The sequence below is a fragment of the Passer domesticus genome, unplaced genomic scaffold, assembly GCF_036417665.1.
Source record: "Passer domesticus isolate bPasDom1 unplaced genomic scaffold, bPasDom1.hap1 HAP1_SCAFFOLD_138, whole genome shotgun sequence".
In the NCBI taxonomy this organism is placed as follows: Eukaryota; Metazoa; Chordata; class Aves; order Passeriformes; family Passeridae; genus Passer; species Passer domesticus.
Window position 1 is genome coordinate 1 of NW_026989929.1, and position 130,151 is coordinate 130,151.

General features: G+C 53.7%; 3 protein-coding genes and 5 pseudogenes across 3 annotated transcripts; 2 read left to right on the plus strand and 6 right to left on the minus strand.

The window, feature by feature from the left end:
- Nucleotides 1-160: 160 nt before the first annotated feature.
- LOC135291855 (adhesion G protein-coupled receptor L1-like) lies at nucleotides 161-28,321 on the plus strand (the record flags this gene model as incomplete). The annotated part of the gene is made up of 18 exons (XM_064406110.1): nucleotides 161-264; nucleotides 1,500-1,687; nucleotides 1,736-1,841; nucleotides 3,420-3,458; nucleotides 5,009-5,192; nucleotides 9,159-9,281; nucleotides 9,595-9,800; nucleotides 10,865-11,035; nucleotides 13,040-13,249; nucleotides 14,416-14,636; nucleotides 16,126-16,192; nucleotides 16,711-16,802; nucleotides 17,677-17,845; nucleotides 19,057-19,185; nucleotides 23,276-23,372; nucleotides 23,873-23,992; nucleotides 24,549-24,566; nucleotides 25,255-28,321. Coding segments are annotated over 18 exons (2,813 nt in total), but the record flags the coding sequence as incomplete, so codon positions are not given.
- Nucleotides 26,220-31,704, plus strand: LOC135291856 (uncharacterized). The gene is made up of 5 exons (XM_064406112.1): nucleotides 26,220-26,388; nucleotides 29,092-29,240; nucleotides 29,765-29,866; nucleotides 30,418-30,470; nucleotides 31,322-31,704. Exons 1-5 carry the CDS (start codon nucleotides 26,220-26,222, stop codon nucleotides 31,566-31,568), a joined length of 720 nt encoding a protein of 239 aa, XP_064262182.1. The 3' UTR covers nucleotides 31,569-31,704.
- Nucleotides 31,705-39,172: 7,468 nt separating this feature from the next.
- Nucleotides 39,173-54,752, minus strand: LOC135291857 (zinc finger protein 850-like; annotated as a pseudogene).
- A 5,132-nt stretch (nucleotides 54,753-59,884) lies between these two features.
- Nucleotides 59,885-67,173, minus strand: LOC135291858 (zinc finger protein OZF-like). Its single transcript, XM_064406113.1, has 3 exons — nucleotides 67,116-67,173; nucleotides 66,191-66,929; nucleotides 59,885-60,488 (listed from the first exon to the last, which is right to left on the minus strand). The coding sequence occupies exons 1-3, from the start codon at nucleotides 67,171-67,173 to the stop codon at nucleotides 59,885-59,887; spliced, it is 1,401 nt and encodes a 466-aa protein (XP_064262183.1).
- A 5,989-nt stretch (nucleotides 67,174-73,162) lies between these two features.
- On the minus strand, nucleotides 73,163-80,526 carry LOC135291859 (zinc finger protein 501-like; annotated as a pseudogene).
- A 5,057-nt stretch (nucleotides 80,527-85,583) lies between these two features.
- LOC135291860 (zinc finger protein 3 homolog) lies at nucleotides 85,584-92,979 on the minus strand (annotated as a pseudogene).
- Nucleotides 92,980-97,978: 4,999 nt separating this feature from the next.
- LOC135291861 (zinc finger protein 260-like) lies at nucleotides 97,979-105,461 on the minus strand (annotated as a pseudogene).
- Nucleotides 105,462-110,460: 4,999 nt separating this feature from the next.
- On the minus strand, nucleotides 110,461-130,101 carry LOC135291862 (zinc finger protein 271-like; annotated as a pseudogene).
- Between the last annotated feature and the right edge of the window lie 50 nt (nucleotides 130,102-130,151).

Consider the following 130,151-nt stretch of genomic DNA (forward strand, 5'->3'; position numbering starts at 1 on the left):
TAGGAGAACTGGGAGAACTGGGGGGACAGACATCACCTCCCCCAGACATCGCCTCCTCCCACGTGGGGCTGGGGATTCTGTGGGGTGGGGAGGGGGCAGTGGGGGATTCAGGGAAATGTGGGGTCCCCTGAGCCCCCCCTGAGCCCCCTGTGCCCCCCAGGCATCGCCTCCTTCCAGTGCCTGCTGGGGCTGGGGGTGTGGAACCCCCGCGGGCCCGACCTGAGCAACTGCACCAGCCCCTGGGTCAACCAGGTGGCCCAGAAGGTACCAGGGGACCCCAAAATGGGACCCTCCAAAGGGGACACCCCTAAACGGGAATCCCCCAAAATGGGACCCTCCAAAGGGGACACCCCTAAACGGGAATCCCCAAAAACCAGGACCCCCCCAGAAAGGGGGATACCCTCTGACCAGGACCCCCACAAGCAGGGACCCCCTAAAATGCAGGTACTCCCAAAACAGGACCCCCCCCCCATGAGGAAACCCCCCTAAGTGAGGATACCCCAAAAGAGGGACTGCCCCAAATGGGGACCCCCCCCAACAGGGACCTCCAGAAATGGGGACACCCTGAGAAGGGGGGCTCCCCAAATTGGGGACCCACCTTGGGACCCTCCTGTCCCAGTGACCCCCCCAGGTCCCCTGGGACCCCCAAACCCCTGCCTGGGGGGTCCTGGAGTGTACCTCTCTCTGCAGGAGCTGCTCCCCACTCAGGGGGTCCCCGACCCTCCCCAACCCCCTGGGGGATGTGGGGGTTCCCCCCCAGCCCCCTGCAGACCCCCCAGATCAGCTGCAGACCCCCAAATCCTCATGGCCATCCTGAGACCCCTCAGAGAATCCCCACCCCACGGAGGCGCCTGATCCCACTCAGGGGGTCCCCCAAAACCCCCTGTGGGATTTAGGGGAGTCCCCCCTCACTTGTGTGTGCCCCCCCAGATTCCCAGTAACTCCCCCAGATCCCCCAAAACCCCTCAACCTCCCCTTAGAGACCCCTCAGAGCATCCCCACCTCACAGAGGGGGCTGGTCCCCACTCAGGGGGTCCCCCAAACCCCCTGGGGGATATCGGGGAGCCCCCCCTGAGCCAGAAGCCCTGTAACCCCCTGGAGGATATTGGGGAGCCCCCCCACTTACCCATGGATGCACCCCCAAACCCCCTGGGGGATATCAGGGAGCCCCCCCCTGAGCCAGACCCCCTGTAACCCCCTGGAGGATATTGGGGAGCTCCCTGACCTGTGGTTGCCCCCCCAAAACCCCCCTGGGAGATATCGAAGACCCCCCCCACTTACCCATGGGTGCCTCCCCAGACCCCCTGGGGGACATTGGGGACCTCCCCTGACACTTGGGTGCACCCCCAGACCCATTGGGGGATATCAGGCACCCTCCCACTGACCCATGGGTGCCCCCACAAACCCCCTGGGGGACATCAGGGAGCCCCCCTGAGCCGCGGGCGCCCCCAAACGCCCCAGGGGATATCGGGGAGCCCCCTGACCCTGGGTGCCCCCAGATCAAGAGCGGGGAGAACGCGGCGTCCATCGCGGGGGAGCTGGCGCGGCACACGCGGGGCCCGGTGTTCGCGGGGGACGTCAGCTCGGCCGTGCGGCTGCTGGAGCAGCTCCTGGACATCCTGGACGCGCAGCTGCAGGCGCTGCGCTCCGCTCGAGAGGGAGTCCGCGGGGGAAAAACTACAACAAGGTGCGACCCCAAAACCCGGATTTAGGGTTCAGCCCACTGGGGGGACAGGGGACAGGAGGGGACAGTGGGGGCACGGCAGTGGCACATCCTGGACGCGCAGCTGCAGGCACTGCGCCCGCTCGAGAGGGAGTCCGCAGGGAAAAACTACAACAAGGTGCGACCCCAAAACCCCCATTTAGGGTTCAGACCACTACGGGGGCAGGAGGAACAGTTGGGACCCCAAAACCAAGATTTGGGGTTCAGCCCAAAGTGGGGGGTCAGGGAGCGATGGGGACACAGTGGTGGCACGTCCTGGATGTGCAGCTCCAGGCCCTGTGCCCACCCAAGGGGAAAAGTCTACAGCAAGGTGGGACCCCAAAACCCCGATTTGGGGTTCAGATTGCTGGGGGACTGAGAGGGAACAGGTGGGACCCCAAAACCTGGATTTGGGGTTCAGATTGCTGGGGGACTGAGGGGGAACAGGTGGGACCCCAAAACCCGGATTTGGGGTTCAGATTGCTGGGGGACTGAGGGGGAACAGGTGGGACCCCAAAACCCAGATTTGGGGTTCAGATTGCTGGGGGACTGAGGGGGAACAGGTGGGGACCCCAAAACCCGGATTTGGGGTTCAGATTGCTGGGGGACTGAGGGGGAACAGGTGGGACCCCAAAACCCAGATTTGGGGTTCAGCCCAAAGGGGGACCAGGGGGAGCAGGTGGGACCCAGAGGGGACTGAGGTTGAGGGGCTCTGAGCACCAAAAAACTACAGCAAGGTGGGAGCTCATCGTGGTTTTGGGGTGTTAATTTGAGATTTTGTTATTTTTTCGGGGTTTTTTGGGTAATGTGTTAATGAGTGTGGTGGGTTTAGTGTTGGTTAATTATTAGTGTTTATTAATTGTTTGTATTTAATTATTAGTAATAATTATTATCTAAACAATAATTGTTAATTAGCATTTATAATACTATAGAAAGGTAAAGGAGGTTTAAAACATAAAAGGGTATAAAGAAAAAATTATTAATAGTAATTAAAAGAAAGAGTAATAAGAAATAGAATAAAAATTTTCAATTTTTTTTAAAACTGATAATGTAAAGAAAGGAAAGCAAATTTAAAATTGTTGTTAGTTTATTATTTTTAAAAGAGTTTCTTTTTTTTAGTTTATTTAAGGGGAGAAGGAGCTTTTTTGTTAATGTTATGGAGATTTTTTTTTATTTAAAAAAAAAATTTGGGAGCTTTGAGCACCAGATTAGGAAGAGTTACAGCAAGAACTCAGACAAGGTGGGACCCCAAATCCCCCGATTTTGGGGTCACCCTATTGAGGGGTGGGGTGGCCAAGGGGGAACTTGTGCCTGTGCCCAGTTTTGGGTGCCCCTGCTCCAGAACCTGAACCATATTTTTGAGGGTTTTGGCTGATTTTGGGGTTCTGCTCTGAATTTTGGGGTTGTCCTGGCCCAAATGTTGAGGGGCTCCTTTTCTAGAGATCAAACATGCTCTGCCCCGAATTTTGGGGTGCTGCTGCCCAGATTTTTGGGGTCGCTGTGCTGGGCCCCTTCTCCCGTTCCGCATTTGGGAGTCCCTCCCCAAATGCTGGGGTTGTTCTGCCCCAAATGTTGGGGTTGTTCTGCCCTAGAGTTTGGGGTTATTTCCTGCATTTTGGGAGGATCCTGTTGTGGATTTTGGGGTGCCCCTGGTGCAGGTTTTGGGGTCCCACCCCCTCACCTGGGTGTCCCCTCCCCCATTTTATTGTCTCCCCAGATGCACAAGCGGGAGCGAACCTGCAAGGATTACATCAAGGTGAGGGGCGTGGCCTGAAGGGGCGTGGCCTTGAACAATGGGTGGGGCTTGTGTGGGTGTGGTGGGCAGGGCTTGTGGGTGGGGCTTGAGTGGGTGGGCATGTCAGGGGCAGGGCTATGAAATGGGTGGGACTTGTGCTGGTGGGTGGGGCTTATTCAGGGGGTGGAATCTGTATGGGCGTGGCTTAGGGGTGATAATAGGTGGGTGGGGCTTTGGGAGATGAGCATGGTCAGCATGGGCGGGGTCTGGGGGGTTTGGAAGGTTTTGTGCTGGGTGTGGCTTAGAGACGATAGGTGGAGCCTGGAAGGGCATGTCACGTGGGCGTGGGTGGGGTCTGGATGGGTGTGTCCCATGGGTGGGGTCTGCCTGGGTGGGTGTGTCCCGTGGGTGGGGTCTGTCTGGGTGGGTGTGTCCCATGGGTGGGGTCTGTCTGGGTGGGTGTGTCCTATGGGTGTGGTCTGCCTGGGTGGGTGTGTCCCATGGGTGGGGTCTGTCTGGGTGGGTGTGTCCTATGGGTGTGGTCTGCCTGGGTGGGTGTGTCCCCTGGGCAGGGTCAGTCTGGGTGGGTGTGTCCCATGGGTGGGGTCTGTCTGGGTGGGTGTGTCCCATGGGCAGGGTCAGTCTGGGTGGGTGTGTCCCGTGGGTGGGGTCTGCCTGGGTGGGTGTGTCCCATGGGTGCAGTCTGTCTGGGTGGGTGTTTCCAATGGGTGTGGTCTGTCTGGATGGGTGTGTCCCCTGGGCAGGGTCAGTCTGGGTGGGTGTGTCCCATGGGTGGGGTCTGTCTGGGTGGGTGTGTCCCATGGGTGTGGTCTGTCTGGGTGGGTGTGTCCCATGGGCAGGGTCTGTCTGGGTGGGTGTGTCTCATGGGCGGGTCTGTCTGGGTGGGTGTGTCCCATGGGCGGGGTCTCTCTGGATGGGCATGCCCCTGGAGTTGGACATGGCCACGCCCAGGGCAGTGCTGGAGACCTGTGGGATGGGTGTCAGTGGGCAGGGCCTGTCCTGGGTGGACGTGGCATTTGGGCACATCCCTTTCTGTGTGTCCCTTTGGGCATGTCATTTGGGTGTGCCCCCGGGCATATCCATTGGGCGTGTCCCCGTGTGTGTGTCCCAGCCCCACCCACCTCACAGACTTCGGTGGAAGCTGTGGGCATTGGGTGTGTCCCCAGGGCGTGTCCCTGTGTGTGTCCCTGGGGTGTGTCCCTGGGTGTGTCCCCTGGGTGTGTCCCTGCGCGTGTCCCAAGGCGTGTCCCAGCCCCGCCCACCCCTCCCGTCCCGCAGGCCGTGGAGGAAGCTATGGACATTGGGTGTGTCCCCGGGGTGTGTCCCAAGGCGTGTCCCTGGGTGTGTCCCCTGGGTGTGTCCCTGCGCGTGTCCCTGGGTGTGTCCCCTGGGTGTGTCCCTGGGTGTGTCCCCTGGGTGTGTCCCTGGGTGTGTCCCTGGGCGTGTCCCCAGCGTGTGTCCCTGGGTGTGTCCCTGGGCATGTCTCTGGGTGTGTCCCTGGGCGTGTCCCAAGGCGTGTCCCAGCCCCGCCCACCCCTCCCGTCCCGCAGGCCGTGGTGGAGGCCGTGGACAACCTGCTGCGTCCGGAGGCGCTGGAGTCGTGGCGGGACATGAACGGCTCGGAGCAGGCGCACACGGCCACCATGCTTCTGGACGTGCTCGAGGAGGGCGCCTTCCTGCTCGCCGACAACGTCAAGGAGCCCGCGCGCTTCCTGGCCGCCCGACAGAACCTGGGTCAGCCCCACGGGGACCCCGGGACCCCCACCCACCCCCTGCGGCTCCTCGGAACCCCGAACCCCTTCCTGGGGTCCCCACAGGCCCTTGCTGCCCGCCCTGTCCCTCCTTGCAGTCCCTGGGGTCCGTAACAGACCCTGGTGTCCCAATATCCCAATCTCAAATCCCCAGTCCCAACCCCAAATTTCCAAATCCCAAATTCCCAATCCCAAATCCCAAACCCTAAATTCCCACATCCCAAATTCCCAATCCCAAATCCCCAATCCCAATCCTGATCCCAATCCCAAATCCCCGATCCCAATCCCAAATCCCAAATCCTCAATCCCAAATTCCCAATCCCAATTCCCAATTCCAATCCCACATCCCCAGTCCCAATCCCAATTCCCAAATCCGAAATCCCAAACTCCGAATCCCAATCCCAATTCCCAAATCCGAAATCCCAAATTCCCAACCCCAAATTTCCAAATCCCCAATCCCAAACCCAATTACAAATTCCAAATTCCAATCCCAAATCCAAATTCCCACATCCCAAATTCCCAATCCCAAATCCCCAATCCCAATCCCAATCCCAAATCCCCAATCCTCAATCCCAAATTCCCAATCCCCAATCCCAATTCCCAATTCCCAATTCCAATCCCCAATCCCCAATCCCAATCCCAGTTCCCAAATCTGAAATCCCAAATTCCCAATCCCCACTCATCCCTGGGACAGTGACGCTCTCCTCCAACCCCTCCCCGGGGTCTCCAGGGGCCTCTCCCACCCCTGTTCACTCCCTGGATCATCTCCCACCCCCCAACCCCAGCTTGGGGACCCCCACCCCAATTCCCTGAGCATCGAGGGTCTCCTGTGGGTGGTACACACATGTTCCCGCGGGCTCTGTGTGACACACGGCTTTTCCTGTGTTATTCCTGTGTTTTTTCTGTGTTTTCCCATGTTTTTCTGTGTTTCCTGGCAGTTTTGGAGGTGTCAGTGCTGAACACCAAATTCCCAATCCCCAATCCCAATTCCCAATTCCCAATTCCAATCCCCAATCCCCAATCCCAATCCCAGTTCCCAAATCTGAAATCCCAAATTCCCAATCCCCACTCATCCCTGGGACAGTGACGCTCTCCTCCAACCCCTCCCCGGGGTCTCCAGGGGCCTCTCCCACCCCTGTTCACTCCCTGGATCATCTCCCACCCCCCAACCCCAGCTTGGGGACCCCCACCCCAATTCCCTGAGCATCGAGGGTCTCCTGTGGGTGGTACACACATGTTCCCGCGGGCTCTGTGTGACACACGGCTTTTCCTGTGTTATTCCTGTGTTTTTTCTGTGTTTTCCCATGTTTTTCTGTGTTTCCTGGCAGTTTTGGAGGTGTCAGTGCTGAACACCAAATTCCCAATCCCCAATCCCAATTCCCAATTCCCAATTCCAATCCCCAATCCCCAATCCCAATCCCAGTTCCCAAATCTGAAATCCCAAATTCCCAATCCCCACTCATCCCTGGGACAGTGACGCTCTCCTCCAACCCCTCCCCGGGGTCTCCAGGGGCCTCTCCCACCCCTGTTCACTCCCTGGATCATCTCCCACCACCCAACCCCAGCTTGGGGACCCCCACCCCAATTCCCTGAGCATCGAGGGTCTCCTGTGGGTGGTACACACATGTTCCCGCGGGCTCTGTGTGACACACGGCTTTTCCTGTGTTATTCCTGTGTTTTTTCTGTGTTTTCCCATGTTTTTCTGTGTTTCCTGGCAGTTTTGGAGGTGTCAGTGCTGAACACCGAGGGGCTGCTCCAAGAGCTCCTGTTTTCCATGTTTTTCCATGTTTTTTCCATATTTTTTTCCATGTTTTCCCCCTGTTCTTGAGGTGTCAGCGCTCAACACCATGGAGCCGCTCCAGGAGCTCATGTTTTCTGTGTTTTTCCATATTTTCCATGTTTTTTTTCCATATTTTACATGTGTTTTCCTGTTTTTTGATGTTGTTTTATTATGGCTTGGGGTTTTAGGGGTCTGTCCAACCCTGGCTGCCGGGGGTGTCTGGACAGTGAGGTCCAGCTAAGCACAACCTGTGCAGGTCCCTCAGGCAGGCTACCAGCTGCAGGCAATTTAGCAATTTCAGCTCTTTAGCGATTTCAGCTCTTTGGTGATTTCAGCTCTTTGGTGATTTCAGCTCTTTAGCGATTTCAGCTCTTTGGGGATTTCAGCTCTTTGGCGATTTCAGCTCTTTGGTGATTTCAGCTCTTTAGCAATTTCAGCTCTTTGGTGATTTCAGCTCTAGTGATTTTAGCTCTTTGGCAATTTCAGCTCTTTAGCGATTTCAGCTCTTTGGTGATTTCAGCTCTAGTGATTTTAGCTCTTTGGCGATTTCAGCTCTTTAGCGATTTCAGCTCTTTGGTGAATTCAGCTCTTTGGTGAATTCAGCTCTTTAGCGATTTCAGCTCTTTGGTGATTTCAGCTCTTTGGTGAATTCAGCTCTATTGATTTCAGCACTTTAATGATTTCAGCTCTTTGGTGATTTCAGCTCTTTAGTGATTTTAGCTCTTTGGCGATTTCAGCTCTTTGGTGATTTCAGCTCTTTGGTGATTTCAGCTCTTTGGTGAATTCTGCTCTTTGGTGAATTCAGCTCTATTGATTTCAGCTCTTTGGTGATTTCAGCTCTTTGGTGAATTCAGCTCTTTAGCGATTTCAGCTCTTTGGTGAATTCAGCTCTTTGGCGATTTCAGCTCTTTAAGTGATTTTAGCTCTTTGGCGATTTCAGCTCTTTAGCGATTTCAGCTGTTTGGTGAATTCTGCTCTTTGGAGAATTCAGCTCTATTGATTTCAGCTCTTTAATGATTTCAGCTCTTTGCTGAATTCAGCTCTTTGGTGAATTCAGCTCTTTAGCGATTTCAGCTCTTTGGTGAATTCAGCTCTTTGGTGAATTCAGCTCTATTGATTTCAACACTTTAATGATTTCAGCTCTTTGGTGAATTCTGCTCTTTGGTGAATTCAGCTCTATAGTGATTTCAGCTCTTTGCTTGCTAAGTGCCTCGGCAGACGCAGGGAGAGAAAGGAGCAGGCTGTGTGAGGTTCCACAGAGGTGTCTTTATTGGCAGCTTCTGTGAAGGGTGTCTCAGTGACAGCTCTTCTGCAGAACTGGGCAGAAATAGGGCTTTATACAGGAGATACGAGTTTTGGGAAACAGTCCAATAGTAAGGGTCAAGAGAAAATGACCTAGGGTCTTACAGCGAGGTAACGAGGGTCCGAAGGCGAAAGAGCGGCTTCTTAGGTCCAGTCATCATGACTTGGCATTTCTTATCTTGGGCTGGTGACCGCCAGGGAGGCCTTGCAGGCCCTGTGGCTGCTGCATTGTTTTCCCTGGTTTCCCCCAGTTCTGGAGGTGTCGGTGCTTAGTACTGAGGGGCCACTCCAGGAGCTCGTGTTTTCTCTGGTTTTCCATGTTTTCAACAGGGTTTTTTCCCATATTTTCCATGTTTTTCCCTGTTTCTGGCAGTTCTGGAGGTGTCGGTGCTGAACACCCAAGTAGCTATTCCAGGAGCTCCTGTTTTTGCATGGTTTTCCATATTTCCTATTTTTTTCCAGATGTTTCCATATTTTCAATGTTCTTTTCCATATTTTCCATGGTTTTTCCATATTTTCCATATTTTTCCATGTTTTCCATATTTTTCCCATGTTTTCACCCAGTTCTGGAGGTGTCAGTGGCCACTTCAGGACCTCCTGTTTTCCATGTTTTTCCATATTTTCCATGGGTTTTTTCCCATATTTTCCATGTTTTTGTCCATATTTTCCATCTCTTTTTTTCATTTTTTCCCTGTTTTTTCATAGTTTCCATGCTTTTTTCCCTGTTTTTGGCAGTTCTGGAGGTGTCGGTGCTGAACACTGACTGTCCCCTCCAGGAGCTCATGTTTTGCCTGTTTTTCTGTATTTTCCATGAGTTTTTCCCTGTTTTTCCATATTTTCCATGGTTTATTTCCCTGTTTTTGGCAGTGCTGGAGGTGTCGGTGCTGAACACCGAGGGGCCCCTCCAGGAGCTCGTGTTCCCGCAGGAGCTGGGGGGTGACGGCTCCATCCAGCTCTCGGCCAGCACCCTCAAACAGAACAGCAGGAACGGTGAGGGGGGCACGTCTGGGGGTCCGGGGGGGTCCTGGGAGCCTGGGGGCTTGGGGGGTTTGGGGCACCCAGAGCACCCCCAAACAGAGCAGCAGGAATGGAGGAGGGACACATTGGGGGCTGGGGTGGTTTGGGGGGTCCTGGGGGAATGGGGGGCACCCTCAGAGCAGCTGGAATGGTCAAGGGGTGTCTCTGACCTGCAGCTCCCCCAGGGGTGGTGAAGGGGGGTCTGGGTGGGTTTTTTGGTGGTTTTGGGGTGTTTTTGTGATGGTTTTGGGTGTTTTTTGGTGTCTCTGACCCGCCGTCTCCCCAGGGGTGGTGAAGGTTGTCTTCATCCTGTACAACAACCTGGGGCTGTTCCTGCCCACCGAGAACGCGACCGTGCGGCTCGGGGGGGACGGGGGGCCCCGCGCCCCCCAGCTCGTGGTCAACTCCCAGGTCATCGCCGCCTCCATCAACAAAGAGTCCAGCAGGGTCTTCCTGCGGGACCCCGTGGTCTTCACCCTGCCCCACCTGGAGGTGCGACCCCCAAAACCCACCCCGAACCCCAAAACTCCCTGGGACCCTCAAAACTGCACCCAGAGACCCCAAATCTGGATGTTTTGGGACATCCAAAACTTCACCTGGACCCACCTCGAGGTCTTCACCCTGCGCCACCTCGAGGTGGGACCCCCAAAAACCCACCCAGACCCCTCATGACACACCCAGGACCTGGGAACCCTCCCAGGACACCCCAAACCCCACCCAGCACCTCAGAACCACTCAGGACCCCAAAATCCCACCGAGACCTCCAAACCCACACCCAGAGGCCCCCAGACCTCCCAGGACCCCTCATTCCCCACCCAGACCCCCAGACCAGGAACCACTTTGAGGCCAACTTCTCCTGCAATTACTGGGATTGGGCCCCTCTCCCTCTTTTCGGGACCCCCATTTTCTCCTCATTTCCCCATTTTCCCCCATACCCCATTTTTCCCCATTTCCCTCTGTCCCATATCAAAAACCACTTTGGGCCAACTGCTCCTTCTGGAATTACTGGGCTTGGGGCCCACCTTCTCTTTGGGACCCCCATTTCCCCGGTTTTTCCCCATTTCCCAGACCAAGAACCACTTTGAGATGAACTTGTGGAATTACCAGGCTTGGGCCCTTCTCCCTGTTACTGGGACCCTCTGGAACCCCCATTTCCCTGATTTTCCCCAATTTTCCCCCATTTCACAGACCAAGAACCACTTTGGGACCAACTGCTCCTTCTGGAATTACCGAGATTGGGGCCCCCTCTCTTTGGGAACCCCATTTCCCTGATTTTCCCTGATTTTCCCTGATTTCCCCCAGTTTTCCCCCATTTCCCAGACCAAGAACCACTTTGAGATGAACTTGTGGAATTACCGGGATTGGGCCCTTCTCCCTGTCCTTGGGACCCTCTGCGACCCCCATTTTCCCCTGATTTTCCCCCAATTTCCCCCCATTTCACAGACCAAGAACCACTTTGGGACCAGCTCCTCCTTCTGGAATTACTGAGTTTGGGGCCCCCCTCTCTTTGGGACCCCTATTTCCCCGATTTTCCCCAATTTTCCCCCATTTCACAGACCAAGAACCACTTTGGGGCCAACTGCTCCTTCTGGAACTACTCGGAGCGCTCCATGGCCGGGCACTGGTCGAGCCAGGGCTGCCGCCTGCTGCGCTCCAACGGCACCCACAGCTCGTGCGCCTGCAGCCACCTGACCAACTTCGCCCTGCTGATGGCCCGGAGCCAGAGCGTGAGTGGCACACCTGGGCACACCTGGGTATGGCTGGGTACACCTGGGCACACCTGGGCACACACACACACCTGCAGCCACCTGACCAACTTCGCCCTGCTGATGGCCCGGAGCCAGAGCGTGAGTGGCACACCTGGGTACACCTGGGCACACCTGGGCACACCTGGGTACACCTGGAGTACACCTAGGCACGGCCGGGTACACACCTGGGCACAGCTGGGCATGACTGGGCACACCTGGGCACACCTGGGTATGGCTGGGCACACCTGGGTACACCTGGAGTACACCTAGGCATGGCCGGGTACACACCTGGGCACAGCTGGGCATGACTGGGCACAGCTGGGCACACCTGGGTATGGCTGGGCACACCTGGGTACACCTGGAGTACACCTAGGCATGGCCGGGTACACACCTGGGCACAGCTGGGCATGACTGGGCACAGCTGGGCACACCTGGGCACAGCTGGGCATGACTGGGCACACCTGGGCACACACACACACAGCTGCAGCCACCTGACCAACTTCGCCCTGCTGATGGCCCGGAGCCAGAGCGTGAGTGGCACACCTGGGCACACCTGGGCACACCTGGGTACACCTGGGCACACCTGGGTACACCTGGAGTACACCTAGGCACGGCTGGGTACACACCTGGGTACACCTGGGCACACCTGGGTACACCTGGGTACACCTGGAGTACACCTAGGCACGGCCAGGTACACACCTGGGCACAGCTGGGCATGACTGGGCACACCTGGGCACACCTGGGTATGGCTGGGCACACCTGGGCACACCTGGGCACACACACACACCTGCAGCCACCTAACCAACTTTGCCCTGCTGATGGCATGGAGCCAGAGTGTGAGTGGCACACCTGGGCACACCTGGGTTTGCCTGGGTATGCCTGGATACACCTGGAGCACACCTAGGCGTGGGCACACCTGGGCACACCTGGGCATGGCTGGGTACAGCTGGGCACACCTGGACACAGCTGGGTACACTTGGACATGGCTGGGCACACAGGGACACACCCCTGGCCACACACCCAGTGACACCTGACCAACTTTGCCCTCCTGATGGCATGGAGCTGGAGCGTGAGTGCACCTGGGCATGGCTGGGTACACCTGGGCATGGCTGGGACACACCCCCTTGCACACACCCAGTGACACCTGACCAACTTTGCCCTGCTGATGGCGCAGAGTCAGAGCATGAGTGACACACCTGGGCACACACCTGGGCACACCTGGGCACACACCCACACACCCACTGACACCTGACCAACTTTGCCCTCCTGATGGCATGGAGACACAGCATGAGTGCACCTGGGCATGGCTGGGTACACCTGGACACAAACCTGGGCACACCTGGGCATGGCCTGGCACACCTGGGAACACACCTGGGACACGTGGGGCACACACCCCATGACACCTGACCAACTTGCCCCTGCTGATGGCCCAGAGACAGAGCATGAGTGACACACTTGGGCACACACCTGGGCACACCTGAGAGAGCTGCGGCACACCTGGGATCACCTGCTTGAGGATCCTGCTGGCCCCTGCCCCCTCCTGGAGGCCCCTGTCCCTCCCCCTGACCTCGTCTCAGTCCCAACCCCCTCCAAATCTCTCACTCCTCCCCAAAAATTCCATTTTCACAGTTCCCAGAGCAGCTGAGCCTTCATTCAGGTGCTGCTGTTGGTGGTCACCTGGGCAGGGATCCTGTCCCATCCTGGTGGCCCATGTCCCTTCCTGGTGGCCCCTGTCCATGCCCATGGATCCAGACGACCCCAAACACTCCCTAAATGCCCAGAATTCCCATTTTCCCCTGTTCCCCAGAGTTCCCAGGGTGGCTGAAGGAGGTGCTGCTGTCGGTGATCACCTGGGCAGGGATCCTGTCCCATCCTGGTGGCCCATGTCCCTTCCTGGTGGTCACTGTCCCTGCCCATGACCACGACTGGATCCCATAACTCCAGATGCCCCCGGAATTCCCATTTTCCCCCCGTTTCCCGCAGTTCCCGGGGCGGCTGAACGAGGTGCTGCTGTCGGTGATCACCTGGGCGGGGATCCTGGTGGCCCTGCTGTGCCTGGGCCTGTCCATCTCGGCCTTCTGCTGCCTGCGGGGGCTGCCCTCGGAGCGCACCACCATCCACAAGAACCTCTGCATCAGCCTCTTCCTCGCCGAGCTGCTCTTCCTCGTGGGCATCGACAAGACGCAGTACCAGGTGGGGCTGGCACACCTGGGGCACCCCGGGGCACACCTGGGAGCCCTGAGGGACCACCCACGGCACACCTGGGACCCCTGAAGGACAGCCCATGGCACACTTGGGACCCCTGAGGGACACTCTATGGCACACCTGGGACATCCCACATCACACCTGGGACTGCCCATGGCACACCTGGGACATCCCAGAACAGCCCTGAGACGCCTGGAATGTCCCATTGCACCCCACAGCACCCCTGTGGGGCAGCCCATGGCACCCCTGTGACACCTGGGATCCCCAGGGGACCACCCATGACACAGCGGGGACATCCCAGGACACCCCGTGGTACATTTGGGACTCCCAAGGGACCACCCATAGCATCCTTCTGGCTGTCCCTGTCCCCATCCCCATCCCTGTCCCTGTCCCTCAACCACTGTCACTGCAGGTGATTTCTCCTATCTTTGGGTGGTCCCTGCTGTCCCTGTCCCCACATGTCCCCATGCCCACAGGTAGTCTGTCCCATCTTTGGGTGCTCCCTGTCCCATCTTTGGGCAGTCCCTGTCCCTGTCCCTGTCCCTGTCCCTGTCCCTGTCCCTGTCCCTGTCCTATCTTTGGGCAGTCCCTATCCCTGTCCGTGTCCCTGTCCCTGTCCCTCTCCCCGTCCCTGTTCCTGTCCCTATCCCCTGTCCCATCTTTGGGCAGTCCCTGTCCCCACATGTCCCCACACGTCCCCATCCCCGCAGGTGGCCTGTCCCATCTTTGGGCAGTCCCTGTCCCTGTCCCTATCCCATCTTCAGGCAGTCCCTGTCCCTGTCCCTGTCCCTGTCCCTGTCCCTGTCCCTGTCCCTGTCCCTGTCCCACCTTCGGGCAGTCCCTGTCCCTGTCCCTGTCCCTGTCCCTGTCCCGTCTTCGGGCAGTCCCTGTCCCTGTCCCTGTCCCTGTCCCGTCTTCTGGCAGTCCCTGTCCCTGTCCCTGTCCCATCTTTGGGCAGTCCCTGTCCCTGTCCCTGTCCCCTGTCCCTGTCCCTGTCCCTGTCCCATCTTTGGGCAGTCCCTGTCCCTGTCCCATCTTTGGGCAGTCCCTGTCCCTGTCCCTGTCCCATCTTCGGGCAGTCCCTGTCCCTGTCCCTGTCCCATCTTCGGGCAGTCCCTGTCCCCACACGTCCCCACACGTCCCCATCCCCGCAGGTGGCCTGTCCCATCTTCGCCGTGCTGCTGCACTATTTCTTCCTGGCGTCGTTCTCGTGGCTGTGCCTGGAGGGGGTTCACCTGTACCTGCTGCTGCTCGAGGTGTTCGACAGCGACCCCGCCCGCCGCAAGTACTACTACGCGGGGGGGTACTTCTTCCCCGCCGTCGTGGTGGCCGTGGCCGCCGCCGTGGACCACCGCAGCTACGGCACCGACCAGGCGTGAGCGCGGCGTGGGGCTGGGCGGGGCTGGGGTGGGGCTGGGGTGGGGCTGGGTGTGGCTGGGTGGGGCCAGCATGTGGCTGGGGTGGGGCTGGGTGGGGCCAGGACATGGCTGGGGTGTGGCTGGGTGGGGCCAGGGTGTGGCTGGGTGGGGCCAGGATGTGGATGGGGTGGGGCTGGGGTGTGGCCAGGGCAGGGCTGGGTGGAGCCAGGACGTGGCTGGGGTGTGGCCAGGGCGGAGTGGGGGTGGGACTGGGTGTGGCTGGGGTGGGGCTGGGTGGGTCCAAGACATGGCTGGGGTGTGGCCAGGGTGTGGTCAGGGGTGTGGTCAGGGGTGTGGACGGCATGGGGCTGGAGCTGAAGTGTGACCAAGGTGTGGCCAGGGTTTTGTCAGGGTGGACCTGGGGTGTGGCCAGGGTGTGGTTGGGGTGTGGCCAAGGTGTGACGAGTGTGTGGCTAGGGTGTGGTCAGGGTGTGGCCAGGGTGTGTCTGGGGTGTGGTCAGTGTGTGTCTGGGGGATGTAGTCAGGGTGTGGTTGAGGTGTGGTCAGGGTGTGTCTGGGGTGTGGTCAGTGTGTGTCTGGGGTGTGGTCAGTGTGTGTCTGGGGGATGTAGTCAGGGTGTGGTTGAGGTGTGGTCAGGGTGTGTCTGGGGTGTGGTCAGGGTGTGGTTGGGGTGTGGTCAGGATGTGGCTGGGGTGTGATCAGTGTGTGTCTGGGGTGTGATCAGTGTGTGTCTGGGGTGTGATCAGTGTGTGTCTGGGGTGTGGTCAGGGTGTGGCCAGGGTGTGATCATTGTGTGTCTGGGGTGTGGTCAGGGTGTGATCAGTGTGTGTTTGGGGTGTGGCTGGGGTGTGATCAGGGTGTCTGGGGGATGTAGTCAGGGTGTGGTTGAGGTGTGGTCAGGGTGTGGCTGGGGTGTGGTCAGGGTGTGGCTGGGGTGTGGTCAGGGTGTGGCTGGGGTGTGGTCAGGGTGTGATCAGTGTGTGTTTGGGGTGTGTCTGGGGTGTGGTCAGGGTGTGGCTGGGGTGTGGTCAGGGTGTGTCTGGGGTGTGGTCAGGGTGTGGCTGGGGTGTGGTCAGGGTGTGATCAGTGTGTGTCTGGGGGATGTAGTCAGGGTGTGGTTGAGGTGTGGTCAGGGTGTGGCTGGGGTGTGGTCAGGGTGTGGCTGGGGTGTGGCTTCCCCCATGGGGAGTGACCAGGTGTGAATGGAAGGCTGGGGGTGTGGCCTGATTTAGGGGGTGTGGCCCGGGCTGGGGGCGGGGCTTCCCCATTGGGAGTGACAGGTATGGATGGAGGGGCTGGGGGTGTGGCCTGAGTCAGGGGGCGTGGCTTGAAGCAGGGCGGGGCCACAGGTGCTGCTGTGGGACTCACCAGGTGTGGATGGGGGCTCTGGGGGAGGGGCTTTGTCAGTGGGGGTGGGGTCTGACCCATGGGGGCGTGGTCTCACCCGGGGGGGGGCATGTTCTGGTGACGCCCCGCCCCTGGCAGGTGCTGGCTGCGGGTGGACAATTATTTCATCTGGAGCTTCATCGGGCCTGTGGCCTTCGTCATCCTCGTAAGGGGGGGCTGGGGGGGTTTGGGGGACTGGGGGACCAGGGATGGACCTTTGTCATGCTCAGATGGGGGGATGGGGACCTCAGGGGGCTTGTGGGGAGTCTGGGGGGTCTGGGGATGGCCCTTCCTCATCCTCATATGGGAGCCTGAGAGGGCTTGGGGGGCCTCAGGGGGGTCTGGGGGGGGGCTGGGGCAACCCCAATGGGGATCACACCATAGGGCAGCTGTGGGGTCCCACAATGGGTCTGGGGTCCCCCCGTGTCTGTGGAGTCCCCCCGTGTCTCAGGGTGGTCCTACAGTGGCTCTGGGCAGGTCCCACAGTGGGTTTGGGGTCTCCCAGTGTCTGTGGGGTCACCCCATGTCTCATCTAGGGTCCCCTGTGGCTCTGGAGTCCCCTGGTGTCTCAGGGTGGGTCCCACAGTGGCTCTGGGGTTCCCCTATGGCTCTGGGGTCCCCTGTGGCTCTGGGTGGGTCCCCTGTGGCTCTGGGTCCCCCCGTGTCTCACCTGGGGTCCTGCAGGTGACGCTGGTGTTCCTGCTGGTGACCCTGCACAAGATGCTGCGCAGCTCGGCCGCCCTCAAACCCGACTCCAGCCGCCTGGACAGCATCAGGTGGGGGACCCCAAACGGGACCCCCAAGGGGGGGACCCCAAACAGGACCCCAAAGGGAAACCCCAAACAGGACCCCAAAGGGAAACCCCAAATGACCCCCAAACTGGGGGGGACTCCAAATGGGGAGGGATGGGCCCCAAACAGGATCCCACAGAGGGGAACCCAAAACGGGACCCCTGAACTGGGGGAGGCTCCAAACAGGGAGGGATGGACCCCAAACAGGACCCCTGAACTGGGGGACCTGAAGAGACAGGAGGGACCCCAGATGGGACCCCCAAAGGGCACCTACAAATGGGGGACCCCAAATGAGACCCCTGAGTTCAGGGGGCCCCAAATGAGATCCTGAACAGGGGGAACCCAAGCGGGACCCCTGAATGAGTGCATCCCAAACAGGACCCCAAACAGGGCAGGGAGGGACCCCAAAATGGGGTCCACTCCCCTAGAGCTCCCTGGCTGTGGGTGCTGGGCATCCCAGTACCCTCCCAGTCCTTCCCAGTGCCCTTCAGTGTCCTGCCACTGCGCTCCAGTCCCTTCCAGTACCCTCTCAATGCCCCCAGTGCCTCCCACTGCCCTCCAGTCCCTTCCAGTACCCTCCCAGTGTACCCCCAGTGTCTCCCAGTACCCTCCCAGTCCTTCCCAGTGCCCTTCAGTGCCCTGCCACTGCGCTCCAGTCCCTCCAGTATCCTCCCAGTGTCCCCCCAGTGTCTCCCAGCACCTTGCAGTCCTCTTCCAGTGCCTTCCAATGCCCTCCAGTGCCGTCCCAGTCCCCTCACTCAGGATCTCTGGGTGCCCCACCACTCCCCAGTCCCTCCCAGTGCTCCCCAGTCCCTCCCAGTCCATCCCAGTGCCCCCAGCTGACCGGGGTGCCCCGCAGGTCGTGGGCGCTGGGGGCCATCGCGCTGCTGCTGCTGCTGGGGCTCACCTGGGCCTTCGGGCTCCTCTTCGTCACCCGCGAGTCTGTGCTGACGGCGTCGCTGTTCACGGCCTGCAACGCCCTGCAGGGCACCTTCATCTTCCTCTTCCACTGCGCCCTCCAGAAGAAGGTGCGGGGGGCACTGGGAGGGACTGGGAGGTGCTGGGAGGGCACTGGGATGGGCTGGGATACACAGAGATCATGGGTGAGGGACAGGGGAAGGACACAGAGGGGACATCAGTTGAGTACCTTCATCTTCCTCTTCTACTGCGCCCTCCAGAAGAAGGTGCGGGGGGCACTGGGGGCACTGGGAGAAACTGGGAGGGACTGGGGCACCCTGAGATCATGGGTAAGGGACAGTGGGAGGGCACAGGGGGGACTTCGGTCAAGTACCTTCATCTTCCTCTTCCACTGAGCCCTCCAGAAGAAGGAGGAGGGAGAGTCTGGGGGAGACTGGGGGTCACAGGGAGGAACTGGGAGGGACTGAGGACGCACTGGGAGGCACTGGGAGATAGTGGGACACCCAGAGATTAGGAATGCAGGGACTGGGAGGACACCACATGGGCACCTTCATCTTCCTCTTCCACTGCGCCCTCCAGAAAAAGATTTGGGGGGGCACTGGGAGAGACTGGGATCCTCAGAGAGCATGAATGAAGGGCACTGGGATGGACTGGGGGGAACTGGGAGAGTGGGACCTCCAGAGATCATGAACAAGGGCACTGGGAGGCCACTGGGAGGGACTGGGGAGGCACTGGGACAGTAATGGGGGGGGTACTGGGTTGTTACTGGTGGGCACCCAGTTGCACCAGGAGCTCAGGAAGCATCTGGCACTGGGGGCACTGGGAGGTTACTGGGGGTTACTGGGGTGAGCTGGTGGGTATTAACCCCGCCTCCCTGGTCCCTCCCAGATGCATGGGAGGACTGGGTGTTACTGGGGGTCACTGGGCTGTTACTGGGGTGTTACTGGGCTGTTACTGGGTGTCACTGGTGTTACTGGTGTGTTACTGGTGTTACTGTGTGTTACTGTGTGTTACTGGGTGTTGCTGGGAGTTACTGGTGTGTTACTGGTGTTACTGGGATGTTACTGAGTGTTACTGGGTGTTATTAGGTGTTACTAGGTGTGGCTGGTGTGTTACTGGTGTTACTGGTGTTACTGGGGTGTTACTGGTGTTACTGGTGTGTTACTGGTGTTACTGGTGTGTTACTGGTGTGTTACTGGTATTACTGGATGTTACTGGCGCGTTACTGTGTGTTACTGGTGTGTTACCGGCATGTTACTTGTATTACTGGGTTTTACTGGTGTGTTACTGGTGTGTTACTGGTGTTTCTGGTGTGTCACAGGTGCACCGGGAGCTCAGCAAGTGCCTGCGGCACTCGGGGTGTTGCCTCAGGGGCCCCCCCGGCACCTCCCTGGGCGCCCTCAAACCCTCGGCCGCCCGCGCCCACCCCCGGTACTACAGCGGCACCCAGGTGGGGACCCAAAACCACCCCAAACCCACCCTAAACCACCCCAAAATCATCCCAAAAACCTCCCCCTAAACCCCACCCCCGGTACTACAATGGCACCCAGGTCAGAACGCCCAAAAACCCCAAAATCACCCCAAAAACTTCCCCCTAAACCCCACCCCCAGTACTACAATGGCACCCAGGTGGGAACCCCAAAAAAACCCCAAAATCATCCAAAAACCTCCCCCTAAATCCCACCCACCCCCAGTACTACAGTGGCACCCAGGTGGGGACCTCAAAACCACCCCAAAACCACCTCAGAACCACCCCAAAACTCTCCCCCTAAACCCCAGCCCTAGTATTACAGTGGTACCCAGGTGGGGACCCCCAAAAAACCCCCTTGACTCACACAAAAAAACCCTCGAACATCCCCCTGGTACTACAGCAGCATCCAGGTGGGGAGCCCCAAAAATCCCCCCCAGCAGGACGGTGGGTCTTTGAGGGATCTCTCACAGAGATAGGGGCCCATAGCTCTGAAAAACCCCAAATCCCACAGACAATCCCATAGACACTCTCCCAGAGGCCACCCCTAAATCTCACAGAACCCCCACCCCAAGACCCCCCCAGGAAGTCCCATCCCATTCCAGAGACCCCAACCCCATCTCAGACACCCGCCAGAGACACCCCAATCCCATTAACACCCACCCAGAGACCCCATATGGGACTGGGGAAGATCTCTGAGAGGGTTTATGGGATTTCCAACCCCTATTTCTTCTGTTTTTTTCTCCTTTTTTCTTACTCACATTTCCAACTCTCTATTTTTTTCTTTTCATGTGCTTTTTCTTCCCTTCTCCACCCCTTTTTCTCCTCACATTTTCTGCCCTTTTAAAATCTTTTCTCTTTCATTTCCCACTCTTCTCACCTTTCCCACCCTTCTCTATTTCATATTCCCCATGTCAATCCCAGCTCTTTTTTTCTTTTCTTTTTCCCACCCTTTCCTCTCATATTTCCCACTTTTTTTCCCCTCAGATTTCCCACCACTTTCCCCCTCATGTTTCCCTACCTTTTCCCCCTGACTTTTCCTGCCCTTTTCCCCTCACGTTCCCACATTTTTCCCCTCACATTTCCCAGTTTTACCCTCACGTTTCCCACTCTTTTCACCTCATGTTTCCTGCTTTTATTCCTTTAACATTTCCTGCCCTTTTCCCTTCACGTTTCCCACTACTTTTTCCTCTCACTTTCTCACCCTTTTCCCCTCACATTTCCCACCCTTTTTCCACTCACCTTTCCCACCTTTTTCTCCCCTCACATTTCCCACCATTTCTTCCCTTACCTTTCCCACCCTTTTTTTCCCCTAAGGTTTGCCACCCTTTTCCTTTTACGTTTTCCACCTCTTTCCCCCTCATGTTTCCCTCCCTTTCCCCCCTCACTTTTCCTGCCCTTTCCCCCCACCACATTTCCCACCTTTTTCCCCTCACATTTCCCACCATTTTCCCCTCACGTTTCCCACCCTTTCCCCCCCTCGCTTTCCTGCCCTTTCCCCCTCACATTTCCCACCTTTTCCCCTCACATCTTCAACCCTTTTCCCACTCACTTTTCCCATCCTTTTCTCCCCTCATGTTTTCCACCCTTTTTTCCCCCTCAGGTTTGCCACCCCTTTTCCCCTCTCATGTTTCCCGCCCTTTTCCCCTCACATTTCCCACTACTTTTTCCTCTCACTTTCCCACCCTTTCCCCCTCACATTTCCTGCCCTTTCCCCCCTCACATTTCCCACCCTTTCCCCCTCACATTTCCTGCCCTTTTCTCCCCTCACATTTCCCACCATTTCTTCCCTTACCTTTCCCACCCTTTTTTCCCCCTCAGGTTTGCCACCCTTTTCCTTTTACATTTTCCACCTCTTTCCCTCTTATGTTTCCCTCCTTTTTGTCCCTCACTTTTCCTGCCCTTTTCCCCTCACGTTTCCCACCTTTTTTCCCTCACATTTCCCATTGTTTCCCCCTCACATTTCCCACTCTTTTCCCACCTTTTTCTCCCCTCACATTTCCCACCATTTCTTCCCTTACCTTTCCCACCCTTTTTTCCCCTCAGGTTTGCCACCCTTTTCCTTTTATGTTTTCCACCTCTTTTCCCCCTTATGTTTCCTTCCCTTTTCTCCTCACATTTCCTGCTCTTATTCCCTTCACATTTCCTGCCCTTTTCCTCTCACATTTCCTGCCCTTTTCCCCCTCACATTTTCCACCCTTTTCCCACTCACTTTCCCCACCTTTTTCTCCCCTCATGTTTCCCACCATTTTTCTCTTACCTTTCCCACCCGTTTTCCCCCTCAGGTTTGCCACCTTTTTCTTTTACATTTTCCACCTCTTTCCCCCTTATGTTTCCCTCCCTTTTCTCCCTCACTTTTCCTGCCCTTTTCCCCTCACGTTTCCCACCTTTTTCCCCTCACGTTTCCCACTGTTTCCCCCTCACGTTTCCCACCCTTTACACCTCACGTTTCCTGCTCTTATTCCCCTCACATTTCCTGCCCTTTTCCCTTCACATTTCCTGCCCTTTCCCCCCTCACATTTTCCACCCTTTTCCCACTCACTTTCCCCACCTTTTACTCCCCTCACATTTCCTGCCATTTTTTCTCTTACCTTTCCCACCGTTTTTTCCCCTCAGGTTTGCCACCCCTTTTTCCCTCGTGTTTCCCACTGTTTTCTCCTCATGTTTCCCACCCTTTTCACGGCACATTTCCTACTCTTATTCCCTTTACATTTCCCACCCTTTCTCCCCTCATATTTCCCACCTTTTTGCCCTCATGATTCCACTCCTTTCTTCCTCCCTTTTTCCCTCACCGCTCAATGGGAGAAATCCTCTCGTTTCCCACCCTTTTGTCACCCTTTTCCTCTCACGCTTCCAGCCCTTTTTGCCTCATGTTTCAAGTCCTTTCCCTCCTCATATTTCCCACTGATTTCCCCTCACGTTTCCCACCCTTTTCACCTACGTTTCCTGCTCTTATTCCCTTCACATTTCCCACCACTTTTTCCTCTCACTTCTCCCACCTTTTTCCCCTCATGTTTTCCATCATTTTCCCCTTACCTTTCCTGCCTTTTCCCCATCACATTTCCTGCCCTTCCCCCTCACTTTTCCCACCCTTTTCCCCCTTCATATTTCTCACTGTTTTCCCCTCATATTTCTCACGCTTTTCACTGCACATTTCCTTCTGTTATTCTCATTTCCTGCCCTTTTCTCCCTCACATTTTCCACCCATTTTTCCTGCCCTTTTCTCCCCTCACATTTCCCACCCATTTCCCTTCACATTTCCTGCCTATTTCCCCCTCGTATTTCCTGCTCTTTCCCCCCTCATATTTCCCCTTTCCCCTCACATTTCCCTCTCTTTTCCGCTCACATTTCCCATCCCTTTCCCCTCCCTTTCTCTACCCTTTTCCCCTCAGGTTTTAAATACTTTTCCCACCACTTTTCCTTGCCCTTTTCCTCCTCTGCTTTAATCCTGGGGCTGCCACACTTCCCTCATCCCTCTTGGGGCCTGTCAATCACTCTGAGGGGCTGATCCTGCCTGTCAATCACTCTGAGGGGCTGATCTTGCCTGTCAATCACTTTTATTCCTGCCTGTCAATCACAGAGGCCACATGTCAATCACTCTAGTTCTGTCTGTCAGTCACACAGACCCCAGACACCTCAGAGCTCTCTGACCCCCCAAAGCCCCCCAGATAATCCCCCCATACTCATGCCCAGCAGTACAGCAGCACCCAGGTTGGGGCCCCCAACCCCCCCTCTAAATAACCCCTCACCCCAAAAGCCCAAAGCCCCCAAACCAATTCCACACCCAGGATCCTCCCCATGGCACCCTCAAATCCCTCCAGACCCTCAAATCCCCCGTGACAGACCCAGACCATCCCCCAGACGCACGTGGGCCCCCTCCAGACCCCCCAGATCTACCTGTGGCACCCTAAGATCCCCGTGTTACCCTCTGGACCCAAAACCTCCCTCAGACCCCGCCAGGCTGTGGGTGCTGGATGTGGGGACACCTCGGAGGTGTTCCGGGGTGTCTGGGGGGTTCTGGGGTGGTTTTTGGGGGGTTCTGGGGGTGCCAGCCCCACCGTTGTGCTCCCAGAGCCGGATCCGGAGGATGTGGAACGACACGGTCCGGAAACAGACGGAGTCCAGTTTTATGGGGGGGGACCTGAACAGCACCCCAACCTTGAACCGAGGTGAGACACCCCCAAAAAACACCTCTGAACCCCCCCCTACCCTGAATGGAGGTGAGCCCCTCCCAAGAGACCCCAGAAACCACCCTCCACCCTCAGCACAGGTAAGACCCCTCCCCAGAGACCCCAGAGATCACCCTCCACCCTGAATGGAGTGAGACCCCTCCCAAAAACCGCCATGGGACCCCAAAGATCCCTCTGGGCCCCCTCAGACCCCCAGGGACCACCCAGGACCCCTTTCCAGACCCCCTGAGATGCCTCGGATCCACCTCAGACCCCTGAGACTCCCCATCCCCTCCCCGGGACCCCCTGGGACCCCAAATCCCCTCTGGGATGCCTTTGGGTCCCCCCCAGATCCTCTGGGACCCCTCTGATCCCCCACAGGTCCTGGGGTCCCCAAAGACCCCTCTGATCCCCCAGACTCCACTCAGAGCCCTCCAGGACACTCTTGGGACCCCCAGAGCCCCCAGCCCCCCGTGTGTGACCCCTCTCCCTCTCCGCAGGGTCGCACCTCCTGCCCAACCCGGTGCTGCCGCCGCGGGGGGGGTCCAGCCCCTACAACACCCTCCTGGCCGAGGGGGGGGGCTTCACCCCCGCCTCCCCCCCTGCCTTCACTGCCCCAGGTGGGTATGGGGGGGCACGACCCCCCCAAACTGCCCCCGAACCCTCGGGACCCCCCAGGACCCTCCCCCAAATCCTTTCTTCCTCAGCACCCCCCGGGTGGGTTCAGGGGGGGCTTGGGGGGTCCTGGATGCTCCCACCCTGAGCACCCCAGTGTCACATGGGGGGGGGCAGTTGGTCCCACAAAATACCCCCACCCCACCCTGGATCCCCCCAAAATCCCCACAGCCCCTGCCCCAAGGGGGATGGGGGGTTTGGGGGCTCCTGGCTGCTGCATCCTCCACTGTTTCAGCCCCTGGGTGGGAGTGGGAGTGGGAGGTTTTTCCCACTCCCCCCAACTGCCCCCACCACCTGGGCCCCCCCAAACTCCCCCACAACCTCACAGAGGGGGACAGGTGAGTCCTGACCCCACACAGCCCCCCTGGGACCCCCAAATTCCCCCCAGTGTCCCCAGATGTCCCACATGTGGGGTGACAGAGGGTGCTGGGGCAGATTGGGGGGAAATTGGGGGGTCCGGGGAGGATGAGGACCCCCCCTAAGTGCTGTCTCTGTCCCCAGGGAGCTTCCGTGACACCAGTAAGTGCCGCCCCATGACCCCTCCGTGCCCCTCCTTGTGCTCCCAGCCCCCCATTTGCCCCCTACACCCCCCACCGAACCCCCCTCCCCCCCAGACCCCCCCAAACCCCTTATGGCCCTCCAGACTCTCTCAGTGACTCCCCCAACCCCCTTTAGCCCCCAGATCCCTTAACTGACCCCCCAAACCCTGCCCCAATCACCCAGACCCACCCACTGACCCCCCAAACCCTGCCCCAATTCCTCAGACCCCCCCACAGACTCCTCCAAACCTGCCCCAATCCCCCAGACGCCCCCAAACCTTCCATAGCAACCCCAACTCCCCCTGTGTCTCCCCAGCCCTACAGAATGATCCCCCCTGCACCCCCCCAACTGACCCTCCAAGACCACCAATGACCCCCCCAACACAACCAATAACCCCCCAGTGACCCCCCCAGTGACCACCTAGACCCCCCAACTGACCTACCAATGACCCCCCCAGACCCCCTATGACTCCCCAGACCCCCCCACTGATCCCCCAGACCCCCTATGACTCCCCAGACCCCCCCACTGATCTCCCAAGCCCCTCAATGATCCCCCAGACCCCCCCACTGATCCCCCAAGCCCCTCAATGACCCCCCAGACCCCCCCACTGACCCCCACCCCCCCACGGACACCCCCTCCCCAGGGCTGACGCCCCCTGTCCCCGCAGAGCCCCCCCGGGAGCCCCCGGAGCCGCTGCCCCTCAATGGCAACTTCAACAACAGCTACAGCCTGCGGGGGGGCCCCGAGGGGGGGCCCGGGGGGGTGGCCCCGGGCCGGGGGGGCTGCCCGGGGGCCCCCCCGGACGCAGCGGCGCTGGAGAAGATGATCATCTCAGAGCTGGTGCACAACAACCTGCGGGGAGGGGGCTCCGCGCACGGGGGGCCGCCCCCGCCGCCGCCGCCCCCCCCCGCCGCCCCCCCCCGCCCCCCGCCGAGCCCCCTCCCGGCGCCCCCGAGCTGGGGCTGCTCTACCAGGAGCTGGCGCGGGGGGGGCCGGGCGGGCTGGGGCCCCCCCCCGACCCCCCCCCGCGACCCCCGGCACCCCCCCCCCGCCGCGGGACTACCCCGACAGCAGCCCCGAGGGACCCCCCGCCCCCCGCGCCCCCCTACCTGGGGGGGCCCCCCCGCGCACCCCCCCCCCAACCGCCGGCACAGCCCCGAGACCTTCGGGGGGCCCGAGGGGGGCGCGGGGGGGGCCGAGCCCGACGGGCAGATGCAGCTGGTGACCAGCCTGTGAGACCCCCGGGAGGGGCGCCACGCGGGACCCCCCCCTCACGCCGGGGGTCGGGGGCGCGCGGGGGGCACGGGGTCACTGCGGGACACCCCCTTGCCAGGGGGTCCGGCCTTGAGCGGGGACGCAGCCTGGGGGGACATGCGGGACCGGGCTCGCACGGGGACCCTCCCCTGCTCGAGGCTCCGGGGGCACGCGGGGGGGTCTGGCCCCGAGCAAAGACCCCTCCTCACAGCAGGGTCCGGCCTCGCATGGGGGTCCGGTCCTGAGCTGCAGCCCCCTCGCACAAGGCCTCGTCCTCACGGGGAGGGGTGGCCTCGCACGAGGGTCCGGTGGCACTCAAGGACCCCCACCCTGCGTGAGGAGGCAGCACTGAGCAACGAGCAGGCCTGGCACGAGGACATGGCCGCCGCCAGAGGGGACAGCCCTTCCCAGGGCCCGGCCTTGCACGAGAAGCCGCGGTGGCACCAGGCCGCGGTGTCACACCAGGAGCCGCAGTGGCACCAGGCCGCGGTGTCACACGAAGACCTGGCTTTGCACAAGGGCCTTGCACAAGGATCTGGCGCCACACGTGGGGACCTCACGCAAGGATCCACCCAGTGTCACCCGAGGATCCATGTGGCGCCACACGTGGGGACCTCACGCAAGGATCCACCCAGTGTCACCCGAGGATCCATCTGGCGCCACACGTGGGGACCTCGCCCGGGGATCCACGTGGTGCCACACGTGCGGACCTTGCCTGGGGACCTCGCTCGGCTGTGTCCCCCCTCACACCAGGACCTCGCACCAGGACTTTGCACCCGGACCTTGCACGGGGCCCCCCCTCGTGCCCCCGCCCCGGCATGGGGGTGCTTTGGGAGGATCCCTCAGCCACATTCTGAGGGCCCCCCCAGAAGCCATCCCGGGGGGGCCCCTATGGCCTCGGCAGCACCGAGCCGGGGGGCGAGGCACTAACACCCCGCAAACTGAGGTGTCCCCCCCACAGCAGGGACCCCCCTCAAAATGGGGACCCCCCACAAAGAGACACATTTTCCTTGTAATATAGATGTAAATGGACCAGCCCTCCCCTCCCCCCCCCCAACCGGGAAACTGAGGCACGGGGGGCCCCCAAAACCACCCCCCCTCTCCGGGGGTCCCCCCAACCCCAGCGGGGCCCTCCCGGAAGCACAACCCCCCCCAGCCGGGGGAGGCCTCGCCACGCTGTACATAGGGATGGGGGGGCCCCCAAAGTCGGGGGGGGGGTGGGCAATGGGGACCCGTTAACAGTTCTGGGACCCCCCCAAGACTGATGGGACCCCACAATCTGGAGACACCACCCAGGGCTTCAGGATCCTTACTGGGGTGTTGAGACCCTGCCCACATTTTGGGGACCCCCCCGGGTAACGGGGACCCCCAAGTTCTGGGGATCCACAGGGAACTTGGGGACCCCCCCAGGACTGAGGTTCCCCCACACTTTGGAGACCCCCCCCTCCAGAGCTTGGGCACCCCCTCCTGGGGTCCAGGGACCCCTCCCAGGGTATTGGGGATGCCCCCAAATTTGGGGACCCCCCCCCAGTATTTGGAGTCCCCTATCTTTGGGGGCCCCCTGTGTTTTGCGAACCCCCAGTATCAGGGACCCCCCGGATTGTGGGAACCCCCCCAGACCCCCTCAAGGGTTTTGGGGACACACGGGGGGGTGTCCAGCCCCTCCCCAACTTTTGGGGTTCCCCTCCTTTAGCATAGGGGGACCCCAAAACTTCCTCGGGGACCCCAAATTGGGGGGTGCAGAGGGGAACACCCCCTTCCCCCCACCCCTGCATCTTGGGGTCCCCCCCGGGTTTGGGGGTCCCTCCCCTCCCCCCCCCTCCCCCCCCCCCAAATTCTGCCAAACCAACTTTGGGTCGAGTGCATCAAACCAACGAAACCGGAGCCGGAGGGGACGCGGGGCCACCAAGGGCCACCATGGGCTACTGGGGCCACTGTGGGTCACCCAGGGCCAGCGACGGGACCATCAGGGGCCACGCAGGGCCACCACAGGGTCACTGTGGCCACCAAGGAGACGGCCAGGGCCATCAAGGGTCACCCAGGGCCACCGGACGGTCACCACAGGGTCACCATGGGGATGGCCAGAGGGCCACCACGAGGCCACCACAGGGCCAGCACAGCAAGAGCCAGGAGGTGGCCGGGGCCACCACAGGGAGTCAGGGGATGGCCACCACCGCCGTGGGGGACAGCCAGGGCCACCAAGGGCTACCACCAGGATGGACAGGGCCACCACAGGAAGAGCCAGGGGACAGCCACAGCCACCATGGGGCCACCAGCACCATGGTGGCACTGCGGCCACCACAGAGGTGACCAGGGCCACCAAAGGGACCAGAGGAGAGCCAGGGCCATGGAGGGGGTGGCCGGGGTCGCCATGGGGACAGTCAGGGTCGCCATGGGGACAGTCAGGGCCACCACGGGGTCAGGGCCACCGTGGGGATGGTCACGGACAGGAACCAATAAAGGTGACACCAGTTCTTGGAGCCACCACCTGTGTCTGGGGGGGCATGGGGATACGGGGGGGGTGACGACACAGGGACACCGGGGGAGGGCACAGGGACACCGGGGAGGGGGAAAAGGACATCGGGGGAGCACAGGGACACGGGGGAGGGCACAGGGACACCGGGGGGGGGGGGGGGTGGAGTGGGAAAGGGACATCGGGGGGGGGACAGGGACACCGGGGGGGGTGGGAAAGGGACACCGGGGGGTCACAGGGACACCGGGGAGGGCACAGGGACACCGGGGGGGGTGGGAAAGGGACATCGGGGGGGGACAGGGACACCGGGGGTACAGGGACACCGGGGTGTCTGTGTCGCTCTGGAGGTGTCGCCCCCCGCCCCCCCCCCCCCCCGTTAACCCAGCCCCGTCCCCGGGCGCGCGCTGCGCACCGTGACCCGCCCGATCGTGGTGACACTGGGGACACCCGCCACCCCCCGCGCCCGGTACGGGACCCCCGGGCGGGGACACCCCCGGGACCCCCCCCTCGGGCCCCCCGGACCCCGAACTCCGCTCCAACCCCGGGACCCCCAACTGGGACCACCCCCACGAGACCCCCGGGCGGGGACCCACCCCCCAAACCCCCCGGGACCCCCAACCGAGACCCCCCTGGGGACCGCCCGTGATCCGGGACCCCCTGGCAGAGACCAAGGGACACCACCCGCACAACCGGGACCCCTTCCCAAGCCGGGACCCCTCCCCAAACCGGGACCACCCCCACAACCGGAACGCCCCAAATCCCCCCCCCCGCGGGCAGGAGGGACCCCCCGCTCCCGGTGCCCCCCAATAACCGCCCCTCACCCCCAGGTGCCCCCCCGGGGCTCCCCCCGCTGCCGCTCCCGCCGCCCCCGCCCCTCCTGCGCCCCCCGCCCCCACCCCCGGAGCGGCCCCGGGACCCCCCCGCGGGTGAGTGCCGGGAATGGGGGGGGGGCACCGGGACCCCCGGGACTGGGGAATTTTGGGGGTCCCGGAGCCCTGATTGTCCTTTTGGGGGGGTCCCGGAGCCCTCGGTTCTTCCCGGGGGGGATGGGGGATGGGGAGGAGACCCCCGGCTCTTTTTGGGGGAGGGGTCCCCAACTCCTGGGTCCCTTTTGGGGGAGGGGGGATTTTGGGGGTTCCCGGACCCCTTGGGGGGGCTTTGGGGGGCTGCGGGGGGGTCCCGAACTGCTCAGTCCCTTTGGGGGGTGGGACTTGGGGGCATCCCGGATCGTTGGGTCTTTCCTGGGGGATTTTGGGGGGCTGGGGGGGGGGGGGGTCTCGGGGCTCTGGTTTCCTTTTTGGGGGGTCCCGAACCCCGGAGTCCTTTGGGGGGCGTTAGGGGGGAATTCGGGGGTCTCTGGCCCCGGGGGGGGTTTAGGGGCGAGTTTGGGGGATCCCGGCTCCCCGATTTGGGGGGTCACGGCATTGGGGGGCTGACGCTGCCCCCCCAGCCCCCCCCGTGCCCCCCGGGGCCGTGGCCGCCGTTTCCTTCGGTGCCTTCGTGGTGGGGGCGGCGCTGGCGGGGGGGCTCTGGCTCGTGCACGGCCGGACAGGTGAGGGACCCCCCAAAGTCATCCCTGGCCCCCCAAAATAATGCCCTCAACATAATCCCCCTCCCCAAATAATCCCCAGTCCCCAAAGTAACTCCCAACCATCCCCCACCCCAAATAATCCCCACTCCCCCAAAATATCCCCCTCCCTAAAATAATCCATTCCCCCAAATATCCCCCCAAAATCCCCATCCCAAAAGAGCTCCCCGAAATAATCCCCACCCCCCAAAGAATCCCCCTCCCCAAAATAACCCCCCCAAAATTGCCCCCCTCCCCAGAACAATCCCCAGCTCCCCCAAACCCCATCCCTGGGCCCCGCCCCCCCCAGACCCCCCAGGGCCGGGACTCCCCCAAAACTCCCCCTTTGCCCTCCCCAACCGCCCCAGGACCCCCCAACCCCCCCAGACCCCCAAAATTCACCCCCCAATTCCCCTTTAACCGAGACCCCCCCAAAATCCTCCGAGTCCCTCCCCCACTCTCCCAGTTTGGGGTGGGACCTCCCCCTCCCCCTCCCCCTCCCCCTCCCCCTCTGATCTCTGCCCCTCCCCCCGCAGCCCCCCGGGCCCCCCCCGGCCCCAGCGCCGCCCCCCAGCCCGGGAGCAGCCAGGTACTGGGGGGACTGGGGGAACTGGGAAGGGTTACTGGGAGCACTGGGGGGACTGGGGGGACTGGGAAAGGGTTACTGGGAGTACTGGGGGGACTGGGGGGACTGGGAAAGGGTTACTGGGAGCACTGGGGGGACTGGGAGGGACACGGGGGATACTGGGAGCACTGGGGGGGCACTGGGAGCACTGGGGGGGGGCACTGGGGGAGATCTTGGGGGAACTGGGAGGGACGTGGGAGTACTGGGGGGGTCACTGGAAAGGGATACTGGGAGCACTGGGGGGAACTGGTCATACTGGGGACACTGGGCGTGGCACATGGGATACTGGGAGCACTGGGGGGGGGATACTGGGAGCACTGGGGGGATACTGGGGGCACTGGGGGGAAACTGGGGGCACTGGGGGGATACTGGCAGCACTGGGAGGGGATACTGGGAGCACTGGGGGGATACTGGGGGCACTGGGGGGATACTGGGGGCACTGGGCGGGCACTGGGAGCACTGGGGGGGATACTGGGAGCATTGGGGGGATACTGGGGGCACTGGGGGGATACTGGGGGCACTGGGGGGGATACTGGGAGCACTGGGAGGGGATTCTGGGAGCACTGGGAGGATACTGGGAGCACTGCGGGGGGGGGATACTGGGAGCACTGGGGGGACAGAGGCCCCCAGGAGTGACAGGGACCGGGGGGTTTTGGGGACCCCGCTGGGCCAGGCTGGGCTGTGCGGGGAGGGGTGTGGGTTGGGTCTGCGCTGTCACCGTCACCGTCACCGTCACCGTCACCGTCACCGTCACCGTCCCTGTCCCCGTCCCTGTCCCCGTCGCTGTCCCCGTCGCTGTCGGGCGATGTTGGCAGCTCCGAGCGCTCGGGCTGGGCCGCTCCTGAGGACGAGGAGGCGGCGGCAGCGGGAGATGGCAGCGCGGGCTCCGCCGGCCCCGAGCCAGCGCTCCCGGCCCGGCCCCGGCCCCGCAGCGCGGCCCGGGAGGGAAGAGCTGCCCCGGACGGTTCGCTGGGAGGGGAGGCAGCGGCGGGAGCCGCGGTGTTCATTAATCACAAGTTCTGCCGCCTGGAGCCAATGAGCGCCGGCGCCTTCGCTCCTTAAAATCTCCCGGTCGGGCAAAGCTCGGCTGCTGGGGGAGCGGGGAGCGGCCTCGGGGACCCCCGGCCTTGGGGACCCCCGGCCTCGGGGACCCCCGGCCTTGGGGACCCCCGGCCTTGGGGACCCCCGACCTCTGGGGACCCCCGGCCTCGGGGACCCCTCCGGTCTTTGGGGACCCCCCCCGACCTCTGGGGACCCCCGGCCTTCGGGACCCCCGCCCTTTGGGGACCCCCCCGGCCTTTTGGGACCCCCGCCCTTTGGGGACCCCCCCGGCCTTTTGGGACCCCCGGCTTCTGGGAACCCCGGCCTTTGGGGACCCCTCCGGTCTTTGGGGACCCCCCCGGCTTTTGGGGACCCCCGACCTCTGGGGACCCCCCCGGCCTTTTGGGAGCCTCGGCCTTCGGGACCCCCGCCCTTTGGGGACCCCCCCGGCCTTTTGGGACCCCCGGCTTCTGGGACCCCCGGCCTTTGGGGACCCCCAGCCTTTTGTGGAACCCCCCCAGCCTTGGGGACCCCCGGCCTTTGGGACCCCCGGCCTCTGGGACCCCCGGCCTTGGGGACCCCCCGGCTCCTGCTCTGTGCTAAGAATGCAATCTGCCAATCTCGAGGTGCGGCTTGGCTCCATCCCCCATCGCTGTGCTCCGCGGGGCTCAGGGTGCCCTCCAGGCTGGCAGCAGCCAGAGCAGCCCCCGGGTTTGGGGTTCGGCGAGCGGAGCGCACTGGGGGCTGCCGGGGGTCCCGTGGGGGGCGAGCGGGAGCTTCAAGGGGTCCATAATGGAAGGCTGGAGGAGGTTCCAGGGGTGCCCCGAGAGAAGAGAAGGGGGGTCCGGGCTGTGCAGGAGGCTCGCAGTGCCAGCAAACAGCGGCTGCCGAGGGCGCCCGTGCCCGGGAACGGGCGGGTCGGGGGTCCCGGTTCGGGGTAAGGGGGCACAGGGGGTCCCGGTGGCGGAGAAGGGAGAGCAGGGGGTCTCCGTGCCCAGGAGCAGAGGCTCGGGAGGGTCCCCGTGCCCGGGAGTTGGGGGGCTCCCGGTGCCGGGGTCCCTCTGTCCCCTCGCTGTCCCCGGAGCGCCCCCAGACCCAGCGCTGGAGCCACCGCGCGGCTCCGCCCCGGCCCCGCCCCTGCTCGCCATTGGCGCCGCCGCCGCGCGGCAGCCAATGGCAGCCGGCAGCGTCCGTGACGTCACCAGTCGCTGGGCAGATCCCAGAGGCGCCGTTTGGGAGGCGCGAAAGTGCCCGAGGGACGCGGCGGGGGCGGGGAATCCCTGGGAATTGCCCCGGGACCCCCGGGATCGGCCCTGGATCACCTGGGTCCCGTCCATCCCATTCCCGGGTGCCTCAATTCCCGGGTCCCTCATTCCCGGGGTCCCTCATTCCCGGGGTCCCTCAGTTCCCGGGTCCCTCATTCCCGGGGTCCCTCAATTCCCAGGTCCCTCAATTCCCGGGTCCCTCAATTCCCAGGGTCCCTTATTTCCCGGCTCCCTCATTTCGGGGTCCCTCAGTTCCAGGGTCCCTCATTCCCCGGGTCCCTCATTTCTGGGGTCCCTCAATTCCCGGGGTCCCTCAATTCCCAGGGTCCCTCATTTCCCGGGTCCCTCAATTATCGGGTCCCTCATTCCCGGGGTCCCTCATTCCCGGGGTCCCTCATTTCCAGGTTCCCTCAATTCCCGGGTCCCTCATTCCTGGGGTCCCTCAATTCCCGGGGTCCCTCAATTCCCGGGTCCCTCATTCCCGGGTCCCTCATTCCTGGCGTCTCTCATTCCCAGCATGATGCTGTTGAGTCAGGGACGAAAAGAATCACTCCAGTCTTCAGGTGGATCAGAAGGCAAAATAATAATTCCTTTATTAGTAAGAAGATGCGAGCTTTATAGTCTCAGTCACCAAGCTGGGACCTGATTGGTCTCAAAGTGAAAACATCTCCCATTACTGGTGACTATGAATAGCACACTCTAGAGAACTTTAACTATAAGCAGTGGCTACAGAAAAAGAGATAATAATTGTTTTAATTCTTTCCTCTAAGATTTCCAGGCTCAGCCTGGGAGAAATTATCTCTGTTCTTTCTTTGACTGAACTGAGAAAATCCACACCAGTGCAGCCTGAATCCCTCACCTGGACAGCCCCTGCATTGCCCCCTGCTACCCGTTCTCCCCCAGCTGTCAATCAGACCCTCCCTGCTGGGGGCACCCAAAAATTGCGGGGACCCCCCAACCCCTCCCCACTTGCCCAGCCAGGGGGGAGCTGGACTTGAGCAACAGGGACACGTGGTGGGGTGTCCAGTGCTCCCAGTGCCCCCTCCCAGTGCTCCCAGTGCCCCAACTCAGTGCTCCCAGTTCTCTTCAGAGCTCCCAGCAGGACTCTCTGGTTCCCCTCCCTGATCCCACTTCCAACCAGTGCACCCAGTAGGACTCCCTGGTTTCCCTGAGTGCTCCCAGTAAACTCTCTGGTTCCTCTCCCTGCTCCCAGTTCCAACCAGTGCTCCCAGTACAACTCTCTGGTTCTTCTCTCTGCTCCCGGTTCCAACCAGTGCCCCAGCTGACTCTCCATTCACTCCTGGTGGACTCAGTGTTGCACCCTGCAGCGCCATCCCAGTCTCACCCATTGTCTCCCCCAGTGCTCCCAGTCCCATCCCCGCATCACTCCCAGCCTGACCTCAGTGCTCCCAGGGTCACCCCCTCGTTCCCCCACCATCTTTTCAATCTCTCTTGGGCTCACCCCAAGCTGACTCCAGCTCTTGTGGATTCATCGAGGGCAAAGAAAAGGGGAATTTTTGGGGAAGCTACAGAACCCCTGTCAGCACCGGAACCCACAATGTTTCACCCACTGTTCCAAGGCAACACCTAAACCTGGCTCTTCCCACCTGAACCTGGCTTTTCCCACCTGAACCTGGCTTTTCCCACCTGAACCTGGCTCTTCCCACCTAAACCTGGGTTTTCCCACCTAAACCCGGTTTTTCTCACCTAAACCCAGCTTTTCCCATCACCATCTCTGGGAAATCGCACGTGCCAAGGATCCGAAATCCCAGACATAGCAGCAAAGCAGAGACACAAAACTTCCTGCAGAGCCCAAGCCCCAAATCCGGTGGCTGCTTTGGCCATTCCCAGCCTGGAGAACGCCCTGAGATCACCTGGAGCACAGAGGGAGGGGACAAGGACACCCTGAGCCCCACAGAGCCCCAGGGTGGAGGTGGGGGCTGAGGAGATGCTGCAGGGATGCCCCAACCCCACTGGGATTCCCCTGAATTCTAACCCCCACATGGCTCCCCCTGAATTTTCTTGACCAGTGGTTATTGATTGGGTTCCTCCTGGTTTTCCTTTTCCTTTGGGGGTTTCCAGGAAAGGTTTCTGTCCATTTTTGGGTGTAGCCCCTAGGGGGTTTTCATCTTCCCAAGATGTACCTAAAAGCACTTTGATAAATACAACCACTTTTTATTCCCTCAGTGTTGTCTGGCCTCTGTTTTTAGGTAGCCCCAGAAAAGGCATCATGGGCAAGGCTTATTTTAAAGAACCCATTGGCTGATGGAACCAAATGAGGCTTTTTCTGTAGGAAGAAGACCTGGAAAGCAACCAGCCCAGCTGTGCCAACTTTTACCAGTTCAGGTGTGACTTTGGGGTCGCCAGCTGGCAGGGACCACCAAAGAGACCCCCAGGACTGAAGAACGCATGCGGAAAGGGAAGAGAAAATACGTTAATTATCTTGGGGGAATGATTATCATATGCATGTTCATTCCAGGAAAATCAGTGAATATGTATATAAATAGAGTATAGAAACAGAAGCATTTCCTATAATCGGTGTGTGAGTTTGGTGGAGTTACACCCCACTCAACTCAAGAACACCCACTTTCTACAGGAAAACGCATGAGAGACTTCCTCTAGCAGAGAACTGAAATGCAAAAGAAAGAAAATACCCACAAAATGCCACCAAACCGTTTCCAAGCCACCAAAATCCATGAAATGTACTCAGAGAATTTAATTTAAACAGCAGAATGTGAAGGGCTCCTTATCTTTGCTTTGCAAAGAACAAAAAGTACAGCATGTCTGCGGTGGTGCAGCAGTAGCTGCCGAGGCCATCGCCTTCCCAGAAAGGGATGGACAGCTCAGGGCACACCAGACACTCGTGCTGCCCATGGTGATTGCAGGTCGATAGAAAAAAGCAGGTGGGAGGGCTCTTTGTTTGGAGTTGCAGTGGTAGTTTTTTAGCTAACGCGCTGAGGGAGTCCAGGCACAGAAGAACCAAGAACAAAGGAGGGCTCAGGGTTTTATATGGGACTAGAGGGGCTGGAGCATCGGGTCTGAGGGCTAGTGGGCAACGGGAGCAGGGGCGGTACAAAGGAGGGGTTACAAGGGGACAATGAACAGGGATTCAGGGGAGGAGCTGTAAGGAAGAGGGACCAATAGGGTAAGCAGGAGTGAGGAACATTCTGGAACTGGGGAAGAGAACACGGATGATGTAACGGGGATCACTGACATAATGGGGCAAGGAACTGTGGGAGAACACCTCTTTGGGTCGCCCTATCCTGGAGCTGTCTATCTTCCCAGAGCATCCAATCTCACCATCTCCTTTGTTACCCTGGGATGCAACATCTCCCCCTTTTTTTTGGTTAGTATTAAAAATGCTTCTCCCACAGTTCTCCTGATGAACTTAATAAAACATGAAAACATAAGTAATAATAATGACAGCTAAAACCCATAACAAACTTCTTCTTATGGATGATGCCCACCCCAGAATGTCGATATATCCAAACAGATTGTCCATCCAGTCTGCAGTCTTTTCCTCCATTTTGATCTCCTTCACTAATTCTTGAACCTTCCTGATGTTAGACTGGATGGACTGGCTGTGGGATGTTAAATTAAAACAACAAAGTTCCTCAAAGTCCTCGCATCCATGGCCATGGGCTAGCAGGAGGAAGTCAATGGCTGCTGATTTTGGAGGGTTGTGTGCCTGGTGATCTCTTTGTCTTTTAGCAGATTGCTCAAAGCAGTGGATGTTGTGTTGGCCTGCTTGCTAAGCCAGCACCCCAGGTGAAAAATCTCACAGAGGGCCTTAGCTGTGGCTAAGGTAATAATACTGAAGCCGCCACCCTCCTGGATTTGTCCCAGTCATAAATTTTCACAATTTCTATTGAATTCTGTATATTCTCTTTTGACGTGACAATTGGTTCTGTCTCCTCCAATCTCTACTTAGGGTGAAATCTGGGGTGAGGGAAGGAAATGGCCAAGGGAGCATGGCCCTCCTAGGAGGCAGGATGGAATGCCATGCCAGACTCGATCTCCACTGATAAAGAACTCTCCTTGGGGAAGCACCTTGGGTTGGAATGAGGACCAAGATGGTGTTTTGGTGGTGTAGCTGCACCAATTACTCTCATAAAATTTGCTGATAGGTGTCACTCTTTTTAGATAGCTGTAAGAACTTCCTGTCAGTCTTATATCAAAATGGACACATTGTGAAATTGGGAAGGACCCCAACAGGCCCAATTCTCGGGGTTCCTCTGGTGCACATGGTAGTGTCCTCATCCACCTGTCCCAGGTGTCCACCGAGTGGGGTTCCCTACCTGTGAGTGGGCCCTCATCTCCTTTGAGTGGTATTCCCAGGAGGCATGTGGACAGAGGATCCTCCACACTGCCCCTGGCCAGGCAAAAACTGTCTTGTTGAAGGGACTTTGCAAGAGTGACCCAAACGTTTTGTTTGGGTTGTTGGATGACCCACACAGTGGTGGTTGTGGCGAGGATCACCCAGGACAGCCAGACGTTGAGGTTGAGGGACATTCTGATGTCTCTTCAGAATGGTGGGGCTGTGACCTTGAAGGGATAATCAGTAAATTTGCAGATGACAGTAAACTGGGAGGAGCTGTCGACTGTCTGGAGGGCAGAGAGGCTCTACAGAGAGACCTTCAAAACAGAGATGAGCAATCACCAACAGCATGGAGTTTAACAAGGCAAGGGTCAGATTCTGCCCCAGGCATGGGCACCCCTGCCTCGGTGTATGGACTGGGGAAGGAGAGGCTGGAGAGCAGCTGCAGGGAGGGACCTGGGGGTCCTGGCCAAGGGCAAGTTAAACATGAATCAGCAGTTCCCTGGCAGTCTAAAGCGCCACCGTGTTCTGGGGGAAACAGGCCCAGCATCAGCAGCCGGGGGGAAAGGATCCAAAATGGGGAAAGGTCGCAAAGTGCGGGGAAAGGACCCGAAATCAGAGGACAAAGGCTGTTGCAGGATGTCATCTAGAGTCACAGGGTGTCACAGGGTGTTGTGGCATGTCCCTACCTGCGCTGGGGCAAGCACAGACAGTGCCAGGAGCAGCCACGGCAACATCCTGAGGGACATGGAGACACCTTGAGGGATGTGGGGACACCCTGTGGGACATGGGCCAGGACCTTGGGGACTTTGGCCCCCCTGAGGGTAGGGAACAGGGACAGGGACACACAGAAGGGTACAGCAACACACAGGGGAGATGGGGACAGCGAGTCACAGGGAGGACAGGGACACCCAGAGGGCTGACAGAGACACAAGGGGCAGGACAGGGACACAGAGGGCACAGGGAGCATGGTGGGGAATGGGGACAAAGAGAGCAGAGGGCATGTGATGCCACCAGGACACACATCAGGGGACAATGTTGCCACAACTGTGGGAGCACTGCCATTAGGACACTTCGGCTGACACCCAGCTTGGGGCCACGTGAGCCCCCGGGTGAAACTGAGCCTTGCCCTGTCCCCTGCGGAGGTTGGGGTCCCCTGAGTGCAGTGGCCCTGGGACACCCTGGTGCCTGTCAATCACTTCTGGGCTACTTGTCACCAGCTGAACAAGGTCCCCGTCCTGCCCTGATGGGTGGTGACATTCGGCTGGGACACTGCAGTGGTGACAGTGGGGACGTGGTGGCAGGAACTGCATCAGACAGTGCTTGGCCATGGCCAAGATGAAGGTGCTGGTGGCACTGTGGTGGCACAGGTGGTGGCACTGTTGCTGTCCTAGCTCATGTCCCCATCCATGTTTCCCATGTTCCCACCCATGTCCCATCTATGCCTTAGTTCAATGTCTTTACTTTTACCCCACTTTCAAGGCTTTCAAAGGGATGAACAGAAACATTTTTGTTTCAAGGCCAAAATAAAACAATTTATGTCTCCCTGCCAGCAAAGCAACCATGTCCCTCAGTGGGTGGGAAGAACCTTTTTTGGAGAGGTTTCTACCCCACCGTCTCTAAAATCAGTTGTTTTACCCTAGTCCCTCCCCATTTGGCTGCGGAAGATAACAGTGGGACAGAGAGAATTAAAATGATGGATTTCTGTTGGAGAAGACCTCCACGGCCGTCCAGCGTTCCTTGATGACATCAAAAGATGTAACAAGAGAGATTTTTCTGGAGTCAGAAGTTGACAAATCTGCTCTCCACAATGGATTTCAAATGTTGGTCTGTGGATGTGTGCAGGTGCCCACAGGGAGCCAGGAGGATGTGGAGCCCCCAGGCCGGTGTCTTCCCAACAGGGATCACCAGCACCATGGATCACCGGGGCTCTGCCCACTGTGGGTCACTGGGAATCATCCAGTGAGGATCCTCCCATGGGGGATGGAGCTGGAGCAGCGCACAAAGCTCTTCCTGTACTCGGGGCACTCACAGGGCTTCCCTTAGTGATGGCTCCGTTGGTGTTGGGTCAAGGTAGAGCTCTGTGAGAAGCTCTTCCCACACTTGGGACACTTGTAGGGCCTCTCCCCAGTGTGGATGCGCTGGTGGTTGATGAGGGTGGCGTTCTGCTTGAAGCCCTTGCCACAGTCAGGGCAGCGGAAGGGCCTCTCATCTGTGTGAATGCGCTGGTGTAGAAGGAGACTGGAGCTGGTCTGAAACCTCTTCTTGCACTGATCACACTTGTAGGGTCTCTCCCCAGTGTGGCTCCTCTAGTGGCGGGTCAGGAGGGACTTTGACATGAAGCTCTTCCCACACTCCCCACACTCAAAGGGCCGTTCCCCCGTGTGGATCCTCTGGTGGACAATCAGTTCAGACCTCGACCTCAAGCTCTTCCCACACTGTCCACACTTGTAGGGCCGTTCCAGTCCTGTGTGCATTTCCATGTGGTGGGTCAGGTGGCACTTTCTCTGGTAGCTGTTCCCACACTCCCCACACTCATAGGGCCGTTCCCCCGTGTGGGTTCTCTGGTGGATGGTCAGATCAGAGCTCGTCCTGAAGCCCTTCCCACACTCTGCACACTCGTAGGGCCGTTCCCCCGTGTGGGTTCTCACGTGGGCAGTCAGGGTGGATTGCTGGGTGAAACTCCTTCCACACTCAGGACACTCATAGGGCCTCTCCCCGCGGTGGATGCGCAGGTGGGTGATGAGGACAGACTTGAGCTTGAAGCCCTTTGCACAAATGGGGCAGCAGAAGGGCCTCTCCTCGATGTGACTCCGCTGATGCCTGAGGAGACTGGAGCTGGTCTGAAACCTCTTCCAGCATTTATCACACTCGTAGGGCCGTTCCCCAGTGTGGATTCTCATGTGGCGCATCACTTCGGAGCTCCATCTGAAGCTCTTCCCACATTCCGAGCACTTGTGGGGTTTCTCCCCATCCTGAAGCTGCTCATGGACCCCCAGCTCTGAGCTCCGGCCACCTCCCCGGACCAGGGTGGGTCTTTGCTCCTCGGATTCCCGTGATCTGCGTTTGCAGCCCCTCCTCATGCGGGATCTCCGGGGATTTTCCTCCCCACTGGATTCCTCGGATGTGGAGCCACTCAAAACAGCCTCTTCCACGACGTTCTGCTGTGGGGATTTGTCCTGCCTGGTCTCCATCCTCAGCTCCTTCCCTGGGGGAGGAAGGACAAGGAGAGGATGGGCTTTGCCTCCATGCCACAGGGAAGGGCAAGGAGATCCCCCCAGTGCATCCCTGGCAGGATGGCGTTGGCAGCGAGGTTGCCCTGCATCTGGGGGCCATGCTGGGCTGGGAGATGGAGCAGGAGAGAGGAGGAAAGGGGCAGGGACTTCCTCCTCACCTGCATTGGGCTCCCGGGCCATCTTCCTCTTCCTCGCCGCCTCCTCCTCCGCCTCCATTGGGCCAAGGTTTGGGAATGGGAAGTCCTGGTTTGGGGAAAAACAAGAGATGAGCATGTTGGCTTTCAGAGTCCCTCGGTCTGTCTTGATTTGAAAAGACAGGGGTCAGCTATCAAAGGTAGGAGCCTCCTTTGAAATGGGAAATGGAAACTCCCTCCAAAGTATGATAATTTTGAAACGAAGGGGCTCTCAGGCAAAGATAGGGCACTAGGATAACAGTCTTTCCTAGGAAAATGGAAATAAAAGGGCAGTACTACCAGAAATCACAGAGAGAGTCAGAATACAACCTGGCACCCTCTTGCTCAGGGTGTTGCTAGCAGTCCAATGAAATGGTGGCCGCAGTCCTCCTGGAGGGACCGATGTGGTTCTGTGAAGGCAGTGATGCTTTGGAAGGATGTAGTTTTCCTCTGAAGGTGCAGAAGTGGTGTAGATGGGCCTGGTCTTCCTCTGGGAATCCAGTGGGAGAAGGCTGCCGTGGTGGTTCAAATCTCAGCTTATAACCAGGTAGGAATGCTTGGCTCCTCCCTCTGGGTGGAGCATCTCACAATGGGATGATGTCATTTTCTCATTCATGCAGGAACACTCAATGGCCTGTTAACTGAAGGTGTCTCCCCAGAGGGAGGGTGGGTCATGGAAGAGATAAAGAACACTGCTGCACCAGGTTTCAACAGATGGTGATAGAATACATCTGCGTCCATCTTGCATTGCAACCTAAGACAAGGAGGGACACAGACCAGGGGATGACACCGAGTAAGGTGGACACCGGCACAGGGTTGATGGTGGGACGGGGGAGACACTGGGAAAGGGGTGACAGTGGGCTGAGGGACACACGGAGCAGGGGGCAATCCTGAGCACGGGGGCACACCGGATCAAAGTGACACCGCTGGGTGTCCCCAGAGACTGGGCGGCTGCTAAAGCGGGGCTTCCAGTATGGAATGGCTGAGGCAGCCCCGGGCTCAGCCCAATGCCAGTGCCAGTACCGGATAAGGAGAAGAGGGAAGAGGAGGAGGAACTGTGGTGCTGCCTCACGTATTTCTTCATGAGCCCCTGGGACAAGTACTGGGCCAATGGCAGGCAGCTTGTGAGCTTTGCGCAGCAGCTCGCCAAGACCGTCCTGGTCACCATGCAGATGACAGCACCAGGGACAGAGAGGATAGTGGGAAATTTGGAAGTCCTTTGCAGTTGGGATACGGGATACCCCAAAGCGAGAGCGGGCCAATCCTTCGTGATTTGCCAGATTGTCTACATCACCAATTCCCACCTGGCCAGCGCCAAGATTTGTTTCACCTATCACACAAACACTTCCAGCTATGAGTACATGGATATCCCCTTCCATAATCAGTATTCTCACATTTCCATGCTACAAGCCACGGGAGAGGGTGCCCTGTGCCTGGAATAATGGCCACCAGGTCATCTGCAATATCACACTCTTCCACATCATTGACATGGCCAGAGAGCTGGAACTGACATTCTCAAGGGGAGAGAGAATTCATGCTTTCTTTTCCCATCCTCAGAATTACCAGGGGAAGCGATGAGGCAGAAATTCCCAGTTCTCAGTGCGTCCCCAAATCAAATTCTACTTTATTCCAACTATTTCCAACCCGTGCTGCATTTTTTGCTCATTTTCTCTTTTCACACTTTTTCCCTATTTTCCTCTCTTTTTTTCCCTTTTCCCCATCTTTTTTTTCTTTTTCCTTTCCCACCTTTTCTCTTTTCTCTCACTCCTTTTCCCTTCTTTTTCCCATTGTTTGCTTTTTCTCTGTTTCCCTCACATTTTTCCCCCTGTTTTTTCTGCCTTTTCCCCTTTTATCCCTCTGTACTCCTAATTTTCCTTTTTGCCCCCATTTCTCCTCCTTTCCCCCACTTTTCTCCCTTTTCTCCCCCTCTTCCTCCTTTTCCCCCCAGCTCATTTGATTTCCTTTACCCCACATTTTTCTATCAGTTCCTCAAGTTTTTTCCCTTCTCTTCCTCTTCCTCCTTGGTTCTTTTGCATGGAGAAGAAACATCCATGGAGCTGAATTGCCTTGGGTTTTCCCTATTTTTGGGGGGAATTTTGGGGCCAAATTCCATCTTTATTTTGACAGCAGATTTAAAAAATCTCTCTGCCCATTGGTGGGATTTTATGACTTTTCTTCCCCGCAGTTTTTCTCCGTTTTTAATTAATTGTTTAAGTAACATTTTAATTTCTTGCTCCCAGGGCTGTTCTGCTATTTCCCTGCTTTTTCCACCTCTTTTTCCAAGAGGAAGAGACAGAAAAGGGGGGGGAAAGGATGGAAAAGGGGAGAAAAGGATGGAAAAGGGGATAAGAGGGTGGAAAAGGAGAAAGAGGAATGGGGTGGAGAAGCTGTGATGATCTAGAGGGGATGGAGAATTTGGGATAACCCTGAAGATTTGCGATAATCTCAGGAATGGGCAGGGATCCCACTGGAGAATGGGAATGGCCTGGATCACATTGGAGACTGGGAATGCTGACGAAACCTGTTGGAGATTGGGAATGGGCACAGATCCCATTGGAGGTCTGGAATGGGCATGGATCCTGGTCCTGGCAGTGGAGGAGGAATTTTGGGAAGTGAGGGCGAGCCCCCACTGGCTCTGAACAGCACCGGGAAAAGGCCCTGCAAGGGTTAATTATTAATTTAATTGGGTACTTAATTGGGAGTTGAAGTGGGAATTGAAGCCACAAGGAATAGGGGGGATCCAAGGGGTCGGAGTGATGGCAGCATCGTCCAGTGAGAGGGCACAGGGACTGGGAACAGGAATGTGGACAGGGATGGGAAACGGTACCAGGAATGGGGACAGGGACCAAGACCAGGAGCAGGAATGGGGACTGGGACTGAGAATACGGGACAGGAAGAGCAAACGGGACGGGGAATGGGGACAGAGACTGGGAATGGGACCAGGAATGTGGACAGGGACAGGGAGCAGGAATGGGACTGGAATGAAGGGGCTGGGACCACTAATGAGGACAGGGACGGGGAACGGGACCTGGGACTGGGAATACAGAACAAGAACGGGGTAGGAGACTGGGAATATGGGAGCTGGATTTGGAATGGGACTGGAAAAACAAGACAGGGACTGGGAATGAGATCAATAATGGGGACAGGCGCTGGGAGTGGGACAGGGAACACCGGACTGTGCTGGGCTGTAAGATGGGTGTATTCTATTTCCAATCTGATAGAGGTGGGGCAGTTATCTCCTGTTCATTGGGCAGTTTACTTTATCTCTTCCACAAGCCATCCTCCCTCCTGGGAGCTATCTTCTGTTAATGGGCTACTGAATCCCACTGCATGACTGATAAAATTGCATCATCCCATGGTGAAATGCTCCACTCAGGGAGAGGAGCCAAGCATTCCTGCCTGAATACAATCTGAGATTTGGAACACCTCAAGCAGCCTTTTCCCAGTGGATTCCCAGAGGAAGAGCAGGCCCATCTACACCACCACTGGTTCTGCAGAGGAAAACTCCAGCCTTCTTCAGGATCATTTGTTCAAAAGAAGCACATCTATGCCTGCAGGAGGACTGCAACCACCATTTCACTGGACTGCTACTAACTCTCTGGCCAAGAGGGTATGTGGTTGGACTCTGACTCCTTCTGTGATGTTTTTGTATGGTACTGGGACCAGGAATGGGGACCAGGAATGGGGACAGGGACTGCAAATGGAAGCGGAAATATGGGAGAGAGACTTGGAATGAGACTGGGGATGGGAATATGGGAAAGGGAGAGGGAATATAGAAATGGAAATATGGGAACGGGAGTGGGAGTCGGAATACAAGAACGGGAAGAGGACAGGGAATATGGGATAGCAAATATGGAAAGAGGAACCGGAGAGAGAATATCGGATGGGGATTTGGAAGATGGGACCAACACTGGAAAGAGCTACATAGGAAGGGGACTGGGAATGGGAATATGGGAAGGGAACGGGTGTTGAGCTGTGCGTGGGTCTTCAAAGAGACAAAAGCAGTTGTTGGTTGTTGTAAAGCTGTTTATTGCATGAATCCATCAGTCTTGAAGGCACAGAGTTCAGAGTATTAAAGTCCATGCTAAAAGCTTTCTAGCACTAAGTCCTGATGTTCTGAGCAAACAGAGCAGGAGCAACTCCCACTGCTTTCTTCTTCTTCTATTTCTTCTCTTTTTTTCCATCCCAGAGGAGGAAGATTTTCTTAATGAATCTTCCAATCAGCTAAAAAGACAATTCTAAAACTTTGTTCCTACACTAATCTGAGTTTGATACTAATTTGTGCAAAAGTAGTGTCAGTTAATAGCCAAAATCTATGTATACAGTTTATCTATTCAAGCAAATGGTTCTATCTGTTCTATCTAGAAATGCAAGCAATGTTCTGCTGTGTTTTTGTTATGTCAGGAACAAAGCTAATTTTGTGAAAGGTAAGACTATTGAACTTTAAAGTAGGACTTAGGGCCTTTTACTCGCTAACACAATGTCCTAAGGAGCTTACCATCTATTTCTACTTACTTAAAATTAAACCTTACACTTCTCCTTCATGTCTGTGTGGCTTAATATATTGTAGTTTCTCTAAAGGTTCTAATTCAATCCCTGCATTCCTTTCTCTCTCTGAGGAACTCAGAGAGGCTTCTATTTCATGCCTGCCAACAACAGGGAATAGCAAAATGGAAATGTGGGACTGGCAGGGGGACCGGAAATACGATAATGAAAACAGGACAGGGATTATGGGACAGAGAATATGGGAATGGCAATGGGACAGAGAATATGGAACAGGGACAGGGAATGACACTGGGAATGGGATCTGGATTGGGATGGGAGCAGGATAGGACTGGGAGTGGGGTGACATGGGAATGAATGGGGGAAGAGGGGGTGACAGTGGGAAGATGGGGATCCTAGAGAGGGGAGAGTAGGAAGAGGGAAAGGGGCCATGGGCACAGTTCCAGAGCAGGGCATCCATGATCAGCTGCTTCAGAACCTCCTGCAGGGACAGCGCAGTGGTGGCAGTGGGGATGTGGTGAGAGGAAGTGCATGAGGGACATGGCCAAGATGAAGGAGCTGGTGGCACTGGGGTGGCACTGGTGGTGGCACTGATGCTGTCCCATTTCATGTCCCCATTCATGTTTCCCACGTTCCCTCCCATGTCCATGACGCCTCATGTCCCCACCCAGGGCTGTGTGGCTGTGTGCCCATGTGTCCCTGCATATACTCATCCATTGTCTGTGTTCCCCATGTCCATGTCCCCATCCATGTTCCCCATGTCCCTTCATGTCCATGTCCCCCCATGACCCTACACATGTCACTGTCCCCGACATGCCTCCATCCATGCATTAGTTCAATGCCTTTATTTTAACCCCGGTTTCAGGGCTCTCAAAGGGATGAACGGAAAGCTTTCCGTTTCAAGGCCAAAACAAAATAATTGATGTGTCCCTGGCAGCAGAGTATTCATGTGCTTGGGTGGGTGGGAAGAACCGTTTTTGGAGGGATTTCCACCCCACTCTTTCCAAAATCGTGGGTTTTGCCCCAGTCCATCCCCATATGGCTGTGAAAGATGTCCATGGAGTAGAGGCAATTAAAACAATGCATTTATGTTGGAGAAGACCTCCACGGCTATCCAGTACGGCTTGATGACACCAGAAGATGCAAAAAGTTTATTTTTCTAGGGTGACAAGGCACCAAATCGGCTCTCCACAATGGATTTCAAATGTTGGTCTGTGGATGAGTTCAGGTGACCATGGGAAGCCAGGAGGATGTGGAGCCCCCAGGCCGGTGTCTTCCCAACATGGATCAATGGCACCACGGATCACTGGGACTCTGCCCGCTGTGGGTCAGTGAGGATCATCCAGAGCAGATCTTCCCATGGGGAATGAAGCTGGAGCAGCGCACAAAGCTCTTCCTGCACTTGGGGCACTCGCAGGGCTTCCCTTAGTGGTGGCTCCAATGGTGTGTGGTCAAGGCAGACCGCTGCAAGAAGCTCTTGCCATACTTGGGACACTCCTAGGGCCTCTCCCTGGTGTGGATGTGATGATGTCGGATGAGGTTGGACTTGTGCTTGAAGCCCTTGCCACAGTCAGGGCAGCAGAAGAGCCTGTCATCTGTGTGAATGCGCTGGTGGCGGAGGAGATAGGAATGGCTCAGAAACCTCTTCCTGCATTGCTCACACTCATAGGGCCTCTCCCCGCTGTGGCTTCTCAGGTGGACAACCAGGCTGGAGCTGTGGCTGAAGCTCTTCCCACACTCCCCGCACTCATAGGGCCTCTCCCCATTGTGGCTCCTCATGTGGACAACCAGGTGGGAGCTCTGGATGAAGCTCTTCCCACACTCCTCACACATGTAGGGCCGTTCCCCCGCGTGGCTCCTCAGGTGTTTGCTCAGGTCGGCACGGTCGCAGAAGCTCTTCCCATACATGGCACACTGGTAGGGCCGTTGCCCTGTGTGACTCCTACAGTGTCTGTTCACTTCAGAGCTTGTCCTGAAGCTCTTGCCACACTCCATGCACTTGTATGGCTGTTCCCCTGTGTGGATTCTCATGTGGCGCATCACTTCGGAGCTCCACCTGAAGCTCTTCCCACATTTTGAGCACCTGTGGGGCTTCTCCCCATCCTGGAGCTGCTCATGGAGCCCCAGCTCCGAGCTCCGGCCACCTCCATGGCCCATGGTGGGTCTTTCCTCCTCAGATCCCCGTGATCTGCGTTTGCAGCTCCCCCTCATGCGGGACTTCTGGAGCTTTTCCTCCTTGTTGCATTCCTGCAACATGCATCCGCTCAAAACAGCCTCGTCCACGAGCTTCTGCTGCAGGGATTTGTCCTGCCTGGTCTCCATCCTCAGCTCCTTCCCTGGGGGAGGAAGGACAAGGAGAGGATGGGATTTGCCTCCGTGCCACAGGGAAGGGCAAGGAGATCCCCCCAGTGCATCCCTGGCAGGATGGCGTTGGCAGCGAGGTTGCCCTGCATCTGGGGGCCATGCTGGGCTGGGAGATGGAGCAGGAGAGAGGGGGAAAGGGGCAGGGACTTCCTCCTCACCTGCATGGGGCTCCCGGGCCATCTTCCTCTTTCTCGCCGCCTCCTCCTCCTCCATTGGGCCAAGGTTTGGGAATGGGAAGTCCTGGTTTGGGGAAAAACAAGGGATGAGCATGTTGGCTTTCAGGGTCCCTCGGCCTGTCTTGATTTGAAAAGACAGGGGTCAGCTATCAAAGGTAGGAGCCTCCTTTGAAATGGGAAATGGAAACTCCCTCCAAAGTATGATAATTTTGAAATGAAGGGTCTCTCAGGCAAAGATAGGGCACTAGGAATAACAGTCTTTCCTAGGAAAATGGAAATAAAAGGGCAGTACTACAAGAAATCACAGAGAGAGTCAGAACACAACCTGGCACCCTCTTGCTCAGAGGTCCAATGAAATGGTGGCCGCAGTCCTCCTGGAGGGACCGATGTGGTTCTGTGAAGGCAGTGATGCTTTGGAAGGATGTAGTTTTCCTCTGAAGGTGCAGTAGTGGTGTAGATGGGCCTGGTCTTCCTCTGGGAATCCAGTGGGAGAAGGCTGCCATGGTGTGTTTCAAATCTCAGCTTATAACCAGGTAGGAATGCTTGGCTCCTCCCTCTGGGCGGAGCATCTCACAATGGGATGATGTCATTTTCTCATTCATGCAGGAACACTCAATGGCCTGTTAACTGAAGTTGTCTCCCCAGAGGGAGGGTGGGTCATGGAAGAGATAAAGAACACTGCTGCACCAGGTTTCAACAGATGGTGATAGAATACATCTGCTTCCATCTTGCATTGCAACCTAAGACAAGGAGGGACACAGACCAGGGGAGGACACCGAGTAAGGTGGACACTGGCACAGGGTTGATGGTGGGACGGGGGAGACACTGGGAAAGGGGTGACAGTGGGCTGAGGGACACACGGAGCGGGGGGCAATCCTGTGCAGGGGGGCCCACCGGATCAAAGTGACACCGCTGGGTGTCCCCAGAGACTGGGCGGCTGTTAAAGCGGGGCTTCCAGTATGGAATGGCTGAGGCAGCCCCGGGCTCTGCCCAGTGCTACTGCCAGTACCGGAGAAGGAGAAGCGGGAAGAGGAGGAGGAACTGTGGTGCTGCCTCATGTATTTCTTCATGAGCCCCTGGGACAAGTACTGGGCCAATGGCAGGCGGCTTGTGAGCTTTGCGCAGCAGCTCGCCAAGACCGTCCTTGTCACCATGCAGATGACAGCACCAGGGACAGAGTGGATAGTGGGAAATTTGGAAGTCCTTTGCAGTTGGGATACGGGATGCCCCTAACCAAGAGCGGACCAGTCCTTCATGATTTGCCAGATTGTCTACATCACCAATTCCCACCTGGCCAGCGCCAAGATTTGTTTCACCTATCACACAAACACTTCCAGCTATGAGTACATGGATATCCCCTTCCATAATCAGTATTCTCACATTTCCATGTTGGACGACAAGCCACGGGAGAGGGTGCCCTATAGCTGGAATAATGGCCACCAGGTCATCTGCAGTATCACACTCTTGCACATCATTGACATGGCCAGAGAGCTGGAACTGACATTCTCAAGGGGAGAGAGAATGCATGGCTTTTTTTTCTACACTTCCATGCTTTCCCTTTCCATCCTCAGAATTACCAGGGGAAGCCATGAGGCAGAAATTCCCAGTTCTCAGTGGGTCCCCAAATCAAATCCTACTTTATTCCAACTATTTCCAGCTTGTGTTGCATTTTTGCTCATTTTCTCTTTTCACTCTTTTCTCCTATTTTCCTCTCTTTTTCCCCCACTTTTATTTCCTTTCCCGCCTTTTCTGTTTTCTCTCACTCTTTTCCCCTTCTTTTTCCCGTTGTTTCCTTTGTCTCTGTTTCTCTCATATTATCCCCCACTTTTTTCTGCCTTTTCCCCTTTTATCCCTCTTTACCACTGTTTTTCAATTTTGCCCACATTTCTCCCTCTTTCCTCCACTTTACTCCCTTTCCTCTCCCTTTCTCCCCCAGCACATTCGATTTTCTTTTTCCCCACATTTTTCTATCAGTTCCTCTCTTTTGTTCCCACCTCTTCCTCCTCCTCCTTGGTTCTTCTGGATGGAGAAGAACCATCCATGGAGTATCTCTGCCTTGGGTTTTCCCTATTTTTGGGGGGGAATTTTGTGGCCAAATTCCATCTTTATTTTGACAGCAAATTTCAAAAATCTCTCTGCCCTTTGTTGGGATTTGATGACTTTTTCCCCTCCTTTTTTCTCTGTTTTGAAATTAATTGTTTGCGTAATATTTTAATTTCTTGCTCCCAGGGCTGTTCTGCTATTTTCCTGCTTTTTCCACCTCTTTTTCCAAGGGGAAGAGGTAGAAAAGGGGGAAAAAAGGATGAAGAAGGGGAGAAAATGACGGAAAAGGGGATAAGTGGGTGGAAAAATAAAAAGAGGGCGGGAGTGGAGAAGCTAGGTATGCCTACCTGTGATGATCTAGAGGGGATGGAGAATTTGGGATAACCCTGAAGATTTGCCATAATCTCAGGAATGGGCGGGGATCCCACTGAAGAATGGGAATGGCATGGATCACATTGGAGACTGGGAATGCTGACGGAACCTGTTGGAGATTGGGAATGGGCACAGATCCCATGGGAGATTCGGAATGGGCATGGATCCTGGTTGTGGCACCGGAGGAGGAATTTTGCGAAGTGAGGGCGAGCCCCCACTGGCTCTGAACAGCACCGGGAAAAGGCCCTGCAAGGGTTAATTATTAATTTAATTGGGTACTTAATTGGGAGTTGAAGTGGGAATTGAAGCCACAAGGAATAGGGGGGATCCAAGGGGTCGGAGTGATGGCAGCATCGTCCAGTGAGAGGGCACAGGGACTGGGAACAGGAATGTGGACAGGGATGGGAAACGGTACCAGGAGTGGGGACAGGGACCAAGACCAGGAGCAGGAATGGGGACTGGGACTGAGAATACGGGACAGGAAGAGCAAACGGGATGGGGAATGGGGACAGAGACTGGGAATGGGAGCAGGAATGTGGACAGGGACAGGGAGCAGGAATGGGACTGGAATGAAGGGGCTGGGACCACTAATGAGGAGAGGGACCGGGAACGGGACCTGGGACTGGGAATACAGAACAAGAACGGGGTAGGAGACTGGGAATATGGGAGCTGGATTTGGAATGGGACTGGAAAAACAAGACAGGGACTGGGAATGAGATCAATAACGGGGACAGGCACTGGGAATGGGACAGGGAAGACAGGACTGTCCTGGGCTGTAAGATGGGTATATTCTATTTCCAATCTGATAGAGGTGGGGGCAGTTATGTCCTGTTAATTGGCCAGTTTACTTTATCTCTTCCACAAGCCATCCTCCCTCCTGGGAGCTATCTTCTGTTAATGAGCCACTGAACCCCACTGCATGACTGATAAAATTGCATCATCCCATGGTGAAATGCTCCACTCAGGGAGAGGAGCCAAGCATTCCTGCCTGAATACAATCTGAGATTTGGAACACCTCAAGCAGCCTTTTCCCAGCGGATTCCCAGAGGAAGACCAGGCCCATCTACACCACCACTGGATCTGCAGAGGAAAACTCCACCCTTCTACAGGACCATTTGTTCAAAAGAAGCACATCTATGACTGCAGAAGGACTGCAACCACCATTTCACTGGACTGCTACTAACTCTCTGGCCAAGAGGGTATGTGGTTGGATTCTGACTCCTTCTGTGATGTTTTTGTATGTGCCTGGGACCAGGAATGGGGACCAGGAATGGGGACCAGGAATGGGGACAGGGACTGGAAGCGGGGACCAAGAATAAGGGACAGGAAGCAGGTATGGGACCAGGAATGGGGACTGGGAATGGGAAGAGGGACTGTAAATGGAAGCGGAAATATGGGAGAGAGACTTGGAATGAGATTGAGGATGGGAATATGGGAACGGGAGAGGGAATATAGAAATGGAAATACGGGAACGGGAGTGGGAGCCGGAATACAAGAACGGGAAGAGGAGTGGGAATATGGGATAGCAAATATGGAAACAGGAAGCGGAGAGAGAATATCGGATGGGGATTAGGAAGATGGCACCAACACTGGAAAGAGCTACATAGGAAGGGGACTGGGAATGGGAATATGGGAAGGGAAGAGGTGTTGAGCTGTGCGTGGGTTTTCAAAGAGACAAAAGCAGTTGTTGGTTGTTGTAAAGCTGTTTATTACATGAATCCATCAGTCTGGAAGGCAAAGAGTTCAGAGTATTAAAGTTCATGCTAAAAGCTTTCTAGCATTAAGACCCCATGTATTGAGCAGATGGAACAGGAGGTACTCCCACATCTTTTTTCTTCTTCTTTTGTTTCCTCATTTTTTTCCATCCCAGCAGAGGACGATTTTATTAATGAATCATCCAATCAGCTAAAAACACAATTCTCAAACTTTGTTCCTACACTAATCTGAGTTTGATTCTAATGTGCAAACGTAGTGTCCATTAGTAGCCAAAATCTATGTATACAGTTTATCTATTCAAGCAAATGGTTCTATCTGTTCTATCTAGAAATGCAAGCAATGTTCTGCTGTTTTTATTATGTCAGGAACAAAGCTAATTTTGTGAAAGGTAACACTCTTGAACTTTAAAGTAGGCCTTAGGGCCTTTTAGTCGCTAATACAATCTCATAAGGAGCTTACCATATATTTGTACTTAAAACGAAACCTTACACTTCTCCTTCATGTCTGTGTGGCTTAATATATTGTAGTTTCTCTAAAGGTTCTCATTCAATCCCTACATTACTTTTTCTCTCTGAGGAACTCAGAGAGGCTTCTATTTCATGCCTGCCAACAAGAGGGAATATCGAAATGGAAATGTGGGACTGGCAGGGGGACCGGAAGTGTGAGAACAGGAACAGGACAGGGATTATGGGACAGAGAATATGGGAATGGCAACGGGACAGAGAATATGGAACAGGGAGAGGGAACGACACTGGGAATTGGATCTGGATTGGGATGGGAGCAGGATAAGACTGGGAGTGGGGTGACATGGGAATGAATGGGGGAAGGGGGGTGAGAGTGGGAAGAGGGGGATCCTGGAGAGGGGAGAGTGGGAAGTGGGAAAGGGGGACATGGGCACAGTTCCAGAGCAGGGCATTCTTGTTCAGCTGCTCTGGAACCTCTGGCAGGGACAGCGCAGTGGTGGCAGTGGGGATGTGGTGAGAGGAAGTGCATGAGGGACATGGCCAAGATGAAGGAGCTGGTGGCACTGGGGTGGCACTGGTGGTGGCACTGATCCTGTCCCACCTCATGTCCACATTCATGTTTGCCATGTTCCCTCCCATGTCCATGATGCCTCATGTCCCCAGCCAGGGCTGTGTGGCTGTGTCCCCATGTGTCCCTACACATACCCATCGATGTCTGTGTTCCCCATGTCCATGTCCCCATCCATCTTCCCCATGTCCCTTCATGCCCATGTCCCCCCATGACCCCACATATGTCACTGTCCCCCACATGCCTCCATCCATGCATTAGTTCAATGCCTTTATTTTAACCCCAGTTTCAGGGTTCTCAAGGGGATGAACAGAAAGCTTTCCGTTTCAAGGCCAAAACAAAATAATTGACGTGTGCCTGCCAGCAGAGTATTCCTGTGCTTGGGTGGGTGGGAAGAACCGTTTTTGGAGGGATTTCCACCCCACTCTTTCCAAAATGGTGGGTTTTGCCCCAGTCCATCCTCATGTGGCTGTGGAAGATGTCCATGGAGTAGAGGCAATTAAAACAATGCATTTATGTTGGAGAAGACCTCCAAGGCTATCCAGTATAGCTTGATGGCACCAGAAGATGCAAAAAGTTGATTTTTCTGGGGTCACAAGTCAACAAATTGTCTCTCCACAATGGATTTCAAATGTTGATCTGTGGATGAGTTCAGGCGACCATGGGAAGCCAGGAGGATGTGGAGCCCCCAGGCCGGTGTCTTCCCAACATGGATCAATGGCACCATGGATCACTGGGACTCTGCCCACTAGGGGTCAATGAGGATCATCCAGAGCAGATCTTCCCATGGGGGATGAAGCTGGAGCAGCGCACAAAGCTCTTCCTGCACTCGGGGAATTCGCAGGGCTTCTCTTAGTGGTGTCTCCAATGGTGTGTGGTCAAGGCAGACCGCTGCGAGAAGCTCTTGCCATACTTGGGACACTCCTAGGGCCTCTCCCTTGTGTGGATGCGATGATGTCGGATGAGGTTGGACTTGTGCTTGAAGCTCTTGCCACAGTCAGGGCAGCAGAAGAGCCTGTCATCTGTGTGAATGCGCTGGTGGCGGAGGAGATAGGAATGGCTCAGAAACCTCTTCCTGCATTGCTCACACTCATAGGGCCTTTCCCCGCTGTGGCTTCTCAGGTGGACAATCAGGCTGGAGCTGTGGCTGAAGCTCTTCCCACACTCCCCGCACTCATAGGGCCTCTCCCCATTGTGGCTCCTCATGTGGACAACCAGGTGGGAGCTCTGGATGAAGCTCTTCCCACACTCCTCACACATGTAGGGCCGTTCCCCCGCGTGGCTCCTCAGGTGTTTGCTCAGGTCGGCCCGGTCGCAGAAGCTCTTCCCACACGTGGCACACTGGTAGGGCCGTTGCCCTGTGTGACTCCTACAGTGTCTGTTCACTTCAGAGCTTGTCCTGAAGCTCTTGCCACACTCCATGCACTTGTATGGCTGTTCCCCTGTGTGGATTCTCATGTGGCGCATCACTTCGGAGCTCCACCTGAAGCTCTTCCCACATTTTGAGCACTTGTGGGGCTTCTCGCCATCCTGGAGCTGCTCAGGGAGCCCCAGCACCGAGCTTCGGCCACCTCCGTGGCCCATGGTGGGTCTTTCCTCCTCAGATCCCTGCAGTCTGCTTTTGCAACTGCCCCTCATGCACGACTTCTGGAGCTTTTCCTCCTTGTTGCATTCCTGCACCATGCATCCGCTCAAAACAGCCTCTTCCACGAGCTTCTGCTGTGGGGATTTGTCCTGCCTGGTCTCCATCCTCAGCTCCTTCCCTGGTGGAGGAAGGACAAGAAGAGGATGGGATTTGCCTCCGTGCCACAGGGAAGGGCTAGGAGATCCCCCCAGTGCGTCCCTGGCAGGATGGCGTTGGCAGCGAGGTTGCCCTGCATCTGGGGGCCATGCTGGGCTGGGAGATGGAGCAGGAGAGAGGGGGAAAGGGGCAGGGACTTCCTCCTCACATGCATGGGGCTCCGGGTCCATCTTCCTCTTCCTCGCCGCCTCCTCCTCCGCCTCCATTGGGCCAAGGTTTGGGAATGGGATGTTCTGGTTTGGGGAAAAACAAGGGATGAGCATGTTGGCTTTCAGGGTCCCTCGGCCTGTCTTGATTTGAAAAGACCGGGGTCCGCTATCAAAGGTAGGAGCCTCCCTTGAAATGGGAAATGGAAACTCCCTCCAAAGTATGATAATTTTGAAATGAAGGGGCTCTCAGGCAAAGATAGGGCACTAGGAATAACAGTCTTTCCTAGGAAAATGGAAATAAAAGGGCAGTACTACCAGAAATCACAGAGAGAGTCAGAACACAACCTGGCATCCTCTTGCTCAGGGTGATGCTAGCAGTCCAGTGAAATGGTGGCCGCAGTCCTCCTGGAGGGACCAATGTGGTTCTGTGAAGGCAGTGATGCTTTGGAAGGATGTAGTTTTCCTCTGAAGGTCCAGTAGTGGTGTAGATGGGCCTGGTCTTCCTCTGGGAATCCAGTGGGAGAAGGCTGCTGTGGTGTTTCACATCTCAGCTTATAACCAGGTAGGAATGCTTGGCTCCTCCCTCTGGGCGGAGCATCTCACAATGGGATGATGTCATTTTCTCATTCATGCAGGAACACTCAATGGCCTGTTAACTGAAGGTGTCTCCCCAGAGGGAGGGTGGGTCATGGAAGAGATAAAGAACACTGCTTCACCTGGTTTCAACAGATGGTGATAGAATACATCTGCTTCCATCTTGCATTGCAACCTAAGACAAAGAGGGACACAGCCCAGGGGATGACACCGAGTAAGGTGAACACTGGCACAGGGTTGATGGTGGGACGGGGGAGACACTGGGACAGGGGTGACAGTGGGCTGAAGGACACACGGAGCAGGGGGCAATCCTGAGCAGGGGGGCACACCGGATCAAAGTGACACCGCTGGGTGTCCCCAGAGACTGGGCGGCTGCTTAACCGAGGCTTCCAGTATGGAATGACTGAGGCAGCCCCGGGCTCAGCCCAATGCCAGTGCCAGTACCGGAGAAGGAGAAGCGGGAAGAGGAGGAGGAACTGTGGTGCTGCCTCATGTATTTCTTCATGAGCCCCTGGGACAAGTACTGGGCCAATGGCAGGCGGCTTGTGAACCTTGCGCAGCAGCTCGCCAAGACCGTCCTTGTCACCATGCAGATGACAGCACCAGGGACAGAGTGGATAGTGGGAAATTTGGAAGTCCTTTGCAGTTGGGATATGGGATACCCCAAACAGAGAGCGGGCCAATCCTTCATGATTTGCCAGATTGTCTACATCACCAATTCCCACCTGGCCAGCACCAAGATTTCTTTTGCCTATCACACAAACACTTCCAGCTACGAGTACATGGATATCCCCTTCCATAATCAGTATTCTCACATTTCCATGCTGGACTACAAGCCACGGGAAAGCTGGAATAATGGCCACCAGGTCATCTGCAGTATCACCCTCTTGCACATCATTGACATGGCCAGAGAGCTGGAACTGACATTCTCAAGGGGAGAGAGAATGCATGGCTTTTTTTCTACACTTTCCTGCTTTCCTTTTCCTTGTTCAGAATTACCAGGGGAAGCCATGAGGCAGAAATTCCCAGTTCTCAGTGCGTCCCTAAATCAAATTCTCCTTTATTCCAACTATTTCCAGCCCGTGTTGCATTTTTTGCTCATTTTCTCTTCTCACTCTTTCCCCCTATTTTCCTCTGTTTTTTTCCTTTCCCCCCGCTTTTTCAATTTTCTCTCAGTCTTTTTCACTTCTTTTTCCCATTGTTGCCTTTTTCTCTGTTTCCCTCACTTTTTTATCCCCCTTTTTCCCACCTTTTCCCCTTTTATCCCTCTTTACCCCTGTTTTTCCATTTTACCCCCATTTCTCCCTCTTTCCCTCACTTTCCGCACTTTTGTCCCCCCTTTTCCCGCAGCTCATTCTATTTTCTTTTACCCCACATTTTTCTCTCAGTTCCTCAATTTTTTTCCCTCCTCTGCCTCCTCCCCCTTGGTTCTTCTGGATGGAGAAGAACCATCCATAGAGCATCTCTGTCTTGGGTTTTCCCTATTTTTGGGGGGAATTTTGGGGCCAAATTCCATCTTTATTTTGACAGCAAATTTCAAAAATCTCTCTGCCCTTTGTTGGGATTCGATGACTTTTCCCCCTCCTTTTTTCTCTTTTTTAAATTAATTGTTTTAGTAATATTTTAATTTCTTTCCCCAAGGGCTGTTCTGCTATTTTCCTGCTTTTTCCACCTCTTTTTCCAAGAGGAAGAGACAGAAAAGGGCGAAAACAGGTTGGAAAAGGGTAGAAAAGGATGGAAAAGGGGATAAGAGGAAAAGTAAAAATAGGGCGGGGGTGGAGAAGCTGTGATGATCTAGAGGGGATGGAGAATTTGGGATAACCCTGAAGATTTGCGATAATCTCAGGAATGGGCATGGATCCCACTGGAGAATGGGAATGGGCACGGATCCTGCTGGAGAATGGGAATGGGCATGGATCACATTGGAGACTGGGAATGCTCACGGAACGTGTTGGAGATTGGGAATGGGCACAGATCCCATTGCAGATTTGGAATGGGCATGGATCCTGGTTGTGGCACCAGAGGAGGAATTTTGGGAAGTGAGGGCGAGCCCCCACTGGCTCTGAACAGCACCGGGAAAAGGCCCTGCAGGGGTTAATTAGGAATTTAACTGGGAATTTAATTGGGAATTGAAGTGGGAATTGAAGCCATAACGAATAGGGGGAATCCAAGGGGTCGGAGTGATGGCAGCATCGTCCAGTGAGAGGACACAGGCACTGGGAACAAGAATGTGGACAGGGATGGGAAACGGTACCAGGAATGGGGACAGGGACCAAGACCAGGAGCAGGAATGGGGACTGGGACTGAGAATACGGGACAGGAAGAGCAAAGGGGAGCGGGAATGGGGACAGAGACTGGGAATGGGAGCAGGAATGTGGACAGGGATGGAGTGCAGCAATGGGACTGGAATGAAGGGGCTGGGACCACTAATGAGGAGAGGGACCGGGAACGGGACCTGGGACTGGGAATACAGAACAAGAACGGGGAAGGAGACTGGGAATATGGGAGCTGGATTTGGAATGGGACTGGAAAAACAAGACAGCGACTGGAAATGAGATCAATAATGAGAACAGGCACTGGGAATGGGACAGGGAAGACAGGACTGTCCTGGGCTGTAAGGTGGGTATATTCTATTTCCAATCTGATAGTGGTGGGGCAGTTATGTCCTGTTAATTGGCCAGTTTACTTTATCTCTTCCACAAGCCATCCTCCCTCCTGGGAGCTATCTTCTGTTAATGAGCCACTGAACCCCACTGCATGACTGATAAAATTGCATCATCCCATGGTGAAATGCTCCACTCAGGGAGAGGAGCCAAGCATTCCTGCCTGAACACAATCTGAGATTTGGAACACCTCAAGCAGCCTTTTCCCAGCGGATTCCCAGAGGAAGAGCAGGCCCATCTCCACCACCACTGGATCTGCAGAGGAAAACTCCACCCTTCTACAGGACCATTGGTTCAAAAGAAGCACATCTATGACTGCAGGAGGACTGCAACCACCATTTCACTGGACTTCTACTAACTCTCTGGCCAAGAGGGTATGTGGTTGGATTCTGACTCCTTCTGTGATGTTTTTGTATGTGCCTGGGACCAGGAATGGGGACCAGGAATGGGGACAGGGACTGGAAGTGGGGACCAGGAATACGGGGCAGGAAGCAGGTATGGGACCAGGAATGGGGACTGGGAATGGGAAGAGGGACTGTAAATGGAAGCGGAAATATGGGAGGGAGACTTGGAATGAGACTGGGGATGGGAATATTGGAACGGGACAGGGAATATAGAAATGGAAATACGGGAACGGGAGTGGGAGCCGGAATACAAGAACGGGAAGAGGAGTGGGAATATGGGATAGCAAATATGGAAACAGGAAGCGGAGAGAGAATATCAGATGGGGATTTGGAAGATGGGACCAACACTGGAAAGAGCTACATAGGAAGGGGACTGGGAATGGGAATATGGGAAGGGAAGAGGTGTTGAGCTGTGCGTGGGTCTTCAAAGAGACAAAAGCAGTTGTTGGTTGTTGTAAAGCTGTTTATTGCATGAATCCATCAATCTTGAAGGCAAAGAGTTCAGTGTATTAAAGTCCAAGCATTAAGACGCGATATTCTGAGCAGACAGAGCATGAGCAACTCCCACATCTTGTTTCTGCTTCTTTTTTTTTCCTCTTTTTTTTCCATCCCAGCAGAGGAAGAATTTATTAATGAATCATCCAATCCGCTAAAAACACAATTCCCAGTTCATGTCCCTATTCGTGTTTCCATTGTTCCCAACCCTGTCCATGATGCCTCATGTCCCCACCCAGTGCTGTGTGCGCATGTGTCCCTGCACATACCCATCCATGTCTGTGTTCCCCATGTCCATGTCCCCATCCATGTTCCCCATGTCCCTACACATGTCACTGTCACCCACATGCCTCCATCCATGCATTAGTTCAATGCCTTTATTTTAACCCCAGTTTCAGGGCTCTCAAGGGGATGAACAGAAAGCTTTGCGTTTCAAGGCCAAAACAAAATAATTGATGTGTCCCTGCCAGCAGAGTATTCCTGTGCTTGGGTGGGTGGGAAGACACTTTTTTGGAGGGATTTCCACCCCACTCTTTCCAAAATGGTGGGTTTTGCCCCAGTCCATACCCGTATGGCTGATATGGAAGATGCCCATGGAGCAGAGGGATTTAAAAGAATGCATTTATATTGGAGAAGACCTCCACGGCTATCCAGTACTGCTTGATGACACCAGAAGATGTAAAAAGTTTATTTTTCTGGGGTCACAATTCAACAAATTGTCTCTCCACAATGGATTTCGAATGTTGGTCTGTGGATGAGTTCAGGCGACCACGGGAAGCCAGGAGGATGTGGAGCCCCCAGGCCGGTGTCTTCCCAACAGGGATCAACGGCACCATGGATCACTGGGACTCTGCCCGCTGTGGGTCAATGAGGATCTTCCAGAGGAGATCTTCCCATGGGGGATGAAGCTGGAGCAGCGCACAAAGCTCTTCCTGCACTCGGGGCACTCGCAGGGCTTCCCTTAGTGGTGTCTCCAATGGTGTGTGGTCAAGGCAGACCGCTGCGAGAAGCTCTTGCCATACTTGGGACACTCCTAGGGCCTCACCCTGGTGTGGATGCGATGATGCCGGACGAGGTTGGACTTGTGCTTGAAGCCCTTGCCACAGTCAGGGCAGCAGAAGAGCCTGTCGTCTGTGTGAATGCGCTGGTGGCAGAGGAGATAGGAATGGCTCAGAAACCTCTTCCTGCATTGCTCACACTCATCGGGCCTCTCCCCGCTGTGGCTTCTGAGATGGACAGCCAGGCTGGAGCTGTGGCTGAAGCTCTTCCCACACTCCCCGCACTCATAGGGCCTCTCCCCATTGTGGCTCCTCATGTGGACAACCAGGTGGGAGCTCTGGACGAAGCTCTTCCCACACTCCTCACACATGTAGGGCCGTTCCCCCGCTTGGCTCCTCAGGTATTTGCTCAGGTCGGCACGGTCGCAGAAGCTCTTCCCACACGTGGCACACTGGTAGGGCCGTTGCCCTGTGTGACTCCTACAGTGTCTGTTCACTTCAGAGCTTGTCCTGAAGCTCTTGCCACACACCATGCACTTGTAGGGCTGTTCCCCTGTGTGGATTCTCATGTGGCGCATCACTTCGGAGCTCCACCTGAAGCTCTTCCCACATTTTGAGCACTTGTGGGGCTTCTCGCCATCCTGGAGCTGCTCATGGAGCCCCAGCTCCGAGCTCCGGCCACCTGCATGGCCCATGGTGGGTCTTTCCTCCTCAGATCCCCGTGATCTGCGTTTGCAGCTCCCCCTCATGCGGGACTTCCGGAGCTTTTCCTCCTTGTTGCGTTCCTGCACCATGCATCCACTCAAAACAGCCTCGTCCACGAGCTTCTGCTGTGGGGATTTGTCCTGCCTGGTCTCCATCCTCAGCTCCTTCCCTGGGGGAGGAAGGACAAGGAGAGGATGGGATTTGCCTCCGTGCCACAGGGAAGGGCTAGGAGATCCCCCCAGTGCGTCCCTGGCAGGATGGCCTTGGCAGCGAGGTTCCCCTGCATCTGGGGGCCATGCGGGGCTGGGAGATGGAGCAGGAGAGAGGGGGAAAGGGGCAGGCACTTCCTCCTCACCTGCATGGGGCTCCCGGGCCATCTTCCTCTCCCTCCCAGCCTCCTCCTCCATTGGACCAAGGTTTGGGAATGGGAAATCCTGGTTTGGGGGAAAACAAGGGATGAGCATGTTGGCTTTCAGGGTCCCTCGGCCTGTCTTGATTTGAAAAGACAGGGGTCAGCTATCAAAGGTAGGAGCCTCCCTTGAAATGGGAAATGGAAACTCCCTCCAAAGTATGATAATTTTGAAATGAAGGGGCTCTCAGGCAAAGATAGGGCACTAGGAATAACAGTCTTTCCTAGGAAAATGGAAATAAAAGGGCAGTACTACAAGAAATCACAGAGAGAGTCAGAATACAACCTGGCACCCTCTTGCTCAGGGTGTTGCTGGCAGTCCAATGAAATGGTGGCGCAGTCCTCCTGGAGAGACCGATGTGGTTCTGTGAAGGCAGTGATGGTTTGGAAGGATGTAGTTTTCCTCTGAAGGTCCAGTAGTGGTGTAGATGGGCCTGGTCTTCCTCTGGGAATCCAGTGGGAGAAGGCTGCCGTGGTGGTTCAAATCTCAGATTATAACCAGGTAGGAATGCTTGGCTCCTCCCTCTGGGCGGAGCATCTCACAATGGGATGATGTCATTTTCTCATTCATGCAGGAACACTCAATGGCCTGTTAACTGAAGGTGTCTCCCCAGAGGGAGGGTGGGTCATGGAAGAGATAAAGAACACTGCTGCACCAGGTTTCAACAGATGGTGATAGAATACATCTGCTTCCATCTTGCATTGCAACCTAAGACAAGGAGGGACACAGCAGGAGATGACACCGAGTAAGGTGGACACTGGCACAGGGTTGATGCCGGGATGGGGGAGACACTGGGACAGGGGTGCCAGTGGGCTGAGGGACACACGGAGCAGGGGGCAATCCTGAGCAGGGGGGGCCCACCGGATCAAAGTGACACCGCTGGGTGTCCCCAGAGACTGGGCGGCTGCTAAAGCGGGGCTTCCAGTATGGAATGGCTGAGGCAGCCCCGGGCTCAGCCCAATGCCAGTGCCAGTACCGGAGAAGGAGATGCGGGAAGAGGAGGAGGAACTGTGGTGCTGCCTCACGTATTTCTTCATGAGCCCCTGGGACAAGTACTGGGCCAATGGCAGGCGGCTTGTGAGCTTTGCGCAGCAGCTCGCCAAGACCGTCCTGGTCACCATGCAGATGACAGCACCAGGGACAGAGTGGATAGTTGGAAATTTGGAAGTCCTTTGCAGTTGGGATACGGGATACCCCAAAGCGAGAGTGGAATCCTTCATAATTTGCCAGATTGTCTACATCACCAATTCCCACCTGGCCAGCACCAAGATTTGTTTCACCTATGACACAAACACTTCCAGCTACGAGTACATGGATATCCGCTTCTATAATCAGTATTCTCACATTTCCATGCTGGACTACAAGCCATGGGAAAGGGTGCCCTATAGCTGGAATAATGGCCACCAGGTCATCTGCAGTATCACCCTCTTGCACATCATTGACATGGCCAGAGAGCTGGAACTGACATTCTCAAGGGGAGAGAGCATTCATGGCTTTTTTTCTACACTTTCCTGCTTTCCTTTTCCATGTTCAGAATTACCAGGGGAAGCCATGAGGCAGAAATTCCCAGTTCTCAGTGCGTCCCCAAATCAAATTCTACTTTATTCCAACTATTTCCAGCCCGTGTTGCATTTTTTGCTCATTTTCTCTTTTCACTCTTTTCTCCTATTTTCCTCCCTTTTTTTCACTATTTTATTGTCTTTTTCCTTTCCCGCCTTTTCTCTTTTCTCTCACTCTTTTCCCCTTCTTTTTCCTGTTGTTTCCTTTTTCTGTTTCCCTCACTTTTTCCCCCTCTTTTTTCTACCTTTTCTGCTTTTATCCTTCTTTCCCCCATCTTTCCATTTTACCCCCATTTCTCCCTCTTTCCCCCACTTTTCCCCCTTTTCTCCCCCTTTTTCTCCCTGCTCATTCCATTTTCTTTTTCCCACATTTTTTTCTCTCAGTTCCTCAATTTTTTCCCTTCTCTTCCTCTTCCTCCTTGGTTCTTCTGGATGGAGAAAAACCATCCACGGAGCTGAACTGCCTTGGGTTTTCCCTATTTTTGGGGTGAATTTTGGGGCCAAATTCCATCTTAATTTTGACAGCAGATTTAAAAAATCTCTCTGCCCATTGGTGCGATTTTATGACTTTTTTTCCTCGCAGTTTTTCTCAGTTTTTAATTAATTGTTTAAAGTAACATTTTAATTTCTTGCTCCCAGGGCTGTTCTGCTATTTCCCTGCTTTTTCCACATCTTTTTCCAAAAGGAAGAGACAGAAAAGGGGGGGAAAAGGATGGAAAAGGGAGAAAAGGATGGAAAAGGGGATAAGAGGGTGGAAAAGTAGAAAGAGGACTGGGGTGGAGAAGCTGTGATGATCTAGAGGGGATGGAGAATTTGGGATAACCCTGAAGATTTGCCATAATTTCAGGAATGGGCAGGGATCCCGCTGGAGAATGGGAATGGCCTGGATCACATTGGAGACTGGGAATGCTGACGAAACCTGTTGGAGATTGGGAATGGGCACAGAGCCCATTGGAGGTCTGGAATGGGCATGGATCCTTGTCCTGGCAGTGGAGGAGGAATTTTGGGAAGTGAGGGCGAGCCCCCACTGGCTCTGAACAGCACCGGGAAAAGGCCCTGCAAGGGTTAATTATTAATTTAATTGGGTACCTAATTGGGAGTTGAAGTGGGAATTGAAGCCATAACGAATAGGGGGAATCCAAGGGGTCGGAGTGATGGCAGCATCGTCCAGTGAGAGGACACAGGGACTGGGAACAGGAATGTGGACAGGGATGGGAAGGATACCAGGAATGGGGACAGGGACCAAGACCAGGAGCAGGAATGGGGACTGGGACTGAGAATACAGGACAGGAAGAGCAAAGGGGAGCGGGAATGGGGACAGAGACTGGGAATGGGAGCAGGAATGTGGACAGGGATGGAGTGCAGCAATGGGACTGGAATGAAGGGGCTGGGACCACTAATGAGGAGAGGGACCGGGAACGGGACCTGGGACTGGGAATACAGAACAAGAACGGGGGAGGAGACTGGGAATATGGGAGCTGGATTTGGAATGGGACTGGAAAAACAAGACAGCGACTGGGAATGAGATCAATAACGGGGACAGGCACTGGGAATGGGACAGGGAAGACAGGACTGTCCTGGGCTGTAAGGTGGGTATATTCTATTTCCAATCTGATAGTGGTGGGGCAGTTATGTCCTGTTAATTGGGCAGTTTACTTTATCTCTTCCACAAGCCATCCTCCCTCCTGGGAGCTATCTTCTGTTAATGAGCCACTGAACCCCACTGCATGACTGATAAAATTGCATCATCCCATGGTGAAATGCTCCACTCAGGGAGAGGAGCCAAGCATTCCTACCTGAATACAATCTGAGATTTGGAACACCTCAAGCAGCCTTTTCCCAGCGGATTCCCAGAGGAAGAGCAGGCCCATCTCCACCACCACTGGATCTGCAGAGGAAAACTCCACCCTTCTACAGGATCATTTGTTCAAAAGAAGCACATCTATGACTGCAGGAGGACTGCAACCACCATTTCACTGGACTGCTACTAACTCTCTGGCCAAGAGGGTATGTGGTTGGATTCTGACTCCTTCTGTGATGTTTTTGTATGTGCCTGGGACCAGGAATGGGGACCAGGAATGGGGACAGGGACTGGAAGTGGGGACCAGGAATACAGGACAGGAAGCAGGTATGGGACCAGGAATGGGGACTGGGAATGGGAAGAGGGACTGTAAATGGAAGCGGAAATATGGGAGAGAGACTTGGAATGAGACTGGGGATGGGAATATTGGAACGGGACAGGGAATATAGAAATGGAAATACGGGAACGGGAGTGGGAGCCGGAATACAAGAACGGGAAGAGGAGTGGGAATATGGGATAGCAAATATGGAAAGAGGAACCGGAGAGAGAATATCGGATGGGGATTTGGAAGATGGGACCAACACTGGAAAGAGCTACATAGGAAGGGGACTGGGAATGGGAATATGGGAAGGGAACAGGTGTTGAGCTGTGCGTGGGTCTTCAAAGAGACAAAAGCAGTTGTTGGTTGTTGTAAAGCTGTTTATTGCATGAATCCATCAATCTTGAAGGCAAAGAGTTCAGTGTATTAAAGTCCAAGCATTAAGACGCGATATTCTGAGCAGACAGAGCATGAGCAACTCCCACATCTTGTTTCTGCTTCTTTTATTTTTCCTCTTTTTTTTCCATCCCAGCAGAGGAAGAATTTTTTAATGAATCATCCAATCCGCTAAAAACACAATCCCCAGTTCATGTCCCTATTCGTGTTTCCATTGTTCCCAACCATGTCCATGATGCCTCATCTCCCCACCCAGGGCTGTGTGCGCATGTGTCCCTGCACATACCCATCCATGTCTGTGTTCCCCAAGTCCATGTCCCCATCCATGTCCTCCCATGACCCTACACATGTCACTGTCACCCACATGCCTCCATCCATGCATTAGTTCAATGCCTTTATTTTAACCCCAGTTTCAGGGCTCTCAAGGGGATGAACAGAAAGCTTTGCGTTTCAAGGCCAAAACAAAATAATTGATGTGTCCCTGGCAGCAGAGTATTCCTGTGCTTGGGTGGGTGGGAAGAACCTTTTTTGGAGGGATTTCCACCCCACTCTTTCCAAAATGGTGGGTTTTGCCCCAGTCCATACCCGTATGGCTGATATGGAAGATGCCCATGGAGCAGAGGGAATTAAAGCAATGAATTTATGTTGGAGAAGACCTCCACGGCTATCCAGTATAGCTTGATGACACCAGAAGATGCAAAAAGTTGATTTTTCTGGGGTCACAATTCAACAAATTGTCTCTCCACAATGGATTTCGAATGTTGGTCTGTGGATGAGTTCAGGTGACCATGGGAAGCCAGGAGGATGTGGAGCCCCCAGGCCGGTGTATTCCCAACAGGGATCAACGCCACCACGGATCACTGGGGCTCTGCCCACTGTGGGTCAATGAGGATCATCCAGAGCAGATGTTCCCATGGGGGATGAAGCTGGAGCAGAGCACAAAGCTCTTCCTGCACTCGGGGCACTCGCAGGGCTTCCCTTAGTGGTGTCTCCAATGGTGTGTGGTCAAGGCAGACCGCTGCGAGAAGCTCTTGCCATACTTGGGACACTCCTAGGGCCTCTCCCTGGTGTGGATGCGATGATGTCGGATGAGGTTGGACTTGTGCTTGAAGCTCTTGCCACAGTCAGGGCAGCAGAAGAGCCTGTCATCTGTGTGAATGCGCTGGTGGCGGAGGAGATAGGAATGGCTCAGAAACCTCTTCCTGCATTGCTCACACTCATAGGGCCTCTCCCCGCTGTGGCTTCTGAGATGGACAACCAGGCTGGAGCTGTGGCTGAAGCTCTTCCCACACTCCCCGCACTCATAGGGCCTCTCCCCATTGTGGCTCCTCATGTGGACAACCAGGTGGGAGCTCTGGACGAAGCTCTTCCCACACTCCTCACACATGTAGGGCCGTTCCCCCGCGTGGCTCCTCAGGTGTTTGCTCAGGTCGGCACGGTCGCAGAAGCTCTTCCCACACGTGGCACACTGGTAGGGCCGTTGCCCTGTGTGACTCCTACAGTGTCTGTTCACTTCAGAGCTTGTCCTGAAGCTCTTGCCACACTCCATGCACTTGTAGGGCTGTTCCCCTGTGTGGATTCTCATGTGGCGCATCAGTTCGGAGCTCCACCTGAAGCTCTTCTCACATTTTGAGCACTTGTGGGGCTTCTCCCCAACCTGGAGCTGCTCATGGACCCCCAGCTCCGAGCTCCGGCCACCTCCATGGCGCATGGTGGGTCTTTCCTCCTCAGATCCCCGCGATCTGCGTTTGCAGCTCCCCCTCATGCGGGACTTCTGGAGCTTTTCCTCCTTGTTGCATTCCTGCACCATGCATCCGCTCAAAACAGCCTCTTCCACGACGTTCTGCTGTGGGGATTTGTCCTGCCTGGTCTCCATCCTCAGCTCCTTCCCTGGGGGAGGAAGGACAAGGAGAGGATGGGCTTTGCCTCCGTGCCACAGGGAAGGGCAAGGAGATCCCCCCAGTGCATCCCTGGCAGGATGTCGTTGGCAGCGAGGTTGCCCTGCATCTGGGGGCCATGCTGGGCTGGGAGATGGAGCAGGAGAGAGGAGGAAAGGGGCAGGGACTTCCTCCTCACCTGCATTGGGCTCCTGGGCCATCTTCCTCTTTCTCGCCGCCTCCTCCTCCGCCTCCATTGGGCCAAGGTTTGGGAATGGGAAGTCCTGGTTTGGGGGAAAACAAGGGATGAGCATGTTGGCTTTCAGGGTCACTCGGCCTGTCTTGATTTGAAAAGACAGGGGTCAGCTATAAAAGGTGGGAGCCTCCCTTGAAATGGGAAATGGAAACTCCCTCCAAAGTATGATAATTTTGAAATGAAGGGGCTCTCAGGCAAAGATAGGGCACTAGGAATAACAGTCTTTCCTAGGAAAATGGAAATAAAAGGGCAGTACTACAAGAAATCACAGAGAGAGTCAGAACACAACCTGGCACCCTCTTGCTCAGGGTGTTGCTAGCAGTCCAGTGAAATGGTGGCCGCAGTCCTCCTGGAGGGACCGATGTGGTTCTGTGAAGGCAGTGATGCTTTGGAAGGATGTAGTTTTCCTCTGAAGGTGCAGTAGTGGTGTAGATGGGCCTGGTCTTCCTCTGGGAATCCAGTGGGAGAAGGCTGCCATGGTGTGTTTCAAATCTCAGCTTATAACCAGGTAGGAATGCTTGGCTCCTCCCTCTGGGCGGAGCATCTCACAATGGGATGATGTCATTTTCTCATTCATGCAGGAACACTCAATGGCCTGTTAACTGAAGTTGTCTCCCCAGAGGGAGGGTGGGTCATGGAAGAGATAAAGAACACTGCTGCACCAGGTTTCAACAGATGGTGATAGAATACATCTGCTTCCATCTTGCATTGCAACCTAAGACAAGGAGGGACACAGACCAGGGGAGGACACCGAGTAAGGTGGACACTGGCACAGGGTTGATGGTGGGACGGGGGAGACACTGGGAAAGGGGTGACAGTGGGCTGAGGGACACACGGAGCGGGGGGCAATCCTGTGCAGGGGGGCCCACCGGATCAAAGTGACACCGCTGGGTGTCCCCAGAGACTGGGCGGCTGTTAAAGCGGGGCTTCCAGTATGGAATGGCTGAGGCAGCCCCGGGCTCTGCCCAGTGCTACTGCCAGTACCGGAGAAGGAGAAGCGGGAAGAGGAGGAGGAACTGTGGTGCTGCCTCATGTATTTCTTCATGAGCCCCTGGGACAAGTACTGGGCCAATGGCAGGCGGCTTGTGAGCTTTGCGCAGCAGCTCGCCAAGACCGTCCTTGTCACCATGCAGATGACAGCACCAGGGACAGAGTGGATAGTGGGAAATTTGGAAGTCCTTTGCAGTTGGGATACGGGATGCCCCAAACCAAGAGCGGACCAGTCCTTCATGATTTGCCAGATTGTCTACATCACCAATTCCCACCTGGCCAGCGCCAAGATTTGTTTCACCTATCACACAAACACTTCCAGCTATGAGTACATGGATATCCCCTTCCATAATCAGTATTCTCACATTTCCATGTTGGACGACAAGCCACGGGAGAGGGTGCCCTATAGCTGGAATAATGGCCACCAGGTCATCTGCAGTATCACACTCTTGCACATCATTGACATGGCCAGAGAGCTGGAACTGACATTCTCAAGGGGAGAGAGAATGCATGGCTTTTTTTTCTACACTTCCATGCTTTCCCTTTCCATCCTCAGAATTACCAGGGGAAGCCATGAGGCAGAAATTCCCAGTTCTCAGTGGGTCCCCAAATCAAATCCTACTTTATTCCAACTATTTCCAGCTTGTGTTGCATTTTTGCTCATTTTCTCTTTTCACTCTTTTCTCCTATTTTCCTCTCTTTTTCCCCCACTTTTATTTCCTTTCCCGCCTTTTCTGTTTTCTCTCACTCTTTTCCCCTTCTTTTTCCCGTTGTTTCCTTTGTCTCTGTTTCTCTCATATTATCCCCCACTTTTTTCTGCCTTTTCCCCTTTTATCCCTCTTTACCACTGTTTTTCAATTTTGCCCACATTTCTCCCTCTTTCCTCCACTTTACTCCCTTTCCTCTCCCTTTCTCCCCCAGCACATTCGATTTTCTTTTTCCCCACATTTTTCTATCAGTTCCTCTCTTTTGTTCCCACCTCTTCCTCCTCCTCCTTGGTTCTTCTGGATGGAGAAGAACCATCCATGGAGTATCTCTGCCTTGGGTTTTCCCTATTTTTGGGGGGGAATTTTGTGGCCAAATTCCATCTTTATTTTGACAGCAAATTTCAAAAATCTCTCTGCCCTTTGTTGGGATTTGATGACTTTTTCCCCTCCTTTTTTCTCTGTTTTGAAATTAATTGTTTGCGTAATATTTTAATTTCTTGCTCCCAGGGCTGTTCTGCTATTTTCCTGCTTTTTCCACCTCTTTTTCCAAGGGGAAGAGGTAGAAAAGGGGGAAAAAAGGATGAAGAAGGGGAGAAAATGACGGAAAAGGGGATAAGTGGGTGGAAAAATAAAAAGAGGGCGGGAGTGGAGAAGCTAGGTATGCCTACCTGTGATGATCTAGAGGGGATGGAGAATTTGGGATAACCCTGAAGATTTGCCATAATCTCAGGAATGGGCGGGGATCCCACTGAAGAATGGGAATGGCATGGATCACATTGGAGACTGGGAATGCTGACGGAACCTGTTGGAGATTGGGAATGGGCACAGATCCCATGGGAGATTCGGAATGGGCATGGATCCTGGTTGTGGCACCGGAGGAGGAATTTTGCGAAGTGAGGGCGAGCCCCCACTGGCTCTGAACAGCACCGGGAAAAGGCCCTGCAAGGGTTAATTATTAATTTAATTGGGTACTTAATTGGGAGTTGAAGTGGGAATTGAAGCCACAAGGAATAGGGGGGATCCAAGGGGTCGGAGTGATGGCAGCATCGTCCAGTGAGAGGGCACAGGGACTGGGAACAGGAATGTGGACAGGGATGGGAAACGGTACCAGGAGTGGGGACAGGGACCAAGACCAGGAGCAGGAATGGGGACTGGGACTGAGAATACGGGACAGGAAGAGCAAACGGGATGGGGAATGGGGACAGAGACTGGGAATGGGAGCAGGAATGTGGACAGGGACAGGGAGCAGGAATGGGACTGGAATGAAGGGGCTGGGACCACTAATGAGGAGAGGGACCGGGAACGGGACCTGGGACTGGGAATACAGAACAAGAACGGGGTAGGAGACTGGGAATATGGGAGCTGGATTTGGAATGGGACTGGAAAAACAAGACAGGGACTGGGAATGAGATCAATAACGGGGACAGGCACTGGGAATGGGACAGGGAAGACAGGACTGTCCTGGGCTGTAAGATGGGTATATTCTATTTCCAATCTGATAGAGGTGGGGGCAGTTATGTCCTGTTAATTGGCCAGTTTACTTTATCTCTTCCACAAGCCATCCTCCCTCCTGGGAGCTATCTTCTGTTAATGAGCCACTGAACCCCACTGCATGACTGATAAAATTGCATCATCCCATGGTGAAATGCTCCACTCAGGGAGAGGAGCCAAGCATTCCTGCCTGAATACAATCTGAGATTTGGAACACCTCAAGCAGCCTTTTCCCAGCGGATTCCCAGAGGAAGACCAGGCCCATCTACACCACCACTGGATCTGCAGAGGAAAACTCCACCCTTCTACAGGACCATTTGTTCAAAAGAAGCACATCTATGACTGCAGAAGGACTGCAACCACCATTTCACTGGACTGCTACTAACTCTCTGGCCAAGAGGGTATGTGGTTGGATTCTGACTCCTTCTGTGATGTTTTTGTATGTGCCTGGGACCAGGAATGGGGACCAGGAATGGGGACCAGGAATGGGGACAGGGACTGGAAGCGGGGACCAAGAATAAGGGACAGGAAGCAGGTATGGGACCAGGAATGGGGACTGGGAATGGGAAGAGGGACTGTAAATGGAAGCGGAAATATGGGAGAGAGACTTGGAATGAGATTGAGGATGGGAATATGGGAACGGGAGAGGGAATATAGAAATGGAAATACGGGAACGGGAGTGGGAGCCGGAATACAAGAACGGGAAGAGGAGTGGGAATATGGGATAGCAAATATGGAAACAGGAAGCGGAGAGAGAATATCGGATGGGGATTAGGAAGATGGCACCAACACTGGAAAGAGCTACATAGGAAGGGGACTGGGAATGGGAATATGGGAAGGGAAGAGGTGTTGAGCTGTGCGTGGGTTTTCAAAGAGACAAAAGCAGTTGTTGGTTGTTGTAAAGCTGTTTATTACATGAATCCATCAGTCTGGAAGGCAAAGAGTTCAGAGTATTAAAGTTCATGCTAAAAGCTTTCTAGCATTAAGACCCCATGTATTGAGCAGATGGAACAGGAGGTACTCCCACATCTTTTTTCTTCTTCTTTTGTTTCCTCATTTTTTTCCATCCCAGCAGAGGACGATTTTATTAATGAATCATCCAATCAGCTAAAAACACAATTCTCAAACTTTGTTCCTACACTAATCTGAGTTTGATTCTAATGTGCAAACGTAGTGTCCATTAGTAGCCAAAATCTATGTATACAGTTTATCTATTCAAGCAAATGGTTCTATCTGTTCTATCTAGAAATGCAAGCAATGTTCTGCTGTTTTTATTATGTCAGGAACAAAGCTAATTTTGTGAAAGGTAACACTCTTGAACTTTAAAGTAGGCCTTAGGGCCTTTTAGTCGCTAATACAATCTCATAAGGAGCTTACCATATATTTGTACTTAAAACGAAACCTTACACTTCTCCTTCATGTCTGTGTGGCTTAATATATTGTAGTTTCTCTAAAGGTTCTCATTCAATCCCTACATTACTTTTTCTCTCTGAGGAACTCAGAGAGGCTTCTATTTCATGCCTGCCAACAAGAGGGAATATCGAAATGGAAATGTGGGACTGGCAGGGGGACCGGAAGTGTGAGAACAGGAACAGGACAGGGATTATGGGACAGAGAATATGGGAATGGCAACGGGACAGAGAATATGGAACAGGGAGAGGGAACGACACTGGGAATTGGATCTGGATTGGGATGGGAGCAGGATAAGACTGGGAGTGGGGTGACATGGGAATGAATGGGGGAAGGGGGGTGAGAGTGGGAAGAGGGGGATCCTGGAGAGGGGAGAGTGGGAAGTGGGAAAGGGGGACATGGGCACAGTTCCAGAGCAGGGCATTCTTGTTCAGCTGCTCTGGAACCTCTGGCAGGGACAGCGCAGTGGTGGCAGTGGGGATGTGGTGAGAGGAAGTGCATGAGGGACATGGCCAAGATGAAGGAGCTGGTGGCACTGGGGTGGCACTGGTGGTGGCACTGATCCTGTCCCACCTCATGTCCACATTCATGTTTGCCATGTTCCCTCCCATGTCCATGATGCCTCATGTCCCCAGCCAGGGCTGTGTGGCTGTGTCCCCATGTGTCCCTACACATACCCATCGATGTCTGTGTTCCCCATGTCCATGTCCCCATCCATCTTCCCCATGTCCCTTCATGCCCATGTCCCCCCATGACCCCACATATGTCACTGTCCCCCACATGCCTCCATCCATGCATTAGTTCAATGCCTTTATTTTAACCCCAGTTTCAGGGTTCTCAAGGGGATGAACAGAAAGCTTTCCGTTTCAAGGCCAAAACAAAATAATTGACGTGTGCCTGCCAGCAGAGTATTCCTGTGCTTGGGTGGGTGGGAAGAACCGTTTTTGGAGGGATTTCCACCCCACTCTTTCCAAAATGGTGGGTTTTGCCCCAGTCCATCCTCATGTGGCTGTGGAAGATGTCCATGGAGTAGAGGCAATTAAAACAATGCATTTATGTTGGAGAAGACCTCCAAGGCTATCCAGTATAGCTTGATGGCACCAGAAGATGCAAAAAGTTGATTTTTCTGGGGTCACAAGTCAACAAATTGTCTCTCCACAATGGATTTCAAATGTTGATCTGTGGATGAGTTCAGGCGACCATGGGAAGCCAGGAGGATGTGGAGCCCCCAGGCCGGTGTCTTCCCAACATGGATCAATGGCACCATGGATCACTGGGACTCTGCCCACTAGGGGTCAATGAGGATCATCCAGAGCAGATCTTCCCATGGGGGATGAAGCTGGAGCAGCGCACAAAGCTCTTCCTGCACTCGGGGAATTCGCAGGGCTTCTCTTAGTGGTGTCTCCAATGGTGTGTGGTCAAGGCAGACCGCTGCGAGAAGCTCTTGCCATACTTGGGACACTCCTAGGGCCTCTCCCTTGTGTGGATGCGATGATGTCGGATGAGGTTGGACTTGTGCTTGAAGCTCTTGCCACAGTCAGGGCAGCAGAAGAGCCTGTCATCTGTGTGAATGCGCTGGTGGCGGAGGAGATAGGAATGGCTCAGAAACCTCTTCCTGCATTGCTCACACTCATAGGGCCTTTCCCCGCTGTGGCTTCTCAGGTGGACAATCAGGCTGGAGCTGTGGCTGAAGCTCTTCCCACACTCCCCGCACTCATAGGGCCTCTCCCCATTGTGGCTCCTCATGTGGACAACCAGGTGGGAGCTCTGGATGAAGCTCTTCCCACACTCCTCACACATGTAGGGCCGTTCCCCCGCGTGGCTCCTCAGGTGTTTGCTCAGGTCGGCCCGGTCGCAGAAGCTCTTCCCACACGTGGCACACTGGTAGGGCCGTTGCCCTGTGTGACTCCTACAGTGTCTGTTCACTTCAGAGCTTGTCCTGAAGCTCTTGCCACACTCCATGCACTTGTATGGCTGTTCCCCTGTGTGGATTCTCATGTGGCGCATCACTTCGGAGCTCCACCTGAAGCTCTTCCCACATTTTGAGCACTTGTGGGGCTTCTCGCCATCCTGGAGCTGCTCAGGGAGCCCCAGCACCGAGCTTCGGCCACCTCCGTGGCCCATGGTGGGTCTTTCCTCCTCAGATCCCTGCAGTCTGCTTTTGCAACTGCCCCTCATGCACGACTTCTGGAGCTTTTCCTCCTTGTTGCATTCCTGCACCATGCATCCGCTCAAAACAGCCTCTTCCACGAGCTTCTGCTGTGGGGATTTGTCCTGCCTGGTCTCCATCCTCAGTTCCTTCCCTGGTGGAGGAAGGACAAGAAGAGGATGGGATTTGCCTCCGTGCCACAGGGAAGGGCTAGGAGATCCCCCCAGTGCGTCCCTGGCAGGATGGCGTTGGCAGCGAGGTTGCCCTGCATCTGGGGGCCATGCTGGGCTGGGAGATGGAGCAGGAGAGAGGGGGAAAGGGGCAGGGACTTCCTCCTCACATGCATGGGGCTCCGGGTCCATCTTCCTCTTCCTCGCCGCCTCCTCCTCCGCCTCCATTGGGCCAAGGTTTGGGAATGGGATGTTCTGGTTTGGGGAAAAACAAGGGATGAGCATGTTGGCTTTCAGGGTCCCTCGGCCTGTCTTGATTTGAAAAGACCGGGGTCCGCTATCAAAGGTAGGAGCCTCCCTTGAAATGGGAAATGGAAACTCCCTCCAAAGTATGATAATTTTGAAATGAAGGGGCTCTCAGGCAAAGATAGGGCACTAGGAATAACAGTCTTTCCTAGGAAAATGGAAATAAAAGGGCAGTACTACCAGAAATCACAGAGAGAGTCAGAACACAACCTGGCATCCTCTTGCTCAGGGTGATGCTAGCAGTCCAGTGAAATGGTGGCCGCAGTCCTCCTGGAGGGACCAATGTGGTTCTGTGAAGGCAGTGATGCTTTGGAAGGATGTAGTTTTCCTCTGAAGGTCCAGTAGTGGTGTAGATGGGCCTGGTCTTCCTCTGGGAATCCAGTGGGAGAAGGCTGCTGTGGTGTTTCACATCTCAGCTTATAACCAGGTAGGAATGCTTGGCTCCTCCCTCTGGGCGGAGCATCTCACAATGGGATGATGTCATTTTCTCATTCATGCAGGAACACTCAATGGCCTGTTAACTGAAGGTGTCTCCCCAGAGGGAGGGTGGGTCATGGAAGAGATAAAGAACACTGCTTCACCTGGTTTCAACAGATGGTGATAGAATACATCTGCTTCCATCTTGCATTGCAACCTAAGACAAAGAGGGACACAGCCCAGGGGATGACACCGAGTAAGGTGAACACTGGCACAGGGTTGATGGTGGGACGGGGGAGACACTGGGACAGGGGTGACAGTGGGCTGAAGGACACACGGAGCAGGGGGCAATCCTGAGCAGGGGGGCACACCGGATCAAAGTGACACCGCTGGGTGTCCCCAGAGACTGGGCGGCTGCTTAACCGAGGCTTCCAGTATGGAATGACTGAGGCAGCCCCGGGCTCAGCCCAATGCCAGTGCCAGTACCGGAGAAGGAGAAGCGGGAAGAGGAGGAGGAACTGTGGTGCTGCCTCATGTATTTCTTCATGAGCCCCTGGGACAAGTACTGGGCCAATGGCAGGCGGCTTGTGAACCTTGCGCAGCAGCTCGCCAAGACCGTCCTTGTCACCATGCAGATGACAGCACCAGGGACAGAGTGGATAGTGGGAAATTTGGAAGTCCTTTGCAGTTGGGATATGGGATACCCCAAACAGAGAGCGGGCCAATCCTTCATGATTTGCCAGATTGTCTACATCACCAATTCCCACCTGGCCAGCACCAAGATTTCTTTTGCCTATCACACAAACACTTCCAGCTACGAGTACATGGATATCCCCTTCCATAATCAGTATTCTCACATTTCCATGCTGGACTACAAGCCACGGGAAAGCTGGAATAATGGCCACCAGGTCATCTGCAGTATCACCCTCTTGCACATCATTGACATGGCCAGAGAGCTGGAACTGACATTCTCAAGGGGAGAGAGAATGCATGGCTTTTTTTCTACACTTTCCTGCTTTCCTTTTCCTTGTTCAGAATTACCAGGGGAAGCCATGAGGCAGAAATTCCCAGTTCTCAGTGCGTCCCTAAATCAAATTCTCCTTTATTCCAACTATTTCCAGCCCGTGTTGCATTTTTTGCTCATTTTCTCTTCTCACTCTTTCCCCCTATTTTCCTCTGTTTTTTTCCTTTCCCCCCGCTTTTTCAATTTTCTCTCAGTCTTTTTCACTTCTTTTTCCCATTGTTGCCTTTTTCTCTGTTTCCCTCACTTTTTTATCCCCCTTTTTCCCACCTTTTCCCCTTTTATCCCTCTTTACCCCTGTTTTTCCATTTTACCCCCATTTCTCCCTCTTTCCCTCACTTTCCGCACTTTTGTCCCCCCTTTTCCCGCAGCTCATTCTATTTTCTTTTACCCCACATTTTTCTCTCAGTTCCTCAATTTTTTTCCCTCCTCTGCCTCCTCCCCCTTGGTTCTTCTGGATGGAGAAGAACCATCCATAGAGCATCTCTGTCTTGGGTTTTCCCTATTTTTGGGGGGAATTTTGGGGCCAAATTCCATCTTTATTTTGACAGCAAATTTCAAAAATCTCTCTGCCCTTTGTTGGGATTCGATGACTTTTCCCCCTCCTTTTTTCTCTTTTTTAAATTAATTGTTTTAGTAATATTTTAATTTCTTTCCCCAAGGGCTGTTCTGCTATTTTCCTGCTTTTTCCACCTCTTTTTCCAAGAGGAAGAGACAGAAAAGGGCGAAAACAGGTTGGAAAAGGGTAGAAAAGGATGGAAAAGGGGATAAGAGGAAAAGTAAAAATAGGGCGGGGGTGGAGAAGCTGTGATGATCTAGAGGGGATGGAGAATTTGGGATAACCCTGAAGATTTGCGATAATCTCAGGAATGGGCATGGATCCCACTGGAGAATGGGAATGGGCACGGATCCTGCTGGAGAATGGGAATGGGCATGGATCACATTGGAGACTGGGAATGCTCACGGAACGTGTTGGAGATTGGGAATGGGCACAGATCCCATTGCAGATTTGGAATGGGCATGGATCCTGGTTGTGGCACCAGAGGAGGAATTTTGGGAAGTGAGGGCGAGCCCCCACTGGCTCTGAACAGCACCGGGAAAAGGCCCTGCAGGGGTTAATTAGGAATTTAACTGGGAATTTAATTGGGAATTGAAGTGGGAATTGAAGCCATAACGAATAGGGGGAATCCAAGGGGTCGGAGTGATGGCAGCATCGTCCAGTGAGAGGACACAGGCACTGGGAACAAGAATGTGGACAGGGATGGGAAACGGTACCAGGAATGGGGACAGGGACCAAGACCAGGAGCAGGAATGGGGACTGGGACTGAGAATACGGGACAGGAAGAGCAAAGGGGAGCGGGAATGGGGACAGAGACTGGGAATGGGAGCAGGAATGTGGACAGGGATGGAGTGCAGCAATGGGACTGGAATGAAGGGGCTGGGACCACTAATGAGGAGAGGGACCGGGAACGGGACCTGGGACTGGGAATACAGAACAAGAACGGGGAAGGAGACTGGGAATATGGGAGCTGGATTTGGAATGGGACTGGAAAAACAAGACAGCGACTGGAAATGAGATCAATAATGAGAACAGGCACTGGGAATGGGACAGGGAAGACAGGACTGTCCTGGGCTGTAAGGTGGGTATATTCTATTTCCAATCTGATAGTGGTGGGGCAGTTATGTCCTGTTAATTGGCCAGTTTACTTTATCTCTTCCACAAGCCATCCTCCCTCCTGGGAGCTATCTTCTGTTAATGAGCCACTGAACCCCACTGCATGACTGATAAAATTGCATCATCCCATGGTGAAATGCTCCACTCAGGGAGAGGAGCCAAGCATTCCTGCCTGAACACAATCTGAGATTTGGAACACCTCAAGCAGCCTTTTCCCAGCGGATTCCCAGAGGAAGAGCAGGCCCATCTCCACCACCACTGGATCTGCAGAGGAAAACTCCACCCTTCTACAGGACCATTGGTTCAAAAGAAGCACATCTATGACTGCAGGAGGACTGCAACCACCATTTCACTGGACTTCTACTAACTCTCTGGCCAAGAGGGTATGTGGTTGGATTCTGACTCCTTCTGTGATGTTTTTGTATGTGCCTGGGACCAGGAATGGGGACCAGGAATGGGGACAGGGACTGGAAGTGGGGACCAGGAATACGGGGCAGGAAGCAGGTATGGGACCAGGAATGGGGACTGGGAATGGGAAGAGGGACTGTAAATGGAAGCGGAAATATGGGAGGGAGACTTGGAATGAGACTGGGGATGGGAATATTGGAACGGGACAGGGAATATAGAAATGGAAATACGGGAACGGGAGTGGGAGCCGGAATACAAGAACGGGAAGAGGAGTGGGAATATGGGATAGCAAATATGGAAACAGGAAGCGGAGAGAGAATATCGGATGGGGATTTGGAAGATGGGACCAACACTGGAAAGAGCTACATAGGAAGGGGACTGGGAATGGGAATATGGGAAGGGAAGAGGTGTTGAGCTGTGCGTGGGTCTTCAAAGAGACAAAAGCAGTTGTTGGTTGTTGTAAAGCTGTTTATTGCATGAATCCATCAATCTTGAAGGCAAAGAGTTCAGTGTATTAAAGTCCAAGCATTAAGACGCGATATTCTGAGCAGACAGAGCATGAGCAACTCCCACATCTTGTTTCTGCTTCTTTTTTTTTCCTCTTTTTTTTCCATCCCAGCAGAGGAAGAATTTATTAATGAATCATCCAATCCGCTAAAAACACAATTCCCAGTTCATGTCCCTATTCGTGTTTCCATTGTTCCCAACCCTGTCCATGATGCCTCATGTCCCCACCCAGTGCTGTGTGCGCATGTGTCCCTGCACATACCCATCCATGTCTGTGTTCCCCATGTCCATGTCCCCATCCATGTTCCCCATGTCCCTACACATGTCACTGTCACCCACATGCCTCCATCCATGCATTAGTTCAATGCCTTTATTTTAACCCCAGTTTCAGGGCTCTCAAGGGGATGAACAGAAAGCTTTGCGTTTCAAGGCCAAAACAAAATAATTGATGTGTCCCTGCCAGCAGAGTATTCCTGTGCTTGGGTGGGTGGGAAGACACTTTTTTGGAGGGATTTCCACCCCACTCTTTCCAAAATGGTGGGTTTTGCCCCAGTCCATACCCGTATGGCTGATATGGAAGATGCCCATGGAGCAGAGGGATTTAAAAGAATGCATTTATATTGGAGAAGACCTCCACGGCTATCCAGTACTGCTTGATGACACCAGAAGATGTAAAAAGTTTATTTTTCTGGGGTCACAATTCAACAAATTGTCTCTCCACAATGGATTTCGAATGTTGGTCTGTGGATGAGTTCAGGCGACCACGGGAAGCCAGGAGGATGTGGAGCCCCCAGGCCGGTGTCTTCCCAACAGGGATCAACGGCACCATGGATCACTGGGACTCTGCCCGCTGTGGGTCAATGAGGATCTTCCAGAGGAGATCTTCCCATGGGGGATGAAGCTGGAGCAGCGCACAAAGCTCTTCCTGCACTCGGGGCACTCGCAGGGCTTCCCTTAGTGGTGTCTCCAATGGTGTGTGGTCAAGGCAGACCGCTGCGAGAAGCTCTTGCCATACTTGGGACACTCCTAGGGCCTCACCCTGGTGTGGATGCGATGATGCCGGACGAGGTTGGACTTGTGCTTGAAGCCCTTGCCACAGTCAGGGCAGCAGAAGAGCCTGTCGTCTGTGTGAATGCGCTGGTGGCAGAGGAGATAGGAATGGCTCAGAAACCTCTTCCTGCATTGCTCACACTCATCGGGCCTCTCCCCGCTGTGGCTTCTGAGATGGACAGCCAGGCTGGAGCTGTGGCTGAAGCTCTTCCCACACTCCCCGCACTCATAGGGCCTCTCCCCATTGTGGCTCCTCATGTGGACAACCAGGTGGGAGCTCTGGACGAAGCTCTTCCCACACTCCTCACACATGTAGGGCCGTTCCCCCGCTTGGCTCCTCAGGTATTTGCTCAGGTCGGCACGGTCGCAGAAGCTCTTCCCACACGTGGCACACTGGTAGGGCCGTTGCCCTGTGTGACTCCTACAGTGTCTGTTCACTTCAGAGCTTGTCCTGAAGCTCTTGCCACACACCATGCACTTGTAGGGCTGTTCCCCTGTGTGGATTCTCATGTGGCGCATCACTTCGGAGCTCCACCTGAAGCTCTTCCCACATTTTGAGCACTTGTGGGGCTTCTCGCCATCCTGGAGCTGCTCATGGAGCCCCAGCTCCGAGCTCCGGCCACCTGCATGGCCCATGGTGGGTCTTTCCTCCTCAGATCCCCGTGATCTGCGTTTGCAGCTCCCCCTCATGCGGGACTTCTGGAGCTTTTCCTCCTTGTTGCATTCCTGCACCATGCATCCGCTCAAAACAGCCTCGTCCACGAGCTTCTGCTGTGGGGATTTGTCCTGCCTGGTCTCCATCCTCAGCTCCTTCCCTGGGGGAGGAAGGACAAGGAGAGGATGGGATTTGCCTCCGTGCCACAGGGAAGGGCTAGGAGATCCCCCCAGTGCGTCCCTGGCAGGATGGCCTTGGCAGCGAGGTTCCCCTGCATCTGGGGGCCATGCGGGGCTGGGAGATGGAGCAGGAGAGAGGGGGAAAGGGGCAGGCACTTCCTCCTCACCTGCATGGGGCTCCCGGGCCATCTTCCTCTCCCTCCCAGCCTCCTCCTCCATTGGACCAAGGTTTGGGAATGGGAAATCCTGGTTTGGGGGAAAACAAGGGATGAGCATGTTGGCTTTCAGGGTCCCTCGGCCTGTCTTGATTTGAAAAGACAGGGGTCAGCTATCAAAGGTAGGAGCCTCCCTTGAAATGGGAAATGGAAACTCCCTCCAAAGTATGATAATTTTGAAATGAAGGGGCTCTCAGGCAAAGATAGGGCACTAGGAATAACAGTCTTTCCTAGGAAAATGGAAATAAAAGGGCAGTACTACAAGAAATCACAGAGAGAGTCAGAATACAACCTGGCACCCTCTTGCTCAGGGTGTTGCTGGCAGTCCAATGAAATGGTGGCGCAGTCCTCCTGGAGGGACCGATGTGGTTCTGTGAAGGCAGTGATGCTTTGGAAGGATGTAGTTTTCCTCTGAAGGTCCAGTAGTGGTGTAGATGGGCCTGGTCTTCCTCTGGGAATCCAGTGGGAGAAGGCTGCCGTGGTGGTTCAAATCTCAGATTATAACCAGGTAGGAATGCTTGGCTCCTCCCTCTGGGCGGAGCATCTCACAATGGGATGATGTCATTTTCTCATTCATGCAGGAACACTCAATGGCCTGTTAACTGAAGGTGTCTCCCCAGAGGGAGGGTGGGTCATGGAAGAGATAAAGAACACTGCTGCACCAGGTTTCAACAGATGGTGATAGAATACATCTGCTTCCATCTTGCATTGCAACCTAAGACAAGGAGGGACACAGCAGGAGATGACACCGAGTAAGGTGGACACTGGCACAGGGTTGATGCCGGGATGGGGGAGACACTGGGACAGGGGTGCCAGTGGGCTGAGGGACACACGGAGCAGGGGGCAATCCTGAGCAGGGGGGGCCCACCGGATCAAAGTGACACCGCTGGGTGTCCCCAGAGACTGGGCGGCTGCTAAAGCGGGGCTTCCAGTATGGAATGGCTGAGGCAGCCCCGGGCTCAGCCCAATGCCAGTGCCAGTACCGGAGAAGGAGATGCGGGAAGAGGAGGAGGAACTGTGGTGCTGCCTCACGTATTTCTTCATGAGCCCCTGGGACAAGTACTGGGCCAATGGCAGGCGGCTTGTGAGCTTTGCGCAGCAGCTCGCCAAGACCGTCCTGGTCACCATGCAGATGACAGCACCAGGGACAGAGTGGATAGTTGGAAATTTGGAAGTCCTTTGCAGTTGGGATACGGGATACCCCAAAGCGAGAGTGGAATCCTTCATAATTTGCCAGATTGTCTACATCACCAATTCCCACCTGGCCAGCACCAAGATTTGTTTCACCTATGACACAAACACTTCCAGCTACGAGTACATGGATATCCGCTTCTATAATCAGTATTCTCACATTTCCATGCTGGACTACAAGCCATGGGAAAGGGTGCCCTATAGCTGGAATAATGGCCACCAGGTCATCTGCAGTATCACCCTCTTGCACATCATTGACATGGCCAGAGAGCTGGAACTGGCATTCTCAAGGGGAGAGAGCATTCATGGCTTTTTTTCTACACTTTCCTGCTTTCCTTTTCCATGTTCAGAATTACCAGGGGAAGCCATGAGGCAGAAATTCCCAGTTCTCAGTGCGTCCCCAAATCAAATTCTACTTTATTCCAACTATTTCCAGCCCGTGTTGCATTTTTTGCTCATTTTCTCTTTTCACTCTTTTCTCCTATTTTCCTCCCTTTTTTTCACTATTTTATTGTCTTTTTCCTTTCCCGCCTTTTCTCTTTTCTCTCACTCTTTTCCCCTTCTTTTTCCTGTTGTTTCCTTTTTCTGTTTCCCTCACTTTTTCCCCCTCTTTTTTCTACCTTTTCTGCTTTTATCCTTCTTTCCCCCATCTTTCCATTTTACCCCCATTTCTCCCTCTTTCCCCCACTTTTCCCCCTTTTCTCCCCCTTTTTCTCCCTGCTCATTCCATTTTCTTTTTCCCACATTTTTTTCTCTCAGTTCCTCAATTTTTTCCCTTCTCTTCCTCTTCCTCCTTGGTTCTTCTGGATGGAGAAAAACCATCCACGGAGCTGAACTGCCTTGGGTTTTCCCTATTTTTGGGGTGAATTTTGGGGCCAAATTCCATCTTAATTTTGACAGCAGATTTAAAAAATCTCTCTGCCCATTGGTGCGATTTTATGACTTTTTTTCCTCGCAGTTTTTCTCAGTTTTTAATTAATTGTTTAAAGTAACATTTTAATTTCTTGCTCCCAGGGCTGTTCTGCTATTTCCCTGCTTTTTCCACATCTTTTTCCAAAAGGAAGAGACAGAAAAGGGGGGGAAAAGGATGGAAAAGGGAGAAAAGGATGGAAAAGGGGATAAGAGGGTGGAAAAGTAGAAAGAGGACTGGGGTGGAGAAGCTGTGATGATCTAGAGGGGATGGAGAATTTGGGATAACCCTGAAGATTTGCCATAATTTCAGGAATGGGCAGGGATCCCGCTGGAGAATGGGAATGGCCTGGATCACATTGGAGACTGGGAATGCTGACGAAACCTGTTGGAGATTGGGAATGGGCACAGAGCCCATTGGAGGTCTGGAATGGGCATGGATCCTTGTCCTGGCAGTGGAGGAGGAATTTTGGGAAGTGAGGGCGAGCCCCCACTGGCTCTGAACAGCACCGGGAAAAGGCCCTGCAAGGGTTAATTATTAATTTAATTGGGTACCTAATTGGGAGTTGAAGTGGGAATTGAAGCCATAACGAATAGGGGGAATCCAAGGGGTCGGAGTGATGGCAGCATCGTCCAGTGAGAGGACACAGGGACTGGGAACAGGAATGTGGACAGGGATGGGAAGGATACCAGGAATGGGGACAGGGACCAAGACCAGGAGCAGGAATGGGGACTGGGACTGAGAATACAGGACAGGAAGAGCAAAGGGGAGCGGGAATGGGGACAGAGACTGGGAATGGGAGCAGGAATGTGGACAGGGATGGAGTGCAGCAATGGGACTGGAATGAAGGGGCTGGGACCACTAATGAGGAGAGGGACCGGGAACGGGACCTGGGACTGGGAATACAGAACAAGAACGGGGGAGGAGACTGGGAATATGGGAGCTGGATTTGGAATGGGACTGGAAAAACAAGACAGCGACTGGGAATGAGATCAATAACGGGGACAGGCACTGGGAATGGGACAGGGAAGACAGGACTGTCCTGGGCTGTAAGGTGGGTATATTCTATTTCCAATCTGATAGTGGTGGGGCAGTTATGTCCTGTTAATTGGGCAGTTTACTTTATCTCTTCCACAAGCCATCCTCCCTCCTGGGAGCTATCTTCTGTTAATGAGCCACTGAACCCCACTGCATGACTGATAAAATTGCATCATCCCATGGTGAAATGCTCCACTCAGGGAGAGGAGCCAAGCATTCCTACCTGAATACAATCTGAGATTTGGAACACCTCAAGCAGCCTTTTCCCAGCGGATTCCCAGAGGAAGAGCAGGCCCATCTCCACCACCACTGGATCTGCAGAGGAAAACTCCACCCTTCTACAGGATCATTTGTTCAAAAGAAGCACATCTATGACTGCAGGAGGACTGCAACCACCATTTCACTGGACTGCTACTAACTCTCTGGCCAAGAGGGTATGTGGTTGGATTCTGACTCCTTCTGTGATGTTTTTGTATGTGCCTGGGACCAGGAATGGGGACCAGGAATGGGGACAGGGACTGGAAGTGGGGACCAGGAATACAGGACAGGAAGCAGGTATGGGACCAGGAATGGGGACTGGGAATGGGAAGAGGGACTGTAAATGGAAGCGGAAATATGGGAGAGAGACTTGGAATGAGACTGGGGATGGGAATATTGGAACGGGACAGGGAATATAGAAATGGAAATACGGGAACGGGAGTGGGAGCCGGAATACAAGAACGGGAAGAGGAGTGGGAATATGGGATAGCAAATATGGAAAGAGGAACCGGAGAGAGAATATCGGATGGGGATTTGGAAGATGGGACCAACACTGGAAAGAGCTACATAGGAAGGGGACTGGGAATGGGAATATGGGAAGGGAACAGGTGTTGAGCTGTGCGTGGGTCTTCAAAGAGACAAAAGCAGTTGTTGGTTGTTGTAAAGCTGTTTATTGCATGAATCCATCAATCTTGAAGGCAAAGAGTTCAGTGTATTAAAGTCCAAGCATTAAGACGCGATATTCTGAGCAGACAGAGCATGAGCAACTCCCACATCTTGTTTCTGCTTCTTTTATTTTTCCTCTTTTTTTTCCATCCCAGCAGAGGAAGAATTTTTTAATGAATCATCCAATCCGCTAAAAACACAATCCCCAGTTCATGTCCCTATTCGTGTTTCCATTGTTCCCAACCATGTCCATGATGCCTCATCTCCCCACCCAGGGCTGTGTGCGCATGTGTCCCTGCACATACCCATCCATGTCTGTGTTCCCCAAGTCCATGTCCCCATCCATGTCCTCCCATGACCCTACACATGTCACTGTCACCCACATGCCTCCATCCATGCATTAGTTCAATGCCTTTATTTTAACCCCAGTTTCAGGGCTCTCAAGGGGATGAACAGAAAGCTTTGCGTTTCAAGGCCAAAACAAAATAATTGATGTGTCCCTGGCAGCAGAGTATTCCTGTGCTTGGGTGGGTGGGAAGAACCTTTTTTGGAGGGATTTCCACCCCACTCTTTCCAAAATGGTGGGTTTTGCCCCAGTCCATACCCGTATGGCTGATATGGAAGATGCCCATGGAGCAGAGGGAATTAAAGCAATGAATTTATGTTGGAGAAGACCTCCACGGCTATCCAGTATAGCTTGATGACACCAGAAGATGCAAAAAGTTGATTTTTCTGGGGTCACAATTCAACAAATTGTCTCTCCACAATGGATTTCGAATGTTGGTCTGTGGATGAGTTCAGGTGACCATGGGAAGCCAGGAGGATGTGGAGCCCCCAGGCCGGTGTATTCCCAACAGGGATCAATGGCACCCCGGATCACTGGGGCTCTGCCCACTGTGGGTCAATGAGGATCATCCAGAGCAGATGTTCCCATGGGGGATGAAGCTGGAGCAGAGCACAAAGCTCTTCCTGCACTCGGGGCACTCGCAGGGCTTCCCTTAGTGGTGTCTCCAATGGTGTGTGGTCAAGGCAGACCGCTGCGAGAAGCTCTTGCCATACTTGGGACACTCCTAGGGCCTCTCCCTGGTGTGGATGCGATGATGTCGGATGAGGTTGGACTTGTGCTTGAAGCTCTTGCCACAGTCAGGGCAGCAGAAGAGCCTGTCATCTGTGTGAATGCGCTGGTGGCGGAGGAGATAGGAATGGCTCAGAAACCTCTTCCTGCATTGCTCACACTCATAGGGCCTCTCCCCGCTGTGGCTTCTGAGATGGACAACCAGGCTGGAGCTGTGGCTGAAGCTCTTCCCACACTCCCCGCACTCATAGGGCCTCTCCCCATTGTGGCTCCTCATGTGGACAACCAGGTGGGAGCTCTGGACGAAGCTCTTCCCACACTCCTCACACATGTAGGGCCGTTCCCCCGCGTGGCTCCTCAGGTGTTTGCTCAGGTCGGCACGGTCGCAGAAGCTCTTCCCACACGTGGCACACTGGTAGGGCCGTTGCCCTGTGTGACTCCTACAGTGTCTGTTCACTTCAGAGCTTGTCCTGAAGCTCTTGCCACACTCCATGCACTTGTAGGGCTGTTCCCCTGTGTGGATTCTCATGTGGCGCATCAGTTCGGAGCTCCACCTGAAGCTCTTCTCACATTTTGAGCACTTGTGGGGCTTCTCCCCAACCTGGAGCTGCTCATGGACCCCCAGCTCCGAGCTCCGGCCACCTCCATGGCGCATGGTGGGTCTTTCCTCCTCAGATCCCCGCGATCTGCGTTTGCAGCTCCCCCTCATGCGGGACTTCTGGAGCTTTTCCTCCTTGTTGCATTCCTGCACCATGCATCCGCTCAAAACAGCCTCTTCCACGACGTTCTGCTGTGGGGATTTGTCCTGCCTGGTCTCCATCCTCAGCTCCTTCCCTGGGGGAGGAAGGACAAGGAGAGGATGGGCTTTGCCTCCGTGCCACAGGGAAGGGCAAGGAGATCCCCCCAGTGCATCCCTGGCAGGATGTCGTTGGCAGCGAGGTTGCCCTGCATCTGGGGGCCATGCTGGGCTGGGAGATGGAGCAGGAGAGAGGAGGAAAGGGGCAGGGACTTCCTCCTCACCTGCATTGGGCTCCTGGGCCATCTTCCTCTTTCTCGCCGCCTCCTCCTCCGCCTCCATTGGGCCAAGGTTTGGGAATGGGAAGTCCTGGTTTGGGGGAAAACAAGGGATGAGCATGTTGGCTTTCAGGGTCACTCGGCCTGTCTTGATTTGAAAAGACAGGGGTCAGCTATAAAAGGTGGGAGCCTCCCTTGAAATGGGAAATGGAAACTCCCTCCAAAGTATGATAATTTTGAAATGAAGGGGCTCTCAGGCAAAGATAGGGCACTAGGAATAACAGTCTTTCCTAGGAAAATGGAAATAAAAGGGCAGTACTACAAGAAATCACAGAGAGAGTCAGAACACAACCTGGCACCCTCTTGCTCAGGGTGTTGCTAGCAGTCCAGTGAAATGGTGGCCGCAGTCCTCCTGGAGGGACCGATGTGGTTCTGTGAAGGCAGTGATGCTTTGGAAGGATGTAGTTTTCCTCTGAAGGTGCAGTAGTGGCGTAGATGGGCCTGGTCTTCCTCTGGGAATCCAGTGGGAGAAGGCTGCCGTGTGTTTCAAATCTCAGCTTATAACCAGGTAGGAATGCTTGGCTCCTCCCTCTGGGTGGAGCATCTCACAATGGGATGATGTCATTTTATCATTCATGCAGGAACACTCAATGGCCTGTTAACTGAAGGTGTCTCCCCAGAGGGAGGGTGGGTCATGGAAGAGATAAAGAACACTGCTGCACCAGGTTTCAACAGATGGTGATAGAATACATCTGCTTCCATCTTGCATTGCAACCTAAGACAAAGAGGGACACAGAGCAGGGGAGGACACCGAGTAAGGTGAACACTGGCACAGGGTTGATGCCGGGATGGGGGAGACACTGGGACAGGGGTGCCAGTGGGCTGAGGGACACACGGAGCGGGGGGCAATCCTGAGCAGGGGGGCACACCGGATCAAAGTGACACCGCTGGGTGTCCCCAGAGACTGGGCGGCTGCTAAAGCGGGGCTTCCAGTATGGAATGGCTGAGGCAGCCCCGGGCTCTGCCCAGTGCTAGTGCCAGTACCGGAGAAGGAGAAGCGGGAAGAGGAGGAGGAACTGTGGTGCTGCCTCACGTATTTCTTCATGAGCCCCTGGGACAAGTACTGGGCCAATGGCAGGCGGCTTGTGAACCTTGCGCAGCAGCTCGCCAAGACCGTCCTTGTCACCATGCAGATGACAGCACCAGGGACAGAGTGGATAGTGGGAAATTTGGAAGTCCTTTGCAGTTGGGATACGGGATACCCCAAGCGGAGAGCGGGCCAATCCTTCATGATTTGCCAGATTGTCTACATCACCAATTCCCACCTGGCCAGCGCCAAGATTTCTTTTGCCTATCACACAAACACTTCCAGCTACGAGTACATGGATATCCGCTTCTATAATCAGTATTCTCACATTTCCATGCTGGACGACAAGCCATGGGAAAGGGTGCCCTATAGCTGGAATAATGGCCACCAGGTCATCTGCAATATCACCCTCTTGCACATCATTGACATGGCCAGAGAGCTGGAACTGGCATTCTCAAGGGGAGAGAGAATTCATGGCTTTTTTTCTACACTTTCCTGCTTTCCTTTTCCATGTTCAGAATTACCAGGGGAAGCGATGAGGCAGAAATTCCCAGTTCTCAGTGCATCCCCAAATCAAATTCTACTTTATTCCAACTATTTCCAGCCCGTGTTGCATTTTTTGCTCATTTTCTCTTTTCACTCTTTTCTCCTATTTTCCTACCTTTTTTTCACTATTTTATTGTCTTTTTCCTTTCCCGCCTTTTCTCTTTTCTCTCACTCTTTTTCCTTTCTTTTTCCTCTTGTTTCCTTTTTCTGTTCCCCTTTTCCCCCCTCTTTTTTCTACCTTTTCTGCTTTTATCCCTCTTTCCCCCCATCTTTCCATTTTACCCCCATTTCTCCCTCTTTCCCCCACTTTTCTCCCTTTTCTCCCCTCTTTTTCCCCCAGTTCATTTGATTTTCTTTTTCCCCACATTTTTCTATCAGTTCCGCAATTTTTTTCCCTTCTCTTCCTCTTCCTCCTTGGTTCTTTTGCATGGAGAAGAAACATCCATGGAGCTGAACTGCCTTGGGTTTTCCCTATTTTGGGGGGGAATTTTGGGGCCAAATTCCATCTTTATTTTGACAGCAGATTTAAAAAATCTCTCTGCCCATTGGCAGGATTTTATGACTTTTCTTCCCCGCAGTTTTTCTCGGTTTTTAATTAATTGTTTAAGTAACATTTTAATTTCTTGCTCCCAGGGCTGTTCTGCTATTTCCCTGCTTTTTCCACCTCTTTTTCCAAGAGGAAGAGACAGAAAAGGGGGGGGAAAAGGATGGAAAAGGGGTGGGAACGGATGGAAAAGGGGATAAGAGGGTGGAAAAGGAGAAAGAGGACTGGGGTGGAGAAGCTGTGATGATCTAGAGGGGATGGAGAATTTGGGATAACCCTGAAGATTTGCCATAATCTCAGGAATGGGCAGGGATCCCACTGGAGAATGGGAATGGCCTGGATCACATTGGAGACTGGGAATGCTGACGAAACCTGTTGGAGATTGAGAATGGGCACAGATCCCATTGGAGGTCTGGAATGGGCATGGATCTTGGTACTGGCAGTGGAGGAGGAATTTTGGGAAGTGAGGGCGAGCCCCCACTGGCTCTGAACAGCACCGGGAAAAGGCCCTGCAAGGGTTAATTATTAATTTAATTGGGTACTTAATTGGGAGTTGAAGTGGGAATTGAAGCCACAAGGAATAGGGGGGATCCAAGGGGTCGGAGTGATGGCAGCATCGTCCAGTGAGAGGACACAGGGACTGGGAAGAGGAATGTGGACAGGGATGGGAAACGGTACCAGGAGTGGGGACAGGCACCAAGACCAGGAGCAGGAATGGGGACTGGGACTGAGAATACGGGACAGGAAGAGCAAAGGGGACCGGGAATGGGGACAGAGACTGGGAATGGGACCAGGAATGTGGACAGGGACGGAGTGCAGGAATGGGACTGGAATGAAGGGACTGGGACCACTAATGAGGACAGGGACCGGGAACGGGACCTGGGACTGGGAATACAGAACAAGAACGGGGAAGGAGACTGGGAATATGGGAGCTGGATTTGGAATGGGACTGGAAAAACAAGACAGGGACTGGAAATGAGATCAAGAATGGGGACAGGCACTGGGAATGGGACAGGGAATAGAGGACTGTGCTGGGCTGTAAGATGTGTGTATTCTATTTCCAATCTGATAGAGGTGGGGCAGTTATGTCCTGTTAATTGGGCAGTTTACTTTATCTCTTCCACAAGCCATCCTCCCTCCTGGGAGCTATCTTCTGTTAATGAGCCACTGAACCCCACTGCATGACTGATGAAATTGCATCATCCCATGGTGAAATGCTCCACTCAGGGAGAGGAGCCAAGCATTCCTGCCTGAATACAATCTGAGATTTGGAACACCTCAAGCAGCCTTTTCCCAGTGGATTCCCAGAGGAAGAGCAGGCCCATCTCCACCACCACTGGTTCTGCAGAGGAAAACTCCACCCTTCTTCAGGATCATTTGTTCAAAAGAAGCACATCTATGACTGCAGGAGGACTGCAACCACCATTTCACTGGACTTCTACTAACTCTCTGGCCAAGAGGGTATCTGGTTGGATTCTGACTCCTTCTGTGATGTTTTTTATGGGACTGGGACCAGGAATGGGGACCAGGAATGGGAACAGGGACTGGAAGTGGGGACCAGGAATACGGGACAGGAAGCAGGTATGGGACCAGGAATGGGGACCAGGAATGGGAAGAGGGACTGCAAATGGAAGCGGTCATCTGGAAGACGGACTTGGAATTGGACTGGTGATGGGAGTATTGGAATGGGACAGGGAAGATAGAAATGGAAATATGGGAACGGGAGTGGGGGTGGGACTGGGAATACAAGAATGGGAACAGGAGAGGGAATATGGGATAGCAAATATGGAAAGAGGAACCGGAGAGAGAATATCGGATGGGGATTTGGAAGATGGGACCAACACTGGAAAGAGCTACATAGGAAGGGGACTGGGAATGGGAATATGGGAAGGGAACAGGTGTTGAGCTGTGCGTGGGTCTTCAAAGAGACAAAAGCAGTTGTTGGCTGTTGTAAAGCTGTTTATTGCATGAATCCATCAATCTTGAAGGCAGAGAGTTCAGTGTATTAAAGTCCAAGCATTAAGACGCGATATTCTGAGCAGACAGAGCATGAGCAACTCCCACATCTTGTTTCTGCTTCTTTTTTTTTCCTCTTTTTTTTCCATCCCAGCAGAGGAAGAATTTATTAATGAATCATCCAATCCGCTAAAAACACAATCCCCAGTTCATGTCCCTATTCGTGTTTCCATTGTTCCCAACCCTGTCCATGATGCCTCATGTCCCCACCCAGGGCTGTGTGCGCATGTGTCCCTGCACATACCCATCCATGTCTGTGTTCCCCAAGTCCATGTCCCCATCCATCTTCCCCATGTCCCTTCATGTCCATGTCCTCCCATGACCCTACACATGTCACTGTCACCCACATGCCTCCATCCATGCATTAGTTCAATGCCTTTATTTTAACCCCAGTTTCAGGGCTCTCAAGGGGATGAACAGAAAGCTTTCCGTTTCAAGGCCAAAACAAAATAATTGATGTGTCCCTGGCAGCAGAGTATTCCTGTGCTTGGGTGGGTGGGAAGACACTTTTTTGGAGGGATTTCCACCCCACTCTTTCCAAAATGGTGGGTTTTGCCCCAGTCCATCCCCATATGGCTGTGGAAGATGCCAGATGGAGAGGGAATTAAAGCAATGAATTTATGTTGGAGAAGACCTTCACGGCTATCCAGTATAGCTTGATGACACCAGAAGATGCAAAAAGTTGATTTTTCTGGGGTCACAAGTCAACAAATTGTCTCTCCACAATGGATTTCGAATGTTGGTCTGTGGATGAGTTCAGGTGACCATGGGAAGCCTGGAGGATGTGGAGCCCCCAGGCCGGTGTCTTCCCAACAGGAATCAACGCCACCACGGATCACTGGGACTCTGCCCGCTGTGGGTCAATGAGGATCATCCAGAGCAGATCTTCCCATGGGGGATGAAGCTGGAGCAGCGCACAAAGCTCTTCCTGCACTTCGGGCACTCGTAGGGCTTCTCTTAGTGATGTCTCCAATGGTGTGTGGTCAAGGCAGACCGCTGCGAGAAGCTCTTGCCATACTTGGGACACTCCTAGGGCCTCTCCCTGGTGTGGATGCAATGATGCCGGATGAGGTTGGACTTGTGCTTGAAGCCCTTGCCACAGTCAGGGCAGCAGAAGAGGCTCTCATCTGTGTGAATGCGCTGGTGGCGGAGGAGATAGGAATGGCTCAGAAACCTCTTCCTGCATTGCTCACACTCATAGGGCCTCTCCCCGCTGTGGCTTCTCAGGTGGACAACCAGGCTGGAGCTGTGGCTGAAGCTCTTCCCACACTCCCCGCACTCATAGGGCCTCTCCCCATTGTGGCTCCTCATGTGGACAACCAGGTGGGAGCTCTGGATGAAGCTCTTCCCACACTCCTCACACATGTAGGGCCGTTCCCCCGCGTGGCTCCTCAGGTGTTTGCTCAGGTCGGCCCGGTCGCAGAAGCTCTTCCCACACGTGGCACACTGGTAGGGCCGTTGCCCTGTGTGACTCCTACAGTGTCTGTTCACTTCAGAGCTTGTCCTGAAGCTCTTGCCACACTCCATGCACTTGTATGGCTGTTCCCTTGTGTGGATTCTCATGTGGCGCTTCACTTCGGAGCTCCACCTGAAGCTCTTCCCACATTTTGAGCACTTGTGGGGCTTCTCCCCATCCTGGAGCTGCTCATGGAGCCCCAGCTCCGAGCTCCGGCCACCTCCATGGCCCGTGGTGGGTCTTTCCTCCTCAGATCCCCGTGATCTGCGTTTGCAGCTCCCCCTCATGCGGGACTTCTGGAGCTTTTCCTCCTTGTTGCATTCCTGCACCATGCATCCGCTCAAAACAGCCTCTTCCACGAGCTTCTGCTGTGGGGATTTGTCCTGCCTGGTCTCCATCCTCAGCTCCTTCCCTGGTGGAGGAAGGACAAGGAGAGGATGGGATTTGCCTCCGTGCCACAGGGAAGGGCAAGGAGATCCCCCCAGTGCATCCCTGGCAGGACGGCCTTGGCAGCGAGGTTGCCCTGCATCTGGGGGCCATGCGGGGCTGGGAGATGGAGCAGGAGAGAGGGGGAAAGGGGCAGGGACTTCCTCCTCACCTGCATGGGGCTCCGGGTCCATCTTCCTCTTCCTCGCCGCCTCCTCCTCCTCCTCCATTGGGCCAAGGTTTGGGAATGGGAAGTCCTGGTTTGGGGAAAAACAAGGGATGAGCATGTTGGCTTTCAGGGTCACTCGGCCTGTCTTGATTTGAAAAGACCGGGGTCAGCTATCAAAGGTATGAGCCTCCCTTGAAATGGGAAATGGAAACTCCCTCCAAAGTATGATAATTTTGAAATGAAAGGGCTCTCAGGCAAAGATAGGGCACTAGGAATAACAGTCTTTCCTAGGAAAATGGAAATAAAAGGGCAGTACTACAAGAAATCACAGAGAGAGTCAGAATACAACCTGGCACCCTCTTGCTCAGGGTGTTGCTAGCAGTCCAATGAAATGGTGGCCGCAGTCCGCCTGGAGGGACCGATGTGGTTCTGTGAAGGCAGTGATGCTTTGGAAGGATGTAATTTTCCTCTGAAGGTGCAGTAGTGGTGTAGATGGGCCTGGTCTTCCTCTGGGAATCCAGTGGGAGAAGGCTGCCGTGTGTTTCAAATCTCAGCTTATAACCAGGTAGGAATGCTTGGCTCCTCCCTCTGGGTGGAGCATCTCACAATGGGATGATGTCATTTTATCATTCATGCAGGAACACTCAATGGCCTGTTAACTGAAGGTGTCTCCCCAGAGGGAGGGTGGGTCATGGAAGAGATAAAGAACACTGCTGCACCAGGTTTCAACAGATGGTGATAGAATACATCTGCTTCCATCTTGCATTGCAACCTAAGACAAAGAGGGACACAGAGCAGGGGAGGACACCGAGTAAGGTGAACACTGGCACAGGGTTGATGCCGGGATGGGGGAGACACTGGGACAGGGGTGCCAGTGGGCTGAGGGACACACGGAGCAGGGGGCAATCCTGAGCAGGGGGGCACACCGGATCAAAGTGACACCGCTGGGTGTCCCCAGAGACTGGGCGGCTGCTAAAGCGGGGCTTCCAGTATGGAATGGCTGAGGCAGCCCCGGGCTCTGCCCAGTGCTAGTGCCAGTACCGGAGAAGGAGAAGCGGGAAGAGGAGGAGGAACTGTGGTGCTGCCTCACGTATTTCTTCATGAGCCCCTGGGACAAGTACTGGGCCAATGGCAGGCGGCTTGTGAACCTTGCGCAGCAGCTCGCCAAGACCGTCCTTGTCACCATACAGATGACAGCACCAGGGACAGAGTGGATAGTGGGAAATTTGGAAGTCCTTTGCAGTTGGGATACGGGATACCCCAAGCGGAGAGCGGGCCAATCCTTCATGATTTGCCAGATTGTCTACATCACCAATTCCCACCTGGCCAGCGCCAAGATTTCTTTTGCCTATCACACAAACACTTCCAGCTACGAGTACATGGATATCCGCTTCTATAATCAGTATTCTCACATTTCCATGCTGGACGACAAGCCATGGGAAAGGGTGCCCTATAGCTGGAATAATGGCCACCAGGTCATCTGCAATATCACCCTCTTGCACATCATTGACATGGCCAGAGAGCTGGAACTGGCATTCTCAAGGGGAGAGAGAATTCATGGCTTTTTTTCTACACTTTCCTGCTTTCCTTTTCCATGTTCAGAATTACCAGGGGAAGCGATGAGGCAGAAATTCCCAGTTCTCAGTGCATCCCCAAATCAAATTCTACTTTATTCCAACTATTTCCAGCCCGTGTTGCATTTTTTGCTCATTTTCTCTTTTCACTCTTTTCTCCTATTTTCCTACCTTTTTTTCACTATTTTATTGTCTTTTTCCTTTCCCGCCTTTTCTCTTTTCTCTCACTCTTTTTCCTTTCTTTTTCCTCTTGTTTCCTTTTTCTGTTCCCCTTTTCCCCCCTCTTTTTTCTACCTTTTCTGCTTTTATCCCTCTTTCCCCCCATCTTTCCATTTTACCCCCATTTCTCCCTCTTTCCCCCACTTTTCTCCCTTTTCTCCCCTCTTTTTCCCCCAGTTCATTTGATTTTCTTTTTCCCCACATTTTTCTATCAGTTCCACAATTTTTTTCCCTTCTCTTCCTCTTCCTCCTTGGTTCTTTTGCATGGAGAAGAAACATCCATGGAGCTGAACTGCCTTGGGTTTTCCCTATTTTGGGGGGGAATTTTGGGGCCAAATTCCATCTTTATTTTGACAGCAGATTTAAAAAATCTCTCTGCCCATTGGCAGGATTTTATGACTTTTCTTCCCCGCAGTTTTTCTCGGTTTTTAATTAATTGTTTAAGTAACATTTTAATTTCTTGCTCCCAGGGCTGTTCTGCTATTTCCCTGCTTTTTCCACCTCTTTTTCCAAGAGGAAGAGACAGAAAAGGGGGGGGAAAAGGATGGAAAAGGGGTGGGAACGGATGGAAAAGGGGATAAGAGGGTGGAAAAGGAGAAAGAGGACTGGGGGGGAGAAGCTGTGATGATCTAGAGGGGATGGAGAATTTGGGATAACCCTGAAGATTTGCCATAATCTCAGGAATGGGCAGGGATCCCACTGGAGAATGGGAATGGCCTGGATCACATTGGAGACTGGGAATGCTGACGAAACCTGTTGGAGATTGAGAATGGGCACAGATCCCATTGGAGGTCTGGAATGGGCATGGATCTTGGTACTGGCAGTGGAGGAGGAATTTTGGGAAGTGAGGGCGAGCCCCCACTGGCTCTGAACAGCACCGGGAAAAGGCCCTGCAAGGGTTAATTATTAATTTAATTGGGTACTTAATTGGGAGTTGAAGTGGGAATTGAAGCCACAAGGAATAGGGGGGATCCAAGGGGTCGGAGTGATGGCAGCATCGTCCAGTGAGAGGACACAGGGACTGGGAAGAGGAATGTGGACAGGGATGGGAAACGGTACCAGGAGTGGGGACAGGCACCAAGACCAGGAGCAGGAATGGGGACTGGGACTGAGAATACGGGACAGGAAGAGCAAAGGGGACCGGGAATGGGGACAGAGACTGGGAATGGGACCAGGAATGTGGACAGGGACGGAGTGCAGGAATGGGACTGGAATGAAGGGACTGGGACCACTAATGAGGACAGGGACCGGGAACGGGACCTGGGACTGGGAATACAGAACAAGAACGGGGAAGGAGACTGGGAATATGGGAGCTGGATTTGGAATGGGACTGGAAAAACAAGACAGGGACTGGAAATGAGATCAAGAATGGGGACAGGCACTGGGAATGGGACAGGGAATAGAGGACTGTGCTGGGCTGTAAGATGTGTGTATTCTATTTCCAATCTGATAGAGGTGGGGCAGTTATGTCCTGTTAATTGGGCAGTTTACTTTATCTCTTCCACAAGCCATCCTCCCTCCTGGGAGCTATCTTCTGTTAATGAGCCACTGAACCCCACTGCATGACTGATGAAATTGCATCATCCCATGGTGAAATGCTCCACTCAGGGAGAGGAGCCAAGCATTCCTGCCTGAATACAATCTGAGATTTGGAACACCTCAAGCAGCCTTTTCCCAGTGGATTCCCAGAGGAAGAGCAGGCCCATCTCCACCACCACTGGTTCTGCAGAGGAAAACTCCACCCTTCTTCAGGATCATTTGTTCAAAAGAAGCACATCTATGACTGCAGGAGGACTGCAACCACCATTTCACTGGACTTCTACTAACTCTCTGGCCAAGAGGGTATCTGGTTGGATTCTGACTCCTTCTGTGATGTTTTTTATGGGACTGGGACCAGGAATGGGGACCAGGAATGGGAACAGGGACTGGAAGTGGGGACCAGGAATACGGGACAGGAAGCAGGTATGGGACCAGGAATGGGGACCAGGAATGGGAAGAGGGACTGCAAATGGAAGCGGTCATCTGGAAGACGGACTTGGAATTGGACTGGTGATGGGAGTATTGGAATGGGACAGGGAAGATAGAAATGGAAATATGGGAACGGGAGTGGGGGTGGGACTGGGAATACAAGAATGGGAACAGGAGAGGGAATATGGGATAGCAAATATGGAAAGAGGAACCGGAGAGAGAATATCGGATGGGGATTTGGAAGATGGGACCAACACTGGAAAGAGCTACATAGGAAGGGGACTGGGAATGGGAATATGGGAAGGGAACAGGTGTTGAGCTGTGCGTGGGTCTTCAAAGAGACAAAAGCAGTTGTTGGCTGTTGTAAAGCTGTTTATTGCATGAATCCATCAATCTTGAAGGCAGAGAGTTCAGTGTATTAAAGTCCAAGCATTAAGACGCGATATTCTGAGCAGACAGAGCATGAGCAACTCCCACATCTTGTTTCTGCTTCTTTTTTTTTCCTCTTTTTTTTCCATCCCAGCAGAGGAAGAATTTATTAATGAATCATCCAATCCGCTAAAAACACAATCCCCAGTTCATGTCCCTATTCGTGTTTCCATTGTTCCCAACCCTGTCCATGATGCCTCATGTCCCCACCCAGGGCTGTGTGCGCATGTGTCCCTGCACATACCCATCCATGTCTGTGTTCCCCAAGTCCATGTCCCCATCCATCTTCCCCATGTCCCTTCATGTCCATGTCCTCCCATGACCCTACACATGTCACTGTCACCCACATGCCTCCATCCATGCATTAGTTCAATGCCTTTATTTTAACCCCAGTTTCAGGGCTCTCAAGGGGATGAACAGAAAGCTTTCCGTTTCAAGGCCAAAACAAAATAATTGATGTGTCCCTGGCAGCAGAGTATTCCTGTGCTTGGGTGGGTGGGAAGACACTTTTTTGGAGGGATTTCCACCCCACTCTTTCCAAAATGGTGGGTTTTGCCCCAGTCCATCCCCATATGGCTGTGGAAGATGCCAGATGGAGAGGGAATTAAAGCAATGAATTTATGTTGGAGAAGACCTTCACGGCTATCCAGTATAGCTTGATGACACCAGAAGATGCAAAAAGTTGATTTTTCTGGGGTCACAAGTCAACAAATTGTCTCTCCACAATGGATTTCGAATGTTGGTCTGTGGATGAGTTCAGGTGACCATGGGAAGCCTGGAGGATGTGGAGCCCCCAGGCCGGTGTCTTCCCAACAGGAATCAACGCCACCACGGATCACTGGGACTCTGCCCGCTGTGGGTCAATGAGGATCATCCAGAGCAGATCTTCCCATGGGGGATGAAGCTGGAGCAGCGCACAAAGCTCTTCCTGCACTTCGGGCACTCGTAGGGCTTCTCTTAGTGATGTCTCCAATGGTGTGTGGTCAAGGCAGACCGCTGCGAGAAGCTCTTGCCATACTTGGGACACTCCTAGGGCCTCTCCCTGGTGTGGATGCAATGATGCCGGATGAGGTTGGACTTGTGCTTGAAGCCCTTGCCACAGTCAGGGCAGCAGAAGAGGCTCTCATCTGTGTGAATGCGCTGGTGGCGGAGGAGATAGGAATGGCTCAGAAACCTCTTCCTGCATTGCTCACACTCATAGGGCCTCTCCCCGCTGTGGCTTCTCAGGTGGACAACCAGGCTGGAGCTGTGGCTGAAGCTCTTCCCACACTCCCCGCACTCATAGGGCCTCTCCCCATTGTGGCTCCTCATGTGGACAACCAGGTGGGAGCTCTGGATGAAGCTCTTCCCACACTCCTCACACATGTAGGGCCGTTCCCCCGCGTGGCTCCTCAGGTGTTTGCTCAGGTCGGCCCGGTCGCAGAAGCTCTTCCCACACGTGGCACACTGGTAGGGCCGTTGCCCTGTGTGACTCCTACAGTGTCTGTTCACTTCAGAGCTTGTCCTGAAGCTCTTGCCACACTCCATGCACTTGTATGGCTGTTCCCTTGTGTGGATTCTCATGTGGCGCTTCACTTCGGAGCTCCACCTGAAGCTCTTCCCACATTTTGAGCACTTGTGGGGCTTCTCCCCATCCTGGAGCTGCTCATGGAGCCCCAGCTCCGAGCTCCGGCCACCTCCATGGCCCGTGGTGGGTCTTTCCTCCTCAGATCCCCGTGATCTGCGTTTGCAGCTCCCCCTCATGCGGGACTTCTGGAGCTTTTCCTCCTTGTTGCATTCCTGCACCATGCATCCGCTCAAAACAGCCTCTTCCACGAGCTTCTGCTGTGGGGATTTGTCCTGCCTGGTCTCCATCCTCAGCTCCTTCCCTGGTGGAGGAAGGACAAGGAGAGGATGGGATTTGCCTCCGTGCCACAGGGAAGGGCAAGGAGATCCCCCCAGTGCATCCCTGGCAGGACGGCCTTGGCAGCGAGGTTGCCCTGCATCTGGGGGCCATGCGGGGCTGGGAGATGGAGCAGGAGAGAGGGGGAAAGGGGCAGGGACTTCCTCCTCACCTGCATGGGGCTCCGGGTCCATCTTCCTCTTCCTCGCCGCCTCCTCCTCCTCCTCCATTGGGCCAAGGTTTGGGAATGGGAAGTCCTGGTTTGGGGAAAAACAAGGGATGAGCATGTTGGCTTTCAGGGTCACTCGGCCTGTCTTGATTTGAAAAGACCGGGGTCAGCTATCAAAGGTATGAGCCTCCCTTGAAATGGGAAATGGAAACTCCCTCCAAAGTATGATAATTTTGAAATGAAAGGGCTCTCAGGCAAAGATAGGGCACTAGGAATAACAGTCTTTCCTAGGAAAATGGAAATAAAAGGGCAGTACTACAAGAAATCACAGAGAGAGTCAGAATACAACCTGGCACCCTCTTGCTCAGGGTGTTGCTAGCAGTCCAATGAAATGGTGGCCGCAGTCCGCCTGGAGGGACCGATGTGGTTCTGTGAAGGCAGTGATGCTTTGGAAGGATGTAATTTTCCTCTGAAGGTGCAGTAGTGGTGTAGATGGGCCTGGTCTTCCTCTGGGAATCCAGTGGGAGAAGGCTGCCGTGTGTTTCAAATCTCAGCTTATAACCAGGTAGGAATGCTTGGCTCCTCCCTCTGGGTGGAGCATCTCACAATGGGATGATGTCATTTTATCATTCATGCAGGAACACTCAATGGCCTGTTAACTGAAGGTGTCTCCCCAGAGGGAGGGTGGGTCATGGAAGAGATAAAGAACACTGCTGCACCAGGTTTCAACAGATGGTGATAGAATACATCTGCTTCCATCTTGCATTGCAACCTAAGACAAGGAGGGACACAGACCAGGGGATGACACCGAGTAAGGTGGACACTGGCGCAGGGTTGATGGTGGGACGGGGGAGACACTGGGACAGGGGTGCCAGTGGGCTGAGGGACACACGGAGCAGGGGGCAATCCTGAGCAGGGGGGCACACCGGATCAAAGTGACACCGCTGGGTGTCCCCAGAGACTGGGCGGCTGCTAAAGCGGGGCTTCCAGTATGGAATGGCTGAGGCAGCCCCGGGCTCTGCCCAGTGCTAGTGCCAGTACCGGAGAAGGAGAAGCGGGAAGAGGAGGAGGAACTGTGGTGCTGCCTCACGTATTTCTTCATGAGCCCCTGGGACAAGTACTGGGCCAATGGCAGGCGGCTTGTGAACCTTGCGCAGCAGCTCGCCAAGACCGTCCTTGTCACCATACAGATGACAGCACCAGGGACAGAGTGGATAGTGGGAAATTTGGAAGTCCTTTGCAGTTGGGATACGGGATACCCCAAGCGGAGAGCGGGCCAATCCTTCATGATTTGCCAGATTGTCTACATCACCAATTCCCACCTGGCCAGCGCCAAGATTTCTTTTGCCTATCACACAAACACTTCCAGCTACGAGTACATGGATATCCGCTTCTATAATCAGTATTCTCACATTTCCATGCTGGACGACAAGCCATGGGAAAGGGTGCCCTATAGCTGGAATAATGGCCACCAGGTCATCTGCAATATCACCCTCTTGCACATCATTGACATGGCCAGAGAGCTGGAACTGGCATTCTCAAGGGGAGAGAGAATTCATGGCTTTTTTTCTACACTTTCCAGCTTTCCTTTTCCATGTTCAGAATTACCAGGGGAAGCGATGAGGCAGAAATTCCCAGTTCTCAGTGCATCCCCAAATCAAATTCTACTTTATTCCAACTATTTCCAGCCCGTGTTGCATTTTTTGCTCATTTTCTCTTTTCACTCTTTTCTCCTATTTTCCTACCTTTTTTTCACTATTTTATTGTCTTTTTCCTTTCCCGCCTTTTCTCTTTTCTCTCACTCTTTTTCCTTTCTTTTTCCTCTTGTTTCCTTTTTCTGTTCCCCTTTTCCCCCCTCTTTTTTCTACCTTTTCTGCTTTTATCCCTCTTTCCCCCCATCTTTCCATTTTACCCCCATTTCTCCCTCTTTCCCCCACTTTTCTCCCTTTTCTCCCCTCTTTTTCCCCCAGTTCATTTGATTTTCTTTTTCCCCACATTTTTCTATCAGTTCCGCAATTTTTTTCCCTTCTCTTCCTCTTCCTCCTTGGTTCTTTTGCATGGAGAAGAAACATCCATGGAGCTGAACTGCCTTGGGTTTTCCCTATTTTTGGGGGGAATTTTGGGGCCAAATTCCATCTTTATTTTGACAGCAGATTTAAAAAATCTCTCTGCCCATTGGCAGGATTTTATGACTTTTCTTCCCCGCAGTTTTTCTCGGTTTTTAATTAATTGTTTAAGTAACATTTTAATTTCTTGCTCCCAGGGCTGTTCTGCTATTTCCCTGCTTTTTCCACCTCTTTTTCCAAGAGGAAGAGACAGAAAAGGGGGGGGAAAAGGATGGAAAAGGGGTGGGAACGGATGGAAAAGGGGATAAGAGGGTGGAAAAGGAGAAAGAGGACTGGGGTGGAGAAGCTGTGATGATCTAGAGGGGATGGAGAATTTGGGATAACCCTGAAGATTTGCCATAATCTCAGGAATGGGCAGGGATCCCACTGGAGAATGGGAATGGCCTGGATCACATTGGAGACTGGGAATGCTGACGAAACCTGTTGGAGATTGAGAATGGGCACAGATCCCATTGGAGGTCTGGAATGGGCATGGATCTTGGTACTGGCAGTGGAGGAGGAATTTTGGGAAGTGAGGGCGAGCCCCCACTGGCTCTGAACAGCACCGGGAAAAGGCCCTGCAAGGGTTAATTATTAATTTAATTGGGTACTTAATTGGGAGTTGAAGTGGGAATTGAAGCCACAAGGAATAGGGGGGATCCAAGGGGTCGGAGTGATGGCAGCATCGTCCAGTGAGAGGACACAGGGACTGGGAAGAGGAATGTGGACAGGGATGGGAAACGGTACCAGGAGTGGGGACAGGCACCAAGACCAGGAGCAGGAATGGGGACTGGGACTGAGAATACGGGACAGGAAGAGCAAAGGGGACCGGGAATGGGGACAGAGACTGGGAATGGGACCAGGAATGTGGACAGGGACGGAGTGCAGGAATGGGACTGGAATGAAGGGACTGGGACCACTAATGAGGACAGGGACCGGGAACGGGACCTGGGACTGGGAATACAGAACAAGAACGGGGAAGGAGACTGGGAATATGGGAGCTGGATTTGGAATGGGACTGGAAAAACAAGACAGGGACTGGAAATGAGATCAAGAATGGGGACAGGCACTGGGAATGGGACAGGGAATAGAGGACTGTGCTGGGCTGTAAGATGTGTGTATTCTATTTCCAATCTGATAGAGGTGGGGCAGTTATGTCCTGTTAATTGGGCAGTTTACTTTATCTCTTCCACAAGCCATCCTCCCTCCTGGGAGCTATCTTCTGTTAATGAGCCACTGAACCCCACTGCATGACTGATGAAATTGCATCATCCCATGGTGAAATGCTCCACTCAGGGAGAGGAGCCAAGCATTCCTGCCTGAATACAATCTGAGATTTGGAACACCTCAAGCAGCCTTTTCCCAGTGGATTCCCAGAGGAAGAGCAGGCCCATCTCCACCACCACTGGTTCTGCAGAGGAAAACTCCACCCTTCTTCAGGATCATTTGTTCAAAAGAAGCACATCTATGACTGCAGGAGGACTGCAACCACCATTTCACTGGACTTCTACTAACTCTCTGGCCAAGAGGGTATCTGGTTGGATTCTGACTCCTTCTGTGATGTTTTTTATGGGACTGGGACCAGGAATGGGGACCAGGAATGGGAACAGGGACTGGAAGTGGGGACCAGGAATACGGGACAGGAAGCAGGTATGGGACCAGGAATGGGGACCAGGAATGGGAAGAGGGACTGCAAATGGAAGCGGTCATCTGGAAGACGGACTTGGAATTGGACTGGTGATGGGAGTATTGGAATGGGACAGGGAAGATAGAAATGGAAATATGGGAACGGGAGTGGGGGTGGGACTGGGAATACAAGAATGGGAACAGGAGAGGGAATATGGGATAGCAAATATGGAAAGAGGAACCGGAGAGAGAATATCGGATGGGGATTTGGAAGATGGGACCAACACTGGAAAGAGCTACATAGGAAGGGGACTGGGAATGGGAATATGGGAAGGGAACAGGTGTTGAGCTGTGCGTGGGTCTTCAAAGAGACAAAAGCAGTTGTTGGCTGTTGTAAAGCTGTTTATTGCATGAATCCATCAATCTTGAAGGCAGAGAGTTCAGTGTATTAAAGTCCAAGCATTAAGACGCGATATTCTGAGCAGACAGAGCATGAGCAACTCCCACATCTTGTTTCTGCTTCTTTTTTTTTCCTCTTTTTTTTCCATCCCAGCAGAGGAAGAATTTATTAATGAATCATCCAATCCGCTAAAAACACAATCCCCAGTTCATGTCCCTATTCGTGTTTCCATTGTTCCCAACCCTGTCCATGATGCCTCATGTCCCCACCCAGGGCTGTGTGCGCATGTGTCCCTGCACATACCCATCCATGTCTGTGTTCCCCAAGTCCATGTCCCCATCCATCATCCCCATGTCCCTTCATGTCCATGTCCTCCCATGACCCTACACATGTCACTGTCACCCACATGCCTCCATCCATGCATTAGTTCAATGCCTTTATTTTAACCCCAGTTTCAGGGCTCTCAAGGGGAGGAACAGAAAGCTTTCCGTTTCAAGGCCAAAACAAAATAATTGATGTGTCCCTGGCAGCAGAGTATTCCTGTGCTTGGGTGGGTGGGAAGACACTTTTTTGGAGGGATTTCCACCCCACTCTTTCCAAAATGGTGGGTTTTGCCCCAGTCCATCCCCATATGGCTGTGGAAGATGCCAGATGGAGAGGGAATTAAAGCAATGAATTTATGTTGGAGAAGACCTTCACGGCTATCCAGTATAGCTTGATGACACCAGAAGATGCAAAAAGTTGATTTTTCTGGGGTCACAAGTCAACAAATTGTCTCTCCACAATGGATTTCGAATGTTGGTCTGTGGATGAGTTCAGGTGACCATGGGAAGCCTGGAGGATGTGGAGCCCCCAGGCCGGTGTCTTCCCAACAGGAATCAACGCCACCACGGATCACTGGGACTCTGCCCGCTGTGGGTCAATGAGGATCATCCAGAGCAGATCTTCCCATGGGGGATGAAGCTGGAGCAGCGCACAAAGCTCTTCCTGCACTTCGGGCACTCGTAGGGCTTCTCTTAGTGATGTCTCCAATGGTGTGTGGTCAAGGCAGACCGCTGCGAGAAGCTCTTGCCATACTTGGGACACTCCTAGGGCCTCTCCCTGGTGTGGATGCAATGATGCCGGATGAGGTTGGACTTGTGCTTGAAGCCCTTGCCACAGTCAGGGCAGCAGAAGAGGCTCTCATCTGTGTGAATGCGCTGGTGGCGGAGGAGATAGGAATGGCTCAGAAACCTCTTCCTGCATTGCTCACACTCATAGGGCCTCTCCCCGCTGTGGCTTCTCAGGTGGACAACCAGGCTGGAGCTGTGGCTGAAGCTCTTCCCACACTCCCCGCACTCATAGGGCCTCTCCCCATTGTGGCTCCTCATGTGGACAACCAGGTGGGAGCTCTGGATGAAGCTCTTCCCACACTCCTCACACATGTAGGGCCGTTCCCCCGCGTGGCTCCTCAGGTGTTTGCTCAGGTCGGCCCGGTCGCAGAAGCTCTTCCCACACGTGGCACACTGGTAGGGCCGTTGCCCTGTGTGACTCCTACAGTGTCTGTTCACTTCAGAGCTTGTCCTGAAGCTCTTGCCACACTCCATGCACTTGTATGGCTGTTCCCTTGTGTGGATTCTCATGTGGCGCTTCACTTCGGAGCTCCACCTGAAGCTCTTCCCACATTTTGAGCACTTGTGGGGCTTCTCCCCATCCTGGAGCTGCTCATGGAGCCCCAGCTCCGAGCTCCGGCCACCTCCATGGCCCGTGGTGGGTCTTTCCTCCTCAGATCCCCGTGATCTGCGTTTGCAGCTCCCCCTCATGCGGGACTTCTGGAGCTTTTCCTCCTTGTTGCATTCCTGCACCATGCATCCGCTCAAAACAGCCTCTTCCACGAGCTTCTGCTGTGGGGATTTGTCCTGCCTGGTCTCCATCCTCAGCTCCTTCCCTGGTGGAGGAAGGACAAGGAGAGGATGGGATTTGCCTCCGTGCCACAGGGAAGGGCAAGGAGATCCCCCCAGTGCATCCCTGGCAGGACGGCCTTGGCAGCGAGGTTGCCCTGCATCTGGGGGCCATGCGGGGCTGGGAGATGGAGCAGGAGAGAGGGGGAAAGGGGCAGGGACTTCCTCCTCACCTGCATGGGGCTCCGGGTCCATCTTCCTCTTCCTCGCCGCCTCCTCCTCCTCCTCCATTGGGCCAAGGTTTGGGAATGGGAAGTCCTGGTTTGGGGAAAAACAAGGGATGAGCATGTTGGCTTTCAGGGTCACTCGGCCTGTCTTGATTTGAAAAGACCGGGGTCAGCTATCAAAGGTATGAGCCTCCCTTGAAATGGGAAATGGAAACTCCCTCCAAAGTATGATAATTTTGAAATGAAAGGGCTCTCAGGCAAAGATAGGGCACTAGGAATAACAGTCTTTCCTAGGAAAATGGAAATAAAAGGGCAGTACTACAAGAAATCACAGAGAGAGTCAGAATACAACCTGGCACCCTCTTGCTCAGGGTGTTGCTAGCAGTCCAATGAAATGGTGGCCGCAGTCCGCCTGGAGGGACCGATGTGGTTCTGTGAAGGCAGTGATGCTTTGGAAGGATGTAATTTTCCTCTGAAGGTGCAGTAGTGGTGTAGATGGGCCTGGTCTTCCTCTGGGAATCCAGTGGGAGAAGGCTGCCGTGTGTTTCAAATCTCAGCTTATAACCAGGTAGGAATGCTTGGCTCCTCCCTCTGGGTGGAGCATCTCACAATGGGATGATGTCATTTTATCATTCATGCAGGAACACTCAATGGCCTGTTAACTGAAGGTGTCTCCCCAGAGGGAGGGTGGGTCATGGAAGAGATAAAGAACACTGCTGCACCAGGTTTCAACAGATGGTGATAGAATACATCTGCTTCCATCTTGCATTGCAACCTAAGACAAAGAGGGACACAGAGCAGGGGAGGACACCGAGTAAGGTGAACACTGGCACAGGGTTGATGCCGGGATGGGGGAGACACTGGGACAGGGGTGCCAGTGGGCTGAGGGACACACGGAGCAGGGGGCAATCCTGAGCAGGGGGGCACACCGGATCAAAGTGACACCGCTGGGTGTCCCCAGAGACTGGGCGGCTGCTAAAGCGGGGCTTCCAGTATGGAATGGCTGAGGCAGCCCCGGGCTCTGCCCAGTGCTAGTGCCAGTACCGGAGAAGGAGAAGCGGGAAGAGGAGGAGGAACTGTGGTGCTGCCTCACGTATTTCTTCATGAGCCCCTGGGACAAGTACTGGGCCAATGGCAGGCGGCTTGTGAACCTTGCGCAGCAGCTCGCCAAGACCGTCCTTGTCACCATACAGATGACAGCACCAGGGACAGAGTGGATAGTGGGAAATTTGGAAGTCCTTTGCAGTTGGGATACGGGATACCCCAAGCGGAGAGCGGGCCAATCCTTCATGATTTGCCAGATTGTCTACATCACCAATTCCCACCTGGCCAGCGCCAAGATTTCTTTTGCCTATCACACAAACACTTCCAGCTACGAGTACATGGATATCCGCTTCTATAATCAGTATTCTCACATTTCCATGCTGGACGACAAGCCATGGGAAAGGGTGCCCTATAGCTGGAATAATGGCCACCAGGTCATCTGCAATATCACCCTCTTGCACATCATTGACATGGCCAGAGAGCTGGAACTGGCATTCTCAAGGGGAGAGAGAATTCATGGCTTTTTTTCTACACTTTCCTGCTTTCCTTTTCCATGTTCAGAATTACCAGGGGAAGCGATGAGGCAGAAATTCCCAGTTCTCAGTGCATCCCCAAATCAAATTCTACTTTATTCCAACTATTTCCAGCCCGTGTTGCATTTTTTGCTCATTTTCTCTTTTCACTCTTTTCTCCTATTTTCCTACCTTTTTTTCACTATTTTATTGTCTTTTTCCTTTCCCGCCTTTTCTCTTTTCTCTCACTCTTTTTCCTTTCTTTTTCCTCTTGTTTCCTTTTTCTGTTCCCCTTTTCCCCCCTCTTTTTTCTACCTTTTCTGCTTTTATCCCTCTTTCCCCCCATCTTTCCATTTTACCCCCATTTCTCCCTCTTTCCCCCACTTTTCTCCCTTTTCTCCCCTCTTTTTCCCCCAGTTCATTTGATTTTCTTTTTCCCCACATTTTTCTATCAGTTCCGCAATTTTTTTCCCTTCTCTTCCTCTTCCTCCTTGGTTCTTTTGCATGGAGAAGAAACATCCATGGAGCTGAACTGCCTTGGGTTTTCCCTATTTTGGGGGGGAATTTTGGGGCCAAATTCCATCTTTATTTTGACAGCAGATTTAAAAAATCTCTCTGCCCATTGGCAGGATTTTATGACTTTTCTTCCCCGCAGTTTTTCTCGGTTTTTAATTAATTGTTTAAGTAACATTTTAATTTCTTGCTCCCAGGGCTGTTCTGCTATTTCCCTGCTTTTTCCACCTCTTTTTCCAAGAGGAAGAGACAGAAAAGGGGGGGGAAAAGGATGGAAAAGGGGTGGGAACGGATGGAAAAGGGGATAAGAGGGTGGAAAAGGAGAAAGAGGACTGGGGGGGAGAAGCTGTGATGATCTAGAGGGGATGGAGAATTTGGGATAACCCTGAAGATTTGCCATAATCTCAGGAATGGGCAGGGATCCCACTGGAGAATGGGAATGGCCTGGATCACATTGGAGACTGGGAATGCTGACGAAACCTGTTGGAGATTGAGAATGGGCACAGATCCCATTGGAGGTCTGGAATGGGCATGGATCTTGGTACTGGCAGTGGAGGAGGAATTTTGGGAAGTGAGGGCGAGCCCCCACTGGCTCTGAACAGCACCGGGAAAAGGCCCTGCAAGGGTTAATTATTAATTTAATTGGGTACTTAATTGGGAGTTGAAGTGGGAATTGAAGCCACAAGGAATAGGGGGGATCCAAGGGGTCGGAGTGATGGCAGCATCGTCCAGTGAGAGGACACAGGGACTGGGAACAGGAATGTGGACAGGGATGGGAAACGGTACCAGGAGTGGGGACAGGCACCAAGACCAGGAGCAGGAATGGGGACTGGGACTGAGAATACGGGACAGGAAGAGCAAAGGGGACCGGGAATGGGGACAGAGACTGGGAATGGGACCAGGAATGTGGACAGGGACGGAGTGCAGGAATGGGACTGGAATGAAGGGACTGGGACCACTAATGAGGACAGGGACCGGGAACGGGACCTGGGACTGGGAATACAGAACAAGAACGGGGAAGGAGACTGGGAATATGGGAGCTGGATTTGGAATGGGACTGGAAAAACAAGACAGGGACTGGAAATGAGATCAAGAATGGGGACAGGCACTGGGAATGGGACAGGGAATAGAGGACTGTGCTGGGCTGTAAGATGTGTGTATTCTATTTCCAATCTGATAGAGGTGGGGCAGTTATGTCCTGTTAATTGGGCAGTTTACTTTATCTCTTCCACAAGCCATCCTCCCTCCTGGGAGCTATCTTCTGTTAATGAGCCACTGAACCCCACTGCATGACTGATGAAATTGCATCATCCCATGGTGAAATGCTCCACTCAGGGAGAGGAGCCAAGCATTCCTGCCTGAATACAATCTGAGATTTGGAACACCTCAAGCAGCCTTTTCCCAGTGGATTCCCAGAGGAAGAGCAGGCCCATCTCCACCACCACTGGTTCTGCAGAGGAAAACTCCACCCTTCTTCAGGATCATTTGTTCAAAAGAAGCACATCTATGACTGCAGGAGGACTGCAACCACCATTTCACTGGACTTCTACTAACTCTCTGGCCAAGAGGGTATCTGGTTGGATTCTGACTCCTTCTGTGATGTTTTTTATGGGACTGGGACCAGGAATGGGGACCAGGAATGGGAACAGGGACTGGAAGTGGGGACCAGGAATACGGGACAGGAAGCAGGTATGGGACCAGGAATGGGGACCAGGAATGGGAAGAGGGACTGCAAATGGAAGCGGTCATCTGGAAGACGGACTTGGAATTGGACTGGTGATGGGAGTATTGGAATGGGACAGGGAAGATAGAAATGGAAATATGGGAACGGGAGTGGGGGTGGGACTGGGAATACAAGAATGGGAACAGGAGAGGGAATATGGGATAGCAAATATGGAAAGAGGAACCGGAGAGAGAATATCGGATGGGGATTTGGAAGATGGGACCAACACTGGAAAGAGCTACATAGGAAGGGGACTGGGAATGGGAATATGGGAAGGGAACAGGTGTTGAGCTGTGCGTGGGTCTTCAAAGAGACAAAAGCAGTTGTTGGCTGTTGTAAAGCTGTTTATTGCATGAATCCATCAATCTTGAAGGCAGAGAGTTCAGTGTATTAAAGTCCAAGCATTAAGACGCGATATTCTGAGCAGACAGAGCATGAGCAACTCCCACATCTTGTTTCTGCTTCTTTTTTTTTCCTCTTTTTTTTCCATCCCAGCAGAGGAAGAATTTATTAATGAATCATCCAATCCGCTAAAAACACAATCCCCAGTTCATGTCCCTATTCGTGTTTCCATTGTTCCCAACCCTGTCCATGATGCCTCATGTCCCCACCCAGGGCTGTGTGCGCATGTGTCCCTGCACATACCCATCCATGTCTGTGTTCCCCAAGTCCATGTCCCCATCCATCATCCCCATGTCCCTTCATGTCCATGTCCTCCCATGACCCTACACATGTCACTGTCACCCACATGCCTCCATCCATGCATTAGTTCAATGCCTTTATTTTAACCCCAGTTTCAGGGCTCTCAAGGGGATGAACAGAAAGCTTTCCGTTTCAAGGCCAAAACAAAATAATTGATGTGTCCCTGGCAGCAGAGTATTCCTGTGCTTGGGTGGGTGGGAAGACACTTTTTTGGAGGGATTTCCACCCCACTCTTTCCAAAATGGTGGGTTTTGCCCCAGTCCATCCCCATATGGCTGTGGAAGATGCCAGATGGAGAGGGAATTAAAGCAATGAATTTATGTTGGAGAAGACCTTCACGGCTATCCAGTATAGCTTGATGACACCAGAAGATGCAAAAAGTTGATTTTTCTGGGGTCACAAGTCAACAAATTGTCTCTCCACAATGGATTTCGAATGTTGGTCTGTGGATGAGTTCAGGTGACCATGGGAAGCCTGGAGGATGTGGAGCCCCCAGGCCGGTGTCTTCCCAACAGGAATCAACGCCACCACGGATCACTGGGACTCTGCCCGCTGTGGGTCAATGAGGATCATCCAGAGCAGATCTTCCCATGGGGGATGAAGCTGGAGCAGCGCACAAAGCTCTTCCTGCACTTGGGGCACTCGTAGGGCTTCTCTTAGTGATGTCTCCAATGGTGTGTGGTCAAGGCAGACCGCTGCGAGAAGCTCTTGCCATACTTGGGACACTCCTAGGGCCTCTCCCTGGTGTGGATGCAATGATGCCGGATGAGGTTGGACTTGTGCTTGAAGCCCTTGCCACAGTCAGGGCAGCAGAAGAGGCTCTCATCTGTGTGAATGCGCTGGTGGCGGAGGAGATAGGAATGGCTCAGAAACCTCTTCCTGCATTGCTCACACTCATAGGGCCTCTCCCCGCTGTGGCTTCTCAGGTGGACAACCAGGCTGGAGCTGTGGCTGAAGCTCTTCCCACACTCCCCGCACTCATAGGGCCTCTCCCCATTGTGGCTCCTCATGTGGACAACCAGGTGGGAGCTCTGGATGAAGCTCTTCCCACACTCCTCACACATGTAGGGCCGTTCCCCCGCGTGGCTCCTCAGGTGTTTGCTCAGGTCGGCCCGGTCGCAGAAGCTCTTCCCACACGTGGCACACTGGTAGGGCCGTTGCCCTGTGTGACTCCTACAGTGTCTGTTCACTTCAGAGCTTGTCCTGAAGCTCTTGCCACACTCCATGCACTTGTATGGCTGTTCCCTTGTGTGGATTCTCATGTGGCGCTTCACTTCGGAGCTCCACCTGAAGCTCTTCCCACATTTTGAGCACTTGTGGGGCTTCTCCCCATCCTGGAGCTGCTCATGGAGCCCCAGCTCCGAGCTCCGGCCACCTCCATGGCCCGTGGTGGGTCTTTCCTCCTCAGATCCCCGTGATCTGCGTTTGCAGCTCCCCCTCATGCGGGACTTCTGGAGCTTTTCCTCCTTGTTGCATTCCTGCACCATGCATCCGCTCAAAACAGCCTCTTCCACGAGCTTCTGCTGTGGGGATTTGTCCTGCCTGGTCTCCATCCTCAGCTCCTTCCCTGGTGGAGGAAGGACAAGGAGAGGATGGGATTTGCCTCCGTGCCACAGGGAAGGGCAAGGAGATCCCCCCAGTGCATCCCTGGCAGGACGGCCTTGGCAGCGAGGTTGCCCTGCATCTGGGGGCCATGCGGGGCTGGGAGATGGAGCAGGAGAGAGGGGGAAAGGGGCAGGGACTTCCTCCTCACCTGCATGGGGCTCCGGGTCCATCTTCCTCTTCCTCGCCGCCTCCTCCTCCTCCTCCATTGGGCCAAGGTTTGGGAATGGGAAGTCCTGGTTTGGGGAAAAACAAGGGATGAGCATGTTGGCTTTCAGGGTCACTCGGCCTGTCTTGATTTGAAAAGACCGGGGTCAGCTATCAAAGGTATGAGCCTCCCTTGAAATGGGAAATGGAAACTCCCTCCAAAGTATGATAATTTTGAAATGAAAGGGCTCTCAGGCAAAGATAGGGCACTAGGAATAACAGTCTTTCCTAGGAAAATGGAAATAAAAGGGCAGTACTACAAGAAATCACAGAGAGAGTCAGAATACAACCTGGCACCCTCTTGCTCAGGGTGTTGCTAGCAGTCCAATGAAATGGTGGCCGCAGTCCGCCTGGAGGGACCGATGTGGTTCTGTGAAGGCAGTGATGCTTTGGAAGGATGTAATTTTCCTCTGAAGGTGCAGTAGTGGTGTAGATGGGCCTGGTCTTCCTCTGGGAATCCAGTGGGAGAAGGCTGCCGTGTGTTTCAAATCTCAGCTTATAACCAGGTAGGAATGCTTGGCTCCTCCCTCTGGGTGGAGCATCTCACAATGGGATGATGTCATTTTATCATTCATGCAGGAACACTCAATGGCCTGTTAACTGAAGGTGTCTCCCCAGAGGGAGGGTGGGTCATGGAAGAGATAAAGAACACTGCTGCACCAGGTTTCAACAGATGGTGATAGAATACATCTGCTTCCATCTTGCATTGCAACCTAAGACAAGGAGGGACACAGACCAGGGGATGACACCGAGTAAGGTGGACACTGGCGCAGGGTTGATGGTGGGACGGGGGAGACACTGGGACAGGGGTGCCAGTGGGCTGAGGGACACACGGAGCAGGGGGCAATCCTGAGCAGGGGGGCACACCGGATCAAAGTGACACCGCTGGGTGTCCCCAGAGACTGGGCGGCTGCTAAAGCGGGGCTTCCAGTATGGAATGGCTGAGGCAGCCCCGGGCTCTGCCCAGTGCTAGTGCCAGTACCGGAGAAGGAGAAGCGGGAAGAGGAGGAGGAACTGTGGTGCTGCCTCACGTATTTCTTCATGAGCCCCTGGGACAAGTACTGGGCCAATGGCAGGCGGCTTGTGAACCTTGCGCAGCAGCTCGCCAAGACCGTCCTTGTCACCATACAGATGACAGCACCAGGGACAGAGTGGATAGTGGGAAATTTGGAAGTCCTTTGCAGTTGGGATACGGGATACCCCAAGCGGAGAGCGGGCCAATCCTTCATGATTTGCCAGATTGTCTACATCACCAATTCCCACCTGGCCAGCGCCAAGATTTCTTTTGCCTATCACACAAACACTTCCAGCTACGAGTACATGGATATCCGCTTCTATAATCAGTATTCTCACATTTCCATGCTGGACGACAAGCCATGGGAAAGGGTGCCCTATAGCTGGAATAATGGCCACCAGGTCATCTGCAATATCACCCTCTTGCACATCATTGACATGGCCAGAGAGCTGGAACTGGCATTCTCAAGGGGAGAGAGAATTCATGGCTTTTTTTCTACACTTTCCAGCTTTCCTTTTCCATGTTCAGAATTACCAGGGGAAGCGATGAGGCAGAAATTCCCAGTTCTCAGTGCATCCCCAAATCAAATTCTACTTTATTCCAACTATTTCCAGCCCGTGTTGCATTTTTTGCTCATTTTCTCTTTTCACTCTTTTCTCCTATTTTCCTACCTTTTTTTCACTATTTTATTGTCTTTTTCCTTTCCCGCCTTTTCTCTTTTCTCTCACTCTTTTTCCTTTCTTTTTCCTCTTGTTTCCTTTTTCTGTTCCCCTTTTCCCCCCTCTTTTTTCTACCTTTTCTGCTTTTATCCCTCTTTCCCCCCATCTTTCCATTTTACCCCCATTTCTCCCTCTTTCCCCCACTTTTCTCCCTTTTCTCCCCTCTTTTTCCCCCAGTTCATTTGATTTTCTTTTTCCCCACATTTTTCTATCAGTTCCGCAATTTTTTTCCCTTCTCTTCCTCTTCCTCCTTGGTTCTTTTGCATGGAGAAGAAACATCCATGGAGCTGAACTGCCTTGGGTTTTCCCTATTTTTGGGGGGAATTTTGGGGCCAAATTCCATCTTTATTTTGACAGCAGATTTAAAAAATCTCTCTGCCCATTGGCAGGATTTTATGACTTTTCTTCCCCGCAGTTTTTCTCGGTTTTTAATTAATTGTTTAAGTAACATTTTAATTTCTTGCTCCCAGGGCTGTTCTGCTATTTCCCTGCTTTTTCCACCTCTTTTTCCAAGAGGAAGAGACAGAAAAGGGGGGGGAAAAGGATGGAAAAGGGGTGGGAACGGATGGAAAAGGGGATAAGAGGGTGGAAAAGGAGAAAGAGGACTGGGGTGGAGAAGCTGTGATGATCTAGAGGGGATGGAGAATTTGGGATAACCCTGAAGATTTGCCATAATCTCAGGAATGGGCAGGGATCCCACTGGAGAATGGGAATGGCCTGGATCACATTGGAGACTGGGAATGCTGACGAAACCTGTTGGAGATTGAGAATGGGCACAGATCCCATTGGAGGTCTGGAATGGGCATGGATCTTGGTACTGGCAGTGGAGGAGGAATTTTGGGAAGTGAGGGCGAGCCCCCACTGGCTCTGAACAGCACCGGGAAAAGGCCCTGCAAGGGTTAATTATTAATTTAATTGGGTACTTAATTGGGAGTTGAAGTGGGAATTGAAGCCACAAGGAATAGGGGGGATCCAAGGGGTCGGAGTGATGGCAGCATCGTCCAGTGAGAGGACACAGGGACTGGGAAGAGGAATGTGGACAGGGATGGGAAACGGTACCAGGAGTGGGGACAGGCACCAAGACCAGGAGCAGGAATGGGGACTGGGACTGAGAATACGGGACAGGAAGAGCAAAGGGGACCGGGAATGGGGACAGAGACTGGGAATGGGACCAGGAATGTGGACAGGGACGGAGTGCAGGAATGGGACTGGAATGAAGGGACTGGGACCACTAATGAGGACAGGGACCGGGAACGGGACCTGGGACTGGGAATACAGAACAAGAACGGGGAAGGAGACTGGGAATATGGGAGCTGGATTTGGAATGGGACTGGAAAAACAAGACAGGGACTGGAAATGAGATCAAGAATGGGGACAGGCACTGGGAATGGGACAGGGAATAGAGGACTGTGCTGGGCTGTAAGATGTGTGTATTCTATTTCCAATCTGATAGAGGTGGGGCAGTTATGTCCTGTTAATTGGGCAGTTTACTTTATCTCTTCCACAAGCCATCCTCCCTCCTGGGAGCTATCTTCTGTTAATGAGCCACTGAACCCCACTGCATGACTGATGAAATTGCATCATCCCATGGTGAAATGCTCCACTCAGGGAGAGGAGCCAAGCATTCCTGCCTGAATACAATCTGAGATTTGGAACACCTCAAGCAGCCTTTTCCCAGTGGATTCCCAGAGGAAGAGCAGGCCCATCTCCACCACCACTGGTTCTGCAGAGGAAAACTCCACCCTTCTTCAGGATCATTTGTTCAAAAGAAGCACATCTATGACTGCAGGAGGACTGCAACCACCATTTCACTGGACTTCTACTAACTCTCTGGCCAAGAGGGTATCTGGTTGGATTCTGACTCCTTCTGTGATGTTTTTTATGGGACTGGGACCAGGAATGGGGACCAGGAATGGGAACAGGGACTGGAAGTGGGGACCAGGAATACGGGACAGGAAGCAGGTATGGGACCAGGAATGGGGACCAGGAATGGGAAGAGGGACTGCAAATGGAAGCGGTCATCTGGAAGACGGACTTGGAATTGGACTGGTGATGGGAGTATTGGAATGGGACAGGGAAGATAGAAATGGAAATATGGGAACGGGAGTGGGGGTGGGACTGGGAATACAAGAATGGGAACAGGAGAGGGAATATGGGATAGCAAATATGGAAAGAGGAACCGGAGAGAGAATATCGGATGGGGATTTGGAAGATGGGACCAACACTGGAAAGAGCTACATAGGAAGGGGACTGGGAATGGGAATATGGGAAGGGAACAGGTGTTGAGCTGTGCGTGGGTCTTCAAAGAGACAAAAGCAGTTGTTGGCTGTTGTAAAGCTGTTTATTGCATGAATCCATCAATCTTGAAGGCAGAGAGTTCAGTGTATTAAAGTCCAAGCATTAAGACGCGATATTCTGAGCAGACAGAGCATGAGCAACTCCCACATCTTGTTTCTGCTTCTTTTTTTTTCCTCTTTTTTTTCCATCCCAGCAGAGGAAGAATTTATTAATGAATCATCCAATCCGCTAAAAACACAATCCCCAGTTCATGTCCCTATTCGTGTTTCCATTGTTCCCAACCCTGTCCATGATGCCTCATGTCCCCACCCAGGGCTGTGTGCGCATGTGTCCCTGCACATACCCATCCATGTCTGTGTTCCCCAAGTCCATGTCCCCATCCATCATCCCCATGTCCCTTCATGTCCATGTCCTCCCATGACCCTACACATGTCACTGTCACCCACATGCCTCCATCCATGCATTAGTTCAATGCCTTTATTTTAACCCCAGTTTCAGGGCTCTCAAGGGGAGGAACAGAAAGCTTTCCGTTTCAAGGCCAAAACAAAATAATTGATGTGTCCCTGGCAGCAGAGTATTCCTGTGCTTGGGTGGGTGGGAAGACACTTTTTTGGAGGGATTTCCACCCCACTCTTTCCAAAATGGTGGGTTTTGCCCCAGTCCATCCCCATATGGCTGTGGAAGATGCCAGATGGAGAGGGAATTAAAGCAATGAATTTATGTTGGAGAAGACCTTCACGGCTATCCAGTATAGCTTGATGACACCAGAAGATGCAAAAAGTTGATTTTTCTGGGGTCACAAGTCAACAAATTGTCTCTCCACAATGGATTTCGAATGTTGGTCTGTGGATGAGTTCAGGTGACCATGGGAAGCCTGGAGGATGTGGAGCCCCCAGGCCGGTGTCTTCCCAACAGGAATCAACGCCACCACGGATCACTGGGACTCTGCCCGCTGTGGGTCAATGAGGATCATCCAGAGCAGATCTTCCCATGGGGGATGAAGCTGGAGCAGCGCACAAAGCTCTTCCTGCACTTCGGGCACTCGTAGGGCTTCTCTTAGTGATGTCTCCAATGGTGTGTGGTCAAGGCAGACCGCTGCGAGAAGCTCTTGCCATACTTGGGACACTCCTAGGGCCTCTCCCTGGTGTGGATGCAATGATGCCGGATGAGGTTGGACTTGTGCTTGAAGCCCTTGCCACAGTCAGGGCAGCAGAAGAGGCTCTCATCTGTGTGAATGCGCTGGTGGCGGAGGAGATAGGAATGGCTCAGAAACCTCTTCCTGCATTGCTCACACTCATAGGGCCTCTCCCCGCTGTGGCTTCTCAGGTGGACAACCAGGCTGGAGCTGTGGCTGAAGCTCTTCCCACACTCCCCGCACTCATAGGGCCTCTCCCCATTGTGGCTCCTCATGTGGACAACCAGGTGGGAGCTCTGGATGAAGCTCTTCCCACACTCCTCACACATGTAGGGCCGTTCCCCCGCGTGGCTCCTCAGGTGTTTGCTCAGGTCGGCCCGGTCGCAGAAGCTCTTCCCACACGTGGCACACTGGTAGGGCCGTTGCCCTGTGTGACTCCTACAGTGTCTGTTCACTTCAGAGCTTGTCCTGAAGCTCTTGCCACACTCCATGCACTTGTATGGCTGTTCCCTTGTGTGGATTCTCATGTGGCGCTTCACTTCGGAGCTCCACCTGAAGCTCTTCCCACATTTTGAGCACTTGTGGGGCTTCTCCCCATCCTGGAGCTGCTCATGGAGCCCCAGCTCCAAGCTCCGGCCACCTCCATGGCCCGTGGTGGGTCTTTCCTCCTCAGATCCCCGTGATCTGCGTTTGCAGCTCCCCCTCATGCGGGACTTCTGGAGCTTTTCCTCCTTGTTGCATTCCTGCACCATGCATCCGCTCAAAACAGCCTCTTCCACGAGCTTCTGCTGTGGGGATTTGTCCTGCCTGGTCTCCATCCTCAGCTCCTTCCCTGGTGGAGGAAGGACAAGGAGAGGATGGGATTTGCCTCCGTGCCACAGGGAAGGGCAAGGAGATCCCCCCAGTGCATCCCTGGCAGGACGGCCTTGGCAGCGAGGTTGCCCTGCATCTGGGGGCCATGCGGGGCTGGGAGATGGAGCAGGAGAGAGGGGGAAAGGGGCAGGGACTTCCTCCTCACCTGCATGGGGCTCCGGGTCCATCTTCCTCTTCCTCGCCGCCTCCTCCTCCTCCTCCATTGGGCCAAGGTTTGGGAATGGGAAGTCCTGGTTTGGGGAAAAACAAGGGATGAGCATGTTGGCTTTCAGGGTCACTCGGCCTGTCTTGATTTGAAAAGACCGGGGTCAGCTATCAAAGGTATGAGCCTCCCTTGAAATGGGAAATGGAAACTCCCTCCAAAGTATGATAATTTTGAAATGAAAGGGCTCTCAGGCAAAGATAGGGCACTAGGAATAACAGTCTTTCCTAGGAAAATGGAAATAAAAGGGCAGTACTACAAGAAATCACAGAGAGAGTCAGAATACAACCTGGCACCCTCTTGCTCAGGGTGTTGCTAGCAGTCCAATGAAATGGTGGCCGCAGTCCGCCTGGAGGGACCGATGTGGTTCTGTGAAGGCAGTGATGCTTTGGAAGGATGTAATTTTCCTCTGAAGGTGCAGTAGTGGTGTAGATGGGCCTGGTCTTCCTCTGGGAATCCAGTGGGAGAAGGCTGCCGTGTGTTTCAAATCTCAGCTTATAACCAGGTAGGAATGCTTGGCTCCTCCCTCTGGGTGGAGCATCTCACAATGGGATGATGTCATTTTATCATTCATGCAGGAACACTCAATGGCCTGTTAACTGAAGGTGTCTCCCCAGAGGGAGGGTGGGTCATGGAAGAGATAAAGAACACTGCTGCACCAGGTTTCAACAGATGGTGATAGAATACATCTGCTTCCATCTTGCATTGCAACCTAAGACAAAGAGGGACACAGAGCAGGGGAGGACACCGAGTAAGGTGAACACTGGCACAGGGTTGATGCCGGGATGGGGGAGACACTGGGACAGGGGTGCCAGTGGGCTGAGGGACACACGGAGCAGGGGGCAATCCTGAGCAGGGGGGCACACCGGATCAAAGTGACACCGCTGGGTGTCCCCAGAGACTGGGCGGCTGCTAAAGCGGGGCTTCCAGTATGGAATGGCTGAGGCAGCCCCGGGCTCTGCCCAGTGCTAGTGCCAGTACCGGAGAAGGAGAAGCGGGAAGAGGAGGAGGAACTGTGGTGCTGCCTCACGTATTTCTTCATGAGCCCCTGGGACAAGTACTGGGCCAATGGCAGGCGGCTTGTGAACCTTGCGCAGCAGCTCGCCAAGACCGTCCTTGTCACCATACAGATGACAGCACCAGGGACAGAGTGGATAGTGGGAAATTTGGAAGTCCTTTGCAGTTGGGATACGGGATACCCCAAGCGGAGAGCGGGCCAATCCTTCATGATTTGCCAGATTGTCTACATCACCAATTCCCACCTGGCCAGCGCCAAGATTTCTTTTGCCTATCACACAAACACTTCCAGCTACGAGTACATGGATATCCGCTTCTATAATCAGTATTCTCACATTTCCATGCTGGACGACAAGCCATGGGAAAGGGTGCCCTATAGCTGGAATAATGGCCACCAGGTCATCTGCAATATCACCCTCTTGCACATCATTGACATGGCCAGAGAGCTGGAACTGGCATTCTCAAGGGGAGAGAGAATTCATGGCTTTTTTTCTACACTTTCCTGCTTTCCTTTTCCATGTTCAGAATTACCAGGGGAAGCGATGAGGCAGAAATTCCCAGTTCTCAGTGCATCCCCAAATCAAATTCTACTTTATTCCAACTATTTCCAGCCCGTGTTGCATTTTTTGCTCATTTTCTCTTTTCACTCTTTTCTCCTATTTTCCTACCTTTTTTTCACTATTTTATTGTCTTTTTCCTTTCCCGCCTTTTCTCTTTTCTCTCACTCTTTTTCCTTTCTTTTTCCTCTTGTTTCCTTTTTCTGTTCCCCTTTTCCCCCCTCTTTTTTCTACCTTTTCTGCTTTTATCCCTCTTTCCCCCCATCTTTCCATTTTACCCCCATTTCTCCCTCTTTCCCCCACTTTTCTCCCTTTTCTCCCCTCTTTTTCCCCCAGTTCATTTGATTTTCTTTTTCCCCACATTTTTCTATCAGTTCCGCAATTTTTTTCCCTTCTCTTCCTCTTCCTCCTTGGTTCTTTTGCATGGAGAAGAAACATCCATGGAGCTGAACTGCCTTGGGTTTTCCCTATTTTGGGGGGGAATTTTGGGGCCAAATTCCATCTTTATTTTGACAGCAGATTTAAAAAATCTCTCTGCCCATTGGCAGGATTTTATGACTTTTCTTCCCCGCAGTTTTTCTCGGTTTTTAATTAATTGTTTAAGTAACATTTTAATTTCTTGCTCCCAGGGCTGTTCTGCTATTTCCCTGCTTTTTCCACCTCTTTTTCCAAGAGGAAGAGACAGAAAAGGGGGGGGAAAAGGATGGAAAAGGGGTGGGAACGGATGGAAAAGGGGATAAGAGGGTGGAAAAGGAGAAAGAGGACTGGGGGGGAGAAGCTGTGATGATCTAGAGGGGATGGAGAATTTGGGATAACCCTGAAGATTTGCCATAATCTCAGGAATGGGCAGGGATCCCACTGGAGAATGGGAATGGCCTGGATCACATTGGAGACTGGGAATGCTGACGAAACCTGTTGGAGATTGAGAATGGGCACAGATCCCATTGGAGGTCTGGAATGGGCATGGATCTTGGTACTGGCAGTGGAGGAGGAATTTTGGGAAGTGAGGGCGAGCCCCCACTGGCTCTGAACAGCACCGGGAAAAGGCCCTGCAAGGGTTAATTATTAATTTAATTGGGTACTTAATTGGGAGTTGAAGTGGGAATTGAAGCCACAAGGAATAGGGGGGATCCAAGGGGTCGGAGTGATGGCAGCATCGTCCAGTGAGAGGACACAGGGACTGGGAAGAGGAATGTGGACAGGGATGGGAAACGGTACCAGGAGTGGGGACAGGCACCAAGACCAGGAGCAGGAATGGGGACTGGGACTGAGAATACGGGACAGGAAGAGCAAAGGGGACCGGGAATGGGGACAGAGACTGGGAATGGGACCAGGAATGTGGACAGGGACGGAGTGCAGGAATGGGACTGGAATGAAGGGACTGGGACCACTAATGAGGACAGGGACCGGGAACGGGACCTGGGACTGGGAATACAGAACAAGAACGGGGAAGGAGACTGGGAATATGGGAGCTGGATTTGGAATGGGACTGGAAAAACAAGACAGGGACTGGAAATGAGATCAAGAATGGGGACAGGCACTGGGAATGGGACAGGGAATAGAGGACTGTGCTGGGCTGTAAGATGTGTGTATTCTATTTCCAATCTGATAGAGGTGGGGCAGTTATGTCCTGTTAATTGGGCAGTTTACTTTATCTCTTCCACAAGCCATCCTCCCTCCTGGGAGCTATCTTCTGTTAATGAGCCACTGAACCCCACTGCATGACTGATGAAATTGCATCATCCCATGGTGAAATGCTCCACTCAGGGAGAGGAGCCAAGCATTCCTGCCTGAATACAATCTGAGATTTGGAACACCTCAAGCAGCCTTTTCCCAGTGGATTCCCAGAGGAAGAGCAGGCCCATCTCCACCACCACTGGTTCTGCAGAGGAAAACTCCACCCTTCTTCAGGATCATTTGTTCAAAAGAAGCACATCTATGACTGCAGGAGGACTGCAACCACCATTTCACTGGACTTCTACTAACTCTCTGGCCAAGAGGGTATCTGGTTGGATTCTGACTCCTTCTGTGATGTTTTTTATGGGACTGGGACCAGGAATGGGGACCAGGAATGGGAACAGGGACTGGAAGTGGGGACCAGGAATACGGGACAGGAAGCAGGTATGGGACCAGGAATGGGGACCAGGAATGGGAAGAGGGACTGCAAATGGAAGCGGTCATCTGGAAGACGGACTTGGAATTGGACTGGTGATGGGAGTATTGGAATGGGACAGGGAAGATAGAAATGGAAATATGGGAACGGGAGTGGGGGTGGGACTGGGAATACAAGAATGGGAACAGGAGAGGGAATATGGGATAGCAAATATGGAAAGAGGAACCGGAGAGAGAATATCGGATGGGGATTTGGAAGATGGGACCAACACTGGAAAGAGCTACATAGGAAGGGGACTGGGAATGGGAATATGGGAAGGGAACAGGTGTTGAGCTGTGCGTGGGTCTTCAAAGAGACAAAAGCAGTTGTTGGCTGTTGTAAAGCTGTTTATTGCATGAATCCATCAATCTTGAAGGCAGAGAGTTCAGTGTATTAAAGTCCAAGCATTAAGACGCGATATTCTGAGCAGACAGAGCATGAGCAACTCCCACATCTTGTTTCTGCTTCTTTTTTTTTCCTCTTTTTTTTCCATCCCAGCAGAGGAAGAATTTATTAATGAATCATCCAATCCGCTAAAAACACAATCCCCAGTTCATGTCCCTATTCGTGTTTCCATTGTTCCCAACCCTGTCCATGATGCCTCATGTCCCCACCCAGGGCTGTGTGCGCATGTGTCCCTGCACATACCCATCCATGTCTGTGTTCCCCAAGTCCATGTCCCCATCCATCATCCCCATGTCCCTTCATGTCCATGTCCTCCCATGACCCTACACATGTCACTGTCACCCACATGCCTCCATCCATGCATTAGTTCAATGCCTTTATTTTAACCCCAGTTTCAGGGCTCTCAAGGGGATGAACAGAAAGCTTTCCGTTTCAAGGCCAAAACAAAATAATTGATGTGTCCCTGGCAGCAGAGTATTCCTGTGCTTGGGTGGGTGGGAAGACACTTTTTTGGAGGGATTTCCACCCCACTCTTTCCAAAATGGTGGGTTTTGCCCCAGTCCATCCCCATATGGCTGTGGAAGATGCCAGATGGAGAGGGAATTAAAGCAATGAATTTATGTTGGAGAAGACCTTCACGGCTATCCAGTATAGCTTGATGACACCAGAAGATGCAAAAAGTTGATTTTTCTGGGGTCACAAGTCAACAAATTGTCTCTCCACAATGGATTTCGAATGTTGGTCTGTGGATGAGTTCAGGTGACCATGGGAAGCCTGGAGGATGTGGAGCCCCCAGGCCGGTGTCTTCCCAACAGGAATCAACGCCACCACGGATCACTGGGACTCTGCCCGCTGTGGGTCAATGAGGATCATCCAGAGCAGATCTTCCCATGGGGGATGAAGCTGGAGCAGCGCACAAAGCTCTTCCTGCACTTCGGGCACTCGTAGGGCTTCTCTTAGTGATGTCTCCAATGGTGTGTGGTCAAGGCAGACCGCTGCGAGAAGCTCTTGCCATACTTGGGACACTCCTAGGGCCTCTCCCTGGTGTGGATGCAATGATGCCGGATGAGGTTGGACTTGTGCTTGAAGCCCTTGCCACAGTCAGGGCAGCAGAAGAGGCTCTCATCTGTGTGAATGCGCTGGTGGCGGAGGAGATAGGAATGGCTCAGAAACCTCTTCCTGCATTGCTCACACTCATAGGGCCTCTCCCCGCTGTGGCTTCTCAGGTGGACAACCAGGCTGGAGCTGTGGCTGAAGCTCTTCCCACACTCCCCGCACTCATAGGGCCTCTCCCCATTGTGGCTCCTCATGTGGACAACCAGGTGGGAGCTCTGGATGAAGCTCTTCCCACACTCCTCACACATGTAGGGCCGTTCCCCCGCGTGGCTCCTCAGGTGTTTGCTCAGGTCGGCCCGGTCGCAGAAGCTCTTCCCACACGTGGCACACTGGTAGGGCCGTTGCCCTGTGTGACTCCTACAGTGTCTGTTCACTTCAGAGCTTGTCCTGAAGCTCTTGCCACACTCCATGCATTTGTATGGCTGTTCCCTTGTGTGGATTCTCATGTGGCGCTTCACTTCGGAGCTCCACCTGAAGCTCTTCCCACATTTTGAGCACTTGTGGGGCTTCTCCCCATCCTGGAGCTGCTCATGGAGCCCCAGCTCCGAGCTCCGGCCACCTCCATGGCCCGTGGTGGGTCTTTCCTCCTCAGATCCCCGTGATCTGCGTTTGCAGCTCCCCCTCATGCGGGACTTCTGGAGCTTTTCCTCCTTGTTGCATTCCTGCACCATGCATCCGCTCAAAACAGCCTCTTCCACGAGCTTCTGCTGTGGGGATTTGTCCTGCCTGGTCTCCATCCTCAGCTCCTTCCCTGGTGGAGGAAGGACAAGGAGAGGATGGGATTTGCCTCCGTGCCACAGGGAAGGGCAAGGAGATCCCCCCAGTGCATCCCTGGCAGGACGGCCTTGGCAGCGAGGTTGCCCTGCATCTGGGGGCCATGCGGGGCTGGGAGATGGAGCAGGAGAGAGGGGGAAAGGGGCAGGGACTTCCTCCTCACCTGCATGGGGCTCCGGGTCCATCTTCCTCTTCCTCGCCGCCTCCTCCTCCTCCTCCATTGGGCCAAGGTTTGGGAATGGGAAGTCCTGGTTTGGGGAAAAACAAGGGATGAGCATGTTGGCTTTCAGGGTCACTCGGCCTGTCTTGATTTGAAAAGACCGGGGTCAGCTATCAAAGGTATGAGCCTCCCTTGAAATGGGAAATGGAAACTCCCTCCAAAGTATGATAATTTTGAAATGAAAGGGCTCTCAGGCAAAGATAGGGCACTAGGAATAACAGTCTTTCCTAGGAAAATGGAAATAAAAGGGCAGTACTACAAGAAATCACAGAGAGAGTCAGAATACAACCTGGCACCCTCTTGCTCAGGGTGTTGCTAGCAGTCCAATGAAATGGTGGCCGCAGTCCGCCTGGAGGGACCGATGTGGTTCTGTGAAGGCAGTGATGCTTTGGAAGGATGTAATTTTCCTCTGAAGGTGCAGTAGTGGTGTAGATGGGCCTGGTCTTCCTCTGGGAATCCAGTGGGAGAAGGCTGCCGTGTGTTTCAAATCTCAGCTTATAACCAGGTAGGAATGCTTGGCTCCTCCCTCTGGGTGGAGCATCTCACAATGGGATGATGTCATTTTATCATTCATGCAGGAACACTCAATGGCCTGTTAACTGAAGGTGTCTCCCCAGAGGGAGGGTGGGTCATGGAAGAGATAAAGAACACTGCTGCACCAGGTTTCAACAGATGGTGATAGAATACATCTGCTTCCATCTTGCATTGCAACCTAAGACAAGGAGGGACACAGACCAGGGGATGACACCGAGTAAGGTGGACACTGGCGCAGGGTTGATGGTGGGACGGGGGAGACACTGGGACAGGGGTGCCAGTGGGCTGAGGGACACACGGAGCAGGGGGCAATCCTGAGCAGGGGGGCACACCGGATCAAAGTGACACCGCTGGGTGTCCCCAGAGACTGGGCGGCTGCTAAAGCGGGGCTTCCAGTATGGAATGGCTGAGGCAGCCCCGGGCTCTGCCCAGTGCTAGTGCCAGTACCGGAGAAGGAGAAGCGGGAAGAGGAGGAGGAACTGTGGTGCTGCCTCACGTATTTCTTCATGAGCCCCTGGGACAAGTACTGGGCCAATGGCAGGCGGCTTGTGAACCTTGCGCAGCAGCTCGCCAAGACCGTCCTTGTCACCATACAGATGACAGCACCAGGGACAGAGTGGATAGTGGGAAATTTGGAAGTCCTTTGCAGTTGGGATACGGGATACCCCAAGCGGAGAGCGGGCCAATCCTTCATGATTTGCCAGATTGTCTACATCACCAATTCCCACCTGGCCAGCGCCAAGATTTCTTTTGCCTATCACACAAACACTTCCAGCTACGAGTACATGGATATCCGCTTCTATAATCAGTATTCTCACATTTCCATGCTGGACGACAAGCCATGGGAAAGGGTGCCCTATAGCTGGAATAATGGCCACCAGGTCATCTGCAATATCACCCTCTTGCACATCATTGACATGGCCAGAGAGCTGGAACTGGCATTCTCAAGGGGAGAGAGAATTCATGGCTTTTTTTCTACACTTTCCAGCTTTCCTTTTCCATGTTCAGAATTACCAGGGGAAGCGATGAGGCAGAAATTCCCAGTTCTCAGTGCATCCCCAAATCAAATTCTACTTTATTCCAACTATTTCCAGCCCGTGTTGCATTTTTTGCTCATTTTCTCTTTTCACTCTTTTCTCCTATTTTCCTACCTTTTTTTCACTATTTTATTGTCTTTTTCCTTTCCCGCCTTTTCTCTTTTCTCTCACTCTTTTTCCTTTCTTTTTCCTCTTGTTTCCTTTTTCTGTTCCCCTTTTCCCCCCTCTTTTTTCTACCTTTTCTGCTTTTATCCCTCTTTCCCCCCATCTTTCCATTTTACCCCCATTTCTCCCTCTTTCCCCCACTTTTCTCCCTTTTCTCCCCTCTTTTTCCCCCAGTTCATTTGATTTTCTTTTTCCCCACATTTTTCTATCAGTTCCGCAATTTTTTTCCCTTCTCTTCCTCTTCCTCCTTGGTTCTTTTGCATGGAGAAGAAACATCCATGGAGCTGAACTGCCTTGGGTTTTCCCTATTTTTGGGGGGAATTTTGGGGCCAAATTCCATCTTTATTTTGACAGCAGATTTAAAAAATCTCTCTGCCCATTGGCAGGATTTTATGACTTTTCTTCCCCGCAGTTTTTCTCGGTTTTTAATTAATTGTTTAAGTAACATTTTAATTTCTTGCTCCCAGGGCTGTTCTGCTATTTCCCTGCTTTTTCCACCTCTTTTTCCAAGAGGAAGAGACAGAAAAGGGGGGGGAAAAGGATGGAAAAGGGGTGGGAACGGATGGAAAAGGGGATAAGAGGGTGGAAAAGGAGAAAGAGGACTGGGGTGGAGAAGCTGTGATGATCTAGAGGGGATGGAGAATTTGGGATAACCCTGAAGATTTGCCATAATCTCAGGAATGGGCAGGGATCCCACTGGAGAATGGGAATGGCCTGGATCACATTGGAGACTGGGAATGCTGACGAAACCTGTTGGAGATTGAGAATGGGCACAGATCCCATTGGAGGTCTGGAATGGGCATGGATCTTGGTACTGGCAGTGGAGGAGGAATTTTGGGAAGTGAGGGCGAGCCCCCACTGGCTCTGAACAGCACCGGGAAAAGGCCCTGCAAGGGTTAATTATTAATTTAATTGGGTACTTAATTGGGAGTTGAAGTGGGAATTGAAGCCACAAGGAATAGGGGGGATCCAAGGGGTCGGAGTGATGGCAGCATCGTCCAGTGAGAGGACACAGGGACTGGGAAGAGGAATGTGGACAGGGATGGGAAACGGTACCAGGAGTGGGGACAGGCACCAAGACCAGGAGCAGGAATGGGGACTGGGACTGAGAATACGGGACAGGAAGAGCAAAGGGGACCGGGAATGGGGACAGAGACTGGGAATGGGACCAGGAATGTGGACAGGGACGGAGTGCAGGAATGGGACTGGAATGAAGGGACTGGGACCACTAATGAGGACAGGGACCGGGAACGGGACCTGGGACTGGGAATACAGAACAAGAACGGGGAAGGAGACTGGGAATATGGGAGCTGGATTTGGAATGGGACTGGAAAAACAAGACAGGGACTGGAAATGAGATCAAGAATGGGGACAGGCACTGGGAATGGGACAGGGAATAGAGGACTGTGCTGGGCTGTAAGATGTGTGTATTCTATTTCCAATCTGATAGAGGTGGGGCAGTTATGTCCTGTTAATTGGGCAGTTTACTTTATCTCTTCCACAAGCCATCCTCCCTCCTGGGAGCTATCTTCTGTTAATGAGCCACTGAACCCCACTGCATGACTGATGAAATTGCATCATCCCATGGTGAAATGCTCCACTCAGGGAGAGGAGCCAAGCATTCCTGCCTGAATACAATCTGAGATTTGGAACACCTCAAGCAGCCTTTTCCCAGTGGATTCCCAGAGGAAGAGCAGGCCCATCTCCACCACCACTGGTTCTGCAGAGGAAAACTCCACCCTTCTTCAGGATCATTTGTTCAAAAGAAGCACATCTATGACTGCAGGAGGACTGCAACCACCATTTCACTGGACTTCTACTAACTCTCTGGCCAAGAGGGTATCTGGTTGGATTCTGACTCCTTCTGTGATGTTTTTTATGGGACTGGGACCAGGAATGGGGACCAGGAATGGGAACAGGGACTGGAAGTGGGGACCAGGAATACGGGACAGGAAGCAGGTATGGGACCAGGAATGGGGACCAGGAATGGGAAGAGGGACTGCAAATGGAAGCGGTCATCTGGAAGACGGACTTGGAATTGGACTGGTGATGGGAGTATTGGAATGGGACAGGGAAGATAGAAATGGAAATATGGGAACGGGAGTGGGGGTGGGACTGGGAATACAAGAATGGGAACAGGAGAGGGAATATGGGATAGCAAATATGGAAAGAGGAACCGGAGAGAGAATATCGGATGGGGATTTGGAAGATGGGACCAACACTGGAAAGAGCTACATAGGAAGGGGACTGGGAATGGGAATATGGGAAGGGAACAGGTGTTGAGCTGTGCGTGGGTCTTCAAAGAGACAAAAGCAGTTGTTGGCTGTTGTAAAGCTGTTTATTGCATGAATCCATCAATCTTGAAGGCAGAGAGTTCAGTGTATTAAAGTCCAAGCATTAAGACGCGATATTCTGAGCAGACAGAGCATGAGCAACTCCCACATCTTGTTTCTGCTTCTTTTTTTTTCCTCTTTTTTTTCCATCCCAGCAGAGGAAGAATTTATTAATGAATCATCCAATCCGCTAAAAACACAATCCCCAGTTCATGTCCCTATTCGTGTTTCCATTGTTCCCAACCCTGTCCATGATGCCTCATGTCCCCACCCAGGGCTGTGTGCGCATGTGTCCCTGCACATACCCATCCATGTCTGTGTTCCCCAAGTCCATGTCCCCATCCATCATCCCCATGTCCCTTCATGTCCATGTCCTCCCATGACCCTACACATGTCACTGTCACCCACATGCCTCCATCCATGCATTAGTTCAATGCCTTTATTTTAACCCCAGTTTCAGGGCTCTCAAGGGGAGGAACAGAAAGCTTTCCGTTTCAAGGCCAAAACAAAATAATTGATGTGTCCCTGGCAGCAGAGTATTCCTGTGCTTGGGTGGGTGGGAAGACACTTTTTTGGAGGGATTTCCACCCCACTCTTTCCAAAATGGTGGGTTTTGCCCCAGTCCATCCCCATATGGCTGTGGAAGATGCCAGATGGAGAGGGAATTAAAGCAATGAATTTATGTTGGAGAAGACCTTCACGGCTATCCAGTATAGCTTGATGACACCAGAAGATGCAAAAAGTTGATTTTTCTGGGGTCACAAGTCAACAAATTGTCTCTCCACAATGGATTTCGAATGTTGGTCTGTGGATGAGTTCAGGTGACCATGGGAAGCCTGGAGGATGTGGAGCCCCCAGGCCGGTGTCTTCCCAACAGGAATCAACGCCACCACGGATCACTGGGACTCTGCCCGCTGTGGGTCAATGAGGATCATCCAGAGCAGATCTTCCCATGGGGGATGAAGCTGGAGCAGCGCACAAAGCTCTTCCTGCACTTGGGGCACTCGTAGGGCTTCTCTTAGTGATGTCTCCAATGGTGTGTGGTCAAGGCAGACCGCTGCGAGAAGCTCTTGCCATACTTGGGACACTCCTAGGGCCTCTCCCTGGTGTGGATGCAATGATGCCGGATGAGGTTGGACTTGTGCTTGAAGCCCTTGCCACAGTCAGGGCAGCAGAAGAGGCTCTCATCTGTGTGAATGCGCTGGTGGCGGAGGAGATAGGAATGGCTCAGAAACCTCTTCCTGCATTGCTCACACTCATAGGGCCTCTCCCCGCTGTGGCTTCTCAGGTGGACAACCAGGCTGGAGCTGTGGCTGAAGCTCTTCCCACACTCCCCGCACTCATAGGGCCTCTCCCCATTGTGGCTCCTCATGTGGACAACCAGGTGGGAGCTCTGGATGAAGCTCTTCCCACACTCCTCACACATGTAGGGCCGTTCCCCCGCGTGGCTCCTCAGGTGTTTGCTCAGGTCGGCCCGGTCGCAGAAGCTCTTCCCACACGTGGCACACTGGTAGGGCCGTTGCCCTGTGTGACTCCTACAGTGTCTGTTCACTTCAGAGCTTGTCCTGAAGCTCTTGCCACACTCCATGCACTTGTATGGCTGTTCCCTTGTGTGGATTCTCATGTGGCGCTTCACTTCGGAGCTCCACCTGAAGCTCTTCCCACATTTTGAGCACTTGTGGGGCTTCTCCCCATCCTGGAGCTGCTCATGGAGCCCCAGCTCCGAGCTCCGGCCACCTCCATGGCCCGTGGTGGGTCTTTCCTCCTCAGATCCCCGTGATCTGCGTTTGCAGCTCCCCCTCATGCGGGACTTCTGGAGCTTTTCCTCCTTGTTGCATTCCTGCACCATGCATCCGCTCAAAACAGCCTCTTCCACGAGCTTCTGCTGTGGGGATTTGT

What these genes read in the sequence shown, in the direction of transcription:
- LOC135291856 (XM_064406112.1), top strand. Translation starts at nt 26,220, where the DNA reads ATGGCCGCCGCCAGAGGGGACAGCCCTTCCCAGGGCCCGGCCTTGCAC. An exon ending in GCCCCGGGACCCCCCCGCGG is followed by an intron (nt 29,241 to 29,764) that starts GTGAGTGCCGGG and finishes CTGCCCCCCCAG; the next exon opens with CCCCCCCCGTGCCCCCCGGG. An exon ending in GCTCGTGCACGGCCGGACAG is followed by an intron (nt 29,867 to 30,417) that starts GTGAGGGACCCC and finishes CTCCCCCCGCAG; the next exon opens with CCCCCCGGGCCCCCCCCGGC.
- LOC135291858 (XM_064406113.1), bottom strand. Translation starts at nt 67,173, where the DNA reads ATGGAGGCGGAGGAGGAGGCGGCGAGAAAGAGGAAGATGGCCCAGGAG. An exon ending in GGCCCAGGAGCCCAATGCAG is followed by an intron (nt 66,930 to 67,115) that starts GTGAGGAGGAAG and finishes TTCCTCCCCCAG; the next exon opens with GGAAGGAGCTGAGGATGGAG. An exon ending in CGCCACCAGCGCATTCACAC is followed by an intron (nt 60,489 to 66,190) that starts AGATGACAGGCT and finishes GCAGCTCCAGGA; the next exon opens with TGGCGAGAAGCCCCACAAGT.